This window comes from Eucalyptus grandis, chromosome 3 (assembly GCF_016545825.1).
Source record: "Eucalyptus grandis isolate ANBG69807.140 chromosome 3, ASM1654582v1, whole genome shotgun sequence".
Lineage (NCBI taxonomy): Eukaryota > Viridiplantae > Streptophyta > Magnoliopsida > Myrtales > Myrtaceae > Eucalyptus > Eucalyptus grandis.
In genome coordinates, this window is record NC_052614.1 from 53,540,326 (window position 1) to 53,681,714 (window position 141,389).

Genomic DNA, 141,389 nt, shown 5'->3' on the forward strand with positions numbered 1-141,389 from the left:
GACCGTCCACGTCACCGTCAACAGCCTTTTCAACGGTCATAAAAAAAAGAAAAAAAAACGAAAAACGAAAATATCTCCACTAGCGATCCTCCCCAGATCACCGCAACACGTGTCGCCGGCCGACGGTACATTCGGCAGCGCCAGCCGGCGTCGCTTTTGCTGATCCTGATAACGGCTTAGCTGTAATCGAGTCAGCAGCCCCACCACTGATGCCAGCACCCCCACCCTTTATCCCTACTCCCTTTCCACGCCGAAGATCGGGACTGAACGGTCCCGATTGTCCCGAAGCTTCGTCGACGTGGGCCCGGCCATACGTCAGCCGTCGGATGAGGCATCTAAATCCATGTCTGGGGTGATCGCGACCGCAGCTCAGCCTTGCGCCGGAGATATTTCTTGTCGGGGAGGGCTGATCGAGGGCGCTTACGTAATTTCCCAACGCGGAAAGCCAGTGGCCTTTTTTCAAACACGGCTGTCGCTTTCCGACCTATAAAAAGCCCAATTCTCGGGCACCATTCGAAAGCAACCGAACACGTTTCCCTCTCTACCTCCTCCGTTCGCCGGCGACTCTGCTCCGCTTAGGTTTCAGTTTCTCTCCGGCGAGCTCCCGCCCGCCGACGCCGGCGTGCCTTGTCGAGGAAGCTGAAAGCTAATCCGAGCCCGCGGAGCTACCACTACCTCCTTCCTCCGCGCACCGCGATCGGGAGTCCGGATCGAAAGTTCGTCGTGCTTTAATTTTTTTTATTTTTTTTTTTGCTTTTTTCCGTCCCCTGAATCTCGCCTGTGCTGGCTTTGTTTGGATCGCTAGGTCGGTTGTTTCTTTGATCGCGATCTTCTTCTTCTTCTTCTTCTTTTTGTCTGGTTGCTGCTATTTTTGGCTCTGTTCGCGTTAGCCGACGCGTCATGTGCGGTTTCGGGCCTTGTTTGGTCTAGTCCGAGAGGATTTTGATCGGGGAGAGAGCGGAAGTGGTTGTAGGTCTTTGGTTTTCTCTTCGGCTTCGTTGAAACGTGTGCGCGCTCCCGGCATCTGTTTTTTTCTCGAAATTTTGCCGCTTCGTTCTGATCAGGTCCGCAACAACTACGATGTTTCGAGGTAATGATTGTGAGATGTGGATCATGCGAGTCAAAGAGAGAGAATAACGGCATTTAAGGGGGAGGGACCGCCGCCCGCCGGTTGAATTGTGGTTTATGTTGGTTGCCTGCAGGGTCGATTGGACAATTCATAAAAGTACCTTACTTCTGTGGAGATATTCTTGTTTTCTTGTGCAACTTTTGGTGCAATATTTGTTTAGATATCTGCAAATTTTGACCTGGACGGGGTGATGTCAGGACCCTAGTAGCAGGACTTGATGATCTCCTCATTGATTGTGAAGATTACACGATGATAATTTAATGCCATTTTGCGCCACTTGTGTTTGATTTTGATATTGTTTATAGTTGTTCAAAGGATTTCATTGAGAGCACATAGGCTAGACTGCGTCAACTGAAGTAGAGGAGATGCTTTAGTCGAGATTGGTGAGACAGATTGCAATCGCTGAAAGAGCAATTTGAAATTGGAGTTTTCTTCAGTATGGTCCACCGAGTTGCTACATGAATTGGTTAATTTTGGGGATTGCGCTGAGATACCTTTGAAGAGGTTATTCTCCAGAGAGGTGATCTTAAGCAGCTTGTTGTATTTAGGCAATCTGATCTTAAGATTCGTTGGAGAGGATGCGAAAGTTTGCTCCTATAGGATAGTCAGTATCTAAACTTACCAATGAAATTGAGAACTATGTTAATATTGATAAGATAAGATCCTCAAGACAATTTTGTAAAAGGGATAGAAGAAGGAGATGGTTGCTTGTATTATTTGTTGAACTTTACTTTCTTCTGGATATGCCAGAAGAGGCTGGTGGTTTCTGGAACTGTGTAAGATTGAGATCTGTTTTCCAAGTTTTAAGAGCTAAAAATGTAATGCCCTGGTTATGGCGTCATATATGTTGAACATGTATTGCTGGCACTGCTGCTGTGAACTTTTGCAATGATAGCTAGATCAGGAGTAACCCCTGCCTCCATTGTCTTGGATGGAGTTGGCTCCAAAAAAGTTCCCAAGTGTCCAAAGCTAAGGTTGAAAATGAAGGCAGAGCATCCTGTCCTTGTAACTAATAGATTAGGCACTTGGAGAATGTGCTGATGGTCAGCGAGTTCCATCATGCCAATGATTACGCAAATGGTTTCGGGGGTCCCCTCTTTTACGGAGGGGAGTTTCTGGATGTTAAGAATACCCACACAAAGTGTTTGTAGTAGCGATCCATGGATTCCTTGTTGAATTACATGGAAGCTATCTTTCTCCTTTCATTAGACTTGCAACAGAATCGTGTAGGTGGAAAATCTGAGACCGCGCGATGGGAGTTTACATTCCTTTGTTATCTCTTAATGTTCGGCGCAGTGCTAACAATATATAAAATTGCACCACTATTGGGCTAGCAAAAAATCACTATATAAACTTACTATCTGTTGATAGTTAAATTTTCGGTTAGGATTGTGCCATTCTCATTGCCTATGTAGGTTGTCAAGTACTCATGAACCTTTCTTGCTAGGGTACTGAATTCAAACAAACTTCGCATTGTTCCTTGTGATTAGGTGCTATTCCATGTTCCAAAACCTTCTTGAACTTGTCAAAGTCAAACTCCATGGAGATTCAATTCTGTAGTCTGGGTGGTTTTTCAAGAAGCTCCTTGCTTGAGGAGCTTCACCTTGTTCCCAGCATTCTTCCAGGGTTTTTTTCCCCTCTCGGTATTGGTGCGGCATTCAATTTTAGATGTAAAAGTGAGAAGATTGTGGTCAGATGAGCTAAATTACGATGGAAGAGGGCTGATGATTCGACATTGGAAGAAATGTTACTCGGTAGATATTTGTCCTCAGTGGAAAGTTTCTGCAAAGTTGCAGATTGAGGTAGGGATGTCCTCGAAGGACAATCCTTCACGCCACAACTATTCCTATATTTCCCTAATTTTCATTTTTAAGGGACCAATTGATCAAGTGATTTATTGCCTTTACATTAGGTTGGCGTGTCCATTGATCGTGTTCAGTGTAATTGGATTTGGCCCCAGCCTCCCAGGTTCCTGAGAGGAATGGAGTACTAAAACAGTGCATTTATTATTCGTTGAAGTGGGAGGCTCCGGAAATCGTCCTTGCTGCGTATATATTGTATGGATCGTTCTAGCCTCTAGCTTGCATCTGTTGGAGTGTTGCGGATTGGAGCCATCAAACGTTCTTTGGATGTGCTCTCTTCTAGCTGATTTCAATCCTTCTTCCAGGAGGAGAGCAATAACATTATACGGCGTTGCCTGGCTTAATTGGGTCAATGACGTGCCTTAATGTAATTGGAGCATTGCTAAATTCTTCCTTGATGCAGGTACCTGGCAACCTTCTTGAAGATACAAGATCCGGGGAAAATATATATAATGGGGAAACTGACTGTAGAGCATTCTGAAGATCAGAAATTTGAGTCAAAGAGCTTAGAGACCTTGGAGACCATCATATGTGAAGATAAGAATAGTGAGAAAGCTGATAAATGCACGCCACAATTAGACAGCAAATGCATGCCCAGTGTTTTTCCAGAAGATGTTGGAAAAGTGAACGATCTCCTAGAGAAGGGATGCTCACTGTTTGGGTATGTTCTGAATCTGTTCATTGATGATGTTTTAATACCGTTGTACTGCTTCGACCAAATAAATAAATATATAAATACCATTATCCTGTTAATTTTATGTGCTTTGCTTGCAGATGTTCACATTATCGGCGAAGATGCCGCATCAGAGCTCCGTGCTGTAATGAAATCTATGATTGCCGTCATTGTCATAACGAGGCAAAAGTGAGCCTTCTCTTATATATGTTTTTATGATTTTCAAATTATGCTCGATGTTTTTACAGCTTCTAGTTGCTTGTGGGATGGGGAATTTGCATGATTTATTTTGAAGTATCAAGACCTGATAAAGGCTAATTTCTTTTGTTTCTTTTTCCATATAGAATTCCAAAATAAATGACACAGATTATATATAACTAGATGGAAGAATTGGCGAAATGAATGATGATTTACTTGTGAGATACAATTTTTTAGGCAGTGAAGAATTTGGTTTCTCTTTGCAGTTACTTTCAATTCAGTTTTGGTCTTCAGGCTACTTTATTCTTTGAATCTTTGTATAGCTAATGGGCATCTAGGATAAGTGTTCATCCGTGGTCATCTTTGGAGTTAACTCTTGATTATATTTTGATGTCTTGATTCTATTAATATAGTTTGTATCTGATAGTTACTTTGTCATTTTCAGATGAGGAGCCTTTTTCCTTTGCTTAGATTTCTGGGATTGACTTTTTGATTTGTTTAAGCATTGGTTTTTGTCATTGTGTCTACATCTGACCTAGAGATTATCTAAACTGTTAATCTATGCAATTGTGGAAGTTTCTCCAGAGTAGGTGACTGCTGTACTGGAAAGATACAGAACTATTTGCATTGGGGAGAATCAAATGGTTCAAAAGCTTAAGCTTTATGCTTTTTCCTGTTTTCTTTGTTGGAGATTAGAACCTCTGTCTCTGGTCTTGGTGTGATGAGTGCTACTTGCTATCCTAAGAAAGAGTCACCATTATGCAGCTTTGAAGTGACCATCTGGTTTTATATTGAATGCGGGCTTGTCTGTGTATTCAATTTTTCTTTTCGTCACAACTGTATATCTGACTTTAAATTGCATATTGATTTTCAGGATAGTATCGATGTGGATCAGAAAGATAGACATGACATGCCACGCCATGAAGTCAGTCAGGTAAATAATCTCTCTTGGAAGATCTTATCTCATTCGGGGTGATTGATTTAATTGTGGAGTGAACATTGGATGAACATTTTGTTCTTTATTCTTGCCAACTCCACAGGTGATATGTTCCCTTTGTGGCACTGAACAACAGGTGAGAATGATAACTATTATCTTGCCCCTAGTTTTCCTACTTGGATAATCTTATTTTGAGGAAGGGAATTTCCAATATTTATGTTAGCTGCAATCAATGCAGGTCCAGCAGTTCTGTATAAATTGTGGTGTGTGCATGGGGAAATACTTCTGTGCGACGTGCAAGTTGTTTGACGATGATGTAAGTAGCTTATCTTCCCTCTGATACATATATTTTCAATTTGACTCGATGAATTCTCTTTCCTGGAATGAATTTTGTGGTGTGGTGGCTCCCTCCTCCATATATATCTACTAAACATTGCGTTCAACCATAGATTGCAAGCAAGGACATTCTGTCAGGTCCTGCATCCACTTGCATTTCAGGGACCTTTGTACGTCATTAATAGTGTAGCTTCAATAATTGTCAAATGAGATGAATGTACATGTCTGTCAAACTATGTTGTTGTCACATGCTGTCTATTTTAACTTGGAAGAAGCTTACGGCTCTCTTTTATTGCAGACATCCAAAAAGCAATACCACTGCAGTGGATGTGGAATATGCAGGTATTGCTTATGTTCTCAATCGTTTCTTTGACAATTTTGTTATTCGGCAATGTCTTAAGAGTTCCTTGTTGAAGGTCTTATGTTATGGATTAGCAAATGAAATTTAGAATTAGCATGCTGCTGCTTCTTTTGTCACCTCACCTTGAAGTTACTTTTTTTTTTTTTTTTTTCCTTTTCTGAGTCAATTTTTGAGTTAATATGAGTAAGATCTTCTCACTACTTTATGACATTATGAGTTTGGAATACATTCAGATCTGTTGCTTATTTCTTTTCCAGTCCACTCCCAGTATGATGCTGCTCGACTGTTTTCTTCTACCTCTCCTCGTCATATTATTGTTCTCTGCCTTTTGTCTGGTTTATTGTGTTATTTTTGGAGAGGTCTTTAAGGTTGTGGTTCTCTGATTGAGCTTTCTTACTTTCCTGTCCAGAACTGGGGGCAGCGAAAATTTTTTCCACTGCTACAAATGTGGTAAGTAAGCCCTTTCTATTGTCAGCCTTGGATTGATATTACATATTGGGTGGTTAAGGGAAGACTGATTTGTGTTTTAATCTTCACTTATGTTTTAGGTTGCTGTTACTCTATTTTGCTCAAGAACAGCCACCCCTGTATTGAAGGAGCAATGCATCATGATTGCCCTGTCTGTTTTGAGGTGAAGATTTAATTTGGTTCTGCATAATTCGGATTCTTTTCTATTTTTATTTTCTCATCTTTTGATTGAAGAATGGATTGGCTGAATTATATTGGGCTAAGATAAACTTCAGTGTTACTTGTCATGGAGATTTACTTGAATCAAATTTGCAAATGGGATGGCATCCTTTGTTCTTGGTGCTTCATGAGTAACCAAATGGTGATTTGCAGTATTTATTCGACTCAAGGAACGATGTGACTGTTATGCCATGTGGACACACGATTCACCAGAACTGCTTAAAGGAGATGAGAGATCATTTTCAGTAAGCCCTCAAAATATCTATTGTTTGCTCTTGTAGCTTTCACTGAAATCCCTTGGCTGTTATTTGGACTTCTCACGAATGTGGTCTATCATATGCTGAATACATCGCAGATATGCTTGCCCCCTTTGTTCGAAGTCCGCCTATGATATGTCAAAGCTCTGGGAGAAATACGATCTGGAGATTGCTGGAACACCGATGCCAGAGGCTTACCAGAATAAAATGGTAAATCATATATCGCCCCTTGTCATCATCCTAACCCTGGGAAAATCATACTTTGTGCTCACCTTACATGTCCATGTGCATCTTCCCTTTTCTGGTGGGAACGTTTGTTCTTTAGTTTTGGATATCAAGAATGTAATACGGATTGCTGCATGACAGGTGTGGATTCTTTGCAACGACTGTGGGAAAACCGCTCAGGTGCAATTCCATGTAGTGGGTCAGAAGTGCTTGAACTGCAAGTCCTACAATACTCGCCAGACGAGGGGCTGAGCTTTGCTCCTAAGGAGTGTCCCCGGACAACTTTGATGGATTTGAAGCCACAGCGCATCCCCAAAGTGGCATCCCAACATTGACTCGATGCATCATGGCTTTCTCCAGTTCCGATGTGTACGCGAAAGGAGTTGGCGGTTCCCATTCTTTCCTCAATATCTGTACGCGAAAGGAGTTGGAAATTCATGGTGATTGCATTGAGCGAGCAGCACTTACGCTGCGATTTGTACGTCTTCAAGATGTCTATTTAATCTTTCAGTCGTAGCTAGAGGCTCTCCTTTTCTTTTCTTTTCCGTCAGTAGAGGTGATCCTGTTTCGATGCTGTGCATTTGAAAAGGGTTTCCCCAGAAATAATTCTTATATGGATCGATTCGTCGATGTCAACTATTCTTTCAATGGTCATTCAAAAATTCCAGTTGCGTGTCCCGCTACTTTAAGAATCTCTTCCCTTGCTGGTATTCCGTGTGATTCAAGAAGCTGTTACGGTTTATGATGTGCAACGAGTGCTGACCGCAATTTCATTCTGCTTTAGTTTTATACGTGGCCTCGTGCATTTTTTTACTCGACTTGTCAAAGCAGCCTGGTGCTTCTTGTCGGGCCTGTCGAGGTATAACTCCCTTTTTCTGAAACAAGGATCCGCGGCCGCATTGGTGTCGTCTAGCCAAGTAGCCAACGCTAATCAAGGTTGTATCTTCCCTTCGTTTTATTGGTGATGGTTCGCTCTGTGAAGGGAGCACGTTACAGTGGACAAGCCATGAGCACTGCGCAGGCTTAAAAGGATGGAACATGCTCTGTTTGTCTGAAGGAAAGCTCCGCTTGGGTTTTAAAACTTCTACAAGCAATTCGTGAGAGATCATAATCGAAAGCATTCCTTGAAAGCTTTGAAGCATTATAAATTTAAGGTGATCTCCATCGAGGGAGATAGTGAAAGCATTCCTTGCTTCTTTAACCTGCATGTCATGCGCGCTCTCATGCCTCTAGACAAAACAGTCATGGAAAGACCATATGACCCTAAGATTTGCCATTGTCTGGGCTGTGGTCCTGGCCTGTGTAACATGACACGTACACATAATACGACACAATACTTCAACATATCATTTCTCAAAAAATATAAAATACCAATACCTTTTAAAACACTATATATTAAGTATATATTTTTATAAATATATGCAAAAATAAATAAATAATAAAAAAGAGCATATAATTAATTTATAATAAAAACATCAATCCAACAATAACATGCATTGTTTTTTTATAATAAAAAAAGCATATAATTAATTTCTAATAAAAACATCAATCCAACATTTGTTAATAACATGCATTGTTTTAATTGGATAATAAAAAAAGCATATAATTAATTTATAATAAAAACATCAATCCAACATTTGTTAATAACATGCATTGTTTTAATTGGACGGAGATTGAACGAGAAATTAAAAAATTACAAATGTAAAAGAGTAAACTTGAAGGAACATGTCCTTTTTTTTTTACAAATGTATAAAGAGTTCCTAATAAAAACTTGCAAAACAAGGTTTGAGAAAAATGAAAATCCATATTTTTAACCAAAAGAAAAGGAAATCACTAAATTCGTCATAGAAAATGTGAGAGATAATTCACAAGCTAATGACATAGACTAAAAGAGATGACTAGCAAGTGACGCCTACTAAAGGCAAAAAGAAGCAAAAAAAAAAGAAAAAAAATCACAATTTTAAGTCTGCTTTCACGAATCTATGAATCATATAAATACTGGGTCTTTTCTATTTCATCCTTATCAATCTTTCTAACCATGAACCAACTACCCACAATTGGGTCATGAAATCACTAATATCAAACTAGCAAAAAGATGGAATTTCCTAACCGGATCTTATTCCAAAACTAATGAAACTACTTAAATTCCAAGTTCTGATCGAATCTAACTCTTCACAGAAAATGTAAACCATGTCCAACATTTTTCCCTAGATGCAACCACGTAACGACATGGGATCTCCCAAAAAGAGCCACCAGACAACATAATTAGATAAGTTTGCACGCGACAAGCAACCCTCCAAGAAAATTCAAGACTCCAATCGGCCGAATCAAGCTACAAAAAGTGTATGGATATGCACCTACTGAAGGTAAGGTCGGGGTGAGTTGCTTTGGGGCGGAGGCAGCCGGGATAGCTAGTGGGGCAAGCCACGGAGGTGATGGAGTGGTGCCGGCGAGAAGAGGGGCATTTGATCATCTCTCGTGGGAAGGTCAAAATTCATAAGTGAGAAACTTGAGAGTGAAAATTTTATTTCCCATTTATTTTTATTATTTTTATTATTTTTTATATATTTATATTTTTGACCCTTTTTAAATATTTAAAATTTTAAAATTGGCCCCATGCATGTTGGAATCGCGTGTCGAAATTTCAAACTTGTATGTCAAAACGTGTCGAAAAAAGTTGATCACATGTCAGTTTGTTGACCGCGTGTCGAAACGTGTTGAAGCGTATATCGAACATGTATGAGAGTATTACTCAGGTCCCAATAGCGAGAGAGACACAGAGAGAGAGGCGTTGGAGAGGGATACGCGAATGGCGGTGTTTCAAGTGATTGAGAACTCGAGTCGATGGTTTTGAGTCGTTGGCAAGTATGAAATTCACACTCGTGGATGGTAAATAAAGGTATGATGAATATTAACTAAACTCAGGTGCAAAGTGCCGTTTAAAATCAAAATCAAGCTGCAAAATTATACTTGTACGGAAACGAATTTTATTTTATTTTTGACGACAGTGGTCTCCAATCGAGGAAAGTGAGATTCGCACCTTATCCTCCATCGATATCACTTCGCAACGAGCTCCCCTTCTATCCACTAGAAAAATGTCACGTGCGCATCTTATCTGAAAAAACCGGTCTTTCCGACTCCGATGTTTCCCGTAAAGGAAAGCAGAGCCGAACGGCGGCGGCGGCGGCGGTTAATCGATGGCCGTTGCTTGTCCCGCCGCGGTCCCTCCTCTCCGCCGGCGATCCCGAACGCCGGCCGAACGTCGGAGCTCGACCGCTCCCTCGAGATCGCAGAACCTCATCTCCCTGCTGAGCTCCTGCTCGAGCATCCAAGAGTTCGCGCCGATCCACGCTCGCCTGATCACCACCGGCTCCATCCGCGACCCTCTCGTCGCCCGCCGCCTCCTCGGCTTCTTCGTCTCCGTCGACGGCCTCGGCCACTGCCGCCGCGTCCTGAGCGGGACCCGTCTGTCGGAGACGGCGCTGTGGAACGACTACATGCAGGACCAGCTTCGGGACGACTCGCCGGCGGACATGCTGGCGTCCTACCGTCGCATGGTCGGTGCAGGGGTGGCGCTGGACATGTCGACTTTCCACTTCTTGATCAGCGCGGCCTCGAGGGTTATGGCGGTTGAAGACGTCGGCGAAGTCCAGGGGCGGATGCTGAAGTCCGGGTTGGGGTTTAGCGATTCTTTGAGGAAGAATTTGATGGGTGCGTATGCGAAGGCCGGGAGATTGCGGGAAGTGTGCCAGCTGCTTAGTGAGTTTCCTGAACGAGATGTGGTGGCTTGGAATACGATGATATCTTGTTACGTTAGAATGGGAATGTTCAGAGAATCGTTGGATTCGATCGGGCGGATGTTGGCCGATGGGGTGGAGCCGGATGAGGTCACTATGGTCAGCTTGGTTTCGGCGTGCGCGAAGATGAGGGATTTGGAGATGGGCAAGAAGATGCACTCGTACATTGATGAGAATGGTATGGAGATCGGGGGGTCTTTGTCGAACTGCTTGGCTGATATGTACGTGAAATGTGGGGATATGGAGAAGGCGCGTGAGGTTTTGGGTGGTAGCGAAGCCGAGAACGATGTTATTTCGTGGACGACGCTGCTATGCGGATATGCGAAAGCCGATCGGATGGATGAAGCCGAGAAGTTGTTTGACAGGATGACAGAGAGGAACTTGATTTCTTGGACAACAATGACGTCGGCCTATGTTCAGGCCGGTCGATATCTGGAAAGTGTCGAGTTGTTTGTTGAAATGATGCTCGAGGATGTGACGCCTGATGAGGTTGCACTCGTTACCGCTCTCACCGCTTGCGTTAATATGGATGGTTACGACATTGGAAGATCCATCCACGGCTTCATTGTGAAACACGGAATGACTGTCGAGGGAATGCTTGGGAATTCTCTACTTAGCTTGTACGCAAAATTTGGTCGGTTGGATGATGCCTACTCCATTTTTCAGCACTTGCCCTGTAAAACCGCTGTCTCTTGGAACTCGATGTTGGATGGGTTCTGCAGGGCTGGGGATGTGGACAAGGCGAGAGGTTTCTTTGATGAGATCCCTGAGAAGGATTTGATTTCTTGGAACACCATGATCGGTTGCTATACTAGAACTCGCTCGGCTCAAGAGTCGTTCGAGCTGTTCCACCAGATGCAGAGTTCAGACATAAAACCGGATAAAATCACTTTAGCCAATATGCTCTCTACCTGTGCTAGCGTCGGGGCGCTGAGTCATGGCACCTGGATCCATTTGTATATACAAAAGAACCGAATTCAATTGGATCACGTTCTGGGAACTGCTTTAGTAGACATGTATGGGAAATGTGGAAGTGTCGAAAAAGCAACAGCATTGTTTTCAAAAATTACAGATAAAAATGTATGTCTATGGACGGCAATGATAGGAGCATATGCTATGGAGGGACAAGCGCAGAAGGCGGTGGACCTGTTCTCGGAGATGGAAGCCACAGGAATAAAGCCTGACCAGGTCACTTTCATAGCTCTTCTGTCTGCTTGTAGCCATGGAGGTCTGATAGATGAAGGATACAAGTACTTCCACAAGATGAAAAATGAATACAGAATTGAACCCGGGATTCAGCATTACGGATGCATGGTTGATCTCCTCGGTCGTTTTGGGCAATTAAAAGAGGCTCTAGAACTTATTCATTCCATGCCGGTGGAAGCAGATACTATTATTTGGAGCTCATTCATGAGGGCCTGCGAAACCCACCAGAATGTCGAATTAGCAGAGTATGCACACAAACGTCTCGTTGAGATCAACCCTACAAACGACGCAGCTCATGTTCTTCTTTCGAAGATATATGCAAGAGCCGGAAGGTGGGACGATGCGAGTTTGGCCAGAACAAAGCTACACGAACTGGGGATTCGAAAGCATCCAGGCTGTAGCTTGACAGAACAAAATGGCACCGTCCATGAATTCAGAGCCGAGGACTTCTCAAACTCTCAATCGCCAGAAATCTATTCCATGTTAGGTGAGATCGAGGAGAGATTACAGAAAGAGCGACATGAAACTTCGAGTCATCACGGTGAGAGGTTGGCAGTGGCATTCGGGCTAATAAGCAGCAAGAATAGTACCATCCGAATAGTCAATAACCTTCGGATCTGTGGAGACTGTCATTCCTTCATGAAGTTCGTATCATTTACGTATGAGAGAGAGATTATACTGCGGGATAATTACAGATTCCATCGGTTTAGTGCTGGGCAATGTTCTTGTAGAGAATACTGGTAATTTGACACACTACTTCTAAGTTAATAACAGTTCCATCTGCTTGTTGTTCAGTTGCAGAAAATTAAGCAAACAGAATTGCTGTCATAATATGTTCCCCTGGAAGATAACCAAGGACTATTTTCATTAAATGAATTGGGTCAATTTACTCAAATGGGTCGGAACAGAAGATGAACTTATAGGTCGATATCCATCAAGCTAGGCAGAGAACACCATTTGGTCTAAAGGATACTCATCATGAGATGAGCTTTTGAGCATGAACTTCTTTCAGATATGCAAACTAGCACCTCACCGTACCCGTGTTGGTAGAAGTTAAAAACTCATTCAGGAGATCATCACCGGTTCCTTTACATATGCTCCCACGTAACAGGCTTGGCTCCTTAACCGGCTGAAATTTCTAGCAACCAAATGAGATTTACCTTGAAGAAGATACGAGTGAATTCTCAATTTCTCCAAGTGCACTCTCAGGTTACCCTCGCTTTCATTACCGACAATAAAGTCACTTTCACTCAAGTTCCACTGGTTTCTAGAGGCTCTTCTAGCAAAAATCAGATAGTCAAAAGAAAAACAACAGTCAGAAACACATGAAACACATTTCACATGGCTAAAGATCGCTGCAGAACTTGAATTCCCGACATAATCTTAAGACAGGATCTCAGTCGGCTGTTGACTAGGTAAGTCCAGCATATGCCATCTTAATCAACATCAGGGAACAAAAGATGGTGGACGGTAATCAACATCAGACAAGACCAGGAATTTAGAGCACATGGTCTTACAATAGCAACTTGATACTATTATGAAAAAGCACTTTAGTCGGCCGCCATTACAGGAAAAGTTTACCCCGGAAGAAAAATGTAGGGGATATAGATGGGGAGCCATAAAAATCAGCTAAACCCATTTCACATGCCAAATAATTATGTAATATAATATGAGTTATCATCGCATATAATACGGTCATGTCTCTTCCAAAAAGCCAAAAAATTGCTGTAGCAGATAATTGCCACCACCAAGACCATGAAAGCTGAATCCCTTTTCGGTGAAGAGAGAAATGTACAAAATTGATCATCCATGGCTGCTAACTGATGCACACAAAAACAGCTCTTTGGTGAACGGACGATCTGGGGCATCTACCTCAGTGATTGTTCCAGCAATCATGGGCATGGTGGCCACAGAGACCACATGACTGGTCACTACGAAGGGAGAAAAGAGCCACTTTGAAAAAGCTTATCTCCACTTTTGGACTTCGGTGACTTATCATAATCTTCCACGGCTTCTTCAATCTCATCAGACAAAACCACCTCTGAACGACATTCCACACTACAGAATGCTTTCTCGCCTCTGCAAGAAGTCAAATCAAGGCACCCATAATGAGCAAACATAGGTACAGTAGAACTATGGCGAGGCCATGAGACGAAGTGCAGTTTATACAGACCTGTATATGTAGATATCTTCGCCTTCTGGCAATGGCTCCTTGCACTTGCAACAGAAGCTCAAGAAGTCATCATGAGAATACAAAGCAGGGGTTTCTGAGCTTTTCACTCGAGGCAATACAGTGTCTTCCTCTGTCTCCTCGACAAAATTGCTCAACTCACTTGGGTGACATTTTAAAATGCAGTCACCGTAAATGTGAGTGGTTTTAGAATCAGGACCGTGTGAAATCACGCAAGTATAATCCTCAGAGTTTTCTATCTCGCTCGCTGAGAGAGAATCAGTGAACCCTATGCCAGGATCAACAGACGGAGAAGGGATTGAAGTCGGACTAGTACATGAAACCTTACTTAATTTTGGACTTTCTCTACTCAATCGAGGACGATAACTCATTATTGTGCAAGAATCAAGTGAGCTAGACCGGATTTTGCCCAAAGGGTCAGGTTCTTCAGGGCCATCTGCAATTTCAAAAACGACACCGGTGCTGCTCGAGTGGAGTGGAGATTTGGCACGGGCGTAACGAGAGAATGTGTAATCTTTAGGTAGGGACTTCGGTGACTCGATGGAACTAATGCTGGTCTCAATATTATGATTCTTAACCCTGATTTTAGGTCCAAAAATTATGTTTCCAGTATGAAATGACCGGAGAGCCCCGCCGGATGAGTTTCCCTTGTCATTAAGAGAATCTATAATGCTTAAGCCTACTTTGCTACAGTCCCAGCTCTTTCGCTGCCCGGCACAAGGCGATCGAGGGGACCTCATGGGGTTACTCAGATATGGGAACAGCATAAAATCAAGAGGAGATGTGGGGCTTCTAACCGAATCAGCATCGGCTAAGCCCTTCGGATTCAAACCCGCATAAAGACCAGGGACGCTGGAAAGGGAATTGCTCCTACGATTCTGCCTTCTAAGAGCAGATTGCAAACCAGAACGCAAGTTAGAATCTGATTTCGCCATTGGACCCGCTTCCTTCTGCACTGACACGGTCCTCTTCATCAGCATTGCGTCAAGATCTCAAAAGCTTCCCTCCAGTAAACAGAAGCAAGCAGCTTTACCTGCACCAGGCCAACAAATTTTCAAGGGAACAACTCAACGATGAAGAGAGAGAAATAGGTCTTTCAAAAACCCAGAACCCATTGATAAGCGGCATTACCCAGAACAAAAGCGATCAACGATCCATCAAGTTCGATACGGAAATCAAAATTTCTGCAGATACAGCAAAAGCACAGTCGGCGAACACGCGCATTGCGTGTTTGCCCAGTACACACGGGAGCTAAACGATCATAAAAATCGCCTCATCGTCGTCCTCGCTCGCTTCTTATAAAATACCAAACACCCACTCCCGATCGTGTCGACAACCAGTCTAAAAAGAAAACAAAAAATCAGGAAAAGGAGCGAACTTTGATATTGCTTACACAACCCAGCAGGCGACGTCAATGGCCCCGTCCGATGACACGAGAGAACAGTGGTGCGAAAGTCGAGAGAAACACTGTGCGCGCGGGTGAGCTTTATTCTCTGCAACCCGCAATAGGGAATAGACCCAGAAAGATGAGACAAAGCAAAAAGCTCAAAAATTGCATCGCAAGAGTCAGAGAAAGCGAGCCGGGGAGCCACGGAATCGACTCGAAAGAAGGCAAAAGGGGTCGGAGGGGATGGAGAATCGAAGGAACTCACTTGGGTTCTTCTCTCTCTCTCTTTCTCCCTCTCTCTCTTTCTCCTCTCTTTCTCCCTCTCTCTTTCGGGAAACTTCAAAGCGACCCCGTCGTTTGCTAGCGTTTCTTTCAGCAGAGGAGAGAGACCCTCCAATGCAAAAGCTGGGAATGCGGTGAATTGAAGAGGGGCCAGGCCTGCTTTCTATGTAGTTTGCTCGATGCTTGCCCAACACTCCTCTCCACTCTCTCTCCTCTCTCTCTCTCTCTCTCTCTCCCCAATATGCCTCAAAATCAGAGCTTCAATGAGCTTCTGGTGCACTCTTCAGTTTTCCACAGTACCCACAACCCCCTCAACCCCCCTCCCTCTCTCTCTCTCTCTCTCTAGTTTGTACGTCTCTCTCTCTCTCATTCTCTCTCCATCTCTCTCTCTCTCTCTTGTCTTGTACTGTAAGATGGGAAGGGGGGAAGACATAAATACACAGCAAGGTGACCGTATTCGTCCAAGGGCATTTTCGTGATTTCGCCGCGCTTTCCTCCCCCTTTCCTTTCTTTGTTTCCCTGTCAGAATCGCCCCCAACCAGGATTTTTTTTACCATGGAGAGCTGAAAAAAAAAAAAAAAGTGATCTTTTTTTTAAGTCTGTAAAATGCTGATTAAAAAAAAAATTCAGGATGGATAATTATTACTTCTGGTCGTATCGGGTAAGGTTCAACCCCAAAGTCTTGAAACCTGTGATCAATAATATTTAAACCCAAAGTCCAGTAAAAAAGAACTATTTATTTATATAGCACGATCAAAATAAAAAGTCGGTTGAGGGTGATTTTCTTTCTCCCTTCCTTTTACTTTTCAATATTTTAGTGGTTGATTTTTATTTAATAATATTCAAAACCCGAAATCAGCCGACATTAATGCAAAGGTCATTTGAAATCATTAAAAATATCTTCATGATGCGCTTCTTTAACATTGAAATTGAAAATATATCTTCGAAGGATCTTGTGCTCTTTAATGTGATTATGTTTATCGGTTCTATTAATCCACGTAGATTCTCAATTCTCCTTGATTGACTATGTTTAAGATGTTATACAATATTTGTGCAAAGCTTATTTATATTGCTCTTTTTTTTTTGTAATTCTTTACGTATATCGGCTTTTTGTATGCAAAGTTACAATTCCATGGCATTCTTTCGAAAAAAACATACTCAGCTTAAATACACAGCAAGGTGACTATATTAGTCAAAAGATCCCGTGCTCTTTGATGCGATTATGTTTATCGGTTCCATTAACCCACGTAGATTTACTATGTTTAAGATGTTCTATAATATTTGTGCAAAGCTTATTTACATTGCTCTTTTTCTTTTTTGTAATTCTTTATGTATATCGGTTTTTTGCATGTAAAGTTACAATTCCATGGCATTCTTTCGAAAAAAGACATGCTCAGCTTATTCCCATTTTAACCCTACTTTTCCTTTAATTTTCCTACATGCGCACCCTTAGTTCTCCTTTCCATTTCTCTCTTTGGTTTTCAACGAGGAATGAAGGTAATAAACTCAGCAATAATGGGTGCCCTAATTCTTCACCATGGCCAATTAGCATGCCTCATCCCGTGTCATATCCACTTTTCCATTCGAGTATAATAATCAAACTTTCACAAAATACGCATCAAATTAAGAGATAAATCCAAATAAAAACGAGTAATTCATGTTTAATTTAGCATAAATCTTATTTTAACTACTTAAATCCGAGCGTATATTTTTTTTGTTGCATACTCTTTCGCATAAAGGGCATTGTTAAATTACTGTCCCGAGACACTTGCCAAACATACTTTATTTCGAACAATTCAATTTTTAAATGCATCATGTCGGAGTGATCAATAAGTTAACAAACACCGATAGGGTGCTATTCAATGAATCTTTTTTAACAGTAAGAAAAGGGGAATTGTGTAATGACAATCATGTGTCCTTTCGTTGCTTCCTTAGATGAAGCACATGGGAGAATTGATGGATCATGTCGATGTAATGAATACAAAGTGCAACAGCAGCAGCCTAATTGGACCCCATGCAATCACCTAATGGGATTCCCTTTAATCATTTCCAAACTTTTCCTTTGGCAAGCCTCTCATCAAAGGCCTTCAAAATTTGTGAGTTTTTGACTAAAAGCTGGAAAAGTTTGGGATTGTAGGGAATGATTCCAGCACAAGTAGAGAATGGAGATGGTACATGAATCATGACAATTTATGTTACCCTTGGATCTGGTTGAGCAATCCCAGAAAAAAAGAAGAAGAAGAAGGAAGCCAATTTTTTCATTGAGCTCTTCTATCTAAATGGGAGCAAATTTTCTAGTATAGATGCACTCGGTCCACATTGAAATTTTGAATGCTACCTGCTTCGTAAAAATTTGTAAAACATTTGGGACTTTGCCTGCAAGTCAAGCGCCGTATAGTTAGGGATATCATTTTCACTTTATTATAGCCTTTTGAGGATAGATCGAGTTAAGTAGAAATGGAGTAAAATTCTTACAAAAAATCTTCTAGCCCCATTGTTTCCTAGACATGAATTTGGTACAGCGCATTTATGGTTTAAAGTACCAATCGATCTCTACACGCGAAAAAAAGATGGGTCCCATCAAAATAATCATAAGAATAATGTTACGTTGAGTTAAAAATAAAGAGAACGAAGCTAAATTATTAAAAATGGATCTATGAAATTAGTATAATAAATACTACGTTGGACCACAAGCGGGTATTTACACAAATGGGCAATATTCAATAATCAATTGCAAACCCACACGTTATTTAGTAAATCAATTTGTAAACTGATTTTAGTAAACGTGGTATTTCTCAATTATAATCACCGTGGTTTTTTTTTTTTTTTTGTCATTTGGGCTTTTCTGGTAAGCCCCAACGGATGGTTTAGAGCCCAAGTTTCCGTACTGCACCGACTGTTGCGACTGCATCCCCTCATTGGTCCGTCCTTCTTTTGTCGTTTTCCGGTGCGACAGTTAACGCGCTGCGTGAAATCCGACGGTGGATATGAAATGATTCCTCTGGGCCGTACCCGTAATCGACGGTCCTCTTTCTTCCCCGCTTCCGTACTTTTGAATTTTTTTTGGTCGGCTAGTACTTTTGAATTGCAGGGCAAGTAATTTGGACTGTACCTGAAAAAGTGCAAGCCACGGTAAACGGCTCGGGTCAAGAGAGCAAAAGCGATCGTACCAACAAATTAAAAAAAAAAAAAAAAAAAGGAGAGAGAGAGGAAAAACAGGGATTTCTCGTAATTAAAGATGAAGAAGACATTTTAAAGAATTTCAGGACAGGTTTATTTTTTTTCTGATTTAAACAATATAGATTAAAAATGATAAATATATCCACCATGCCATCAATACTAAAAAAGCTCGATAAATAGGACACGAATCAAGATACCTATGTTGAATTATTGATGGGCAAGGGGTCAAGACCTAGGTACGATTGGGGCTAGAATTGTCGAATCGACTTCTATGCCTATTCATGTTGAACCAGTCACTGTAGTGGTCATCAAGTCCTCAGTCAATTGGGTCACGAATTATGATAGGGCATGATATTTGCATCGTATGAGTTCTTTGACCAAATAAGGAGGGTCATGAAATAGCTAAGGTCCTAACTTGTTTACGAGAAAGCTAGAAGGCCTCAATACTTGAGTTTACTTGAACCGACACATGCTAGATGCCTAATTGTGGCACCGAGAATTTAGGGAAGAGTAAGATGCTCAGCATAAAGGGAGGGCTCTTTTCACCTATTGTCGGCATAGTTTTTTCTCTATCGAAACCACAAAACTCGTATCTGCATGACAAAAATACCAAGCGCATAAAATTGGCCCCAATGTCATGCCAACATCCCAATTTATTTCTCCGTCAGTACTGATTTGGAGATTTTGATAACATAAAAAAAGAATTTGGATTATTGGTAGTACCGTGGACAAAGTTTAGAGTTTCTAATGTTATTAATCCTCTTATTTAACAATAGAATAATGTTAAACAATGTATCATCGACACTTGTTAAATCACATTAATTGTGCTTATTGAAGATTTTAAAATTTATTATTTGATGGTTCTATGAAGATGTGCGATATATTTTTTTTTTCCCAACCAGGGTAAAACGAGCTCAATCTTCCTTTAAATGACTCGCGTTCGAGAAAACCGACGTCGCTGGTTTTTAAGTAAATCAAGGTCTGGAAACCGACGAAGCCTGAAGAGCACCACGGTCGCAGGTAAAAGACGCCGAGTAAATGACATCTTACATCGTACTAATCTAACGTAAACAAAAATATCGAAAAACGACAATTCTAGGACTAAATAAAGAAATGTTTCTTTCTTTCTTTGTTTTATTTTATTTATTTTATAAGCTCTGCATTCGATCCGCCACAAGTACCGATATATTCCCACCGTGTGCTGCGTGCGTGCGGGGAATTATTGATTCCCCGAAGGATTAACAAATTTTAATTTTTTATTTTTCGACGTTAGGGGCCGATTGGCCTTGCACATGGTAATTAAGCTACCGTGTCTTTTTATCAATTTTTATGGGAAATGACAGAAACTTACTTTGTTACTTTTCTGAATTGAATGGTTCGAATGATCGTATTTGTTGTCGCCTCTGTTCATTGACACGGGTTGTACTTCGGTTATTTATTTAAGAGTAAATAACAAATGGTTCATAACTTTTGATCTATGCAATTTCATCTTTGAATTTTTAGGGTGCGTTTAGTAATAATTTTGTTTCCCTGAACAATTTATATCTAGAAATAGTTTTTTTTTATTCCCGAATAAGTTTTGGAGAATAATAACGCGTTTGATAACTATATAAAATTTATATTTCCAAAATAGAAAAATATAAAGATGCGTTTGGTACAACCCTAAAAAATTTTGCTCCCGATTCTTTTATTTAATTAAAAAGAGACTTAACATTTCATATTTTGATAAAATTGGCTTTTGTAATGATTTAATCGATCAAGATATTCTAAAATGACCTAAGAAAATCCAACATAATTTTATTTAATGAAAAAGAGACTTAACATTTTATGAGTGGATAAAACTAGACTTTTGTAATGATTTAATTGATCAAGATATTCTAAAATGACCTAAGAAAATCCAACATAATAGTTAGTCAAAGATGAATGATTGGAAATGGCAACAAAGAGTCCCATTAGTTTATAACTCACAATATGGTGAGGCTAATAGTAAATCTTTGAGCATTATAATAAACAACTGTATAAATCTTTTGATAAAAAGAGCAAATGTTGCTTGGAGTCATCAAGTTTTCACAACCTAGCATTGTCTCTAAAAAAAATGGCATTCAAAAATCATATAGTAAAGCCCTAAAAGCTTACTCAAATTTGAATCCAATTTTCATCAAAAAAAATTTCACATTTTTCATGCTAAACTAATTATAAACTAGAATTAACATTAAAATATAGTAAAACTACTCAAAATCTAATTTGTAATTTTTTCCTAAATTTTTTATTTTTGATTTTTATTCCAAAAAATAGGGATTCGAATCGGGTCAAAAGATCAAACCTTGTGTCAATTATGTAAAGACGAGGTTATGTAGAGTTTGTTTATCTAAAATGACCTTATTTCTCTTTTTGTTCTCGGGAATAAAGAAGTAAGTTTTTTTTTTTTTTTTTTTATTCCAAATCTATTCTCTGACCACTAAGCTATATTGGGGAATTAAAAATTAGCTAATATTATCAAACAAATTTCTATTCATTTTCTGTTTCAGGGAAAAAAATAACAAAAAAGTAGAGAAATATAAATATTACCAAACAAAGCCTTAATTTGTTTAATGTGGTCCCTGAATTTTTTATAATGGTAATGTTCAATAATGTCTCTCCATTAATTCAAGTTCAAGAATAATTTTAAATATTTTTATATAGTTCATGGACTAAATTAAACATGTAAAAAAATTCATGGACCATATTAGACAAATTATAAGTTCAGAATCAATATTGCACATTAAGCTAAGGTTCAATGACCATTGAATAAATTTAAAATTCAAGAACCACGTTACACATTTAGTCAAAATTCAAGCATCATTTGTGTAATTATTTCTATTAAATACCCAACGGTCAACATGACGAGTTAGAATCACTTGTAAAATGTTTACAGCAACAACTATGCGAATTAGATTTATGTGAGTTTAGTATAGCCAGATCTTTAGCTAAAATGGATTTTTTGCTAGGTTAATCGGTATTTTCATCAAAATTGCATCGTCAACCATATACCTATGGTCGAAATTCATTCTTTGATTTTATTAAGAGGAGACAGGATCTGTGGTGATTTCGAATAGGAGCCGTATCAATGGTACACGAGGAACAAATATGCTTTGGTGAAATTTAAACAAATGATGAAGCCAATGACATAAAAAGCTTTGCCAAAATTTAATCGATGACAAAGTGCAATGACAAAGATATAACTTTGGAATTTAATGACGATGAAGATTTGAAAACTACAACTAAGATGCACATCAAAATTTAATCGATGATGAGATATTTGAAATTACAACTGAAGTATGGGGATTGAAAGAGATTTAAATTGAAGGAAAAGTAAATATAAAGATATTAGGTTCTTTTATTAAATGATTCATCTTATAAAATGTACGATGTGGCTGTTTATAAACCACAATCGACAGTTACATAAAGCAGTTACAATTTTGGAATTCAAATAACAAATAACATCCTAACAGCGATTACTAGAAATTTTATTATCCACTTATATCTATTATCTAAAAGTAATATCCATAAGAAGTTAAAAAATCCTAAGCTATTACGTCTTTGTGTCGATTACCCATCATCAATGACTTTGTTGATCAACTTCTCAAATCTTGATAAAGGCCCTCATCATCGATAATTGTTGTTGTCGATATCTTCTTTAGCGAGTTGTCGATTGTTCTGTTCATTGTTGACTAAACTTTATTATCATCAACTAAATCCGATACTTTGGTCGATAATAACAAAGAAATTGATATCTTTTAGTGTCGATAGTCCCGAAATTTAAATGCTATTTTGGGCTAATTTTATTTGGGCTTTCTAACGAGGCTTTTTTGCTATTGTTGGGTTTGGACTTTGGAGTGACAAGGATGGAAAGGGAGGCTGTCCCGTTTTCTCTTCGGCCTAACTGAGAATGAGGTGGCAATCGGATGTGCACGTGTTTCCGAGCGGCGTCCGATGAGCCAATGGACATCTCCACTTCTAACGTAGCCCGGGCGTCGTTTTGGACTTCGGGCCCATTTTCGCCCCGACCCGATTGGCCTGAGAACGACGTCGCCGCGCATATCCGTGCAGCAATGCAAAGAGCATGGTCACTCTACGCCGTCCGCCGCCGGGAGGTTCGAGATCAACCAAGCAGTCATCACTGCCTCACCTGAGGTACTAGTTGTCAAGAAGTCTCTTAGCACGAGATATGTTGGAAATTGACAGTATGACTAGAGTTGTTCATAGGTTCGCCGTGACTTGAATGACCATTTTACCACTAGGCCAACCCACCTCGATGGTCGGTAACGTGAAACTCCAGGTAAATAAGCTATGGGATCCTCTAATCCCGATTAACATAAAAGACTGATAAGGCGGGACATGAGCCATACTTCCATAAATTGCTCAAACCCAATGTCATTTATGATTAATAGGATATAGAATCGAACACATGTGATGCGTCGAATCCGTGCATGCAAATATGTTCCTCAACCACCGAAACAAACTTAGCAGTCTTATTGTGTTGTCGAAAACCTATGAAGTCTTGGTACTTTTAAGTTATGTTTAGCAGTCAATATAATATTTATCCTATTCTGCATTTGATATATGCTTAAAATAGGTTAAAATCAAATGCAAGAGGGATATAGAGCAGATAAAATAATCCTATTGGAAAATAGGATAAAGATATATATGATTTTTAACATTTATGATAGCAAACTTATTTTTATTGAATAACAAACTTATTAAATTAATAAATTGAAATTATATTTCTATATTAATAACATATGAATTTTAATATAAGAAATTCAAAATAAAAAATAAAAATTTATTTTTTTAACTTAATCTCGTCTTTATTTATATATTCAACTTTAATTCTATTTTATAATATATATTCAATATATAAATATAAATATATTTATATTTAATACATATTTTAGGCATTTAATTGTATCGGTACTGTTTCTTGTATAATAAAATTTTATTAGAGAATGATGGAAGAGGAAAAAGAAATTAATAATAAAATAATTAAAAAAGAGAAAAATAAAATAAAATAAAGCAAATACAAATAAATTAGGCAATACTATATTTGTTTATGAACTTTTATGATCATTTATATTGATATGCCACTTATAACAAAAAGTGTACATGATAAGTTGTGAATATATCAAACTTTATTATTATGATTCATAAAGTTAATAAGATATAGCAAAATCGCTAGATGTCCTATCATATCCTATTCTTATCTTGGTTAGGAATTCAAACAACGAAACGTAGTCTTAAAATATCGGAAGCTAATTAATAAAGAGATTTGTTCGTGCTCTTCATATTTGGACATTACTTTACGTTCTTGAATGGAATTCAAAAAAGGCGCAGATGGAGGGAGGTCATACCCAAAGGACTGATAATCAATTAATTATGACCGTCATCTTGATTCCCAAAAATCTTTGACGATTTTGTGTGTGTGTGTAAGTTTCATCTAACTTTGAGTTATATATATATATATATATATATATATATATTAATCAATATCTAATTACGATTTAAAATCATTTATATTAAAGTTAATCGATTTATAAAAGATATTCGAAACTAGGGCTGTGCAACTGATCTCATTCTGCTTGGGAACGGACCGAAACAAGAGGTTCCCGAATCAAAATTTTTGGAATCAATACCGTGTAAGTAGATTTTAGGTTATGGGCGTGGAATTTATCCACTCGCTCAGTAATCGATTAGAACGTTAGATGAAGATTATTTATTATTCTAAAACGAGTTTAATTTTTCTATTGCTTTATATTTCCGTCTATTTTGTATCGACACTCGTATGCTATTGTTTTAATTTTTTTAAAATGAAATGAATGGAAAAAATCAATTCTCGAGTAGATCTTGAAATCGGACCAAAATAAAGACGGTCGATTCTGAGGCAAAGCAGGTTCTACGTTTCGAAAATTGCGAACTAACGTCTATTTGTAACTGGTCCATCCGCACGAGCATTTGCCCCGGTAGCTGTGGGCCCGCGATTTTCGCACGCAAAGGACTCGCTCGCACCAGAGCGCGCCCGTACAAGCGACCGCACCCGATTCCCGCCCAGCCTCCGCCGTGACAAAACCGGCGGCGAAACTCGCGGGGAGCGTCCGATCACTCGCGAGCTCTCCGCGATTCGCTCTCTCGCCTGAGATACAGAACGAACTTCAAGACCAATGGCGACTTCACCGTCTCGCGCCGACGCGGACGCCGCTCGCCGCCTCCCTCCTCCGCCGCCGGCAGCTGCCGAATCGCAGCTCGCCTCCCTCCTATACGGTTCCTCGCGCCTCCCTCTCTCCCCTTCTCTACTCCTCCAGCTCGCGCCTCTCTCTAGCGCGCGCGCGCGGGCGCGACGTCGATTTCCCGCTTCTTGTCCGATTAGTTTTCCGGCCAGCGTTTCGCCGTGCTTTGGAAATGCGGTGGCCGGCCGGTCGGTCGGTCGGCCTGTCTTTTGCCGGTCCGTACCGTCGTTTCGCTAGCGATGTCGAGGTAGGCGTGCGTTTGCGTCGCGTCGGACGTGGTCGGATTGCGTTTTGATTCTCCGTTTCTTGTCCGATGAGTTTTCCGGCGATGAGCGTTTCGCCGTGTTTGCCGGTCGGTCGATCGCCGGTCCGTACTGTCTTTTCGCTAGCGACGTCGAGGTAGGCAGGCGTTTGCGTCGCATCGTCAATCTGTTTCCGTGCAGTCGCATCGGACGTGATTGGATTGCGTTTCGATCCTCCATCACTCGCCGGTTCTGTTGACCGTGCGGGATCGTCATGTCGTGAACTAAAATGGTTCCGGCTAGTCGCGGAATATGTTGATTAGCTGATAGATTGTTCGCAGGAAGAAGTTACCGGTTGCAATTTCCGTAACTACGTTTGACTCAGCATGCTGAGATGTATCTCGGACAGGATTATGAAATAGACGAAGTTATGGAAAGATATATGTTGTTTTACTTTTGTGTATCATCCTCCAAGGCTCGAAAGTTTACATTTATATGGGTGCCGGTGTTTGTGTGCGATTTGTTGTGATAACAGGAATGGCATGACGCATGTGGATTGCATCGTGACTGCATCTGGAGTTCTTTGGTTCTGCCGACCGGTAAACGTAATTGACTTTGATGACTGTTGCATCATGGCTGCAGATATGTCGCAGCAGGTGCAGGCGGCAATGGAAAACATGCTGAAGATGATAAAGTGAGTTCAGATTTCCGTTTGCATTACTTCTATCTACCATGCTGAAACTTAGGCTCCTCTTGGTCATGATTGGCATTCAATTCACAGTACTCGCCCATGTTGATTTTTGTTGTGAATTGCTGCAACAGCACTTCACAAGAAAAGCTTTGTGAATTGGTTAAGATCGTCCAATGTCACTTCCCCTTGTGTGCTATGGCCTTTGGGGCTTTTGATTTTATGATAATTGACATATTTTCATGCTTTTCTTTGTATTGGAGCTTGATCACTTTGCTGAAGACTCAGAAATTGATACTGATGCGTGATGCCTGTTGTATACTATGTCATTGACATTTTTTTCCCTAAAGAGAATCTCCAATGCCTCTGCCCTAATAAGTGATTTCCATCATGCATTTGGTATCACTTGTTAAACTCAAGAGTGCTTTCACTATGGACGTTCATCCATCTTGTATCACAATATCATATATCTGACTAATCAGACATGTAGATAATCCCATCTAATAGTTATATGATGACTATTGTATAGTGAAGCTGATCAAAGCAGTGCTGGAATCATCGAGGATATAGAGAAGTGCAGGAATTCTGCTCTTGAGAGGAAGAAAGGTCTGGAGGAAGAGAAGAAGCAATTCCAAAGAGCTGCTTATGCTGTTATCGACATGCTCAATGTTGGAAATTAAGGCAAGCTTCAAAACTGTATTTATTCCACTCTAATATGCAGGACAAGAAATATACTGAGCTTCTCTAGGTTGTTTGGAAAGAGATGGAACTCATCATTGCATTCACTTGTGGAAAGAATTTACAAGCATTTAAATAACTATTTCATATTTCCATCCTTTGCTAACGGTGAGGATTGTTTAACAAAAGAAGAAATGCCACAACTATTTCATGGTCATCTGCATATGAATCTAAAAGATATACAGATGATCATTCTCTCTCAAGGCATTGAGCTCTTCCACTTTTGCGCCATCAGCCATGACAATTGTGCTTCCTCTCTTGCCAAACTTTTTGTCTGCACCCACCAAATTAAGTAAAACAACACTAAGTCAAATTTGTCATAGAGGGAGGCATTTAGAACTGAAAGGATGTAAAGAGAAAAGTGATCTTATGTAACAATCGCTTAACAGACTGTTTGACTCTGTGTACTACCAAACAAATAGTAAGAGCACACAAAGTTACCCTTATAGCAGCTGGCAGCACATCGTTAAGTGATCATCCTTTGTGTAAGCATGTGTGCGGGGATGTGTACTTGTGCTTTTCATGAATTTATATGGACATGTGTGTGCATTTGAAGTGTGAAATATACAAGCGCTTCTGATAATGATTTGAGCAGATTAATTCATTGTAATATGTTGATGGCTCTGCTGTTTAAAGCCATTAAGTTCAACAGAATTTGCATATTTATGTCTTCCATTGCTGTTGCTTGATTTTCTGGGGAACTCTATGTTTCGCATTATATGAAAATGACTTGATTTTCAATAAAAATAGTAGAATATGTTCATAATACCTGCTATTTTGAGAAGGTCTTCTATGGAGTCGGGTAGATGTATCAGTTTCCCTGTCATGTTGCCTTCCAATGTACTTTCATTGGGATGATGGTCGTGTATAATTACCCTTACTGGAAATGTACTTGGTAAAGTAGTGGAGGGTGGCGGTGCTTCTGCGAAATGCACGCATAAGATTTTATGACAGGATAATAAATATAAAGAAAGTGGTTATTCATGTGGCGTGGTCAAAATTATAACTGAGGCTTGGCATGGCTCACTGATGTGATGTGTAAATATGTCTTGGAGGTGCAAATAAGTTTATTTAGCATAAGAAATGGAAGTAGAGAGTAAGAGTAATAATTGTTTTTCCACACACCCGATAAAGAACCGATTAAAAGAACATTGGCTCCTGAAAAAGATCTTGGTAGCCAATTTTTCTTTAAGCTAACACTGAACTTAAATATATCACTTTAATGAAGCCCACCATAGGTTGGGTTTCCCTCAGATCCCAACCTTTGGACATAAAACACATTTGGACTCATACAAATCTTACTAAAACTGCTTGTTTTTTCATCAGAAGCTTGTGATTTAGTTTTTGATGCAGCAAGTAGGGGAAAACAGTTTTTAATTGTTGGTACCAAGAATAAAGCAGCTGATTCAGTAGCATGGGCTGCAATAAGGGCTTGATGTCATTATGTTAATAAAAAGTGGCTCGGTGGTATGTTAACAAATTGGTCCACTACAGAAACAAGACTTCATAAGTTCAGGGACTTGAGAACGGAACAAAAGGCGGGGAGACTCAATCGTCTTCCGAAAAGAGATGCAGCTATGTTGAAGAGACAATTATCTCACTTGCAAACATATCTGGGTGGGATTAAATATATGACGGGGTTACCTGATATTGTAATTATCAGGTTCAGATTCAATTACACAAGAAAACTAGTGATGCTGTAGATTGAAATCATAGTAATTAGTAGCTTGCAGAAAACTAAGTTATGAGAGAGAAGATGCAACTGTCTTGCTTGATGTTGGCACTGTGAAAATGCAACTGTTTCTATGAAACTTATTTTTACCCATGGTGAATAGATGTAGCATGTGGGCTCTGATTGAAATATCACCCAAACTATCTAATCTTCTTGATCACCAAAGCCCTAAAAGTCACATGCAGTCGGAGGGACTTGGGTCTATAGTACCGTGTTTTTTCGCAATAAGATTGTTTTCTACTAGGGATTCAAGGATCCCGTTAATGTTAAAGAAAGAATATGTTGAACAGGGACTTGAATGAGCCCTGCCACAGCAGGAAGTTGGTACTTTTGGAGTTTGGTTCTAAGACATGATAACTTGTGGCTATTTCCAGATGGCATAATGCTGATATTATTGTTTTGGGTGAGAGAAGCTACCATTTCCATTTGCATCTCCATTAGCATTGGCAGCATTCTCGAGTTCTTCATTTGATAACATTTGCTGCCAAAGAAGAGAAGAATAACGAGAATATCAATCATCACAACCCCTGTTTTTCCCATTAGCTGCTGGTTTACATTGTAATGGTAATAAATTACGAATGTTCTTTACCATGTATTGCTTGCATTGGCTACTTTTACCTGCTTAAGTGGACTTTGAATTTCATCGAGGAAACTAAATCTATCAAAATATTGCTTAGTTCAGGAGATGTACCTCTATGTTCACATCACCCAGAGATTCTGTCAGAAATTCTATTTCCTTTAGCACTTCTGGTTTCAGGCCTTTCAGATACTGATTACGGAAAAGGAAACAAAAAAATAAAATTAACATACACACTGAGTGATTTTTATGTAATGATAAGGAAGAAAGAAGTCAGGATAGCCGACAAACTAGAAACAAATAGGTTTAGTTTAGCCGAAGAAAAGTTCTGATATCAACTGTAAATTGGCAATATCTGAGGTGGAAATTCTTCTTTTTCTTTTAAATTATAATATTTAACTTTTATGGCATGCTTCGATCTCAAATTTCTGATGGCCCCCTTTTTTTTATTACTTTTGACAATGATTTAGCTGTTATTTCGCTTCAGATTAGTCAAGTGAAAGTAGAAACAATTTTGTGAACCTGAACAAAGTTGGTAATAATTATCTTCCCATCTTTGCTATGTGGCTGCACCAGTTGCTTGAAGTGGTGATGGCTAATCCGGATGACTTGAGAGAGCCTTTTTGTCCTTACTGTAAATGGTTGAGGGATATTAAAAATTACCCCAATCTCTCCCACCATTTCAGAGGAGCCTAATTTTGTCAGAGGTTGCTGCAATGACGTTATATTAAGAAGTTAAGTTACAATGTAGAAAGTTTAAGATGTATAGGAGTAAAAAGGTGAAAACTTAGCATATATGTGTATGTGTATATGTGCATATTTCATATGTATGTACAATGTATAATATAGTATCACCAGGAGCTCCAGCAACCATCAAGGGATCAAAATTTAATCTCTTGAGAGTTTCAGCATAAGAAAGATTAACTAATGCAAAAATGGGATATGATATTCGAACTAGATGAACTTTTGCTGATCATACCTGCTCCATTCCATTTTTGTATGCCAAAACATCCTGCAATCCAGGATACTGTTAAGACTTGGCCACATGATTTACTTGCATAATACGGGGAATTAAGGAGAAATTTTACCACTGCTCCAGATACTACTATGTAGAAGTCTGTTGGAATTTCATTTTGCAAGATGATCTCAACCTTAGGTGGAAAATACTCTGCTTTCATCTCAGATACCTGTTGTAAAAAATTCAATGACTTAATTCTAAGGTATTGTCTGTTGAAACAAATGATTGACATCTCGCAGTTGAACTAATTTCTGTGGAAAAGACATCAACATAGTTTACCTGCCTACTCTTTGACCACATTAAAACCACAGAATTTTAGACACTAGGAGAAAATAATGTTGCATTTAGCCCTCAGTTATGGCAAGAGTACCTATTATCTGAGACAGGGTGCGCATGAACTTTTAACAAAAATTTTGGGGACAAGAAAAACTGATTAATCTTTTAATGATAGGTCCAGAGATGAAGACCCCCTTGGATTTTTGTGATATATCTACAACTTAGTTCAAACAAGTAAGTTAGTAACCATGCAAACTTAGTTGACAGAAGGAAGGATATTGCTTTACCAGCTGAACAATAAGGTCTTCAGAGACTCCTTTGAAAAGGTAGGCATTTTCTACAGTTCTACGGAATAGGTGCTGAGCAATTCCGGATCTGATTGCCTTTGGCAGGTCCTCCAGTACCTCTTCTTGTTGTAGTTCTGCTGTCTTGAACTTGAGTTGCATGTGTGCCAACATTTGCTCTTTTAAACCTTCTGGGAGTCTATTCTTGCTTGCATAGCGCAATATCTCATTTATAGCATCCCTCTGCAAAGTTGTCAGTGTGTGTAGATTGTCAGCTGTACTGCAGGTAATGGCCAGTGAGTGATTTAAATATGGATGACAGGGGTCCTTTTCAAGGACAAGCAAAATCTTCTTCAAATTAATGTCCACTACAGATCCAGGGAACAACATGAGACGTTCGTGTTGCAAATTTTCTTTTTGCATTTTGTGACCTGAAAATGGTTCTCAAACTCTGCAACCAGCCTTCTGTGATTCAGTGAAGTTAATAAAGTCACCATCTTTTCAATTCATTTTCTTGACCTTTTGTCTTAGAACGGAATATTCCTTGTAAAAAGCTATTAATTTTGGTAAACTACCAGATTTTTTAGAAATTTCTTCATTTAGGCAGTTTTTGAATTTCATCCTTGGACAATTTTTTGTCTTCATTTTTCATCTGATTTCTTTCTTCACTAATGACTCCACCGAATGGCTAAGTTCATTGAAAAGCATATTTGGAAGACCAAAAGATGACAAAAAGGCAACGAATACTATCTGTAGTTTTTTCCGGTTCATGCTTTTCTTGTTGAAGTTCTCAAGAGCTGGTGCTGCCTGGTGCTTGAGGTGTCAAGACTTAAATGGATACTATCTGATGCAGATTGGGAGCTACATGGACAACTAGCAGTTATGAGAGCAATCACCATGGCAAAGGTCCGAACAGCACTGTGGACGACGAGGTTTGTCATGTTACCAATCAAATATGCGGTGAGGCCAATGTTGAATAACATGTAGACCATATTGAATATTTTCTCCCCTGTGTTCACTGCATGCAAATCTCCATAGCCAACTGTGGTGAGGGTAACAATTGACCAATACATGGAATAAGTATAGCCCAGCCAGACACTCTTATGTTTGAAATCCTGAACCTCACTTCCAATCCATGTGTTATCTGGATTTTTATGATGGGTGGCTAGCCAGTAATAGAAACAACCAGCTGAATGAACTGCAAATAGGGTGACCTACAGAGAAAGCCGCCAGGAAGAAAAGTCATCCATATGAATATCCATGTAGAAAACGGTGGCACCCAAGAAAATACCCATCCTTCTAGGTAGGATATACTTACGCCAATTAGTTTGCAATATCTTGTCCAGAAGTAGCTAAAGCGAGTGTCCTTCTCTAGCCTGAATACACAAAATAGATGACCCACATCGTAACTGTAATATTTACCAGACTCAGGAGTCAAAACAATAGTGATGTTGATTGCTAGGTGAGAATATCTCATGACAGTTGAATGGATTTTAGCTACAAACATGAGTGTTAGTGGTACCTTGTGAAGAGTTCACTAACACGCCGGAGTCGCCATAGTCGAAGCAAATTGAGGAAGCCGAAAATGTCACCATCGCGCATTTTCCCGGTAAAGATTCTGTATACTACTTGAAATGGCATTGTTGAGGCCACATCCAAAGGGAAATAAATTGCCGTGACATACCTAGGATAGAAAAACTTCAATAAGGAACTGAACAATCCATCTAGGAACTGTGTTTTAATAATTGTCTTTCTTTTCTAGTGTTCTGAACATCGTAGACAGACAGACGAGACATGATACCTTGTCATGGAATAGATACCAAGTAAGTGGGGATAACTGTGCCAGAATTTGGTGTTTGCCGTTCCCGCAGGGTACTTTGCACAACTTGCATCTATTTAGATTTTGATGTGCTGCAACCTTTTTTTCATCGATTGCTAGACTGTCTTCCTTTTCCTAATCTCTCAGCGTAATGAAGTTTGTTGACTCTGGTACGTTTACTCAAGGTTCGATCAAATATATCATTGGGCTGCACGCTTAGTCCTGGTATTGGTTTTAACTGGTTTTAGGACACAAAACACCACAACGAAAGGGAGGTCCCCTAGTTCGATGGTACACGACAACTTGGCAAAAACTAAGGAAAAGGTACTAGCTTATCAGGTATAGTCACTAGGCTTGTTGGAAATCCTCTCTTACTTGAAAAATTTGCAAATTGTATATATTCTGATATCTAAATCTCCCAAATAAATTAACTGTCCAGGTTAGTCAATCAATGTTGTCCCGAGGCCTGAGCTAGGCTTGTTAGATGACAAATTCTACGTTTCTTTCAAGGCTTAGGCCAGCTAAGATATTAGCTAGGTAGCTCATACCCAGGCTGCCCCATACTCTGAAAATAAGTTGGAAAAATGAGGGACCGATCGCCCCTCCGGAAGTTCGAACTGTTCGCTAACCCTCTTGTATTACGAACCCGGTGAAAATGAAGTCGTTGATCTGAAATACGAAAGGTCGAGGACGCGAACCTGATAGCAATCTTTGTGTGGTCATCTACTAGGAGATAAGTCGATTTATCCAAGTAGGCGACGAAGAACGTCAGGATGATGTCCAGAGCGAAAAAGCCATCGACAATCAGATCGACGTACAACAAAGGTCCTGTCGCTACCTTTCTGAAAGCTAGCTCAAAGGGAGATGCCCAGGCTGAGTACACGACCAATATCACAAGAAACGTTTGCCACAACCTGCACATACAGGGGTCAGAATAGGATTCTATCTTTCCTCCCGATAGCATCATGTGCTCAGACTTCTGAGAAAGTAAAAACACGATAACCAACAGGCCGGAGAAGGAAAACTCACCGATATCTACGATCGTACGGAGCAATCACGTACTTCTTCAGCTGCAAATGATTCTCATCAATGACGGTTCCGAAAGCCGGCAGAAGACTGCTAGAAACTGACGCCAAGTTCTTGATCTCGCCGCTGGAGCGCCGTCGGAACAAGAAAGGCAGTGGAGACCTCGAGTTTGACCGGGACATTTCTCCGCGAGGCTTTGCTTGTTGCGCCTGCCGAAACTTTCAGTGCATCAGGAGAGACGGACAAAAAGGTCCGAAAGCGAAGGGGCGTGCTCTTGCTAGTTTTATAAACGAGCCATGTCGTCATCAGCTCGGAGCTACAACAGATGTTCCTGTTCATCCGAGGCGATGGATGTCGATTTAAAAAATAATCTCGTGATAGGTGGAACAGAGCTTTCTCAAAAACCATATAGTATTAAGCCTACAATGACATCGCCTCGTGGATAGGACGGTTAAAGCGTTGGGACAATGATTCATTGGCCATTTCCTGACCTCGAGACACGCACTCCAAAGTCAGGAATCTCTTCTAGACATAAACTAGGGAATTCCATGCACGTAGACATCTACCGTCTGATTTTACTTTTCCTCTTCTTGAGTGTTCGGCGGGCTTCGACCAGGGCCGTTTCCAAGTTGTCGTTGCATCTATTTTTTCCATTGTCTACGGCTAGTGGGTGGGGATGACTTAATCTTAACTGTAGACCGTTGAAAAATTGCAGAAAGGGATTCCACATCTCGCGCCACTCATGTGAGTCATTGGATCCAGAGCAATATCATAAATAATGCCCGTTGAAAACAGCAGAGATATAATTTTTATATTGACATTCGAATGCCCCATTGAAGAATCCCTTTAATAACTCGGCAAAAGATCTCTCTCTCTCTCTCTCTCTCTCTCTCTCTCTCTCTGTAGCGGTGTGCAAAGGTCAGCTTTTGCATACCAAATCCAAGACTACCTCTCCTACCTGATCAGAGGTCGGACGCTTGGTCAAGATTAGAAATTATGGAAGGAGTAACTTTCTTTGTAGCCTCTCATGGAGGCCGTGTTGAGTTGGGCGGCCGTCCTAGGACGAGGTAACATGCGAAGGAAGAAAGGTACCCAGGCATTGGCACCGAAAGCAACACGGTTTAATAAGACCAATGAACCGGAAACTCGACCTCTATGCAGTCTTCTCGAATCACCAAGCGAGGGCGAAAAGGGTTTGTTCGACTCGCTCCCGGAGATCAAAGACGCTTACCGTAGGTTGGGCTGCCGGCGACGAGGACGAGAAGAAGATCGAAGCTGCTCGCTGAACTCGGGAGGTGTGGAGCGTGGACAAGAATAGTAGTGACCTGGATCAAGAAAGAGGTGCGATGTTCCGTTTCTCCATTCGCGATCGACCCAAAGGGAAAGATGATCTTGGCAGAGATTGAGGAATTAGTGGAGCGAGCTTCTTGCCATGCCTGTCTCTAATAAATGCCGCGGCACGATCTCCGTTGACTCCTTCGAAGGATAATATTGAGTATCAGCGTGCGAATGACGGGAGATTTTCGCTGCCATTATGCAGAAAGTTGACCAAGCTCGGCGGCCTCTCGCACGCGCGTCGCCGCCCAAGAGGTCGTGTTAGAGTGCAGCTCTATTTTCGCTTGTGTGACCTTGAATTTGGTGCCGTGCCAAAGCCGGCAAGCTTGTACTCTTCGAATGGACCTTGCCTTGCCGATTATTGCATTAGCTCGGTTTAGCGAAGGAAATTCTCGCGCACTCGATTGACTTTATGAAAGAATTAGTACTGTATTTTGACATATAACATAAGTAAATGATTCGAAGGTTTGCACTCAGCCTAAATGACACACCTCGGTTCCTATTACTCTAGGAAAGGGAAAGCCTTCATTTTTTTTTTTTTTTTTAGGGTCACCGAGTAGGCCTAGTAAAGTGGCTTTGGCAAATTGTAAATTTACTATTAATAATATTTTCTGGGGATACTCTCCCAACAAGGTCAGGATGGCCGAGTGGTCTAAGGCGCCAGACTCAAGTTCTGGTCCTCGTGAGAGGGCGTGGGTTCAAATCCCACTTCTGACAAAACTTTTCGTTTCCTTTTGTATTTATTTGCATATGATTTTTCCTTTTCGCTCCTCGGTGCCCCCAACGGAATGGGCCCATGACTTTTCTTTTGGAAAAATCCTTGTTTGAGAGTTAACTCTTGACATTTTGTATATTTCTTCGCTCTCGTATTTTAATTTTTTTATTATTAATTAATTTCTTTTCAAAATATCTAGATATTAAAGTATAACAATATGGGATGTCTTTTCATTATATTTTCTGATTTGAAGATTCACAAAAGAATTGGAAATTTTTGAATACTTAAAATTGCCATGACGGTGATTGATTGAGTGGTCCATGAGTTACAGGGAAGAGGGTTTTTAGGGCAGGTAGGTTTTTGTCTTAGAACCTTCCTTGTTTGGATCAATCCCTAGTTTTAGAACATGGAGCCCACCCTTTGGGTCCGATTCAAGATTTACTCGGAAATCAGCGAATATAAGATGCAAGGTAAAACTAAAAGGAGAGAATTATGGTATTTTAATATCGTTTCACGATTTGCTCTATTCAGCATCTGCAACTGGGAACCGGACCAATAACAATTGGTTCCAAAAATTTGGAATAGGAAAACAAACTAGAATTGGCGAGGTAAGGTTGGCCTGATTTTGTTCCAAGATCTATCTTGGAGTGGTGCTCACCCCTAATAAAGTTGGTGTGCAGGCCAAAGATTAGATTTAATTACTTAAGGGAAAATGACACAAATAGTTCTTAAACTTTGATTCACTGTACAATGTAATCATTGAACTTCTAATTTTATTTAATGTGATTATCAAAATTTTGGTATATATTCAATTTAATTTTTTTAATTATATGAAAATTCAATATTGTCCCTACATTAATTAAAATATCATATACAACATTAAACGTTTTTATATAGTCAAATAACTATATTGAACGTTTACTAAAAGTTCATAAAATATATTGAACAAATTAAAAGTTTAGAGACCACATTACACATTTGGCTAAAATTTAAGGACTACATTTAATAAATTAAAAGTTGAAAAACTACATTACATATCATGCCAAAATTTATAAACTGTTTGTGTCATTATCTCATTACTTAACCCGCCATGTATTTTACAAACTTCGAAAAATTGCGATTCGACTTAGATTTATCATCGATTTTGATCATCGATTTTGGGCGATCCACTCGCAATATAGTGGGACATGGGTGGTGTGCTCGCGCTAAAAGGAAATTATGAGTGGACTAAATCTACCACTTTAAACCGAGCAAACCCCAACATGTTAACGTTGGAGACCCTTTCGAAGAGTGAGACAAGGTAATTAGGATTGCAAAATTTTCCGTGGAGAATTAGAAACGAGAATTGTATGATTGTGATAGCAATATAAGAAAATATCCACTTAAGGTGTTTATTTTCCCCTCTCTCTATGTGAAAATGTTTTGCTCAACATAGAGATGGTTTTTGAAAAAAGAGACAAAGTACCAACTTTCGCTCAAGAGATAATTTAGCCTCAACTTTCAAGTGTCATAAAAAAGGTCATAAACTTTCTCTTGAGGGATAACTTGGACACCAATTTTCAATTATTGCATAAAAAGCCATCAACTCTAGTACAATAGACACTTATGGCCAAAATATGCATAAATGGTATCCAGGAGGGCAAGCTCACATTGACATGACAAACGACAAGTATCATGTCAGCATTCATAATTTTCATAAATAATCAAAACGACATCGTTTTTAACGAACAATTAAAGCATCAACTTAGATTAAGAGAGAAGGAGGGTATGCAAATTGGGGTTTTGGGTTTTCCACAACATCATAGCACATTCATTGAATTCTGCCAAATTACCCACCTTCTAAGTGATTTTGTGAGGAACCCTAACCCTTCGACTTAATTCCATATCTTTAATTAGCTAACATTGCGCCGAGCCATGCCATTCCAGCTTCCATTTAGCACCTTAAATGTCACATATGAACATTTCAATAAGAATTTCGACAGTGGCTAAAATTCAGGCCAAAATTATCGGGGTGTGGGAAATTATGTCTTGCAAATGAAAATCATTGGCCATCTTGTACTAAGGTGAATGCTAGTAACCATTTTTTGTGGAAAATTCGAACTGTCGTGGCCAAAAGAAGAGAACAAAAATAGTGGATGGAGATGGAACGCAAAACCGCACGATTTTCATATCAAATCTGAAGCGATTCCGGAACTCGAGAACTCCCGAACATGGCGACTGCGAACCGAGAATCTCGCCGGAGGAAGATCGTCGATCGCGGCTCCGACCGCCTGGCCCTCATCACCGGCCGCATCCAGTCCCTCCCCGCCGCCGACGAACCTTCTCAGCCGCCCGCGCCTCGCGATCCCGACCCGCCATCCCTTCTCCCCCCGGATCAATCCGACGGCGGCACAGGTTCGGAATCCTAGATGGCTCCGCCCTCTGCATCTCCCCTTCGTCGATCGCCTGAGAAATTGGCTGAATCGAATGCGCGCGCGCCTTGCTTTTTTCCGTCCGGCGTTGCTGGTTTTGAGGGGGGGATTTTTCTTTTTGCGCGAAATGGTTTCGAGGGCTCGGTGGCGTTGTTTAAGGATCTGTTTCGGCCGGGAAGGATGGGGTATGCGTGTGGAGAAGATGTGGGTGTCGGCGAAACGAAGTGCTTTGCATTGGTGCGGATGAATTAGCCTGAAAAGACCTGATTTTGAGTTCTAGGGTGAGCGTTCCTGGCCAAGTTCTGGTCTTGATGCGAGGGGATTGTGTTTAGGCGTTGCCGTAGTTAGAAGTAGAAGCCCTAATTCGAGGAATGGTACTGTTATATATTACTGTTCAAAGCAGAGGCGAATTCGGTTTGATGATTTGAGGACACCATTTTCATTTTGGTGAAAATTCGATTGGCTTGCTAATTGCTAAATGTCCTTGTGGAGTTACCGTGTAGCGTAGCGGCATTGTAAAATGCTTACCTTTTGCCCGTCCTTGGTTTGCTTCCAATCATTTCCCTGTGGATGGGTTTCAGATTTGTACGATGTAGGCATGCGAGTAATGCTAGGATTGGCTCCTACCGTGGTTAAAGTAATGAAAGCAATGTGGCAGTGCTTTGAGATATGAAATTGGTTTTATCCTGGAAAAGCTTTCTCTTTTATGACTTATCCTTTTTGGCATATCGAGTTTTTGGAATGAGCGGGATAAGAGCGTGAGGAAGAGGAAGTGGAAGTATCCTGTTAATAGATTTTAGTATAAATTATCCCACATTTCTTACTTGTGTATCTTATTTGCATGCAGCTTTGTATCGTGGAGAATATCCAGCCTTTGAGACTGAGCTGCCAAAGGATCATCAAAGTGGAGATGTTAGTGAGACCAATGGTTCCCGAGGTAGAGAAAATATGGAGTTCCTGGCAGAGAAAAGTCAGACAAGCAATGAACACTCAGAGGCTCCGCCGTTGGAGATCAGTGAGAACTCAGAAACTTATTCATCATCCGCCTCGCATCAAAATGCATCTCGTCCTACCGTACATGCAGAGCAACCCTCAGTTCCTCAGGCACAGCGTAGCATGTCCATTAGTCCTAATCAAATTAGTTCTGCTATAGATTCTTCAGTTACTACACGCTTACTCTGTTCTATGGTAGTGGGGCTGCTGGTGGTTTTATCAGACATAGGTTTTCCCCTTTTAGGCAACAAGATCATCCGGTCCGTCTTGATGTTAAGGCCTCTTTACCTCGTTCTGCTTACCAACGTGACACTTGTGCTTGCTCCACTTGTTTTGGACAAGCAATCAACCATTGCGAGAACTGTCAGAGGGGAAAATAAGATTCCTTCAGCTAACGGGAGTGATTGGACTGATCAAGTTGGCAATAGCTTGGAGTTAGGTTTTCTGATGATGAAAGTAATGGATGCAGTAGTCATGGATTGCAGTGTCTACTCTGTGGTGGTTGTATGTGGTTTGTCGCTTACACAGATATTCTCTTAAATCCGGATAATCTCATCGGAATGTGAGAGCCGTTACTATAGTTGGCTGACTTCAGAGAACATTTTTGCCATCAGCAGCAAAATTTCCTTACTTCTCGTTTTTTTCTGCTTTGTAAGCCTTTGTGGCTGAATAATTGCCGGTATTTTCTGCAGTTTTGGTCCCGTAGACCCATTTATTTATTCTATATGCTCGTTTTTAGATGACGTTATGCTGTTGCCTGTCTCGTGGAATAGTGAATCCAGCATACATTCCATATTCCGATGTTTATTGGTATTGTGTTGTGGCTTTGTGATTTAATGCTGCCATTTTTAGGCATTTGACTGAATAAAGCACTTGTACTTTTTGTAATATCATTCAGCTACTTCGTATAACCCTTGCTACTTTGTGACAAATTTGCTGATTGATCCTTTTTGAGGAGAGAATCGTTATTACTATGTTTGAGGGCATTTGATAATTATTCTGTTCTCCAGATCAATTTTTGTTTTATAAATGGTTTTTTCTTATTTTGTTTCTTGGACGAGTTTCTAAGCATTTAAAGTCTTTTGGTAATTGTCTAGAATTTATATTTCCAAAATAAAACTGTATTTGATACGACCCTCAAATTCTTTTGTAATTTAGAATTTTTTAAAAATTTTAAATAATTTTATTATATTTTTCTTTTTTTTTTTCTTCTTCCTTTAGTTAAGTGCCGGCATCAACCATGGCTGGCGATCTCAACGAGTGTCGCTGACCCTTGGCAAGGCTCGGCTTCACCATGGTCGGGCGACGCCTTGCAGGAGCCCGATGGGGTTGATGGCCATGGCTAAGGCCAACAATTGACTAAAGGAAGAAATAAAAAAGAAAAGGCTTGATTTTGGAGTTGATCCAGGAACAAAGAAGCAATTTTCTTTTTTACTTTTTGATTTTGTTTTAAATTTATTCCGAAAAACAAAAAGTTATCAAATGGATTTTTATTCTTTTTGTTTCTTGAAAACAAAAGAATATAATCAAGCGCTATTAGGCATGTTACCGAATAGGCTCTTGAAGAGAAGATTACAAATTGATGGAAGTTCAAGATAGTTCGAGGAAAATGACTAGTCAATCGAGGAAGGATTTGAGAATACTCTGCTTACGGATCAATCTTTAATGGCTTCTATTCAATAAAGCAGAGTGCACTTCAATATCCATCAACCTTATTCGTCCCCCCTCATAGCTATCTGCACATCCAGGTGTTCGCCAAGACCAGATGGATCAATTCTTCTGTTTGAGGCCTCACATCCGTTTTTTCCTCATTCGGCCTCCAGTTTACATACGTCAATCCTCAGTTTAACACATTCAATTGATGTTTGAAATTCAATCTTTTGTGGGATGCATAATGCAACACTGAGAGCATAAGATTAAGTCTTCTTTGCACCACATTCTGCACCCTGTCCATCAGGTGCTCGTGCTTTGTAACATTCAGGAGGAATGTGACTGGATAAGCAGAACACAGTGGCTCGGAACATTTCTAATGCAGCATGAGCAATGCATTATCTTTCCATCACTAAGTTCAAAAGTGATTTTAGGAGTTCAATGAACATCAGCTTGAACTCTTTGTAATATTAGGTTCCGCTCCAATTCCAGCAGCTCTATCATCCTATATGCATCTCCTGAAAATGGCTTGGAATTATCGCCCGAAACAAATTCCAGTACCATATTGTCCACCTCAATTGAGCTTCCTCCGGGTGGCTTTTTCAAGTTTCTATTTCTCATGAGCTTTCTCATTCTCGAAACCCCTTCGCTTTTTCCCAAATCTGCATATAAATTAGCCAGCAATACATAATTCCCTGTGAAATCCGGTTCCAGTTCTATCAGATGCTCCATTGCAGCAATGGCCATCTCAAGATTGCCATGAGTCCTGCAAGAACTTAATAAAGAACCCCATATTTTGGAATCTGGTTTCATTGGCATAGTCTGTACCACATCCATAGCCTGGTCGAGACATCCCGAGCGCCCGAGAAGATCTATCAAGCAGCCATAATGCTCGATATCTGGTTCTAATTCATAGTCTCTCTTCATTGAACAAAATAATTCCATTCCCTCATCTACTAGACCAGCATGTACACATGCTGAGAGGGTACCGAGAAATGTGACACCATTTGGATCAACCCCTGCTCTTCGCATAGCTTGGAACAGTTCAATTGCTTCGTGAGCTTTTCCATGATTGGCTAAACTACAAATCATTGTACTCCAAGAAATAACATCTCTCGTCTTCATCTCATTGAACAACCGGCTCGCTTGCTCGATGCAACCGCATTTTGCATACATCTCCATCAGAGCATTACAAATACAAGTCCTGTGGAGAAGCCGGTGCTTATCTGCATACATGTGAATCCACTTCCCAACTTCGAGAGCTCCTAGGTGTGCACAAGCTGGCAAGACGGATACAATACTTATCTCATCAGGTTCAACACCAACCGTTTGCATTTGCCTGAAAATTTCCAGGGCATCGACGTAACAGCCGACTTGAGAGTACCCGGAAATCACCGTCGTCCAAGAGACGACAGTCTTGCACGGCATCTCATCAAACAATTCTCTCGCCCTCATCACCTCTCCCGACCTAACATGCCCGGAAATGAGACCGTTCCACGAGACGGCATCCCTTTGAGGCATTTCGTCAAACACCTTATACGCATCTTCCAACTTCCCGAACTTGGCGTACATGTCTATCAACGAATTCTCCGTCACCAGCTGCCCTGCCGCCCCGAATTTACACACATGGGCGTGCACTTGCGAACCCAGATGTTCACTCCCCAACCCTCCACACGACTTGATCAAGAACGGGAACGTGAACTCGTCGGGCGAAATCTTTCCGTCCTCCAGCATCTCCCTGTACACCGCGAACACGAGACCGTACGCGAAGTTGCGCGCGCAGGCTCTGACGATGGCATTGTAGAGGAACACGTTCGGGCCCGCCGCGCTCCTGAAGAGCGAAATGGCATAGCCGAGATCGCCGCATCGGTCGCACACGTCGACCATCTTCGTCGCCAGGAAATTGCTCTGCGACAGGGAGCGCCGGACGATGCGGGCGTGGACCCTCTTCAGCTCCGCGACGTTGCCGCAGCTCCGCAGCGCCGGCACGAACAGGTCCTCCAGGTTCCTGAGGACGGGACGGCTGATTCCGGGTGGCATTTAGCGACGACCGAAGGCTCCTGGGAATTTGGACATAAAGCTTCCTCAAAGTATCCAAGGAGCTTCCGTGATCTCTGCAGGCTTCCAATCTTGTCCGATAGAAGCTCCCCTTGCAATGATACGAGTAGTTCATGAAATTTAGCACAACAAGTACTATGGTTCGTTAACTTTTAATTTATTTAATGTGATCCTTAAACTTTAACTCGATATGTAATGTCCGTATATGAATTTTTAAATTTATTCAAGATGATTTATGAATTTTTTATAAATGTTCAAATTAATTATTGGACTATATCAAAATATTTAATATTGTCCTAATCTAAGGAATATTGGAATCAAAGCTATACATTGTTCACTCCTGGTAATTATATTGAAGCATAGAATTGATTGAAATTTAATTTTGAATATTTACCAAAAGTTTTTAGATCATATGAAGCAAGTTAAAAGTTTAGGGACAATATTATGCATCGAGTTAAAATTTATGAACTATATTAAATAAATTAAAAGTTTAGAAATCATGTTACATATGAATTAAAGTTCATAAAGCATATTGAATAAATTAAAAATTTAAGAATCACATTGCATGTTAAGTCAAAGTTCATAGACCATTTATATCATTTTTCTTAATATAAACTCTAGCACGGCCCATTATCAGTCCTTTTCTTGACTCATCAATTCAGGCGACCCTTATAACTATAGTCTTGTCAAGGCCCTAAGGATGTGTGATCCACTTATGCGAGTCGAGAACATGCGTCACTTGCAAGCTAAATTCGATCCCCGGCGAAGAATATAGCGGGTCCAAAATACGGGCCCGCGCCGTGGCGCGACCGGCGCGGGTAGCAACATGATGGCCTCACCATGACTCCATGTGAGAACATGCAAAACTGTAAAAAATTTGGACCACCCCCACCACGGCCGCTCTCAAACCAGCGAATTTAACGTCCTCCGCCCCCTGTTTTCATTCCTCTCTCTCTCTCTCTCTCTCCTAGAAAAAAGAGCCGTGGTGAAGCCCACGTGGACCACAGAGCTCTTTTTTTCGATAGAGAGAGAGAGAGAGAGAGAGAGAGAGAGAGAGATGCAGAGCCTGCAGGAGAAGGCGGCGCAATGGAGCGGCGTTGACCAGGAGGACGCCTTCGCCATCGACGGCACCAACCTCTTCGAGAAGCTCGGCCTCCCCACCTTCGTCAATCTCTCCACCAATTTCTACACCAGGTCGCTTCTCTGCATACGTCGAGGGAGATATTTCGTTTCTTTTTGATCTTGTCGTGGGGAACGCGTGTTTTTGTGCTTGCCCATTTGTTCGATCGCGCTGTTTATGTTGGTGCTGCTCAATGAAGTTCGTGGGTGTTGCTCTGATGATGGCGGATGATCGGTCTGATGCTCCCCGCGATGTCTTTTCGGAGGGTGGAGCTTGGAAGTGTTCTTTTTAGTTGTATATCTTGATGAACTGCCGCTTCTTATGGGTCAATTGAGATTGTTGAAAACAAAAAATTATGACAAGATTCTGGCTTTGATGATTGAGAATGTGATTGACTAGTTTGGAAGAGTAAGATGCACTTCGGACCATCGGGTTGGTTAGTTTCTTCGTGCTTTCATTAGATATGGCCTTGCTCGATTTTTCTGAGTTAGGAAGTGGACTTGTTTGAGTCATGATTAGGAGGGCCTGAAAGGAAAAGATTATCTTGTAAGTTGTAATACAGAAGCTTGTTGATCTGAGGTCTGGTGGATCAGGGTGTACGATGATGAAGAAGAATGGTTTCGGTCGATCTTTGCGAATTCAAAGAAGGAAGAAGCAATTCAAAACCAATATGAATTCTTTGTGCAAAGAATGGGCGGTCCACCACTGTATTCCCAGAGGAAAGGTATTTTTCCTGCTTTCCTATTAGTGTCGTGTAGCGATTCGCATTTCCATTTGAGGCTACCAAGATGTGGTGATGTCCATCGTAATGGTCTGTAGAACAATTTGAACATGTCGGTACAGCTATCAGATGAGATTACGTGTCTACACAGTTAGAAGTCGCAGTGGCTTCCAGCTTTGAAAGTCGAGGCTTCAAGAAACAAGTAGAGATTTTACTAAAGTCATGTTTAACCTCTCCTCCTATGATTCATGTCTATATGTTTCAAGCCTTTTGTAGCATTTTCTGTTTCTGAAGAGTTTGATGTAGTTGTGTCTGATTTACATTGAGCATCTTTGACATGGTTGGGACAAGTCTCGTTTCTCTGAAGCTCATTTGGTTTATTCTATTTAGAGAACTCATTCTTTTGATCTGATTTTGTCCCCATTCAGGGATATTGATGACTGAATCCCCGTTACTTTAATGACACTAATCTTGGACTACAGCTAAACATGTTTATTTCAAACATTGCTGATTCGGCAGGTCATCCTGCATTAATTGGGCGCCATCGACCCTTTCCTGTCACCCGTCAAGCAGCGGAAAGGTGGTTGCATCACATGCAACAAGCACTAGACAGCATTGCTGAAATTGACGATGACTCAAAGACTAAGATGATGAACTTTTTCAGGTGAAAAACTTTTGAACTTCCTTTTCTTCTGGATGTTAATCCTCACTTGTAGCAAGACTAAATATATCTTTGTAATTATGCTGATAGGCACACAGCATTCTTTCTTGTGGCTGGCGATGAGTTGAAGAATCAAAACCAACAAGTTCCATGTAAGCATGCGGCCAGCAAACCAGCTGCTGCTTGAAGTTTGGATGATAGAGTACACTCTCCTCCAATTTAGTTAGAAAATTGAGATTATAATCATCTCCAATGTAGCAGAACCGGATAAGACTGTAATAGAAGTATGCTGAAAGCTCATTTATCAATATCATTGGGTCTAGAACGTTGAAAGAGCTTTTGCTGTCTTTGTCAACAGACAGAAAAGGTCTTGCAGAATGAATTGTATCAGGTCAATCTCTCGTTTAAACAGCGGTCACTTTTTCAGACAGATTTATTTCAGTTCTGCAGCATTTCTGTCGTAGCCTTATGGAGTAAAAACATTTGGGAGGTGAAAAAATGGTGGATAGATTTTACATGAAAGAGGTCAAGAGGAAGATCTGTCTCACAGTTAGTTGCTGTAAATATGGGGGAAAAGAGTCAAGCTACTTGCAAGTGGCTCGGGCTTGGCTCGATGATTATTTGGTATCAGCTTGTCTAATTTCAAGCTGAGCTCGAGCTTGAGTTCATCTATAACATAATCATAATCAAGCAGAGTCAAGCCGAGCCCAAATATCTCAATTTTTTTAGTCAAATGGGGCTTGAGCAGGAATTTTATTACTCAGTTGAGCTCAAGTAGAGTTTGGAGCACCAAGTTTGCGAGTCGAGTCAAGCTCGAGCTTAACGGTGTGTCGACTCGATCACACACCCTGACTGTGAATGCCACAAAAGTATTCAAGTTGTGATGAAGATACTCTAGTGACCTTGCAATTGGCACATATTGTTTCTTCTATGGGTCAGATCAATTAACTATTGCAGCCATCCCAGAATTTATGGGGAAAACATTAACTTTTTTCTTCTTCTTCTTCTTCTTCTTCTTTCCTTTTGAAGTATAAATGGATCACAAGCGGAATGAATCACTCTGTCATTTGGCTAAAAGTAATGGATCACAAGCGGAATGAATCACTTTGTCATTTGGCTAAAAGTCTTAGGAATATATTTGTAATGTTCTCATATTTTACTTTAGACTTTTGATGATTGAACTTAAAATAGACCGCATGGAGGGTTTTGTTCAGCTATGGATCTTTCACTTCTAATGTTAACTTCATGACTAATTTATCCTAAATACTCAAAATTTTGGAAACATCTAAATAAAATTGACACTTTCGTGCCATCATTTTTTCATAATTTTTTAATTTTTAAGTATTTTGCGACGATTTTTTTTGGACGAGTGCTACAGAAATTTCAACTGTTGGACTATGGGATTGCTCAAAGCTGTCCAAAGGGCCCATCCAAATGGTGACAAAGCCTATCCGGATTGTGAACCAAGCCCATTAGAAAAAGTCACATTGCTCAATTTGTCCGCAAGCTCAAAGTCCAAAACCAAAGACATTTAACCCTGAGATGGTTCAAGATAACAATCAAAGCAATAGGCTAATCATGTAATCATATGTCTAGATCTAGTGAGAACTCTTAACACTTGATAATAGTCTAGTCTTAATTGTTCTTAGCACTTGGTTCCAGTGATTAATGTTCAGAATCATGTACGCCGAGAGTGATTAATCACGTAATTGACAATCTTATTTCTCCATAACAACGATATTTTAGGAAAATGAGTCATATTTTTGGGTAAATTAATATGGCTACTTATTTTTCTTTAATATTGGGTTTATTACTGTTGACTATCCACTATGATTTCACCAAAAAAATTGTATAAAATCAAGCTACATTAGCACTCCATCATGAATGTTTTTTTTTTTTTTTGGGGGGAAGGGGGTGGGTGGGGCAAAATACATGACCGTTGATTTCGACAATCATCATGGGTCATGGTACCCTGAGATTTCATTTTCAGCAGTTTTCTATGCTTCCCTTTTTCTCAAGTTATTAAAAGTCTAGTCAGGTGAAAACTTGTGCCTGTGGAATTCCTCATGCAGCAGACAAAAATATGAGTAAAGCATTTGAATTTTCCACAAGACATTAAAACGTGCCCCAACCATCTACCTCCCATCTGTCTAACCCTGCAAAACACAGTCTAAACACAGTCTAACTTTGTTGCCCCCAACCCAGATTCTTTTCTTGCGTACATTGTTGTCTTCCACTCGCCAATAAAGCACCTCTCTCTCTCTCTCTCTCTCTCACATGATCTTTAGTTACTTTTGGCTAAAGGGTAGCAGAAAAGGTGGCAGAAAAGGTGGGGACATTCCAGCCGTTTGTTCTTGTCTTGAGTAAATTGATTTGCCTAGAGATCGCAAAACTTCACCCAAGACGTGCCTATTTTCACGTACATACCAAAAGAGAGAGCGCGCCCCCTTTTTGTTGCTTTTCAAAGCACGAGATGCTCTGACCAAAAAAAAAAAAAAAGCACGAGATGCCATCTTGAAACGAGGCTTGCAGCGTGTTTTTTTAATCTGAGCCAACCGAATTTCAATGGCTTTGAATTGTCAATGATGGTGACTCTTGAACTGTGCAATTGAACCCTCCTAGAAAACCAATCACATGGATAGCTCATGTCCTTCTCATTTCCTTGCAGCATACCGAATATATTCCGCGTCCGACATTCGTTGATGGCATCATTGGAACGCTTGCTAAGCATGCTGAATAAAGAATAATTCAATATTTTAAAGCGTTTTTTGTTCATTATTTCATTGTAATTATTCTAGTATCATGATCGGAGAATTTTTTCTAAATTTCATGAAGCAAATTATGACCGCCGGTAGGATTCACTACCACGTGCATCTTTCATAGACTGGAAATTTGAAAACAGTCCCTTCTCCATTAAACCGTTTCTTGTCTTCTCAAATTCTTTATGCCCATGATTGATACAGTTTTCCTTCTGTAGCGAACGGTATCTTTTTGTCTACTATTTGATTTATCATTCTGAGGACAAGTAAACAGCGATAGCTGCAAGGACAGAGAGAAAGGCAAGTGAAGGAAGAAAAGAATAGCCAAACCCTTTGCATGAATTATAATACAGTTGGAGAGGGACTCAAGACCCAATCCTGCAAACAAGGTTACATACACAGCAGCTAAGCTAATTGACCCATTTGAACAACCTCAATCCATATCTACCAACATTATCTTCTTCGGATCGATCCTCCACCACGGATCGGCGAACCGAGCGGAGAATGACCGAGAGAGATTATCGGGCTCAGCACAATCGATTCCTTCATCGAAATTCTGAGAGTATTCATCAGGATCATAAGAACCCTTGATTTTGTTGTTGTTAATAGAACTGGAGACCTTCTTGTCCCTCTTGAATCTTCTCCAAAATCGTTGCCACCCTTGATGTATTTTCTCATGCTGACCATGACTAGGCTTGTTGCTGTCGTTGCTGTTGCCGTTCCTCCCCAAGTGGATGACCTCCATCCTTGGCTCCCGCCAGTTCTTGATGCCCATCTGTTTCCCAAGAGAGAAGATGAAACCGGCAGATCGTGAAGCGCAGAATGAGCTTGAACTAAAGATGCGGGTTTAAGTAGGTGCGCACGTAACATGACCCAATGATGTTAGCTTTGGTGTATTTAATGAATTTAAAAGGGACATGTGTGAATGTGTATTCAGCATTTTGACTTGAACCACCTGGTTAGGCGGCTGTAGGATCCGAGGAATGAAAAGTAGCCCGGCCATCAAGATTGAGCCGTGTTTGAGATTCGGCCAGACTAAAAAATCTTAGCATCATAACGGCAAACTCTAGGGGTGACAATTTTAACAAAGGACTGGGACGTCTCGTTTAATTCTGAGGAAGTGGTCCTGATTGGTGGGAATAGATATCTCATGGAGGCCACGCTAGACAAAGGAAGAGAACTCAGGTTTGGTTGATGGAGCATCTCCAAATGAACTGGTCATATACACAATTGACAAGAAGATACCAAAAAACTACCATCGCTTTCACAAAAGAACAGAGGAAAAGGCAAAACGGATCGATGTTCGACGCATGATTCATATAGGATCAAGTCGACTAATTTGTAGACCCGGGCAACGGACCATCAGTACGTGCCTGTGTGTCGTTACGGAGATACACGGTTTGTAACGAAGAATGAAGTTCGAGTGACAAAACCGAGGTCATCTAGATTTCATTGATTCAAATTGAGACTAGCCCTTACGTAATGAGCTTTGAGAGAGTAAATCTAATGTACCTCCTGGTCCCAAAACCAGCAGGACCAAGTTGGGGGCTTTGATGAGGTCAAGGTCCCATGGCCGACCCCCAAGCATCCAAAAAGTCTGCAAAAATTTAATAAAGACAACCGCCGAAAGGTCAATTTTGCCAGCCACTCTCTCTCTCTCTCTCTCTTCATAGCTCATGAGACCCCTCTCAGAGTCAAAACCAACCCTACCACAAACTGCTCAGCATGCGGAGATGTGAAATTGTGCGTAATGCAAAAGGTAGTGGGATAAGGAATACCACTAACCATCCACCAGAGAAGGAAAGGTAATTTTCTCTTCATTGGCCACTAAAGGTGCTGTAGAAATCAATCCCTGAAGTGCCTCGCCTGAACGAAATGAACCGAAAGTAGTAACCTTTGCTTTTGGATTTGATTAATCCCCCTAACTGAACAAGAACTGTTCCAATTTTCCAATTAGAAACGTTCCTTCTCATCTTGGTTTTCTGATGCTTTTTCGAGTGTCAGAGATTACACCAAAGAACAACTTCCAAATGGGTACACCCATTGGTTTCTGATTTCTCAAGGCAAGAAAACATTACTGACGTACAAAGAGTCATTCCAGAATTGATTAGATTCCTAACTGTACAGGGCCTAAGGTATGGAGGCACGTGGTTAGGAGCTATAGGTCTAGGCTTTTGGGATACTTGGTGATCCTTGTCACTTTGTAAGGACTGCATGAGGAGTACTCTTGCCTGGCCTTTTCTGTCATGCAACTTCATTTCCCAAATGCCCCAAGATTATACACACCACTACAATAATGAATAATCAGTTTCATCATGACCATATGAGGACACTGCAATGCATATTTTGGAGCACCGCACCAACTTCAACTTGAAAAAGGCCTAAGGCATTCGGAATACTCTAAGCATACGTGCTTGCTATTCGCAAATAAACTCATGAAGACGGCAAATACTAATATACCTGGGCGTTCACTTCAAAATTACCACACCATCCATCTGAGCATGTGCATGTTCATGTGGGAGGTGACGAGTGGATATTAACAGATTAAAACAACCAAGGCTGTATGGAAATATGTGTATAGCGATATAATAAGGATGATCGCCTACTAAAGTTCACGATCTTAGACACTTCTCCCAACGAAACAGGTGTTACCATTCTAGGAGGCAGGCCCGTTTGATCTCTGCGACTGTGTTATGAACCTCAAATTTCCATAAGCATCTGCACAGTGTTGTGAATAGGCTGCCATAGCTCGGAAGAGCTCGGGCAAGCGATTCTTGAGATTCCCCAGTGACTTCTCTCTGACCTGAATACACAGTCTTCGGTGAGCTTCAACATCATCTTCCAACTTCTTATACAAGCTTTCGACCACCGCTTGCCGCTCTATCACCACAGGGTCATGATGGTTTGCATCTTCTGTTCTAGTTTCGTCGGGCACCCTTCGGTGCTCGTATTTCTGGTACCAATCCTCAAATGCCTGTTTCTTGCGCAAGTACTCTCTTCTAGTCTCCTCACACTTGTCTTTCAGTTTCATCTCCTCTTCCTGATGTGCTATGATGTTGTGTATTACAGCAGCAAATGCAAAAATAGCAGACTTAGCAAGCTCGTCAGGAAGCTTTTCAAGGTAGTCATGCCACGAGACTATCAGAGCTTGGATTGGAGGATTCTGGGCCCTGGGTGGAGATGAGATCTTTTCTTTAAGGCTACTCTCAATGGGAATAAGATTTAACTTTAACCAGCTGTGTAAAGCTTGGATGTATTGTTTCTGATGGGTAATGAGCTTGTCAAATTGTAATTGCCACTCAAGAACATATTTATGAAGTTGGTCTGTGCGGTCATAGTGATGCTTAGTTGTTTCCTTGGGCGCATTTGAGCTGTCCAGGGACATCAGGTCTCTAACAATAGACTCCTGCTTATCATGATGCATGCGCATTTTTCCCACATATTCGCCATCCTAAATTTCAAATAAAGATACCCAATCATGATAAAATCCATTCCAAGGTAGTCCAAACAGAAAATTAACAAATAAGATGACAACATCTGCAATTGACAAGCTTCGATTAAACTTGCAATAAGCACAAGTCAGCATTCACTTGAGAAAGATAAAATCAAACGGACCAAAATTTCAAAACTTCCACCAGCAGAAAGGAGCAGACAGATCAATATAGATGAACTGAAGTCACTTCATAAAGATATGAGAAGGGACGTTTTCAGAAAGGAGAACTCCGACTTTTAGAGAAGAATAAGAGCTGGTGCAGTACAGGTCCTAGCTCCTAGTTATAAGAGGAACAGTCTGAAGCAGAAGGCCTATAAAAGATGAAAGCATATGGATACATTGAAACAGAACAAACAGAACAATCGTATATTCTCTCAGTTTCCAGGTATGGGAACTTACCCATCGACAAGTTGCGCAAGCTTTGGGTACAGCTGTTTGTCCCTTATGTGGTTTATTTCTGAAGCAGTTGAATCCATGGACTGCATGTCAACTATGTATGTCGTATGCAAATGACTTACAGCTGCTTTTGTTTTCTCCAGGGATTCACCACTAGCACCACGTTTCTTCTGCTTGTTTAGCAAAGCCACCTTTTTCTGATACTCTAGCTTCATGTGCTCACCTTGCTATCAATGTGTAAACACAGAAAGATTATTCATAGTACAAAAGTTTAACATGCATCAAAACACAAAGGAGCAGCTTATTCAAAACTCAAAGGTCACATCAATTTCTATTTTGACTTATGGCATATCTCCGGTCCTTTCAGCAGCAAATCTACGAACATGATCAAGAGCTTACTTATTGAGAGAAACTTTCAGAATTTTATTTCATTTGATTATCCCAGAGGCTTAATTTATCCCACATTGGCAACTGAACCAAAATAAACTAAAATGGCGATCAAGAAATGAAAATGCACATGCATATAATCAGATTGCCAAATCTCTGGGACAGAATGAAGGACTGCATACCTTCACTTCTTCGTAGAGCTTTTTCTCCCATGCTAATAGCTTATCCAAAACTGTGGCATGAGTTTCATATTCATCTGTATCAAGGTCATCCTTAACACTGTCACCATTGGATATGCCACCTCTGAATGACTTATTCCATGTGATGACACGCATGACCCTTGCAGAATGATCGATGTGACCTGTGTCATTTGAAGCCTATCAGATTGATGACAAAATTATGCCATGTCCACCACCAAAACTAAGATATTCAATTAGAAATGAAAGCATATCCCACGTGTTCTTTTAAGTTTAGCAATTTCACTGCCAGTAATGAAGAATAGATCATAGAGAATTCATAACAAACAACCTTTCTATGAACACATTTCCTTATTAGAGGAACACCTTAGGAATAAATAACCAAGGAAGAAGTCCCTTTGGAAGTTCTAAATCACTTGAGAAAACAAATCTCTACTCAAGAAACATACTTGATCGCTAACACTTCTAGTTACAGAGTCTAAATAGATACTATCTCCTTCTTCTAGCAGTGCATCTCTAATGATGCTACCCTTCTTCCCCCTTATCAATTTTAACTGAAAATGTCTAGAGCAACATCCTTCAAGCTCAGGGCTAATCCCTTAATCAGCATTATTAGCACCATCATCTTAGCATGAACAGTATCTAGTGCTCCACAAGAGGCCAGCTCGTGCACTTTATAAGTATGTTGTGCTCTCCTTACTTGCAAAAGAGAAACATCACCACAAGCTGAGGAAAGCCCGCGATTATCTAATATCCCCAGTGTGGAAAAGCATTTTCATGATAAACGATTTGCTTTTAACTACGAACGAATGTCTCTTCCACAACTCAACATGAATTATTTCACAATCCAGTCGATACTAAATCCAACATATCTCTTGAGAAAGAGGCGAAAGCCGCGAGTCACTAGAAAGAGAAGGTGGAATCTAGAATTACACAAAGAGCTAGACCACATTCAGCGCCACATTTGTCTAGAGACACATGAGATAAAGATCGATGAACACGCCGGCGTCATGGGTTGAGAAAACTCAAGTACAGACAAGGCACAGATTATCTCCATGGAACAATCTTCAACACACAAGTTTCTGCAAATAAACCCAGATGTACAGACAGAAATAGTTGAAAGAGAAAGGCGCAGGAAATTACTCCGAGCGTCGGCGAAATTCGAGTGGTAATGCAACCGTGTTGCCTCGAGCATTTTCGAGACCTCCTGTGCGCTCTCGGAAGCCTTGAGGAACAGATCGTCAATGTCGTTCAGCACCTTCATCAGACTGACCCCATTTCCAGCCTTGCCCGCTTTCCGGCCTAATTCAGCAGGAGCAGTACTCGAATGCTGGATCTGCACATTCCCCACATCCTTCACGCCGCTCTCCTCCACCGCCGCAGCCGCCGCTACTTTCGTCTCCACCACCTTCTCCGGCGTCTTCGGTTCGACCTCCATGACCCCATTTCCATTTGGCCCATTGCCCATTTCTCCAAATCCGATGCCTTCGCTCTCGACGTTCCCGTTATCAATCTCCTCTTCATCGTTCAGACTCGAAGCTGGAAGCTCCACATTGAAGAAGTAATCCCACGCCACATCCGTACCCGGCACTGGCGGGACGGCATTGCTCAGCGGAGCACTCCCCGGAGGAGCGGCGGCGGTATTTCTCGCCCTCGGCCGCGGACGAGGCGGCCGCCGGAGACTCTGCATCTTCTCCTCCTCCTCTTCTTCTTCTTCTTCTTCCTCACGGGCCCGGCCCTCGTCTTCCACCTCGTCTTCCTCCGGAATCGCGGCCGACTCTTTCCTCGCGATGGGGTTCCGCCTCGGCTCCGGCAAGCTGCTGGCCCTCTTGAGCGGGCTCGAGCTGGGGGAGAAGTTCGGCGGCGGAGGAGGAGGGGGCGGCATGAGGGTGTCCATCGGCGGCAGCGGCGGCGGCGGCGGGGCGGCGGCGGGGCGGGGGCGGCGGTGGCGGGGCGGCTTCCAGCGGCGCCGCCTGGCTGCGGAGGGCGTGGTCGAAGCTCTCCTCGGCCTCGCCGTGGCCGTAGTCGCCGAGCGCGGCGCCGGTGTTCTTGAGGGCCATGGCGTACCCGGTGTGCCCCGCCGCGAAGGCGTTCCTCGCCGCCACCGCGTCCTTCATGAAGTTCCTCCGCTCCTTGCAGCGCGCCACCGACTCCTCGTTGTCGATCTTCGACTGCGCGCACCCCATTTCCTTCCCTCCCTCCCCCACGGAACTCGCCGGAAAAGCTTCGACGGAAGGCGAAACCGGCCGCTACCCAGTTGCTCGGATCGGCTAGGCTCCTCGCGTGCGTTGCCGGGTCTCACCAACTTCACGCAGATTTCACTTCACGCGAAGAGAGAGAAAGAGAGAGAGAGGGAGAGGGCTAGAGAGAGAGAGTCGGACAGAGCTTTGGACAGAGCAGCAAGCAGGGTGGCAGCGTTTCAGAGAGCGAGATAGAGATAGAGAGAGAGAGGGTGGGGCGGTGTTTGGAAACGGGGACACGGCCCATGTGAGTACGTGCGGAGCGGTGCTCGCGAGCTGCTCCTCGCCGGGTGTCCTTTTGTCCGTTGTCCGAGATGTGAATTAGCGGCAACGGTCACATTTCTCGAGGCGTTCTCTACGACGTCGTCCGTCGCGGGGCGTTCGAAAGGGCGAGGAGGTTGGGAGCGACGTCGACAGGGGGAGGGGGAATCCGTTAGGACTTAGGAGGAGGGAGTAGGTCGATGGGTCGCTGTTGCGCTCTACTACCCGCACCGAACAGCGGCTTGTTTATCATAAAACTTTTTTTTGTCCTTTTGTTGTCCTTTTTTAAACAAAGGGAAGAGTTTGGAATCTGATGATAAAATGGGTTTGTGCCATGCTTAGGTTCGTCTGATCTGATGTAACTTTGTCGAAAGATTTTGAGCCTAGAAAGTTGCGTTTGATGATCTAGATTTGAATTCCGATAAAATAATATATGTTTCTATTATTGGGTATTTGGTGGCATTCTTCAAATCTGGTAAATCTAGATTCATCCGGATACAATGTATATAAGAAATTCGACAAAAGATGTGGGACAAACTCGAATTGGATATAAAATTTTATAAGTTAACAATTCCTAGGTACCAGAAAAAGTCCACCTAATGCTAGACTCACCGTCTTTGGCATTTCTCACCAACGGCCCCCCACCACCACTCTAGTGGTCATTCATTGTGATGTTCCCTCACTCCAACGTCTGGAGTATATCCTCACACGACGCTCTTGCTCACGACTTATTTGAAGATTAGATCTCACCACCTCATCCGTTGCACCCTCTTTTTCTCAGTTGGTTTCTAGCATTTCCTCCATCGCTGAATCATTTCTTGGTTCCTCTCTCTACTTCACCTTTGATTACTCATTCTCGATCTTCATTGTAGCATGACCTCTCTCTTGGTGAACTATGGACTAAGCATTCATCGAGTATTTGTCGCCCTCCTCCATCTTGCCCTGTAGGTCGAGTGTCGAGTTCCACCTACTGTGCATTAGGAACGCCCCTATCCCATACCGCCCAGGATAGTGTTTCCACAAGTGATATGAGTAGATTGGCAAGTGTCCAGCTCAAATCTATGTAAATCAATCCCAAAATGACACTGTGGTGCAAAATCTCCTCCTGCAAGGCCATCCCACAATGCACCCCTTCTCTATTGTCGCCTCCCTTAGCTCCTCCGGATGGTGCCGCCACTTCCTCTGACAATAGAGTCCGGCGGCACAACCCGTAGGAAGTGCTTCTCGCTATTCACAAGATTGTACCAAAACTTCATGAGGTTGTGTCGATTGAAAATTGTTAAGCTCCCGAGGTCAATTTCTCATAGACTACTTGTTGACACAATAGTTAAAAGAGTGTTTGAGTCATCATGTACACGAGGAGCCCGCGATTGACAGATAAGCCGACATTAATAGCTATGGAGTTCGAATTTTCAAATAGGAAGGATTAGATTTTCAACCTTATTTTACGATGAAAATTTTTCAAAGATTTTAAATTTTATCTTAGATTGCACTAAACATATGATAGAATATTTCTACAATCCGAATGATCCTTTCATACTATTCTATAATAAATCGAGAATCATTTGCTCAAACCCATCCACTGTCCTTCACATCTCCTTGCCCTAGGAAGGCTCATTAGAAGTGTATGCAATAATAACATTTAGGATGCTTTTGTACAATGGAAAACTTAAAATTTAGAAAATATTTTTGAAAAATGAATAGTTATATTGCTTAGAGAAATTAATTAATGGAAAATGTTTTTAATTATCAGCAATAATTTATACCTAGTTGATTTCGTGATTGATGAAAATATTATTAATTCATTTATTTTTGTAAACAATGCAATAAACTTTTTTTTAGAAAATATTAAATCTCGAGTCTTCTATGAAATATATGCATCCTCAATTAAGGATAGTTAAAAAGTCTTTCTATGCATTATAGTAACAAAATGAAGGATAAAAATGGACAAAAGTACTATTACAAAATTTGCAGGGTGCTCTGCTGGTAACTCACCCTTGCTGATTTGTATGAATGAAATAATTGAGCATGGATAAACTGACTTCCATCGACGGGTGTTTTCGGAAAAAGTGAGACAATCAATCTGTTTTACCAATTTTCGAGTAATTTTGATTACTAATTATTGCTTTAATGGCCCACTGATATCTTTTAAATTTGTCTCTGTCAATTAAAAAAAAAAAACGTAATTAAAATGAATTAATTTCTAATAATTTTAGTGTCGCTTTCAAACTTAAAAAGTTACTAAACCCATGCGAATTTTAAAGTAACTTTTCCTTTTCCTAGAACTTTAGTACCTTTTAAAGCAAAAGAAGTTTATCAAGGGCATGTCTGTTTGTGCTTTTTTTTTTAAAGGAAAAGAAGAGAATATTTTACTTTTCTATCAAAATTTAAAATATCATCCAAATATCAAAAGATTAGCCAAAAAATTATATATAAATCTATAGATCGATATTAATATATTGCGAAACCTCTAGCTGCTTTGGAATAAAAAGGACATTAAAATGCATTCGAAGGAAGAGTTATATTGATAATAAAAATAAAAGTCTATTTGGGCATGCCTTAAGTTGGTGAACCACAAGTCGTGTTTGACAATTTTTTTTTGTTTTGCAAAGAGCTTTTGGGTTTAATTTTTCTATTTATTTATTAAAATTTATCAAATTCTTCACTAATTCTGATGAAGGGCTAAGGTCACAGGTGAGAAAGAGGTTGTGAGGGTTGCATGACCTAGGTGACGAGGCTTGCGATCACGCAATCACGCTAACCTCTCGCTAGCTCTTCGCTAGTCCAATTTGGCCTCATCAGCCGCACTCGCACAAAGAAGATGAATAATAATAACGAGGGGCAAAATCAAAAATTGAAAAATTAGTAGGAGGAGCTTTGAAAGAAAAATACTAATTTCATCATTCGGCCAAATGCTGAACGTGCAAAATTGATCCCTTCCAGCATCTGGCCAAAAGAGCCTTGGGAAGGCTTGTGAAGCACCCCAACATTTTTCAAGGAGTTTCGAAAGTCGAAAACTCATTAAGAAGGTTGAATCAAATTGTGACCTCATGTTTAATAATTTCTATTTTTTAATAGACATCGAAATAATTTTCAGTAAATTCACATGCGAGTAACTTGTTTTACAAATTGGGAACTTTTCAAGTTTGTGTTACTATCAATAAATTGGCCCGCAGATCTAAATATATTCAGCGGGAGCCACCCCATTGATTGACAACTTTGGACTAGAATAGAAATTCATTTTGCGTGCATCGTATTCGCGTCGATTATTCGCATCATTTATGTGTAGTTGGCGAGAAGTTTGAAACCATTATTGTCAAATTAATTTCGAGCATGTGTGTTACTTTCGTCAAGAATCTGATAAGCTCTATTCCAAATTTCGATAATAATAAAAAAAAAAAAACTAGGAGAAACTAGAAATAGTACAAAATCCAAGGGCACGACAGCAAAAAAAGATTTCCCCCACTCTTTTGAATTTTGCCGAACCCTCCAGTCTCTCTCTCTCTCTCTCTCGCTCTCCCATTCCATCTCCCAACTGAAACTGCAACAGTCGCAGCGCTCGGCGCTCGCTTGCTCGCGGCGGAAGGTCCGGAGCACCCGAGCGGCGCCGTTTCGAGGATCTCCCTCCGTCCAGGTCCGATGATTCCTCAGGTCGGCGAGGTCGCGTGTCCGCGTTCGGCGATGGCGTCCGGTTCGCCTCGGGATCGCATGGACCGGGCATTCGTTGTCGTTCCTTCTCGCGACGCGTTTGAATCGGAGCAGGATGCAGAAGAAGCATTCGATTGGATTCGCAGAAGGCTTTCGCGCAGTTCAGTTTTTCATAGAGAAATGGACAATGGGTAGCTGCTCTTGGTGTTTTCCACTGAGGAACCGCGTTTTCCTTTTTTCTCTCTTTCTCAATGCCCAGTTGGCTTGGCGTTTGGCTGAATCGTTTTGCTTTCTTGGGTACTCCATTTTGAGGAGAATTTTATTCAAGAAAGGAGTTTTCATCTTGTTGAATCCAAATTTTGTTCGATACTTGGGTGCGTTTGACATAACTTTAGAAGAAGACTTTAAGCCCACGAGGCTCTATTGGGCGGTAATTTGAGTTTAGATAAAATAATAATTTATCTTATTCGGTGTTAAGTCACATTCTCTAGACCACATAAATCTGAATTCATCCACATAAAATGCAGACAAGAAATCCGGTATAAATGGGGGCATAAATCCGGATTGGATATAAAATTTTAAAAATTAATTTAATAATTTGCACGCACCAGAAAAATTCCATCTCATGCAAGACTCACTATTCTTGGTATTTGTCACCAGTGATGCCCCACCACCACTCCGGTGGCCATCCATTGTGATGTTCCCTTCCTCCAATGTCTCAAGTATCCTTGTGCAGTGCCCTTACTCACAGCTTATTTGGAAGATTAAGGTTCACCACCTCATTCATTGCTCCCTCTCTTTCTTGATTGGGTTCTAGCATTTCCTTAATCACCAAATCATTTCTTAGTTCCTCTCTCTACTTCACCTTTAATTACTCATTCTTGTAGCACGATCTCTCTCTTTGTGGACTATGGACTAAGCATTCATCGAGTATTTGTCGCCCTCCTCCATTTCATTCTATAGCTCGAGTGTTGAATTCCACCTACTGTACATTAGGAACACCCTGTCCCATACCGCCCAGGAAAGTGTTTCCACGAGTGATATGAGTAGATTGGCAAGTGTCAATCTATGAAAAATTGAAAATCAATCCCCGCAATGACACTGTGGTGCAAAACCTCCTCTTACAAGGCCATCCCACAATGCACCCTTTCTCTGTTGTCAACTCCTTAGCTCCTCTCGCTCGATGGTGCTGCCACTTCCTTCGACAATAGAGTCCAGCCGCACAACCCACAGGAAGTGCCTCCCACTATTCACAAGATCGTACCAAAACTTCATCACGTTGTGTCTATTGAAAATTGTTAAGCTCCTGAGGTCAATTTCTTAGAGACTACTTGTTAGACATAATAGTCCAGAGAGTTTAAGTCATCATGTACACTAGGAGCCTGTTGGAGCTGGAATTTTCAAATATTTTCAAGCAAGAAGGATTTTAGAAGATTTTTAACCTTATTTTACATTGCAAAATTTTCAAAGATTTCAAATTTTCTCTTAGATTGCACCTAACATGTTATAGGATATTTCTACCATTTGAATGATTTCAAATCTCCTTTTATCTTATACTATCTCAAATTGAGAATCACTTGCTCAAACCCATCCACTGTCCTTCACATCTTCTCAGCCTCGGAAGGCTCAAACATTTTTCGAAAAATGTATAGTTGTATCACTTAGAGAAATTAATTAATGGAAAAGGGTTTCCATTGTTGACAATAACTAATACCTAGTTTTCGTAGTTGATGATAATATTATTAATTCATTTATTTTTGTAAACAATGCGATTAACTATTTTTTGGAAGATGTTTTTGAAAGCTTGAGTCTTCTATGAAATAAATGCATCCTCAATCAAGAATAATTAAAAAGTCTTTCTATGCACTATAGTACCAAAATGATGAATGAAAATCGATAAAATTGAGTACTATTACAAAATTTGCAGGGTGCTCTGCTGGCGACTCACCCTTTTAGATTTGTATGAGTGAAATATTGAGCATGGATAAACTGACTTCCATCGACGGCACTTTTCGAAAAAAGCGAAACAATCATTATGTTTTACCAATTTTCAAGTAATTTTGATTGCTAATGAGTTACTTCAATGGCCCACTAATATCTTTTAAATTTGTCTTTGTCAATTAAAAAACTTAAATAGCCATAATTAAAATTAATTAATTGTTAATAATTTTAGCGTCGCGTTCAAACTTAAAAAGTCACTAAACCTGTGAGAATTTTAAAGTAACTTTTCTTTTTCTTATAACTTTAGTATCTTTTAAAGCAAAAAGAAGTTTATCAAGGGCGTGTCCGTTTCTGCTTGTTTTAAAGGAAAAGAAGAAGAATATTTTACTTTTCTATCAAAATGTAAAATATCATACAAATTTCGAAAGATTAGGAAAAAAATCATATTTAAATCTATAATCTGATATTAATATATTAAGAAACCTCTAGCTGCTTTGAAATAAAAAGGAAATTAAAATGCATCCGGAGGAAGATTTATATTGATAAAAATAAATAAAAGTCTATTTGGGCATGCCTTAAGTTGGTGAACCATAAGTAGTGTTTGGCAATTTTTCTTTTGGCGAAGAGCTTTTGAGTTAAAATTATTTATTTATTTATTAAAATTTATCAAATTCATCGTTAGTTTCGGCATAGGGCTTAGGCCATTGGTGAGTCAAATCTGTTGTTGGTCGTCGTTGCCCAAGGTTGTGTGGCTCTCAATGAGGGTTGCGTGACCCCAATTGACGAGGCTTGAGGTCCCACAACCATGTTGCCCCTTGTTGGCCTGATTGCCCTTGCTTGAAGAGGATGAACAATAATGAGAGGCAAAATCGAAAAATTTAAAAACTAGTGAGGGTAACTTTGAAAGAAAAAAATAGTTCGGCCAAATGTTGAAAGACTAAAGTTGGTCCCTTTTAGCATTTGGCCGAAAGCACCTTGGGAAGGCTTGCGAACCACCCAAACATTTTCCAAGGAATTTTGAAAGTTGAAAACTTATTGAGAAAGTTGAATCAAACATAATCTCACTTTAATGATTTCTATTTTTTAATATATATTGAAATAAATTTTAATAAATTCAAATGCGAGTAACTTGTTTTACAAATTGGGAACTTTTCTAGTTTGATTGCTATCAATAAATTGGCTTGTAGACCTTAATCTTTTTAGCAGGAACCACTTGCTCGATTAGCAACTTTGAATTAGAGTAAAAATTCATATTGTGTGCGTCATATTCGCATCGATTGCGTCATATTCACGTCGATTATTGGCATAATTTATGTGTAGTTGCCAAGAAGTTTGAAATCATTTACGTCAAATTAGTTTCGAGCATGTGTGGTACTTGGGCCAAGAATCTGATGAGCCCTATTCTAAATTTCGATTAAAAAAAAGCCAGGAGAAACTAGAAACTAGAAATAGTACAAAATCCAAGGGCACGACAGCAAAAAAAATATTTGCCCCCACTCTTTTGAATTTTGCCGAACCCTCCGTCTCTCCTCCCTCTCTCTCTCTCTCCTGTTCCATCACCCAACTGAAACTGCAACAGTCGCAGCGCTCGGCTTTCGCTTGCTCGCGGCGGAAGGTCTGGAGCACCCGAGCGGCGCCGTTTCAGGGATCTCCCTCCGTCCGGATTCGAGGGTTCCTCAGGCCGGCGAGGTCGCGTGTCCGCGTGCGGCGATGGCGTCCGGTTCGCCTCGGGATCGCATAGACCAGGTATTCGTTGTCATTCCTTCTCGCGACGTGTTTGAATCGGAGTAGGATGCAGACGAAGCATTCGATTGGATTTGCAGAAATTTTTCGCGCAGTTCAGTTTTTTATAGAGAAATGGACAATGGGTAGCTGCTCTTGGCGTTTTCCACTGAGGAAAGGCGTTTTCTTTTTCCCTCTCTGTTTTTCCGCAGCTGCGTAGAGAGCATTTGAAATTGCCCGGTTGGCTTGGGATTCATCCCAAGCTTATGTGGCATTTGGCTGAATCGTTTTGCTTTCTTGGGTACTCCATTTTGAGGAGAATTTAATTCAAGAAAGGAGTTTTCATCATATTGAATCCAAATTTTGTTTATGAGCATCATCCACGCGTGACTATCCCATAAAAGAGTCGAATTATGGAAAAGGGGGCAAAAAAAAGGTTTGGTTTGGTGCATCATGCCATTTCTGCTCTGAGAGAATTGGTTATAGAAATTAAAAGGATTTTTAAAACATGTCAAACCAGCTAAAATCACAATGTCAAGAAAGCATTGCAAATTATTATTATGTACTTTCTGACACTGGTAGAGACGGTACTGATAGTTCTTTACAAGTATGCAATGAGACTTGAACTCGCCCCATACAGGGAATAATAAGCAATTCAATTTGTTATGTGGAGAGCTTAAAATGACACGATTTGTTATGTGGAGAGCTTAAAATGACACGATTTGTGGTTATTGTTGCTTCAACAGTTTTTCGCCTCGAAGAAAAGGAAATCCTCCTCTCCTCATCCAAAATCACGGAGGGCCGAAAATAATGAGGTAGCCCCTCTTGGAGGGTCGCCTAGTGCCAAAGGCACCTTAGACAACTACTTGAGGACCTCTCAGGAAGGTGGTCATGTTGCCAAGCCCTTGCATATGGTTAGTGATTATTCATCAGGGGTCATGGTTCAGTTAAGCGGAATCTGTTGCAGAATGCGGAGAAAAACTTGAAGCCTGAAAATAAGCAAGTACAGTTATCTGCTGAACTGCCTAAGGCCGAGGAAGCTGCTCAGAAGGAAGCATCTCACAGTTCATCTGAGCTGGAGCATGCTGTGGCTGATGCTACTACAAAAGATTGCCTCTTGCCTGCAAATGGCACAGAAAACTCGGAACTTAAACAGTTTGCCAATGATTTCTTGTCATTATACTGCAGGTACCGGCATGTTTATGGATAGACTAATCTTTTTCTTGGTCCATCTTTAATACTCTGATGATTAGGAATTTTACAAAGTTTCATCTCATTCTGGATTTTAGAAACACGGTGTCATTCTTGTTTGCCACAAGTTTACATTTCCCTCCTATTGAAGTGTTTGTTTGGACATTTAGATCTGTTGATTAGAAATGTCAGCAAAATTTTCTTCTGTTCTGGTGCATCAGGACAGGTATTTTAATTTTCTTTTCCCTTTTTACTCCTCCTGAAATTTCTGTGCCTATACACAGTGAAATCCAATCAAGGTTACCAGCAGATGGAATTTCTAATGTTAAGAGACGCGATAACCCATCTAAACTTGATAAGGAATCACAGAGATCCAATAAGAGGTTTCAAATGACTGGTCAATCACAAGTAGCTGATGATTACAGTTTCCACAAAGGAAAGGCTACGTTAGAAAGGGTTCCATGTTCAGTTTCTGAAACCAGGAAACATGCATGCGATTCTTTTAAAGAGGTAACAATAAACTCAATTTGAAAGACATTTTTTCAACAACCATTGCTTGTTCACGTCTTCAATTTGATAGGAACCTGTTGTGGACAATCTCATTGAGCTTCAAGCAAGCTCGAAGAAATGCAAACAAGCACCTCCATCAACTATAGGTGTGATTGGGTGCTCCACACCTGTCTCACTTGTTGTAAATCCCTCTGCCAATAAGACCCCTAGTTCAACATCTGGAAGCTCTATGTTTTCCCCTGGCGAAGCATTTTGGAGTGAAGCAATTAAGCTTGCTGATGGTTTTTGTGCTCCTGCAAACCATTCTATTTCTGAAGCTTTTAAGGAAGATCACCTCGTGGAAAAAGTCTGTCGACTGGACAGATCAGATCATGAGGAGAACAAGGGAACACTACATGATAGGAGCAACAGAGTCTACTGTAAGAAAACTATTACATCAGAATCAGTAGAGAAGCACACACCAGGCTCTGTGAAAAAAGTCTCCCCTTTGCCAGTCAAGCATTTTGACTTTTCTTGCGAGGACAAGAACTTGGATAAAGTCATTGTCAATAGTTCTGATCCACAGTCTTCGACAGCTGTAACCTGCAGGGATGACAATCAGCCTGATTGTGAATCTGTAGGTCCGAAAGGTCTTCGGAGTACAAGTATGTTAGCTCGCTGTAGCAATGGACAGAAGATAGAAGAGATTCGTAAGAATCAACCAATGGATCCATCGTACACATTAATGAAAAGAAAAGCAGATTTATTTAGTCAAGATGACAGCTCCAAATCTGATTCGCCAATGTATCATCTGAAGGATTTGTCTGCTGATCATCGAAATGGTGAAGCTTGTACTCCAAGTAGTATGCACAACAAAGATATTCTTGACATTAGCAATTGGCTTCCTCCTGCAATAAGCAGCTTATATAGGAAGAAAGGAATACTCAGGTTATACCAGTGGCAGGTATCTTCGCAACACATGCCATCCTTAGCTTGCTATTGCAGTGGTGTTATGGATGAATTGATAGGATTTTGCTATTTAGATCTGGACTAGATTTTGCATATGTGGGGCATAGTTGAGTGTCAGCATTATCTATAATCTACCATCCTAATTGAATTTGACTTTCCTGATGTGATATATGGTGTGCAGACCAATTAGACATAAGGATATTATTTCAATGAGTTGCTGTGGGGGATGCTGTGTATATCATGTTAAGGCTTTTTTTGGGCAGGGAGGTTCTTTATTTTTTTTGACAGAGAGGTTGCATATTTTATGGACTATATAAGCTCAATGGCTCACAATAGCATGAGATACACAACTGACAAACGGTTGCTTGGCCAAAATCTTAGTCGGAGCAAAAGGCTTGGTTTTAATTCTGAGTGGTTTTCGCGTTGTGATGTTGGGAAAAGTCTAAGTTATTTTGTTACATCAGTTGTGGCAACAATGTTATCTAGCCCTTTTAGGAAATACTCTTGTGCAGTAACTTACTAGATAAATAACTGGATATCATATTTTTGGAATTTTTCCAGGGATTTAAAAACCAGCATCAAAGTTATAACTAAACTTTTGTTAGCATATGTTTGATTTGTGCTGGTTGCTAAAGAGATTAGTGGGTTAAGGACTGTATTGCTCAACCCGATGCTGTAGTAATCTGCTATAGTGCTATCTTTCCGTTTATGGAGGAAAAATTATGCTTTCGCTTTCTTTTTCAGGTTGACTGCCTTCAGGTTGAGGGTGTGTTGCAGAGAAAGAATCTTGTTTATTGTGCATCTACGAGGTATTGATTCAGAATAAGCTGCTGTCTTGCTTGTTAAACTTGGAAGCTTTTCTTAAAACGATACACACATATGATTGCGTGTCTTATGTGAATTTAATGTGTATTTAGATAGCATTTCATGTGTACTTCAATTACATCAGCATGTTACATGAGGATGCAATGTTGTCCTGTTACAATTTGTATAGACTATGGCATTTGATTGGCTGTTGAAAATGCCAATAGTCAGATAAAGGTTAAAATCTTGACTTTGTGACTGGTGAACTATGGCTAATTGTGTCCATTGACAGAAAATGTCTGATGTGGCCCTCGTCTATATTTTATTGTACAACACACATGCACACATGCAGTGAAGTTTGGTTTGCATGATCATGCGAGAGAGCAACATGCTAAATTCAAAAGCCCAACTTCCTTCAGTGGTCAATTCCATTGTCTTTCATGTTTCTATATGTATTTGACTTCTCTCTCTTTCCTATCTATCTAATATTAAAAAAGGCTTTTCATTTTACTTTGCTGGATAGAAGACCTTCATTTCCTCCAAGTGTGATGAGATAAACAGCATAACTTGGGGCCACTTTTATTTACACTGTATTAATATAGACAAAAAGCACAGCTTACTATAGGAGCTTTATCCTTAAATAAGTTTGAGGTGTGACCTTGTTAGACTGGCAATGCATTAACTTAAGCTTGTGAACATGCTTTACATATGTAATATTTTCTCTCTCCATGTTAATATGTTCCTTCTTCTAGAGAGGATTGGCTAAGCAGATAGTTTAATTTCTATGACTCAGTGTAGTGCTAGACCTTTATTAAGTAAGGAAGGAAGGAACATCTACTCTTGTTAGGCATTCGACCTTTTTCTCATACCTCCATAATATTGCTGATCAGTGTTTCCTTTTGGAACAGTGCTGGTAAAAGTTTTGTTGCTGAAATTTTGATGTTGCGAAGAGTCTTGTCAACTGGGAAAATCGCACTACTAGTTCTTCCTTATGTTTCTATTTGTACAGAGAAGGTACTTATTCTCGGTTCTTTCTTCTATTATTCTTGTTTTTATTTTCCCTTCTTTTTCTTTTCTTTATTATTCTCTATACTGAGCTTTTGTTGATTATGTTTGCGTAGGCAGAACACCTTGAAGCCCTTTTGGAACCACTAGGTAGGCATGTGCGAAGTTACTATGGAAGTCAAGGTGGTGGAACACTTCCTAAGGACACTTCAGTGGCTGTTTGCACTATAGAAAAGGCGAATTCCTTGTTAAATAGGCTGCTGGAGGAGGGTCGTCTATCAGAAATTGGAATTGTGGTTATAGATGAACTGCATATGGTGTGTGCCAGTTTGATTGTTAAGTTGGAATACCCTGATAAAAATCTTCTGTAGTATATATATATTGGACGTCTTTTGTCCATCTTTTAGAGGTCCTTTTTCCCTTCTGGATTCTTAAATTGGTGCTGTAACACTGACAGGTTGGTGACCAAAGCAGGGGTTATCTTTTGGAACTTATGTTGACAAAGCTCCGCTATGCTGCTGGTGAAGGCAACTCTGACTCAAGCAGCGGAGAAAGCTCAAATACTAGCAGTGGTAAAGCTGACCCTGCTCGCGGATTGCAAATTGTGGGTATGAGTGCGACTATGCCAAATGTGGCAGCAGTTGCCGATTGGCTTCAGGTAAGCAGAATTGAGCTCCCTCGGCCTTTCTGTTGTCCAATTAGCTGACTTAATTAGAATGAAGCCTTGCTTCATTTATCAGGCCCTTGGTCTTTATTACCATGACAGACACGACTGATGGCGATGCTAAGAATTACTTCAAGTCAGTTGTTAATTTGTGGCTCTGCTGTTGGTTCAATTGCCTGACACAGATCTGGTGGTAGAGAAAGCCTAGGACTGGTGAACATTAGTCAATTTAGAATTCTTAGCTAGCATTTGTACATTTTTCTACAATATATATTGTTTGTGAATCATAGGGGTCATATTCCTGTTACTAGCAAAGGAGTTAGATAGAGAGTTATTTATTACCCTTCTAAGAGTATATGGCATAATTTCCTCCCTTTTTTGTTGCATTTACATGTATGGACTGTTTCTAATGCAAGTGCATCTGTTTTGTTGATGATGTGCTGCTGCAAAAATTTAAGAATTTCAATTTTGCACACTAGCAGTTTAGCGCAATAAGTAAGTAGCTGTTTATGTCCATGTTGTTGATTGTCTTGGCTCTTGTTTCACAAATATCAGTTTTGGAAATTTGTCTTCAGGCTGCATTATACCAGACGGACTTTCGACCAGTTCCATTGGAGGAATTTATTAAGGTACGGAATACCATTTATAACAAGAAGATGGACATAATCAGAACAATTTCAAAAGCAGCTGAGCTTGGTGGTAAAGATCCAGATCACATTGTAGAACTTTGCAATGAGGTTGGAAAATACTTGCTTCCCCTTTTACTTAACATGTACATGCATAGGGAATGAACTTGATAAGATGGATTGTGAACATATTTCAGGTTGTTCAAGAAGGTCATTCAGTCTTAATATTTTGCTCAAGTCGTAAAGGCTGTGAATCAACTGCAAGACATGTCGCCAAGTTTCTGCAGAAGTTCTCTGTCAATCTTCTGAATTCTGATGGGTTTACTGATGTTGCTTCCGCTATAGATGCCTTGAGAAGGAGCCCTGCTGGATTGGACCCTATATTAGAAGAGACTCTTCCTTCTGGTGTTGCTTACCACCATGCTGGCCTTACGGTATGCTTGCATACTCTTCTTTTTCTATTGTTGTGATTATTGCACTGTTCTATAGCCGAGAATGCCTAATGGCTATGCTATATAAAGGTTGAAGAAAGAGAGATAGTTGAGACCTGTTACCGGAGAGGCCTTCTGCGTGTCTTGACTGCCACATCTACCTTAGCTGCTGGGGTCAACCTTCCAGCCAGGAGGGTCATTTTCCGGCAACCCAGAATTGGCTGTGATTTTATCGATGGGACTAGGTACAAGCAGATGGCTGGTCGAGCTGGTCGGACTGGTATAGATACCAAGGGTGAAAGTGTATGGTGTTCCTTTTTAATCGCATCTCTTTATTCGAAATGTAAATATATTGAATTTCTATTAGTTTATACTTGAAGTATTTAATTCATGGGGTTTACATTTCGCACAATGACATACCGTGGCCCATAATTTTTTTTTTTGAAGCCTTTTCCATCTCTGAAGTAAATAGTGCCTTTGTCATCCTAATTCATGAAAATTTTATCTCTGATAGAAATATTTACATTTGTGCAGATCCTTATTTGCAGATCGGAAGAGGTTAAAAGAATTGTTGCCCTTCTGAATGAAAGCTGTCCACCATTGAGCTCTTGTCTATCTGAGGACAAAAATGGAATGACTCATGCAATCTTAGAAGTTGTTGCTGGTGGGATAGTTCAAACTGCTAATGATATCAATCGATATGTCAGGTGTACCCTTCTCAATTCTACAAAACCATTTCAAGAAGTGGTTAAATCAGCACAGGATTCTCTCCGATGGTTGTGTCACAAAAAGTTTCTTGAATGGAATGAGGAAACCAAGTTATACAGTACAACTCCTCTTGGGCGTGCTGCTTTTGGAAGTTCTCTCTCACCAGATGACTCACTGGTAAAGCTTTTGCTTCTTGATCACATTAGTCACATTTTCAGTTGATGCATCAGTCTTGAAAAGTTCTATAGATTTAGGTACTCATACTTTGGATGAGGGAATGACGGGTGGACTGCTATTACAATGTACTTCATGGAATGTAATGACTGCTTGTTTCACAGATTGTACTGGAGGATCTTTCCAGAGCTAGAGAAGGATTTGTGCTTGCATCTGATCTACATTTAGTTTATTTAGTTACCCCAACCAATGTTGATGTTGAGCCAGATTGGGAACTTTACTATCAGAGGTTCATGGAATTGTCTGCTCTGGATCAGGTACTTGTTATCATTTTAACTAGTTCTTGGCAGTTGGCATTAAATATTAGTCTGTTGCATAGAGATCTCTTGGCTTGTGTTCGGAGGTTATATGACTGAGGCTTTGGGCCTCTACTGGTGTTTGGGGCAAGATAGTGGCAAGTATTTATTAGTTTACCCAAGATCCTTATGATAGTTTGTTCAGCCCATGCATATTTAGTTCATTTGTTCTGGGAGATTTCAAATATTTTAGTTATTTTATGTGGATGACTCACTCTTTTTTGGCAGAATAAATGGTGTTTTATGATGCCGATGATGTTGAATATGAGTGTTTTTTACCTTTGGTCCCTATATTCACCTATGTAAATCAAATAGGGAAGGCAAGGAAAATGTACCTATAACAATTTAAGTTATTGATTATGATTAATCGGATTGCCTTTTTAGACTTCTCTTCCTCCAGTTACCTCAACGTCCATCATAAGAAGTGTCATTTGTATAATCAAGCTTGATGGCTTTCTGATAGCTGGAATTGATATTCTGCAAATGCATAGGCACATATGGCCGGATAGCCATAATCCCTTCCTTTCACCTGCATATTCCCATTATGCTTTCAGCAACATCTGTGAAAGTTGGTTTTTTATACTCTTGTGCCTAAATATTCCACAATCAAAGATCTGTGCATGCATTTAACTTACCTTAAAATGTGTGAGGTGCAGTCAGTTGGGAATCGAGTTGGAGTGTCTGAACCCTTCTTGATGCGTATGGCACATGGTGCTCCTATGCGCACCGTAGGCAGATGGAGGGATAATACAAAAGGATCACATTGTAAATTGCAAAAGCAGTCCGGAATCTCAAACAACCATGTGCCTCCAGATGAGAAAGCATTTCGAGTGTGTAAACGATTTTATGTTGCTCTCATTTTGGCAAGATTAGTGCAGGTATAGATCTCGTGCTTGCCTTCTCTCAGTATCATGACATGTTTCAACCCGTAATTCATACTTATCCTTTCAAGCACTGTGATGACTATCATTCGAGGACTGGTAAATAGTTGAGGGGTCTTTGCCTTTAGAAGTTGCTGAAAGTGAATGCTAGTAATTGCAGCATGTCTGAGGATATAAAACAGCTAATTCAATGGTCCTGCCTTACTGTATAACCTTGAAGCACAATGTGCTCCGAGGACCAGCTGGCCGTACTCTGTTAATTCAATGTGAAGTCATGTGTTTGATTTTTGTCCCCATTTCATGAGTATGCTCGTATTAACATGTTGACATACTTCAGTGCTCATTCATAATTTAGATAATGATCTTGGAGATAGACATGACTGTGATTTATCTGGTAAAGATGATTGTTTTCTTTATAGTTGCTTACTGTGCTGTTAGTGCCATGTGCACCTGAAACATTATGAAGATTTCTAGTAATACCTGTTTAACACGTGATTGATAGTGTATAAGCCAACAGCATATGTGCAGTTTCCATCAATAGTCTGACTGCATTTTGTATGTAATATGCAATTCACTGTGCACAAGTGCTTAGATGTTGAAGCTTTAAATAATGATCTAAGTCTTGTGGTAAAGGAAGCTCCTGTGGCTGAAGTTTGTGAAGCGTATAAAGTGGCCCGAGGAATGGTTCAAGCTTTACAAGAAAATGCAGGTCGATTTGCTTCAATGGTTTCTGTATTCTGTGAGCGGCTTGGATGGCATGATCTAGAGGGCTTGGTTGGCAAGTTCCAAAATCGTGTCTCTTTTGGAGTCAGAGCAGAGATTGTAGAGCTTACGAACATCCCATATGTTAAGGCAAGTATACGTCATGTTGGCAAGTACTTTTCTCGTGATGGTCAATGGTGGAATGCCTCTGTGCCAGTTTCAATTAATCCTGGTTTTGACAACTGCTTCCAACTTTAGGGATCTCGAGCTAGAGTACTGTATAAAGCTGGCCTGCGTACACCTTTAGCAATTGCAGAGGCTTCCACTTCTGAAATAGTAAAAGCTCTGTTTGAATATTCTTCATGGGCTGCTGAAGGTAAGAATGTGGATAATTATGGACTTCTTTTAGATGGGTTGGACAATGAAGCTATGCTTCCTCTAGAAAATTTGGGTTGATCATAGAATAAATGGTGCATCACTGCATGCGCACAGCATTTATCTCATTTGATGGAGTCTCTGTTTGAATATTTATTATGGGCCGCTGGATTTGATTTGGATGTTCATCGCTTTTGCATAATTAGGTCACGAAAATGAGTTGATGCATGCAACCTGTGTGCTAATCATCAAATGAAAGATACAAAGCATGTTGATTGAATCTCATTCTCTACTTGTTACATTGCCATTATGTAGTTGGCTTTGCTTTTAGCCTTGAAAAAAATGTTCTGATGCAACTGCTACAAATTATGGGGTTTGCCTGTGCCATGGATGTGCAGGAAGTTTGGATCACTGTGTCCTTTTAGACTCTCAGTCCATGTTAGAGAGAGTGAAAAGAGAGAGGCGAGTTGAAGGAGGGAAAGAAAGGGAGGAATTATTGTTTTATCTCTTTCTAAAAAGGAGAGAAAATTTGAAGGGAAGGACTAGAGAGAAAACTTCCGGGGGCCAAATGAAACTCTTTCCCATCTTTGGAATAAAAGTGGAGGGATTGAGGAGCTCTATTTTAAACAATCCAATTGTACCTATGAAAATGAGAAATGCCAGCACACAATTTTTTCTAATCTCTCGAATATTGTCTGGATAGATACATTATCGCTGATATGTGATTGCGTCTTTACTGATGGAAAATTGCAATTTGACTATTATATATATTTAGGGTTATGTGCAAGTTTAGTTGCTCATATACTTGGTATTTTTTTCCCGTGTGCATCCTTCCTTGAATATTTATAAGTGAAAATGTGATCCATCACACAAGGGAATGGTGTATATAGAAAAATCCTCTGAATGCACATAGAGCAAGCTTGCTTGTTGGAGTGGAAGAGGAGAGGACTGATGCTTCTATGAATATAGCACCGCGGCATTCGTCTGCTTTGGGCTTATGTACTTTATCATGTGATGAAACGTACAGCATGATTAATGTAGTTAATCTCTTTTATTTTGTTTGATTCTTGTTTTCTTTTTGAAAGTCAAATGTTGTGTTTGTTGTGGACAAAAATATCCCGCTTTTATATATTGTAGATACTTGGACTTCTCTTTCTGTTTGTTAGTGCTGATTGTATCTATTATAAATGAACAGAAAGCTCAGCACAAAGGCGCTTACAATTAGGAGTTGCTAAAAAAATAAAGAATGGGGCACGCAAGATTGTTCTAGATAAAGCCGAGGAGGCAAGAATTGCTGCCTTCTCTGCCTTCCAGTCTCTTGGGTTAGACATCACGCAATTTTCTCGACCTGTGCCGACTATGATGGGAGATCACATGGGACAAGGGCACATGAGAATGTCCTCTGGGGTAAAAAGCACTAATAATACGTCAGGTGTGAAATCTGCCGAGCATGTCCTGCCTGTGGCAATTGTTGGGGAGAGCAAGAAATCTGATACAATTGCAGAAACTCAAAGGGAGATGTTGGAGACAAAGTCATTTGTGGGATCTAACGCTTCAGAGACTGTGATGTTAACTAGTGGACTTGCAAATTATCATGCTGCTAATTTGCCTCCCTTCCCGGCTGAAAAGCCTGTAGCAGTTGGTGATGAGCCTAATGTTGCAACCATTTGTGGAAAAGATGCTGATACAACTCCCTCCATACTAGTAGAGAGTTATGGTGACAAAAACCAAAATTCTGTTGGAACTGATGCTCATGTTGATCATGGTGTTCAGATACCGACAAGCAGTGTGCAAAATAAAGATTGCTCAGATAAAGGCCCTGTTACTGCAGCTAATACTCCAGGTGGAATTGATGCTTTCTTGGATCTTTGGGATGCTACCAATGAATTTTATTTTGATATCCACTATGCTAAACGGAAAGAGGTGAATTCTGTGGTGCAATTTGAGATATGTGGTTTAGCAGTATGTTGGGAAAATTCACCAGTATACTATGTTAATCTTCCCAAGGATCTAATGAGGACCATTGAGACAAAAAGCAGTTACTTATCAACATCATCTACTGCAAATGAAAGTTCACTTCAGCATGCTCGGTTGGAAAGCATCAAAATACGGTGGAATAGGATCTGTGGTATAATGGGAAAAAGATCTGTCCGAAAATTTACGTGGAATTTGAAAGTTCAGATTCAGGTTTTCAGGAATTCTGCAGTTTCTATACAGAGAATTAGTCGTCCATATCTTGCAGGGAAAGATATGGGTCCTGAAATTATAGATAACTCATACTTGGTGTTGCCACCTGTTGATGTGAATGATGGAATTGATATTTGTGTTGTAGCATGGATTTTGTGGCCTGATGAGGAGAGAAGCTCTTGTCCAAACCTGGAAAAGGTAGTAAGAGGACCCATTTTCACATTATTGAGCTTTGTATCCTGTAGGACTTCTAAACCAGAGATATAGTATAAATACCAACGTAATGATTTTTTTCATCTTGCCCCAGGAAAGCTCTCTTTGAGACTGCTGAAATATGTCATGAGATCTCTTGTATGGATTTTTATTTTAAAAAATTCACATCTGAAGTTGTTTTGATTGTAAAACAGGAAGTCAAGAAAAGGTTACCAAGTGAGGTGGCCGCAGCTGCTCATCGTTGTGGCAGGTGGAAGAATCAAATGAGAAAATCTGCACATGATGGTTGCTGTCGACGGGTGGCGCAGACGAGATCACTACGTTCTGTTCTGTGGAAATTACTTATTGATGAAGAGCTGTTCGAACCACTTATGATGATTGAAGTTCCACTGGTAAGTTTTGCATTGCATCACGCATGAATGTTCAAGATAAAATGTAGATTTGCAACTTAAGACTTAAAAATTATCATAGTCTAGATGGCTAAAAGAAAGGTGTAAGGACGAAGCAACCAATTGCGTTGCCAAGTGCTTACATTATGACAACAAGAAATTGAGGCGAATTACATTCATCAAGGAGTGAAGTTGGGAAAGGGAGGTAATCTATGGTTGGGTAGCCCAATAACTTGATTAAAATAAAACCTAACATCAAACATTTGATGATTGTTTAAATGGGTCGCTGCCTGCTTTTAGCTTGGTTTGATTAAGTCATAATATTGAATGTCAGATATGTTGGTTCTCCATTGTTTTCTATGTGTTGCTCCTAAATTGATGTTTCTTTAGAGCTTAAGATTGTTGAGTGGTGTCTTTCTTGGGATAAAGAGTTATCTGTGGCAATGATTCTCATCTCACTAGTTGCAACAATCTTCTTTGGATCTTTTGACACTTGTTTGATGCTTGTGTTTTCAGGTTAAAGTTCTTGCAGACATGGAGCTCTGGGGAATAGGTGTTGATCTGGAGGGGTGCCTTCAGGCACATAATATTTTGGGGCAAAAGTTAAGGCATCTTGAGAAGGAAGCTTATAGACTGGCTGGGGTTACATTCTCACTCTATGCAGCTGCAGATATTGCAAATGTCCTCTATAGACATCTAAAATTGCCTGTACCCGAAGTAAGTGGGAAAGGAAAACAACATCCAAGTACGGACAAGCACTGTTTGGATTTATTAAGGTATTACAATGGAAAAAAAATTACCTTTGCTTTCTTTCATATCTATCTGATCTTGAAATTGTGTGGAGAATTATACTTTACTTTGTTTTATGCTTGTTTGTGTACTACTAGTGTCATTAGCTATAGTGAAGACATATTTTTGCATTGTACTGGTGGTGTAGTAAACCACTTGTAGGATGTGGTTACTAGTCCTCTGCTTGCATTGCTGATGACTTGCTCTTCCATTCTTTGACTCTCATTCCATATTTAGTTAATGTGATGCTTGGGTGCATTTTTAAAGTTTTCCTTCAGACTGTCTTATAAGTATTCTAGTGTTGTGCTGAACAATTACATGATAGAATGATTATTGATTTACTTAGGAATGAGCATCCTATTATTCCCATCATCAAAGAGCATAGAACGTTGGCGAAGCTTCGGAACTGTACGCTTGGATCAATTTGTTCCCTTTCCAGGCTTTCTACAAGTACTCAGAAGTACACACTCCATGGCCACTGGCTACAGACGTCAACAGCAACTGGACGGCTATCAATGGAAGAGCCTAATCTTCAGGTCTGGGTTTTGTTTTAGCTTAATCTTTATTCGCTCCTATCATGATAATCTTTTTTCTTGTTGGATGGGGACATTGATCAAAACTAAATTGGGCAGTGTGTTGAGCATATGGTTGAATTCAAGATGAATACAGATAAGACTGCAGTTGAAGATGGTGCGGATCATCACAGGATCAATGCTCGAGAGTTCATCATCCCGACTCAGGTATTGCCTATTAAGCTAAGTTCATGTAAGGTGCTTTCATCATGGTTAGATAGATGTATCTTTCTCTATGCATCATAGCACTACTTCCATAATCTCCAAAGCAGATTCTGTCTTGAAAATTGTTGTTTTCATAATTACTAATTTTGTACATTGAAGAAAATATTTGAGTGGATGCTGTAATTTCGATGTCGATAACCATGGTAATACAAATGTTGAATGTATTTTGGCATACTTTACATTAAAAAGTCATCAAATGATGCAAACTCCATGTATAATCTTTAACTTTGTTTACCTTCGTCACAACAAGCTGTATGCTAAAACAAATTTGAAAAGGTTTCCCTGATTTGGATATGAATTTTTCTCAATACAACTTTGCATGGGACCCTATTCTAGTAATTTTGCTTGGTAGAGCCTAGAGGTATTATGGTGATATTATTGCTAGTGGTATAGTACATACCAAACCTGTGACTTTAAAGTTCGAATAGGTTTCTATGACTGGAGCAGTGTGATTATAGAACTGGAACGTAGACCATTGTGCAGGCTGTAGAATGTCTTTGCAAAGTTAGAGGATTGAAATGGTGTTTTTTGGGGGAGGGGATGGGGTGGGTTAGCTTTCACAACACACAGCTCAAAAGAGACTTCCTTGTGGTTGTTCATGAATCATGTTCTTTGGGTTGGTGGCAGTTTATATCCTTGTTTGTGTGTACTATGTGCAGGGGTTACTATGTGCAGGGGTGTCTGCACATGTATTTCTGTGCGTGCTAGGATTAGCCTTAGTGGGTCAAGCATCCTGGCATTTTTCCGTGAATCTTTTTTGGGGTTAACAATGGGTTTCGCAGCCGAGAAAACAGCTCTCTTACGTATATTACCGGGATTTCTTTTTCAGGAGAACTGGTTGTTATTAACTGCAGATTATTCTCAGATTGAACTACGGTTGATGGCACATTTCTCTGAAGACGCTTTTCTGATTGAACTGCTGAGCAAGCCTGATGGGGATGTCTTTAAAATGATAGCAGCTCGATGGACGGGGAAGACAATAGATGCTGTTAGCTCCCAGGAACGTGATCAAACAAAACGTATGGTCTACGGCATTATTTATGGAATGGGTGCTAAGACCTTAGCTGAGCAATTGGATTGCACCCCTGATGAAGCCACAGAAAAAATTCAAAGCTTTAAAGCTAGCTTTCCTGGTGTTGCTTCTTGGCTTCGTGAGGCAGTCTCATCTTGCCGTCAGAAAGGGTAGTGATACCTTGCTTCTCTCCTGTTTGTTTCACGTGACCCTGTCTTTGTTCTTAAGTTAGTAAAATCAAGATGGGCAATAAATCAACAACTACAGTGTTTATAATTGGAATTTGGATCCAATGTCTACACTTTCTAACTGGTTTTACATCTAATTTAGAAGTTTCTGTTTTTTCATTATTTATTATTTAGTTATTCTTTTTTATTTTCCTTTTTTTTTTATTGGGCTGGGGGTTGGGGGTTATGGAGATGAAAAAGAGAAAAGGCCATTAGGATTGCTAGACTTGAGCATGGTTTTGGCTTGACATATTAGGGTGTGTTTGGTAAGCATCTTTGTTTCTAGGAATAGTTTTTGCTCAGAAATGGTTTTTTCTTGTTCTGTTCTCTGGACGAATTTTTAAGCATTTGAAGACGTTTTATAACTGCATAAAATTTCTATTCTAGGAATAGAAGTGCATTTGGTATGACTCTCAATTTTTTTTTTTTTTTTAAATTTCTAATAATTTCCTTACATTTTTCTCTTTTTTTTTTGTTTTTTTCCCTTTCTTCTTCTTCCTCTAGACGGTTGCCAACCTCTGGCGAGGCCAAGCCTCGTTGGCTTGAGCCTCGCCAAGTTTACCGGTTGCGAGGCCATTAACTGCACAAAATTTCTATTCTAGGAATAGAAGTGCATTTGGTATGAGCTGGCGACCGGCTAGAGGAAGAAGAAGAAGGGAAAGAAGAAAAGAAAAGAGAAGAAAATAAAAAGACTTGATTCAAGAATTGTTTCCGGGAATAAAGAAGCGATTTTTTTTTTTTATTTCTTGATTCTGTTCCAAATATACTCTTGGGAACAAATTTCTTCCTAGAAACAAAAACGTTACCAAACAAATTTCGTTTTTTTTTTTTTTTTTTTTTTTGGGAACAAAAGAATAGAAATATGCACTGTTTGGCATGTTACCAAATAAACCCTTAACCTTTATATTGGTAAACAAATGTCACTAGGCAGTCTTCAGCAATGAACTTATTATACCTTGCATCCCATTTCAAAAAATGTGCATTCGATTGGTAATTGTAATTTCAGGAAAAGTAAAATGGTTCCTTTGTGGGTTTAATGTCTCCACCCCACTGACCAGTAGATGTAATGATACTCACCTTGATATTTTTCTGAAGTTTGAAACCTTTGGTTGGTAAGGTGAACCATATACTTTCTGAACTATGGTTTGTTTTAGGTATGTGGAGACTTTGAAGGGAAGAAAACGTTTCCTGTCTAAAATAAAATTTGGAAATAGCAAAGAAAAATCAAAGGCTCAGAGGCAAGCTGTAAATTCAATTTGTCAGGTATAGCATACTACCCCTCTCTATACATTAATTTCTTTTCATTGTAATCGTGGAAAGAAGCATTCATATAATGGTTTCTCACTGTCTTTTCATTCAATTTGTCAGGTAAAGAATCTATTCTTTTTCTTCTTCTGTCTATCTGCCCTTTTCCCCCTTCTAATATGAAACTGTTCTGGTTCTCTGACAATTTTCTTACTCTAGGGATCTGCGGCTGACATAATCAAGATAGCAATGATGAATATTCACTCAGTAATACTTGGAGTTGAATTTGACTCTAGCTTTCTGCCTGAGACGAATTTTCACATGCTGAAGGGCCAGTGTCGAATTCTGTTGCAGGTTTTTTTATCTGTTTATATGTTCATATTTTTTCTGAAAGCTTGAGTTGCATTTCATCTGTATTTGGAGGATAAATGTGACTGACCTGAGATGAGTGAGTGACAATTCTGTGGTCATAACATTAATACTGGCTGTGAGTTACCTAGATTGACTTGCTTGATTAACTTAATCCACAAACTTGTATGGAAAGTCAGTATTCATTTATAATACGCCTTAAAAGTTTTTATAACAACGTTGTAATCACTTTTATCTTTTCTCTTTCAGAGAAAGATGTTAAATGCAGTTTGTCTATTAATAATTATGGAGTATGGACAATTCTGATGTTGGAAGCGGGCTTTGACTATCTATCTTTTTTAGAAAATATATTGAGCTTATTAAGCCGATACATATGAACTATCAAGTTTTGACATCAAAGCGTAAGAATGTGAGCAATAAAACAAATTGTGAGTCCGATTAAATCTGAAAAGGATAGGCTACGCTAAAGGTATTTGGGCTTTGTCAAGATCTTTCTTTTCTCCTCTTCCGATGCCGAGATCAGATAATTTGAGGTTTGAGGAAACAATGGAAGGACATGCTACTGACTGTGAATTTTGAAATTTTGGACTGTTCTTCATTCCTTAAACTTTCTTACTCTCGACTCATTCATGCTACTGACTAAAATGAATTGTTGAGTCTTCGCTCTGTTTCTTCTCTAGCATATACTGTAAGTCATGATACATGGAGTTTTAGTTAATCATGAATGTTGCTTTTCAGGTCCATGATGAATTAGTTCTTGAAGTCGATCCTACTGTTCTAAAGGATGCTGCCCTACTGCTGCAAAGGAGCATGGAAAATGCTGTCTCACTTCGAGGTAATCTGTTTCTTTATGTTTGATTAATTATTAGTTTGAAAAACAAATCAGGATCCTGTGCGCTCTGCTGGTTCTTATTTTTAAGTACATTTGCCAATGCCATACATTTTTGCCCGTTTTGATTTATTATTATTTTATGTTCCATTCTTCAGTTCCTTTGAATGTCAAATTGAAAGTTGGGAGAACTTGGGGTTCTTTGGAGCCTTTTTGTACAGAAAATCCAGAGCAAGTTGTAGTCGGTGGTTCTTAGGTAACAAAAGATCTTTATTGTCTATCTACTTCAATAAATTGATCAATAAGGCTTCCTAGGTAACAAAAGATCTTTGTTGTCTATCTACTTCAATAAATTGATCAATAAGGCAGAACTTTCCACTATCAGCTTCTATCTGTTCAAGAAATGTCTGGACATTCTGACAATGGACAAGAATGAGACATAGGTCAATGTCTCTAAGTACAAGACCTGCTTATTTGGGAGCACCATGAATGCTCCAGTGGGGAAAGTTGGCTCATAGGCCAGGCATATCGTTCTTTCCATCATCAGAGAGGCCCATTAAGACAGTCCTTCTGGGGTTAACAATTCCTCCTTCAAAGCAGGCAAGTTCAGGAGCTACCACTGGAGAATATGCTGTCCTCAGCTAAATGCATTGGGTGCATCTAGAATGAAGATTGGTGGTTAATTCTGCGTTGGGATGCTTCTCCAAATTGCATGATTCTAAACGTCCTGGCAAGTTGGTTATGGGTTGTAAGGATGCCAATTTGCAGAGTGACTAGAATTCCAGTGAGGTAATGAGCAGTTCATGATAGCCTATATTTTTGAGCTTTTGCCCACTTATATATAAGAAATTGCTATTAATATGATACACTCCCTCTGTATCGCACGTGCAACCTAATTCTTTATTCATTGAGTTTGTGGGAATGACACCTTAGCAAATGCCATCAATTGATCAAAGGAAGGACTGGAACTAGAAAGAAACACGTTTACACCAATGATTAGTTGGCTTAGAGAAAGCCTGGTTTTACTCAACTAGAGAGCTATGCGTCACTCTGGATTAATATGGATTTGTCGTCTTTTGCCCTTACCACTTGGGGCTGTCAACTATAGAATTTTATCCTAAAGACATTTGCATCATTCTCATTGTTAAGCAGGATAGAAGCGGAAGCTGATTTCATTTGCATGTCCTTTTAGGCATCATTTGTCATGGAGAAAATAGTGGTGCTTTGTGGATGGCCTAGCAGAGGAGTTGGTGTCTGAAGAACTTTAGATTGAGATCTATCTGTCTCTGAATCTGCATGCAGGTTTGCTTCCGTCAATCTTCTTTTGGTTGCCAGTATGGGAAGCACAGTTTGATTGCCTGCAGTTTTCCGTAACTTGTCTTTGACAAGCCATTAGAATCCAGAAATGATTAACAACCCCACCCAGACAAGAGTTCAAAAGGGAAGGAAAAAAATAAATTAAAGAATGAAGGAAAAGAGAACATAATTTTGCCTCCAGGTACTCCTGTTTTATATATGAAAGTTGGATCCTGGGAGTGCATTCTAATCACATGTGATGATTATGTAACTGGATCTAAATATTGTGAGCTAGTGAAAATGTCCTTTTGTCAGTGAAAAAACATCTTTTGTGGGTAGCAATGCTTCACTGGATTTGTGGCGAGAAAAGACAGGAATCAAAATGTGCGTATCTGGTGAGAATAGTTGACCTTATGATGGGATGTGTGTCAGAAGAGGCTGCTAAAGACTTGATGTGGATTGAGACCATAACATTTCTAACACTTGGATGTCACGTGAAACTTGACGCAAGATATACCATAGTTATCAGAGAAAACCCACTATTCGACCCTATTTGCTGGGATGTTTGGTTGTTTTTGTTGTTGTAAAACTCAGCAGCTATGAGAGAACACCCACTTTCAAACTCTAATGGAGGTTTCTCCCATTGCAGTGTGCTTCATTTGAGACTATACTTCTGATGATGCCTTTCAAAGGATTTACAATTGGCTTGCGTGGCTTATAATATATCCAGGAAGTGGACTTCACTGTGTCGCTGGAGGTATGGGATATACGCTCCCTCCCCAACCGGACATGGAAATGTTCAGCTCAGGTGGAGCATACGAGGAACTGGAATTTTGAGGCAAATACTTCGTAAGGTTTCTTCAGCTAATTCCTAATGTTCTTTCTCCTTCTAATTTTTCCACTTTTCTCGGAAGGTTCACTCTCGTTATGCTCCATTCAGGATTGTTAATGGTGCAGCAGATGGAAAGTCTCTATCGGATGCATGCTTTAATGTTCTCATCCCAAACCACTTGGCCATGACTGCTGTGGTCTTCTGGTACAGGCATTTATGCTTTGCCTTTGTTTCCGTTTCTCATAAATGAAGGTGCTCATTGACATGTACATAAGCAAAAGGAAGCGTACCATGAACATGCGGCCCTTCAAGACGGGGGGCCACTGACCTGAGTTCCATGCCCGAGTTGGGTGTAATTTGTAGCTAAGTTGTTCAAACTGTCATGGAGTCGTTCGGTGAAATTTGTTAGCGCTTGGCATTGCTCTTATTGCCCTTGGGAATCAACGGAAGTGATGACCTTTTCCGAATTGCAGGAATAGTTGTTCCTGGAAACTGGAGCTTTGTATGCGTCTCCTTGTCTCATGTTTGTCCCAAATGGTATGACAGTACTTTAAGTCGAGATGGTCAGGAAAATGTCTGGAAATATCTTCGATTATTCTCAGACTAATTTCTTGTGAGCAAACAACGTACATCTTCAATTGCTTTTTGGCACAAAGATGAGGAGGTTTTCTTGACATCGACCAGAAATGTCAATAAATTGGTGTGTCAAATTGACAATGTGATGAAATACACAATATTAAACATTAAATGAAAATGCCACACTGATTTGCAATCGCATTTACAAAGTCTTAGCATATTCAACAAAGAAAGCGATTATAGCAGAGTACCCTGTGGCCTAGAGAACGAGGCAACAAGCATCTTCTCGGAGGATGTTCATGACCGTACCGTAAATTGCTGCAAATTTAAACAATTTTTTCAAAAACAAACAAAGGACTGTTTCCTTTCCAAAATTGTATCATCGGTAATTTCTGTATCCGATTAGACAATGGCATTTTATGTTACTTCAGTCAGTTCCATCCCGAGTAATTTATTTGGAGAAGCCTCTTTCTTGAGCTAGGCCTTAGGGAGAGTTATAGAAGGGAAGAAGTCAAGCTAAGCAGAATTTTGAGGTTGCGGATCATCAATGAGGATGATTAGAGATGAATTATTCTCATGAAGACCGAGCCGTATGAGTTCCTAATTTCTTAAAAATAACATCTAGAAAGGTCCTAATAAGGAGTAATCATCACTTATCTCCAATCACTAATTTTTTGATGAATTGGAACATCACAAGGACACATGGATGAGGCCTCAGGCATCTTGTCATTAGGCAATGAGGTGATAGCCAAAAAATGCAAATGTAAGCTATCCAAGTTTGTGTGGTAAGTTGCATTACTTGGGAGAAAATATTGGATGGTCCTGGAGCGCCTAGTGAGCGTGGTCTCCGGCCATTCATGAAGTGCCATGTGGAGGCGTGGGTCCGCTGGCCATCTTCTACACAAACGTAGGCTTCTTTCCTCTCTCTCCTCGCCCTAGCCCTCTTCCCTCTCTTCCCTAGCCTACACGCTACCCTCTGCCTCTTCTCTCTCTGTCCTATGCAATGCATTTACTCTTCATTCTCATAGGAAGGAAAGGGGAGCAAATCCTTTCCCTTTCCTCTCTGGAGAACTTGACGCTTTCAAAATTTTGAATTCTAAATTCTCTGTCCTGCTCGTTGTTGCTCCAGAGCTTGTCAAGCGGCCGTTTCTGCGTGATTGCTGACGAAGCACATTAAAGCCGCCCTTGGTCCGGCACTCGCTTGCTTCTCTCTCCTTGTTCGTTGCTCCTCCAGTGTTCGTCAAGCGACTGTTCTTTGCCGTCTCTGACGAAGCACATTTGTTATTTTGTAACGCATTAATTTTTAATAGCATTTTTTTTTCTTGCATTAGCTTTGGTCCACTCTTTAGGGCCGTAATTGCCGGTCACTTGGGGCGTGCATGTTTGTGTTTCTTTTTCTTGTTCATGAACAAATTTTCTGTTTTTTTGTTTCCGGGAATAAAAAAAAGAACAGAAACGCTTTTGTTCAAAATCTGTTTTTTGTTTCGGGAACAAAATTAGAACATAAATAAGAAATAAAAAAAAGTTATTTTTTTGTTCCAGAAACACTTTTGAAGAACAAATTTTCTCTCTCCTTTCTTTTCTTCTCTTTTTTTTTCTTCTTCTTTTCTTCTTCCTTTTTTTGGCCAGTCGCTAGAGGGTCGCCGGCCCCGATAAGGCCGAGCGTCGCAGTCCTTGGCGAGGCTCGGCCTTGCCTTGGTTGGGCGAGCTTGGGCTCGCCTAGATCCGGTGAGGCCGAGCCTTGCCGGTGGCTAGGCGAGCTTGGCCTCGCTGGTGGCTAGGCGAGTTTGACCTCGTTGGATTTGGGCGAGCTCGAGCTCGCCCGGCCAAGACGAGGCCGAGCCTCGCCCAACCACGACGAGGCCGGCGAGACTCGCCGGGGCCGGCAAGCCTCGCCGGGGTTGGGCGAGGCCATCGGCCCTCGTCGGCCGGTCGCCGACCATGGCCGAGGCCGGCGGACCGGCCAAAAGAAGAAAAAAAGAAAAAAATTAAAAGAAACAAAAAAAGAATACAAATTTACTAAACGTGTTTCTATTCATTTTTTTATTTATTTCCGGAACAAGTTTACCAAACGCGTCTTTCTGATAAAAAATTATTCCCTGAACGAAATAGCTTTTTTTTTTATTTATTTCTGTTTCCCGGAACAATTTTTGAACAAAAACACAAATAAACGCACCCTTGGTTGATGTGAAATGCTCAACATTTGTCAATGCTTGCTGTATGTTTAACATTTTTATTTCTTCACGGACAAGTGGTTTGAGAGGTTTGTGGTAAACAAATATGTTGGAAATTCAAAGCTTAGTTCATTCTCCATATTATGTACTGCTCAGGCGTGCGCTAATTTGAGGAGAATGTTTGATGTGGAAATATGTCTAAATTGTGCTAGGAACCATTCATTACTTTTTTCGATCCGCCGCTTCATTGACGACAATTTCATGGATATGAATTTTGGAAACATTCACCGGCAACCACTCGGCTCCTCCTCATGGCCCTCCCTCTCCTCTTATCCTCCTGCGCCTCCACTCCCGCCTGCCTCCCGCTCTCCTCCTCCCCTCCTTCGTAATTGCTCCCGCCGACGCGACGTCGTCCGCCTCATCCTCCACGGAGGCCCCATTGCGAGGGCGGTTGTCCTTACTGACCTACGCCAGGACCTGCTCGAGGTTGGTGCGGGGGGCGTTGGCGGTGGCCTCGTTGGCCTGGGCGAGGGCCCTCCAGATCTGGTTCTCCATGCACAGCGACTTCCTGATCCTCTGGATCTCCTCCTCCTTGGCCGAAGCAGCAACGAGCGCGGAGAGAAAAGAGAGCGAGCGCCGGAGCGGCCATAATGCGCTTCGTCGGAGACGGAGGGGGAACGGCCGCTTGACGAAGGCCGGAGCAACGATGAGCACGGAGAGAGAATTTGGGATTCAAAATTTCGAAAGCCGTCGAGTTCTCCAGAGAGGAAAGGGAAATGGTTTGCTCCTCTTTCCTTCCTCTGAGAACGAAAGAGTAAATGCATTGCAGAAGGAGAGAGAGAGGAGGAGGCAGGGGTAGCGTGCAGGCGAAGGAAGAGAGGGAAGAAGGATAGGGAGAGGAGAGAGAGGAAAGAAGACTACGTTTGTGCAGAAGATGGCCAGCGGACCCACGCCTCCAAGTGGCGCTTCATGAATGGCCGGAGATCACGCTGACTTGGCGCTCCGGGACCATCCAATATTTTCTCCTTTCTCCACTACTTGGACGTAGATTCCATCCCATATAGTACTATAGATATTCTATGTATAACTCAAATATAAAAGATAGCACGTGAATTCAGCTAAGAGTTTAGATTGTTAGAGAACAATACTGAATATATTTCATAAAGCTAATCCATAGATGTTTGTCGCAAGCCACAAACTGCATGTACTTATTAGTATGCATAACAAGAAGTACATGTATTGCTCATATGATGAGCTGAAGTGTCTCCAGACGTACTTATGACTTGTGCACCCTCCAACCATAATACAAACCAGGAGAGCGACCACAAGTTCTCACTGACAGTGGAGTCCCTAGTTGTGAAACCACACAATGTGGTCCTCAGGAAGGAAATGGCAAACAGGCACAGTCCCTGGCTTAACCTTGAGCACTTGGAAGGCCAAGTGTTTCGGGTTCCATGCTGACGTGTCGGTGTGGCAAGCGGCGATGGCCTTCGCTTCTGTCCCGTCGGCGCCCTTCATCGGGACCATGTAGAACCGAGTGTCTTGAGTCTTGTGGCAGTAGAAGACAGCATATGCATAGTTTTGCTTGTGGCACACCACTGATTTATCTGCTGCAATTCTTCTTACTCCTTCTTTGATGGTGAATTTCTCCAACTGGGTCTCTTTTTTCACCTCTGTAGAGACAGCCTTCAGATTGTTTCCAAGCCTGGTCCTGGTGTAGTCAATCATGGACTCCAATGAGGTTGTGCAGTATTTTTCCTCTCCCTTAATGCCTGGTTCTTCACACTCCTTAATAGTGTCCTTCATCATTTCGGCTTCCACTGATCCGGGCGCCACGGAAAAGTGGTCCAGGATATCAGATATCTTGTCAGATGAAAATGGTAGGGTTTTTGCTTCTTCGCGGGGCAAGAAAGTGGCCGAGTTCGAAGTCTTGGTGAAGTGCAAAGACAGTGTCGTTCCGGGTTTTAGGTCTTTTTCCATGAAGAAAAGGGCCACGTTTCGATCATCACGAAGTTGGGTCTCGGTTGCGGCGTAGATGTAGTTGAACGGACTGGGTCCGGGCTTGACCCCGACATAAACGGGCTTGCCCTTGGGTCCTGTGTGCACGGCGACTCCTCCTTTGCCAACTCCGACACTGGTCCCCTTTCCGGGCTTCCCCGTGTCGACTCCGACTCCACCATTCCCGACGCCAACTTTGGTTCCGCCAGGCTTTCCCTTGCCGGCATCAACGTTCACTCCACCTGTGCCTACGCCAACTGAGGTGCTCTTGTCTTCCATGAAGTCTAAAACATCGGTAAGTGGACTTGAACTCAGCTAGTATCAGAGAATAATAAAAGATAGATGCACTACGATTGATCTACATGTGGTCAACTTGTTTATAAAAGCTCATTTAATGAGCAATTATCATCATTGCTCATAAAAAATTGAGAGAGGACGTGCACATCGTGGCAAAGGCCAGCCGGGCCATGCAAATCTACATGGTTAGATTTCATTCATATAAATTGGAACAAGTTATTTATTAGAAATAGGGAAAAAGCCAAAAAATAAAAATAAAAATCCAAACTATGCCCTTTGTGATACATTTATCATAAACATTTTCTTATGACGTAAAAAATCCAAAACTTGTATTTATGTAACACATTACCTACTTTAAAATTTCATTAGATGATATTTTAGTTAAAAAATGTCATCTTTATTTTATTAAAGTCATGTGGGTGCCGTGTTAATACTATTTGCTTTTTCACATCCACATAAACAGATTTTTAATAATTTCCATTGACAGAACTTTGATGGAGGGTAAATATGTTACATGTGTACATGTTTACGGTAAATATATTATGGTAGGCATAATTTAGGATTTTTTTTTATGGCTTTTGCCATTAGAAATGAGACTTTTGCTTTAGACAAGCATGAAATGTCGTCTTGTCTTATATCTATCAAATAAAAAACTTGGATCTTCCCGGTTTTAGTTGTCAGATTTTCTGGGAATCCATTGAGAAATTGAAGGTACGTGCTGACATGTGACTTACAAGATCTTACCTCCATGCGTCATGTTTTTAGTTTTGAGTCGGTCAGCTTCTTGACGAATAAAACTAGATGAAGTGCAGTTTTTACTTGGTTGTGCAAGATATGGTTTCTTTCTTTTCTGAGTTCGAGCACAAACCTGACTGTTGTTGTAGCATGTCCTTGATGGATTTTGGCATTTGCGTGTTGGGTAACTTTGACTTCCAGTATAGTTCGGGAGTTAAAGCCGCATGGGAAGTCGCCAGAATCACCTGCACCAAATTCCACAAAAAAAGAAAAAGAAAAAGAATCCTTTTTAGCTTCTAAAAACTGAAGAATTGTTACCAACATAATGAACTCGCAGCTAAAAGCCTCATGCATTATACTGAAAGAGAAAACTCTTCAAAGAAATTACGTACCGTGAGAGAAGCTAGGACACGCAGGAGTATGAACTCCATTGTTGAAGCTCGAAATCTAAAGGAGGATGATTCAGTCAGAGAGAGATAAAAGTTTACATGGAATAAGAAAGAGTTGGAGTTCCAAATTTATAAAGCAGATAGAGAGGTGATGAATTCAAACAAGAGCTTACCCCACAAAACCGACCAACACATCGTGCCACTGATGAGGCAGGCTTAATCACTTCAACTGTCCCTGGCTTTCGTACAACCAATTCATTTGCATCTCGTGGGACAGGTGGAGCATAGAGATAGAGAGAGAGAGAGAGAGAGAGAGAGAGAGTGAGAGAGAGAGAGAGAGCAGCACTATTCATGGTGTTTTATTTTCTGGTCCTTAACCTAACTTTCTACTTCACCCCTTCAGGCACCTAGAGAAAAAATTATATGCCGGGCAGTTGTGAAGATGGAGAAGTAATGACGAATTCAATCACAGAGATCTTTCATTTTCATCTATTTTCAGATTCATTAATACATAATGACACTTCTCCGTTTAGTGACTCAAACTTGTAAGATTTTTGAGCATTTGTCCCGCTAAATTATTAATTTATCTTGTTAATGAAAATGGAGAATTAGTCACTAGAAAATTTTGAATTGATAGATGAGTCTTTGTATGCCTTTTCACATCTTTTAGAATATGAGAATCGAGAGATCACATTCATATATCACATCAATCTTGATTTCATAGCATCAACCTAATTGAAACATGAAAGATCATATATTGAAAATGGGGAGTTGAGAGTTTTTATTTTATTTTATCGATCCTACTATATTCCTACTTTAACTTTTATTCTCAAACTTTTATCTTGTCTCAGGGTGTAGGAATTGAAATCCACACTTAAAACTAAATCGTCTTCATCTCAACCTCCTCTAAAAAAGTAAAGATTCGAATTCCCCACCTTCCCCTTTCATGTTGGAAGAATGGATACTAAGACAAACCCCAATGATTGGGGAGTTGAGAGTTGAGTCTGTGCATTCTCATTATTCTCTCCATGCATGCAATGATACCAGCATGCATAAGTGACGGTCGAGGGCTGAAAAGTCGACGAGGCAATCGAAAAGATGCTCAGCGTCGACCTCACAACTTAGAGAGAGAGAGAGAGAGAGAAAAGAGAGAGAGAGAGTAGGCAAATTGGCAAGAAAATCTTTAATTGCATGGACCTACGGATCGATGTTCTCGAAACGAACAACCACCCTATTTATTGGGAATTTGGTTGTGGGTTGAGATGGGTTTGTCAAACATGACCAGAGCTGAAATCATTCTTGATGAAACCTATGCATCATCTTCCTGTTAGAGAGTTATTGCTTCCCACTTGGGTGTTTCTAGAAGTGATGGGTTTCGTTAACCGGTGCCCTGGAATACTTTTTTTTGTAAAATCAACTTGAAATTACGCTCTCAACCCCTCACATTTTTTTGGCCTCCTACAAAGATCCGCTAAACAAGCAATGGTTAATGACTTCGAGAGATGGGTTACTCTGTCAATTGATCATCGAGTTCTGGCAAAGACAAAATTGATCATCATATTACACACAAATATCTCAATGTCAATAAACAAAGCATATTGTATCTAAATGGCCTGAATGCCCAAGAAAGAAAAACAACTTATAGTCGGGGAATAACAATATCCTCACTCTTCAAACTAAATAAAAAGCACAAACTTTGTGTTGTGGAGCCATCCATTAGCATCGGTCAAAAGGAATTTTATTCAATAGATGACGTGACAAATGCTGTTGATATATACAAACAACATGTCATTAGAGCAAAATTAAGAGTAATGACATATATAAAATGACGCATTGTCATGAATTTAAGTTGTTCAACTTCGTGACTTTTTTTTTCTTTTTTGGCCCAAATTTTGTGATTTTAAAACGACATTGCTTTGTACATATCACCACCCTAATTTTCACTTCAAAGATGGGTCATTTATATACATCATTATTGTTGGTCATGTTAGCTGCTACATAATCTTTGTCTGGACGAAAAAAAAGCAACCAATGGGTATTTTAGTCCCATGAACCGAGGTTAGTCTTTTTTTTTTTTTTTTTTTTTGGGATCAGTTTGATAAGTAAGGGTATTATTGTCAGCACGTCTAAATTCATGCGGATTTTTTTTTTATTAATCCTTTGCGCAATTAGCCATGAACTTTGATTCACTTCAGATTGAGGCAACAATTCAAATCACAACCTAAATTTAGCAGATTGTCCTAGTCATTTTTTTATTTTTGTCCCATTGTTTCCGTATATAGTTTCGACGGAAATAAATGAGCCACAAATGTTAGGAGAAGCTAGGTATCATAACATCTAACCACAAAAAAAAAAAAGCTTTTACTTGATCTTTATGTCATTCTTTTGCCCACGTGCACCGAGTACCAACGATGGATAGCTTTTCTTTATTATAATCTTTTGCCAATCGTAATTTATACCACAATAACGTGACACATGACATAAACATTACATAAAAGATTTTCTTTTATATCCATGAATTTTCATGCCAACTACTTTTTCCTACATTTATTGTCTCGAAAAGGCATTATAATGTTGTTGGACGTGCCTTTATTATTTAAGGGAATTGGCCGTTTTTGGGTACCAGTGGATAGGCGAACTGGAGGGGTCCAGTTAATTAAAAATTTCTATACGTCCCTGCTTGCCAATATAATTATTAGATTAATTTACAAAATTAGTACATTTTAAATATAAGATGAGAAATATTGTACCTGCAAAAAATCGATATGATTTATTGATTTAATACTAAATAAAATGTAAGAAGAAAATTTTTGTACTAATTCCACTTGATAAAGTAAAGATATAATAAAGAAAAAAATTGTAGATATAAGGAAAAAAAATTGTAGATACAAACTTACGAATTTAATTAAAATTTTAACATGCCTTACTAAATTCATATATCCTAAATTATTTCAGGTTAATCATGTCTCGAAAAATCTAATTGATTTAGCTCCACCATTTGGCCTCGTTTAGCAAGATTACGAGTTCATGTGGAGTTTTTGCGTAAAGTAAACTAATCTTCTATTTTAACGGAAAATACAGATAATCTTTTTTAACATTAAAAAAAGCTGAAACAAAAGGGCTTAAAATGCAAATCTCAGTTTCACTTGGACTATTTATAGATAAGTAGTAGACTTGAAGAGTGATGTTAGGCTGCTAGAGGCCCAACCCATCCGCTTAATTCAGCTTGATTAGTATAAGTGGCATATCCAAATAGAGGATTATAGGCTTCATTACCCCCCAAAAAAAGGAAACTTTTTTTAGAACCAAAAGCAAATTCAAAGATGGATTAGTAATACTAAGATTAAAAAAGCTTTAGTATGAAATGACAACGTACGTTCACCTCGTACTTATAAGCATGAGTTAATAACCTATGATATCACGAACTCTTTTAACTTTGCTATTGGCGATATTGGCGAGATTTGCTCTCCTATTTAAGGAAAGGACATATTGTGGGCATATCTCTGTATTGATAGTTTTTCTATTTTTGAAATTTTCCTATTTTTGTTGTGGTGAATCATGTGTACAAATTGCAGAAGAATGTTATGACAAAAATAAGAGAGTCGAGAGTTTTGTCCGAGGACGTAGGTACATTGCTGAACCTCGTAATCCTCGTGTTCTTTTCTGATTGCCTTACTAAAATTCAACATGGTATCAGAGCAGGTTTGATTCACCCTGTGATTTTTTTTTGGTTTGTTTTCTACACATCTTATTGTCTTGATTTGCTTATGTTCGAGACAGTTCCTGTTCTATGACAATTTGCATTCTTCGGTTAGTGCTTGTTCCTCTCTTTGTTGCTGTCATATCATTGTTATAACTAGCAACGTGTCATGGATGGGTCAAAGAAGTCAGGAGATGCATCCAACACAACAAAGGTGCATGAGACAAACAATTAGCGGTTGACTTCGTTGTTGCTAAATGAAAAAAATTACCTTCCTTGGTCACGAGCTGTAACTGTTGCTCTCGGGGGTAGATTGAAGCTTGGTCACATCAACGGGAAGATTAGAGCCCCTCCCATGATAGATCCCAAATTTGATGAATGGCAAGCGAATGACCACAGTTTGATATCTTGGATATTCAATTCCATGGAACCAGAGATCTACGAGATATTTGCATATTCAGAGTCAGCCAAGGCATTGTGGGATTCGATAAATGAGATGTATGGTCAAGCCAGGAATGCATCTCGGATCTTTGAACTACAACAAGCACTTGCTTCTTCTAAGCAAGGCGCAACACAATCTTTTACTGAACACTTGGGAAAAATGAAGAAGCAATGGGAGAGTTTCGTCAGTATAGACCTGCGACCCAGAATGTGATGGATTATGTCAATTGAGAAGAGTAAGATAAAATCTTTCAATTGTTAGCAATCATCAGGCCTAAATTTGAGGACACCAAATGTCAAATTCTTATGAGTCCTGAATTGCCCACTTTCAATGAAGTTTGTGCCATAATCCAAAGTGAGGAAACAAGGAGATGCGTCATGCCTTCAGTTCCAATTACATCAGAAGAGCTTGGTGAACAATAAGCCCACAGTGCTATCAACACGAAGCAAGGAGACTCCACTACTCGGTTTGCCAAAGGAAAATTTAAGAAACCAGCACGGTTCCATTCTGACCATTGCAATTGCGATGGCCATTCCAAAGAAAGGTGTTGGGTTCTTCATCCGCATTTACGTCTTTCCAAAGACAGGGGTTCGGAAGCTTAGGTGGCAATCCAAGAAAATCCAAATGATTTTCAATCCAAGTTGGAGGCTTTGTCTCAACAAGTTCAGCAATTACTTTAGATACATGGCAATGGAACGAACACTTCTAGCACCGAAACTGGAAATTTGGCTATGACGTCTAGTAATGTCCATGCTTACTCAGCTTTATCCAAAACCCTGTTTATTGTTGACTCAGGGGCTACATACCACGTGTAGTTCTCCAAACTTGCTATCCAATATTACTTCAGGTGTGTCATATCCACCTATTACTATTGCTAATGGTGGGCAGGTTCCAACTAGTGGTGTTGGACAAATTAATTTCTTTTCAAATAATTCTAAAGCATTGTTGGTACTTGAATTATCCTCAAATTTAATGTCAGTTAGCAAATATACTAATAAGTGGAATTGCAATGTTATTTTTACTCCTCAAAAGGTGTTTTTTCAAGATCGAACACGAGGAGGATGATTGGTGAAGGGCGGTTGCAGAATGGGCTGTATATGGTGGACCTCAACAACGAAGCATTGATGGCACAAAGGAAGACTGTTGACACTTCCCGGTTGTGGCATTGGCTAGGTCATCCCTCTGATTGGGTGTTACATGCTCTTGATATGACTTTAAGTCATGATTCCAATTGCTATGATCCTTGTCATTATACTAAGCAGCATAGGTTACCTTTTCCACATAGTACACATAAATCAGAACGGTTTTTTAATTTAGTTCACTCGGATGTTTGGGAAGCTTCTCCTATTGATTCTAAGGAGGGGTTCAAGTATTTTGTTACATTTATTGATGATAAATCTCGAGCTACATGGCTTTATCTACTTAAATCTAAGAGTGAAGTTATGACTGTGTTTCAAGATTTTTGCAATATGGTGAAAAATCAATTTAACACTATGGTGAAGATTCTTCGTACAGACAATGGAACTGAATATACCAATTGGGCTTTTCAAGTGTTCCTGTGTAGCTTGGGAGTCATTCATCAGACCTCCTGCGTTGGAACTTCGCAGCAGAATGAAGTTGCTGAAAGAAAAAATAGGTATCTGCTTGAGGTTACCCGAGCATTGTTATTCTTAGGAAATTTACCTAAGACATATTGGGCTGACGCAGTCCTTACTAGCTGCTACTTAATCAATCGTTTGCCTAGTAAAGTGTTGGGGTATAAAGTTCCAATTGAAAGTCTGTATGGTCGAAAATTTGGTATCTCTCACCTAAGAATTTTTAGATGTGTGTGTTATGTGCATTCTCAATCTGGTGATAAGCTAGATCCACGGGCTCAAAAGTGTGTGTTTGTGGGATACTCAAATGTCAAGAAGTGATACAAATGCTATGAACCAAGTACTAGACGTGTTTATATTTCTCGTGATGTTGTCTTCGATGAGGCTCACATGTTTTTTTGCTAGGAATCAAATTCAGGGGGAGCAAGATGACTATTCTGAATTTTTGCTTCCTATCCTACCTATTGGGGATTCAATGTTGGATCAAGAGGAAATTCCAACAATGGCTGTTCAAGGGAGTCAGCTTGTCCCTAATGCCGATGCCATTCCTGATATAATTGCCATTACAACATATGGGGCTGATTTGGAAGTAGAGGTCGATTGTCATTTTGTAAGGGAAAGGTTCAAGACAAGACAATAGAGACACCATATATTCGTAGGGGGATCAACTTGCTGATGTCTTCACCAAAGCTTTACCCAATGGAGTATTTTAGGATATGGTGAACAAGTTGACCTCTGACGATGTCTTCGCTCCAACTTGAGGGGGAGTATTGGTGATATTGGCGAGATTTGCTCTCCTATTCAAGGAAAGGACATATTGTGGGCAAATCTCTGTATTGGTAATATTCCTATTTTTGAAATTTTCTTTTTTTTGTTGCTGTGAACCCTGTGTACAAATTGCAGAAAAATGTTGTGACAAAAATAAGAGAATTGAGAGTTTTGTCCGAGGACGTAGGCACATTGCTGAACCTCGTAATCCTTGTGTTCTTTTCTAATTGCCTTACTAAAATTCAACATTTGCTTTGGTAGGCATATTTGAAATCAACATGGAGAGGCTCTAATGAATATGATAACCCAAGATGCTTTGACATTTTCTGACCGCCTATGGATGGGGAAAACCTCTGAAATAGTGCTTCGTCCACATATGACAACTGAGATTTCGAAATTTTTTAGTGATTCGGAGTCAAGTATGTTGCATCTTGATGGCAAGTTGGTCTCTCAATCGCCAAATCACCCCACGTGGCGTGTAGTTTATGTGATTAATGTAATCACATATGAAAATGAGGTATTAAATGGAGCAAATCAGCACAAATAAGGTCAATGACAATCAAGAATCCTCGATTGGAGACTTGTCTCACTAATCATAAGGGAAATGTAGGGGCCTTCTCCAGATCGGGTCAGTCCAATTTGAGGCCCATATACAAATTTGGAGCCCCAGTCCATCCCATCACCCCATTTAAAGTAGATTATATATGCGTCGCCTTCTTTATGGGGCCTAGATTATATCTCACCCAGTTCCCTTATCTTAGCCCCCAATTACATATCGATCAATTTCATGTCTAACGCCGCAGACATGACAGTTCCTTATAGAAATGTAACGACCCAGACCCTAAGTTCGCTGTAAAAAATCTCGACAACGGGACAATACCTTTCAATAACGATTCTGCAAAGCAAGTGTGAGTGTCCATATTAACACAATAACTATTCCTCCATATGCAGCCTATATAACTCGGAAAGGGCAACACATTGGCTCATTAGTGTAAACCTCGAGCGACACATAAACCTCGAGCGACATCGATCAAAACGTGTTGGGGGGCTAGTAGGCTTGCATTTGCAAAGTAAAGGGAGATTTTCTCAAGTTCATTCGATCCATACAATAATTTCCGGTACGAAAATGTTGTCTTTCCCACTAATACGACTCCTTTTTCTTCTTTTAAACCTTTATTAAGACAGTGGCATGTGTAAGTAAACTTTGGTGGGGGCATCGTGTTCATCCACTCATTTGAATGATTTTCCTTTTTGCCACTCAACCCTTTATTGCTCTGAATTAGTGAAGGGATTAGACGTAATTATGGATTATTTGGCGTGGATCGATTGGATGGGCGGCTTCGCTTTATTTCTTTTCTGGGTTTCTTACTGGATCGCAACTCGTTTTGGTGGGATGCTTATGAACAAAACGCAAGACCATGCAATTGGAACTTAAGTCATTGTAGGTCCAAATAATAATTTTCTCAATTCTTTTAACGAAATTTTCTTTTCATAATCGCTTTTGCAGTAGTGACATTACATAAATACAAAAGCAGAGGTTGCCTGAATCCCAACTGCACCTTTTTTTTCGTTGTTGAGATTTTACTAAGTCTTCGCATGGCTTAGTGTCGTCCACGCATTGCCATTTTACCATATTTGGTTATTTTAAGAGCATGTCATTGCTTTGGTTGGAGTAGTACATCAATAATATGAGAACCTTCTTCGCCTACGAATTAAACAATGAATCATTAGTTTTGGCACTAATCCATTAAGTTCCCTTGTGCTTCTGTTCATTAACAACTATATCTACATGACTAGCCATAAATAAAATAAAATAAAAATAAATAAAGCGAGGGCACTTCATGTACGTACATTCACCTCTATTAAGCGAGGGCAGTCGCTAAAACTCCAAAAGAAAGAATCAACAACAAATTAACTAGCTTCAATTTCCTTGATTCTCATAGAGTTCTTGAGATACTTTTAAACGCAATCGATTACCATTTCATCTGAGAAGTCATGGTGAAGGGAAAGGTTGTCGTGAGGAAGATCATGACAGTGTAAAACTCAGCAAACATGACGACAAACTTGTTTTTTTGGCAAAGCTCAAGTTTTGTTTGAGCTCAATTGGTGTTTGTGGAAGATGAGTGTCCTTCGGGGTATTGGGAGAGTCTAATTGAATGATGAGCACTATAGCTTGGTTGCGAACATTGGGCGAAGGTGGAGTATTATCAAGTCTTTTTACCTTAATTTCTTATCGAATCTGTCGTTGCGGAATTTGAACTGACGCTCGATGTCATGTAATATATGAGAGTTCAGGTATCCGTCGCTTTGAGAACAAACGCCTTGGATTTGGTTTGATCCGACCAATAGTCCAGAAATCATAAAAGCTTTCTAGCCCGTCTGTCATTGGACAGTGAAAGAATGAGTGAGGGGGGCTCTTTAACCGAAAGCAGGAAAGAGAGTAGGAATGGAAGGATAGTAAATTGGAAAGTAAGGATGAACAGTTCTAGGGTTGGTCCAAATTATACCTTTAACCTAAAACTTATATGTAGGAATCGTTTCTCAATTTTTAGAACCTTAAACCTATCATACTTACTTTGGAATATGGAACTTACCTTATCATAGGTTTTGGAGTCGGTTTCAAGTTTCACCAATATTCTTAATTGAAATTACAATAAATCATCACTTCTACTGATTCTTATTTTCTGCTACAATCCACTAATTATAACTCATATTTAAACAAATGAAGAATATGAAATATTAACAAAATAAAAATTTCTATCATAGATATACTGGAAATGAAAGCTTACACTAGTAGTTTCAAGTTACATTTTCATTATTGGATGCTATGAAATATCACAAGTTTGCACAATAATATAGGACAAGAAAAACACAAACATTTATTCTGAGTTCTAAATTCCAACCTGCTCTACATATCTTGGAATTATACTCACCCCAACTGAAAAGGCATATTGGAGAGAGAGAGAGAGAGAAGATTACTGAGTGAGCATATGATTAAGACAAGACATTGAATGGGATCTCTATTTTGAGGGAGAATCCACTTCTATTGAATTGAGAAATGGGTCTGATTGTCCATCTTTCGATTTGATATAATAATAATCTATATAAGTCATCATAGCCAAGAGCTGTTAGTGCTCGAAAGGCGGTCCTCTCTTTTCGTTAGCTTTTCTCCTCTAGCACTGAAATGGTTGTAGAAGATTAAAAGGGCTGTTGTGCGCCTCATAGCTATGTCATAATAGATTTGAACACTTGCACTAGATAGACTTCTTGATATTTTTTCTTCTGTAGTACCTCAGTGTAATATAAGCGACTTTGAGTCAGGACCTCCTTCCCTTTCACTAGGCTCATTGCCTATTTGTAGTGAATAAGAGAAGGGCTTTTTCTAAAAGTCTTAAGCCATCTTGGTCACCCTCGGCTCACCCATTATTTCATTTTCTTGTCGTTGACGCGGTTTTTTTATTTTTAAGTAAGTTTTCTCTCCTATTTTGAATAGAATATGGATACAAACTGTTTAGAGGGTCTTTTATGGTTTTCTAGCAAAACTTGGTGTCTTAGGTGTTGGGAAACAAGTGACCGATGGGAGACAAATGACCGATTGACTGTAAATCTGTAACTCTCCAATTGATAGTGACTTCTTTGTGGTTGGCTCTCCCGGTAAAGTAGGTATAGACTCCTAAATCAAGTTACGTAAATCTCTAGTGTTTTTTTTTTTTTTCACATTTTCTTGCTAATATATCTAATAACTTCTTATTCTTGCATTTATTGGAATTGCAAGATTTGTGAATTATCGCATTATTTCAGACAATTGTCATTATAATTAGGAACGTTGCAACCCCACAAATTTGGATATAAGTAATGAAAAATAAGTAGTAACGCACATACTCGACTTATACTTTAAATGACTCGAAGGAAATGAAGAGACTCACTCCAACCAGATCCTTAGCAAAGAGACTTTAATTGTAGGTAAATCCAAGCAAATGATTCGACGAGAACTAGAAACAAGAAGAATGACCAATTATTTTATTTACAAATTTATTACTAATAAAAGATTGCTTGTTAAATAATCCTTGATTAGACGTATATATATCTTTCCACACCCTGTCTTGTACTTGCTTGTCTGTTCCCATTTATAAATCTTGCATCCATATTTCTTTGTTACGTGGGATCGATACACTGGGCATCACAAAATAAAATAAAATAGAATAAAAGTTTCCCATCGAATAATTCTTTTGAAAATCGGACATATATCAATAAAAACAGAGTCGATGATCGAGCTCTCGGAGTTGGCCCAAGAGATCGTTGGTAACATCATCTTAAGCTGATCAAAACGATGGCCATACATATCTCCTAGATAAGCAATATGTCATCATTCAAAACATGCCGTGGAACTGCAAATTGATCGTTGCTGACAACACACGATATAATTAAAACCGATCGATTTCAATCCTTATATTCTCTTTCGGATCTGAAAAAGGCTTGTGGACAAATGCGCTTTTAAATCATGGGAAAAGCGAAGTACCCCACGACTGTCTAATCAAGCTTTGAACTCGGCCTGATTATGCCAATCATAAAACCGTATTAAGCTCCTGGAAGATTAATTAAAGCAGGCAGAAGGAGAGAGAAAATCGAAGAGTGGAAGGAGGAGCTGACCCACATCCGATTCTATGTCTATAATAGTCGCTTCGTGGAGGGGAGTGGAGGAAATGATAATAAGCCCGATAAAAAGCCAACCTTTTGCCAAATTAAATTAATAGAGGCTTGTGGAATTCTGCCTCAAGCTTTTTCAAGGCTTAGAACTTTTAATTTATCTTTAGTTTGTAAAATTAAATATTGCAAGTTTATAGCCTTCTCATATCTCGCCGTCGTTATCAGATAGATCCATCCTACTTGTGCACAATTATGCTTGATGGAACGTGAGTGTTTTGGGTTTGCTTTATATATTTTTTATTTAATTTATTTAAAAAGCTCTTGTTTGAACTTATTTAATAAGTAGTTCGCAATCATGTTAGTGCATATAGACAAAGCCCTTGTGGACAAAACCCATGATCTTAACACAACCTCTCCAAATTCCTTTATGTGAAGTTTCTATTGGGGGAAAAGGAAGAAGAAGAGGCGGGACATGGCATCACGACAAAATTAAAATTAACCACTTTTCACAATGATAAAAAAATAATCACTTTGATATGCGTGATTTGTATCTCCACTATCATCACTTCCACTCTCTAAAGACAAGCAAAAAAATTAAAAGGAGTTTGGAGTGCTATGACAGTGTAGGAAATTAATGAGAAACAGCTAAGAAAAGTTCCTAGTTTTCAGAAATTCTTGGATAATATGCAGAAACACTGGCGGTACATGAGAACAAACTCTATAAAAGGCTTTCAAGATTTGCAAATATAGCTCATTGTGATGTTGATCAGTGGCCAAGAACGATGAGTACCATAGGTGGAACGTCAGCCTTAATGGTAATCGAGTAGAACAACATTTCTGTGAAAATTGTTGACGTATCAATACGGATTTTGAGCTAGTGATATCTAAATCTAAATTCGTATGGTAATTCGGGACTGTTATTTCACACAGCAGTAGTGAAAAATATTTAGTTTGTCCAGGAGGAGGATTCAAACTGTGATTACGGGCAAATTTTTTCGAATAACTACATTTATATTCTAGGATAGGTCGATTTCTCCTTTCCAACCCTTGAGGTGAAAGAACTATGATATAATAAGGAAAATTTTCATGTGTTAATATTGAAAAGTAAAAGTACCCTCAAAAAGGTTATTCTTTCTTGCTTTCATTTTTCGCGTTGATCACTTCCTTGAGTATGAAGTATAAAGGTGAACATCTCCTTTTTGGACTCCTCAAAGCCCTGCCTTAGTTTTTCTCTGAGGGACTTAAAAGGGTTTGTTTCAAACGATTCTAAACTTCAAGTTGACGTAACTTCCATTAAATTAAATATGTTTCAGTGCTGATAACTTTATATTAGTACCTATAATTCGAGGGTTTCTTTTGTTCTTTCACTCTTTGATTAGCCATGATTAGACTGCGGCGATTTAATGTAATGTCTAATATATCATATCACTTGTTCCAAAAGATTACTCGAAGTTTATCATATGATTCATGCAATATTACTTTTTGTTTAGTTATGTCAAATCAAAGTACATAACCATAAGAATGTCAACTTAAGCATTCTTTTCGGTGCTTCTAACTATGGAAGAGGAGCTTAATTATTTCCGCATGCGAGTGGCAATTTTTCTGTATTGAAAAGGTTAGTCTTAACAACAGTTTATTCACTCATGAACCTTTACCTACCTAAGTGTCAAATAATAGAGTTTTTAAATCCTTTAAGAAAAACTTTTTTCATGCTTTTTTTTTTCGGTTGTGGGCTTAAATTCAAAACATGGAGATACATGGCTCCAAAAGAAAAGTAAGCATTGCCTTACAAATCTTAGTTTACTTCCCAAAGTGTGTAATTCATTTTAATAAATCATTTCATCATCATTTGTATGAAAATACTTCGTGTGAATTAAGAGACTGGATAACATGAGAAGTTAGGAAAAGTTAAGGAAGAAAGAACATAATTTGATGAAGAAAGGGTGATCTGTAGGATAATTTAGGTTGGTCAAAAGATAGCATTTCCGAGATAATCCTTATGATTCGCCACTTTTATGAAGAGTTTAGGTTATGAGCAAACTTTATTAAGCACTATAAACAGGGGCCTACTATCCATATTAGCAACTTTTAACTTCGAAATCATATAAAATAATGGTAATTTGTTGACTAAGATGGGCTAGACAATGATTAAGAGAGAAAGCAAATCCCACGGTTTAGTGGTAAAGACACCCGTGTTAGGAAACCCAATACATTTCAAAACACATGATTTAGATAATTGGATGAGCGTAACTAAAAAGCACTAGGGTTGTTCATGCGAATCATTAGGCTACATGAGGGGCATGTACAAAATGACTTAAAGATTATCTGAACATATACATACATACATACATACATACATACATACATACATACATACATATATATATACACACATATATATAGGCAAAGAATAGTGGCATTAAAAGATGATTTAAAATGATGAAATGAGTGCATGAACCCTTGTAGTGGTACTTTAGCCTTCGAAAAGATATAAGATAAAGTTATCTAAATTAAATAATCAAGGTTCTTTGGTAAAGTAGGTTTATGTGATCAAACTAAATAAAGTTGTTTGTAAAAGGATACCACAGATTATGAGATTGATAGGTTGGTAAGACCCGGCCGGAACGATATGGGATCTATTCTACATGGGATGCAATGTCAAGATCTATTCTACATGGGTTCTATTGTTTTCAACAATATTAAGACAGGCACTTCAAATTAAGCAAGGTTACATACATATATTTATTAAGGTGTGTTAATTAAAACATTCATTTGATCTGGAAGTGTTAAATTGGTGACAAAACGATATTACCATGAATATTATATAGCCAAATCAAATTGAATGGCCTAGGTTGTACATGATTAAGATTGCAACAACCCTGTTGTGATTGTGATTGCTACGTTCAAGGTGAACAAAAGATGGTTAATGTTAATCATACAACTGAACCTATATATATATATATATATATTGACACAACTAAATGAAAAATAATAATTTGAAATAAATATCTGGTCAACTAGAGTCTGCATGGCTTAGGAAGCCCAAGTGATTGGCTGATTTGGGCTTCCAACAAATTGACCCTTCCAAGGGTCCCATCTATCAAGTTAATTCTCTCTCTCTCTCTTCCATGTCCATATGTGATAGAGGACGTAGGAAACTAGCTAAGGCTAGTTCCCAAATGAGAGGGACAAAGGAATGTTACTAAATTTAGGAACCTCCTTTTGGGGTGTCAGCTGCCTACCCTCCTCCCAACCCCTATGCTATTAACCCTCTAATCAAATTTTCTTACTTAATTGTACTGCTTTCGGCTCATCCCCAACATCAATTATTTATTCATGATGCCTCAATCATTTCTTTACAATTTTCCCCCTCCTTTATTAGCTTAGTTTCTGACACTTTGTACTTTTTTCTTTAATTTGCATTTCCCTATTGCCCCTTCCATATTAAATTCATTCCATCTAAATCTCCACATCACAGACGTTTGGTGCCCTATTCAATTCGAAAATGTTCCTTGACATTAATGCGTAAATTCTTCGAAGATAACCGGTGGAGGACGTTTGCAAAGTTTCAGTTAAGAGCTGTGCAGTCTAATTTATGAGAACGTCATTTTATCGTTTTTGTCGGGTTGGCCTAATAATATCGCAGTCGGGGAACTTTAAATACACGACTTAAACTTTTTCCATGGGCGGCATATCAATATACTTGGTGTTGAGGGAGTGAGAACAAATAATAATGCAACAAAGATCATATTCTGAACTTTCAATTCTGTGAAGGACTAATGGACAATTCTCCACCAAAAATTCAGGCTAACTCCAAGAAAAAGTTGATTCATAAATGTAGCCATGATATCGAAGTCCTAAACGTGCTCACGTATACGTGTCCTCTTGAAACCAAGTGGCTAACAAACTTTCAGGAGCATCTTTCAAAGATCAGGACACTAGCATACGGTCCATCTCCTTCACCAAAACATGCCTAATCATTGCTCTAAACTTCAATGCTTTAACTAAATAAAGAAACGGGAAAGAAAAAAGAAAAGAAAAGAGAGAGAGAGAGGCCAATGGCCGATGAAAAGGAGGACCTTGATGGACTGCGCATCTAACAATCGATGGAAAGGAAACTTTGGCTGATGGTTCATTCATTTCATAATATATTTATGAGAATAACGTGCCTTTATCATAGTACGGCATGATACTTACTATGAAACTTTAAGTTCATCAAATCATGCTATGATTAGCATAAGCATTTAGGTGCAATCTCACCATGATGTTAATGCCGAATCTCCGTGACGATGAACCCCAAGTTGGAGAGCATTAGATTAATGTCCCACCAAGGCTAGTCTCCTAGCTAACCTCTATATTATTTCGTTTGATTGTGTGACCTATCTTTTCCCAAATATGTTTCTAACAAGATTTGTTGAACTGGCTTAAGTTTGGAACACCCTAATGTTTGCAGCCACATTTCTGTTGTAAAAAATGGGATTTTCGTTACTTTTTAAGATTATGAACACATTAATTACTTCAGACGATGTGCCTGGGCGATTTGATGGGGGGCTTTGTTGAGTCAATGGTATTGGGGAACAAAGGGTGTCAATATTGAATATCAGAGTCGCACAGCTCTAATAACACTTACAAGAGAAGTTCTTAGTAAAGGAAATGAATACACTACTTTACTCGCTGAAATTTCTTTTCACTCTCCACTATTTGAAGCAATTACAAGACTTGCCTATATGGGCATAAAAATGACTCTTGACATATCTTAGATACATGAAAAGACATGTCTAGATACATAGTAATAAAGACACTTTAATATGTGTGCCAAAAAGACTTCCATCGGAAATTGATCAGCATTTCGACCAAAACATAAAGAGTCACGAGAGATAGGCAATGATATCTTTAATACTCCCCCTCTTAAACTACTCTCTCTAGGGACAGTCCTCACTACCATACCAAGCTGAGCTAGGAACTCTTCAAACTTTGCAGCTCCAAGATCTTTGGCGAAGATATCAGCAACTTGATCACCTATCTTGATGTACTTCATCTTGATCTCGCCCTCCAACACTTTCTCTTGCAGAAAGTGATAGTGAACTTCCACATGCTTAGTCCTAGCATGGAAAACTGGATTCTCTGCCAAGCTTATAGCGGATAGGTTATCACAATACAATATTGTCGAATAATCTATTGACTGATGAAGATCATCCAATAACTGCATTAGCCATGTGCTCTCCTGAGCTACTATTGCTGTTGCTCTATATTCAGCTTCTGTTGTAGACAAATACACAGTCATCCATCTTTTACTGCACCAGGATACTACTGTTGATCCAAGATTAAACAAGTATCCAGTAGTTGATTACCGTCTGTGTTAATCTCCAGCATAGTCAACATCACAATGACCAACCAACTCACTCGATGATTCCTTTTTATACAAAAACCCAAAATCAAAAGTCTTCTTTACATACTTCAGGATACGCTTGGCTACATCCAAGTGAGGCTTCCTTGGCTTCTCCATGAATTGACTCACTACTCCCACTACAAAAGCGATGTTAGGATACGCTTGGATGCATCCAAGTAAGGTAAATTAGACTACCTACCAGTTGCCTATACATAGTCGAATCTTCTGCTCTCAACCTTCTTCAACACATAGCTTTGCTTTCTCATCCAACGGAGTAGATATACATTTGCAATCAAACATTCCGAATTTTTTCAAGAGATCTTGTGCATACTTTTGTTGACATAGGAATAATCATTCCTTTGTCCTATCAATCTCGAGCCCTAGAAAGTGTTTTAGTTCTCCAAGCTCCTTTATCTGGAACCGCACAGAGAAGTTGGCTCTAATTCAACATATCTCATCTTCATCATCTCCAGTGATGATCTAGAGATGATGAGATCATCCACATAAACCAGCACAGCTGCAACATTTCCATCTTCTACCTTCACGAATAGGCTCGAGTCTGCTGAAGCTAAATTATAATCATTCTTCAACAAGAATTCCACAATCTTTCCACACCACGCTCTCGAGGCTTGTTTCAAGCCATACAACGCTTTCTTTAGCTTGTAGACATATTTTGGATAAATTTTGCTCTTGAAGCCATTCAGTTGCTCCATGTATATCTCTCGCTTGAGTTCTCCATGCAGGAAAGCATTTTCACATCCATCTGCCACACATTCCAGGACTTGCTTGCTGCAAGTGCTAATAGCACTCAAACTATGGTAACCTTTGCCATCGGGCTAAAGGTCTTTTCATAATCAACCCATATTTTTGCGAAAATCCTTGAGCCACTAAACGTGCTTTATACCTCTCAATCGACCCGTTTGGTCAAGTTTTAAGTTTATAAACCCATTTGCAAGAAATATGACGTACCTTTTTAGGTTTCAATACCAAGTCCCATGTATCATTCTTTTTTAGTGCGAGGATTTCTTCTTCCATGGCCTTCCTCCATTTTGTACCCTTCGAGGCTTCTTCATATGTTGAAGGCTCGAACATGCCAACATCTTCAGTCAATGCCGCATTGGCATACTTGGGGTTTGGCTTCCTTTGCCTCATCGATCTCCAAAGTTGAGACTCCTCTTCTTCAAGTTCTTTGACTTGACTTGGTCGAAGTTCTTCTGTCGACCTTAGATGCTCACCATATGAACTTGTTGATTTTGGTGATTGTGCTTCGACATCTTTTTCAATAGGCTGATTCTCATCGAATTCTTTCAGCCTTTCTTCGACCTCTTCGTTGAAATGCTGTGTATTTGGCAATTCAATAGCTTGAGGTGGCCACCAAGATGACATTTTGTTGAACACCACATTTCTTGAAGTATAGCACCTCCCTATTATAAGGTCACAGCACTTCCACCCCTTTCTTTTGCCATTCGACATGGCTTTTCTCAGACTTGCCATCTTTATTGTCAGCACTGGTTCGCCTCTAGCCCTTGAACCCTCTTTTATCACTGAAGAGGGCACTTTCTTCTTCCTTAATTGAAACCTTAGACATTTGACTATCTAAAGTCTCTTGGTTAGCTAGAATATTCTCCAGATTGGTCAACATTGGTTGAGTTGCCAATCCACGAGTAACTGTAATAATATGTAATAATATTGTTATACTCCAACTTTAACTCGTGAATAATAATTCTTCTCATTCTTGTTTCTGAGATGGCATTAGTAGGATCCAACTTTGAAATTTCGTCACAAATAGACTTAACTTTGGAGAAATACTGACTCACCATCATATTTTATTGTGACATTGATAGCAGCTCGTTCTCCAGCCTTTGTAGCTTGGCATCATTCGACCTTGTGAATAACACTGCCAATTTATCCCACGCCTCCTTGGGAGTTTGTGTGCTCTTAATGTATAGCAATAAATCATCTTCGACAATTATAGCAAGAGCGTAAAGAGCCTTACCCACTTTGATATTCCATCTCCTTTGTTCATCATCGTCTCTGGGTGACGTGGTGTTGCTGCCGCCAACAATATACCACAAATCTTGACCCAACAAATAAAACTGCATTCGGATACTCCAATTATTGTAGTTGGAGTTGTTGAGCTTGTCAATGCCATTCGTCAAATTTGAAACATCCGCCATCTGACTTGAAATAATGCTTGGCACTACTCCAAGAAACCTTGATCCTCGACCAATTGATCACAGTCCTTGACTGTACACTGGCAGAACTTCGACGTATTCCGATCCTCAACCGCTTGCGCACGAACAATGGTCCTTGACCACCGTCTTCACAAACTACGCTCCAGAAGACTTGACTCACAGTCCTTAATAACCGTGCTCTTGGTCCCAGATAACCTTACTCTCAAAGTTGCACAGCTTCGATAACACTCTCACAAGAGAAGCTCTTAATAAATGAGATGAATACACTACTTTACTCGTTTAATTTTTAATTTTTATTTTTTTCACTCTCCACTATTTGAAACGATTACAAGACTCACCTATATATAGGCTTAAAACGCGACTCTTGACATACCTTAGATACATGAAAATACATGTCTAGATACATAGCAATAAGGATACTTTAATATGTGTGCCGAAAAGACTTCCATTGAAAATTGAACAGCCTTTCGACCAAAACACAAAGAGTCATGAGAGATAGGTGTTGATATCTTCAGACAATTCAAACACTGATGGTTACACATCCATGCCTACCCCCTCCTTCTGTTCCTAACATTGGTTCTAGTCGATTTTCCAGTGGACAATCCTTCTGAGCTAAAAGAAACGAGGGTTAAACAAATGGTTGTAGGACGAAGAAACCCTAAACTCGAATTCTAAATCCCATTACACGAGAATAATACTCACAGATTTCATATCACTTAATTTTTTCCATTGCATAAAATATAAATTACGATTGCTATACATAGACTTGATGGAACTTTTTAGATGAAGTTTGAGATTGCAATCCCTTATGGGGTTTGCTTTGTATGTTAGTTAGGTAGCCGAATGTGATGTTTTGATAACCACTTTGGGACAATATATCACATCCACTTAGATCTGTTTAGGTACGAAAATTTCCTAATTAAACAAATTATTGCACTAGAAAAAGAATCCAGAAGAAGAAGGTAAAGGGGGTACCCCATAATTAATCAAATCGCGCCACCCACCTTAAACCGACCCTACAAATTCTCCCTCCTCTCCCTCTCTCTCCAAAGAGAGATGGGCAAGAGGACTTGTGAATGTCTTTAAAGTGATGAACAAATGATTGTTGTTTCGCATTTGGGAGTGCATGTATGTAAAATTCGTGTGCAAAGTTTTGATTTGATGTCATTGAAGCTTTGTGTTACCCCATCGCTCGTGCACTCATCATCACTCTCCTTCCTCTTTTGCAACTTGGGCTTGGCAAAACTGGAGAGACATGCGCGGAGGCATTCATCATTTCACTAGATTTTGTGAAAATGGATGATGACATGTGAGAATCCCCCTTTTCTGGTTGGTAAAATCTAATGCGACTCGCCTTTTTACTCGGGATCCTAGATATATTTCAAAAATCAATCTTCCATCGTCTCGTTTCTACAAGCTTTGTTTCCGAATATACTAGGTACTCGTTTCTCGTCTTTCCTTTGGTAAGTACTCTGTTTAGCAAATAAGTGAGAGAATGTGTGTAATGTCATGTAAGAGTTTTCTTAACGTGGACTACATTAATTGATATTGTAATTTACTGTTTTTACGGTTACCGTAAAACAGAGTTGGTCTAAGATGAGATAGAAGGTTTCTTAATTTAATGAGGAGGCCTGGCTGGAAACTCTATAAATAGTGCTCAAGTCTCTCCTCTAACCCTAATTCTCACATGTATCCTCACCTAAGGAGCGTTTACCTAACGTTACACGTGAGGGAGCCGCCTCATTGAGCCAGTGATACGGAGGGTAATAGAGGAGAATGACTTGATGCGTGGATCTCATTGATATGTGGGTAATCCCTTTTCTGCTTGCGCTTTATGTTCGATGGATCCTCAGTGCGTTAATCTTTCTACTCAATTATATATGTTTTTATTATGGTTATGGAGATCTTGGGTTGCGCAATTTGCATCCAACATGTCAATGATCAGAAGCCGGATTATGTCAATAGATTATGACTTAGTTGCATGTAAACGAGTTATTTCTTCATAAGATTTCGAGATATGTGGAAGTACGAGGAAAGTCTTATCGAGTCTCTGTGAGGGTGGAATTGTCAAAATCGCACATCTTTCTTCATCCCAATTTGTTGAATTTTCTTCAAAGTGTGGTCAAGGAAAAAATTAACCCACTTGAGAGAAACATCTTGTCTTTCTCAAACTTTCAATGAAGACCAGGCTCGTGCTCTTGTTACATCCCGCCTTCTCAATTTGTGTCATCGGATCATGCCTTTGAACAAGGCAGTGCTCATCTTCAAGAAGCAACCTTCGCTGCCCCAATCTAAAAATCATCTTCATATGGTCCCCCCTGATTTTATTCCCTTCATTAATGCCTCGTTTCTTCTGAATCAATCGCGTAGCATCAGTCAGAACAAAGAAAATGACGTGCAGAAGGGTTTAGAATTAAGCGAAATTCGTGAAATTGGATGAATAATTGTCATTTTTTGTAATGTTGATTGTACGGCGGAATAGGAGAAAACAGGTTCAAATTTGAAGAAGCTTCGATAGAATTCATAGTCTCGACCCCTTTCATTGGTGCTTTCTGCCTTTCACTATGTTTGGAAGCTTAGAGAAAGGGTGGGGAAGGAAAATTTTAGGGGAAAATTCTAATTTTCCCTCACTCTCCCTCTCACAAAAATTTCGAAATCTCTCTTAATTTTCATACGAATTTTCGTCACCCTCCCCTTCCCTTGATGCTATCTAACATCCAATATATTCGAATTAGTTTTGGCCAGTGTAATAGAGTCTATAAGGCATTATGCGAATTTATATTATCTCTATTTTTCCAACTATCATTCACACACCTCTAAATAACCATTACGTTGAAAAGGGGAAAATTGTTAGAAAAATCGTGAACATTTTGTATTGGTGTCAATCCTAAACTTTGACAAATAAATAAATAAATTTAGTCCCAAACTTTTTAATTATGCCAGTTTAGTCATTTCGATTTATTTTGGCCATATATTGATGACGTGGATATTGGTTGTTCTACGTGGCACTCCCACCGTTGATGTAAACAATTTTTAATAATATAATTTTTTATTTTTTATTTTAATTTTTTTCTCAATTCACTACTAAGTTCAATTTATTTTGAATTAAAATTGTCATTTTGTTCAATGTCAAAAAAAAAAAAAAATTATGACTAAACAACGTGCAAAGAAGTTGCCGTTTGTGCAACGGAATTATATTCAAAGAATAGTTAGATTCCTATATTTCAAAATATGAATATATATAATCTTATGACGCTACTTATGGCAATTATATATATATCAACAATGAACAAAATCAAAGGGTTTGGACTCATACATGCTTAGCAGAGAAATAACTAATATTATGAGAAATTTATCCTTTTTTTTTCCTTTCCCCTTTTTCTTTTTTCTTTTATTTTGCTTTTTTTTTTTAATGACTAGATATATGTATTTTCCTTGTACTTCAATGCTTTCATCAGTGCAATTCCATCATCGATCCGGTGGGATTTTGTGGATGACATCTTGGTAACACTTCACACTTCCATAAAAGGGCCTAAGAGCTGTCCGGTCCAACCCATTGCCAACCCTAACTCCTTTCTTTTTACCTAATGAGAAGGGAGGATCACGCTCGCACTCATCTTCTAGATTATCAATGATAACCCCTTTCCAAAACCACTTAAACTATCTTAATCATAGGTTACTTTCTCTAATTTTTAAATAATCTCTTTTCTGTGCAAGAATTGAACTCATTATTCTTTTTAGGAAAAAGAAACTCTCACTCCCTCCCTACTTCCTCCCACTTAATTTAAGTTCTCTCTTCTTGCTAGTTCCGCATGACAAGTACGATGACATTTACAGGAGGGAGTTTGAAGGAAGTATAGGTTAGTTGGTTAGTAATGGTTGTCAATAACACTATACAAGAGTACTTGCCTGTCCCCACTTCTATTGTTACCGTCGCAGAGATTTTTTAAGATGCTTACGGTTCACAATACATCTGTTTCATTTAAATCGATTGCTAAATGATAAGTGTAATCGTTTCGAAAAAAATAAAATAAGAAAATTCATAACACTCGACACGTGATAATTTACTAAGAGTACATGAAGGTGACCGGCTAAAAATCTATTACTAGGTTTTTGCTTCTCTACACCCACATCCCCCATCTATAGCAGGAGAATAAGAGGAAAAATCTTAACTCGATTCTTTTTTCTGGAGCAAAGGAAAATAAATACGACGCATCACGATCTCTTTCTCTCCTTATATCTCTCTCTCTCTCTCTCTCTTCTCTCTCTCTCTCTCTCTTCTCTCTTCCCTCTCTTCTCTCTCTGTTGAATGCTGATTTATTAGTCCCGTAGCCTTCGCTCATTCCTCCGCTTAACCCTCCATTGAAACGATAAACAGATTTTCATACAAAACTCATATTACTCACAAGTGGATAAGAACCCCGCCTTCCTTCTTCAATATCCACTCCAAATTTCAAGGACTACGTAGCCTTGAATCTCCTTGTTATAGATAAGAGGGTCGATCAGATCATCCAATTTTTATTTTTATTTTTTTTGGTTTTTTTGGCTTTCATTGTTCGGCCTTCCAAATCTCAATATCTCTTTGCGGGATACCTAATTACACTCTTCATCATCAACAACACGTTTTTCAGCCAAATGGGTTTTCTTCACCTCTTCTTCTCTCCCTAACAAACTCTTCTTTCCGGCAGTTGAAGCAGCAGAAAGAATTCCACTTCAAACCCATTTTTCTTTTAGATTTTGTATTTGGATAAACTGTCGTAAGCAGCTGCTGCTGCTGCTGCTGTTGCTGCGGCTGTTGCTGCGGCTAGTGTTTGTTTGATGGACTTCTCAAGAGAGATCGAAGGGAAGCAATTGCATGATCCGCTCTATGCCAACTGGAGAATGAGCAGGCGTTTCGGCGACTGCGTGCAAGTTTCCGGCCCCATAATAGTTGGCGCGGGGCCCTCGGGGCTCGCCGTGGCAGCATGCCTCAATCAGAGGGGTATCAGGAGCATAATCCTAGAGAAATCCGATTGCATAGCCTCACTATGGCAAAGGAAGACCTACGGCCGCCTCCGGCTCCACCTGCCAAAGCAGTTCTGTGAGCTCCCGATGATGGGGTTCCCCCCGGCATCCCCAACATACCCGGACAAGCGGGAGTTCGTAAAGTACCTCGAGGACTATGCAAAGCGCTTCGGCATCCGGCCGCAGTTCAACGAGACGGTGGAGGCTGCAGAGTATGACGGGGAGATTGGGCAGTGGCGGGTGAGGAGCATGGGGCCGAAGGAGGGGGAGAAGACAGAGTACGTGTGCCAGTGGCTGGTGGTGGCGACAGGGGAGAATGCGGAGCCGGTGGTGCCAGAAATAGAGGGGATGGAGGGCTTTGGGGGGCCCATAAAGCACACGAGCATGTATAGCAGCGGGGAGGAGTTCAGAGGGAAGAGGGTGTTGGTGGTCGGGTGTGGGAATTCAGGGATGGAGGTGTGTTTGGATTTGTGCAACCACAATGCCATGCCTTCCTTGGTGGTCAGAGACACTGTAAGAGACTCTCTCTCTCTCTCTCTCTCTCTCTCTCTCTCTCTCTCTCTCCTCTCTGTATGCGGAAACAAGCAAAATCCAATCAAGCCCATACCTTGAGAGAGATATTTTAAAGTGGTATGTCTCTTCTAATTTTGGGGTTTCTCGAAGAGAAAAAAGGGTCACTAAAACTAGAATCTAGACCTATTTTTTGACACCAGAATCTGATAAGAAAAGGAGGCAAGAAAACGAAAAAGGTTAGGTTTCAATCCGTCTCCTCCTCCTTCTCCTGCTCATCTTCTTCCTTTTTCATTTGTTTTCCTTAAAGAGCAATCAGATTTGATGGAGAAGGGAGTGTGTTTTTGAGTCCAACCAAGAAAGCCAAAGCTAGATGAGGATTGAGGCTTTTTCTTAATATTTTTGGGGTCAAAAAAGCACTTTTTTTTGCCCATCTCAGTTTTAATACTATATCATGAGGTGCTAGATTCACTCGCGAGGGATGGGCAATGATAGGCAACAGCTTACAATTCAGTGCGCCAGTTGCGTTTCGCTTCAAGTTCCAACAGTTCATGACCAAGTGCCATAAAAAGCTTAGTTATGTAGGAGAAATTAAACTAGGAAAATAGCATGTTGTTTTATATCTCACTTTCTTGAAATCCTCCAAGTATGCGCAATATTATGTGTCAGGAATTTTGTTTCAGTATAGGATCTTGTAGATCATAATCACACACACCCTTTTTCTTCCCATGATGTTCTTCGCCCTGTAAAAGAAGCAAACAACATGTAGTCACTCATCGACTTTTGAATCTTTTGGCCCCTCTTTTCAAGTTCCTTTTTGAGCATTTGTTAACATGAATGGACTTTTATTTTTTTTTATTTTTTTTGGTGCGATGACTGATGACCCTTTGTGCTTTTGTTTCCTTGGTTTTGAATAGGTGCACGTCCTACCACGAGATGTGCTGGGGAAATCGACTTTTGGGTTGTCCATGTGGTTGCTCAAGTGGCTGCCCATGCGCCTTGTCGACCAGCTCTTGCTCCTCGCCGCTTGGGTCATGCTCGGAGACACGGCCCGGCTGGGCCTGAAGCGGCCGAAGGTGGGCCCTCTCGAGCTCAAGAATTTGAACGGCAAGACTCCGGTATTAGATGTTGGGACACTGGCCAAGATCAAAAGTGGAGACATTAAGGTACTTGGAGCCATAATATTTCCATATCACATCACTTTTTCCTCTTGAATCCAACCCCGACCGAGCTAGCCCTCTCTCTAGCAAACTAAGATTTGGATGGACCCAATTATATTCTATCGATGAATAGTGATTGGGTCCTATTAATGAATAGGGAAAGATGTTGCGCTTTTCCTGTGGCAAAACAGTACATAGTTCATACTCCTAGCAAGCTAGTTGTATGCACACAAAAAAAAAAAAAAAAAAAAACAATGCTATGACCTATGGAAATGCAAAAAAAAAAAAAAAAGTCCTGGTTCCTTCTGATTCACCATAAACAATTCTATCGCAATGATTTAAAATTTAGTGCTAAGCTATGGATAACATATATTCCATATTCATGGACTGTCTGATGGACTTACAAGCTTTTCGATTTGTTCTGAGCAAGATTTTGTGTGTTGGGCAATTGATAGAGCTTCTGTATTGGGCCATTGCTGTAGGTATATCCCGGAATCAGACGGTTGAATCCCCACGAAGTAAAGTTTCTTGATTGCAGGTCAGAAAAATTCGACGCCATAGTACTAGCGACGGGTTACAAAAGCAATGTGCCTACTTGGCTAAAGGTAACTTGATACCTTCCACTCCCGTTTCCCTAATTTGAATAGACACATTCTGCTTTTTCTTTCCTTTTTTTTTGGCCAATCGAAAAGAGTTCAAAAGATTCAAAAAAGTGAGACGTGGAATTTGCATTTGTGTAGGAAGGAAGTATGTTCTCGAAGGACGATGGGTTTCCCCGACGGGCCTTTCCAAATGGGTGGAAAGGCGAGCGCGGTCTATACGCCGTCGGGTTCACTCGGCGCGGACTACTCGGCGTGTCGATGGATGCCAGGAGAATAGCGGAGGATATCGAGAGGTGTTGGAAGGAGGAGGAAAAACACAGGATACAAGTTCCTAACTTTCTATTCCCAAAATCATCATGATCATTTTGGTTGCTTTGAGTGTAAAGAAAGGAAAGAAGAGGCTAAGCAGCCGGAATTTGACTTGGGTTTTTGGTTCATAGCTGATTTAATTATTGGAGGGTTTTTCTTTTGCCGCGGCCGGCACAATTGCTGGTACCAAAGATGGTGCTCCTTCGGTTGAGGAAAAGAGAACGGAAAAAGGGACTAAAGAAGCGTGAAATGAAACCTTTCTTTTCCAACGTGACACCAGATGCAAATGGGGGCAATCGACAGTGAGATAAAGGGGTTGGTGCAAAAAAAATTGTGGGGGGGGGGACCTATGTGGTCTCTGCATCTTGTATATTATTACCATCATTACCAATTTTTCTCTAATTAGGTATGACTTTTTCTTTATTTTTTTGTTAGAGGAGGAAGAAGAAGATGGGGACGCCCGCCGGGGGTGGGTCGAGGGAGGGAGGGAGGGAGGAGGGAGAGAGGTGAGGAGGCTGTAGGGTGTTTGGTATTTGGTTGCTGATTGATATGATTGTGAGTTTTGAGATGAGACCATGCATGACTTGCCTAATTTTGCTGTAACCTTTTTGCATATGATATGTTTCCTGAGTCAAATCAAGAAGTGCCCCAAAATTTTCCCTTTCAATTTGATCTTCAGAGTTTATTTTTTTATGGAAAGAACATTATAATTTCATGCTAATTTTTTGTAAGGTGTTCGAGACTTTCTTCGAGCACCTAACTATTTTCCGCATGGTAAATACATTGGCGCATTCACCTGAAGCCTGAAGCCTGAGAAACTAAGAAAGAAAAGTCAGAAATGCATATTATGTATCTGAACACAAATTCAAAATGCTAATTATTTCGTTTTTTACGTGGCACGTACGGAATGAAAGAAAATTCACGAGTTTGGAGAAAAAGTGGCAAGTAGACATGCGCGCGCGCACAATCTTATTGCGGCCATTTGCCCCTAATGAAAAATTAGGCGATATTAAGCAGTCCCCAACCCGTGTTTTAAATATGATCACCTTTTTTGCCTCGCTGCTTCTAGCAATCATAGACATTTGATTTCAATTGGAATAGGAGGATAGGACCACCACCTTTAGTAAAGTGCGCATAATTGCGTCTGAAAATCCTCAGAATCCCATTAATTGCTTATGAAATATCTCCAAAACCTACCAAGCGAAATGACAGAATGATCTCTTCATATCTCATACATCAACCAATAGAATCAAAAAAATTCCCATGGATGCATTTCATTGCACCAAAGAAATAATAATGTATTATGCTTACGAATAGCATAAAGTTAAGATGAGGCTTATCTGGGTTTTCTATGGGCAGAGTTTTGGGCTCCATCTGGGATTTTAATTACATAAAAATCAATTCTCTAAAAATTAATTCTATCTTTGTCGTGTTCTATATGTGGAGCACTCCAAGCTTGATGAGCATGAAGTGCCCAGATCATATATTTATATGGTGTGAAGCGACCAAGAGTCCTGCGAGAGACACGATGCAATTAAAGCTATCGCACCTTCCCTTTCAAGATTAGCTTTATTTAGGAGTGATTATTTATATATTATTTCGTGCTAATGTCCGGTTAACTTGTAATGGGCACGAGCAGTGCAATCCTCTTCGAATCTTGGTAATCATAATCATCAACATGGAACCAGAAACCGACCATATCTCGAGAGTGGAAAAGCATGATGTGTTATGGTCAACGTTGTCCAACTTTAAGGATCTTTCAGTGGATTTGTATAATCACACTGTTTCCCCATAGACTTGATCACGAATCTACCCATGATTCAAGGGAGAATGGGGGCTAATTAGACCATCTGTAATTCTAACCTGGGGGCAATTTCTAATTAAGTGATCGATGTCTTGAACAATTCCTTTGAACTCGAAATTGGTATAAAAAGGTTCCTTCGTCTAAAAAGAACTAATGGAAAACCAACACAAGACTTTATGAAGCAGTTGATATGGGGTTTTATTTTAGCATGTCATGTTATGCTATGCTAGGGGATGGATAATTATATTGATCTAATTGAAAATATTTTTAAAACTGAAAATTGAATGTGGAGATATTTTTTTTTCTTCCCCAAATGAAATGGCTTGCGGTGATTCTTTTGTAGCTCATACTTTTTGTAATAGGTGACTCTTCGATTTTGTTTGGCCAAACCTAGAGGTAGATAAGTAAACCCATCCTTTTTTTCTTTGGCCACAGTGCTCATGCCATGGATGGGTGACCCTTCAAACTTTGACTGTAGAAAAGGGAAAAGAAAATTTCTTTCATATTTTTATTTTTTCTCTAATTTTTTGAAATCTTCATCATATGAGTAATCGTAGAACTTAAAATGGCCATAAATTGGATGGGGAGAGAGAGGGAGAAACGAGGAAAGGACTTATCTCACCCATCTTACCCATTTTCAAATCAAATGCCAAAGACAATTCCGTGCAAGATTGGTTTGATTTTTGCATTATTTTGACAAAAAGTTACTGAAGAAAAACCTTTTGAAATGTGGATGGATCGATTTGCGAATCTACAAGAATTGTGAAGAATCTTTTGTTAATTTTAGATAAAGAAGTACATAACTAGAAATTTGAAGGTACAATAGCTGGAGACAATCATGTCCAGCAATGTAAATACAAGAAAGATAAATTACAGAAAAATGAGGATAAATTTATAGATATTGACTTTTGTGATTGATTGTGCCTATTTTACAAAGGTACAATGTGGTTAGCTATAACCCATAATCGACAATTACAAACGATTATTAAATTTAAAAAAAAATCCTATTTCTGTTTTTAGAACAAATAACTTCCTAATCTTATTTGCGATTACAAAAAGTCACAACAATACTTATCCACGACAAGTTACAAAATTTCTAAGATAGCGGCACTATACATAACAACTCGGTAGTTACGTTTTTTGCATAGATTGCTTGCTATAGTGAGTTGTTATTTGAAAATTCTTTTTATTGATGACTTCTACTATTCACCAAACTTTATTATCAACTAAGTTTGTTATTTGTTGATCATAACTAAAAGTTGGTTATTTTTTATGTCAACATATGCCCCATTTAAAAAGAATCGAATATCGATTGATCATTCGATTTTTTAAATTAGATAATCAAGGGTCATTGTATACCCCTTGTTATCGGCAAATTTGAATTCTCTGTACCAAATTGCCTCTTGAATTTTTTTCTTGACAACAGTACACTTATTTGTGTTATGGCCCCATGAATTGTACCATTTGTAATATTGTTTGTTTAATATTCTTTTCTTGGGATAACATGGCCTTTTACTAATTTTATATGGCCATTTTTAAGAGTAAATCTAAGTTTTGTCCAATTTATTATTAATGTCGAACGATTGACCTGGATTGTCTTTAACCCTAACCATTCTTTTTTTCTTTTTTTCTTGCAAGCTTTAAGGGTTGACGAACATAATGCTCGTTGAGCATCATATTTGCCACAATTATTTCAATATTTTCATTCAGGTTGATTCATACTCTAACTCATAATTTCCATTGAAACCATGTTTTGTGCAAAGTTTTCAAGTAGCCCTTTATCTTTATATTTAAGAAACTGCTCATATACTTAGCTACTCTCATTACCAATCAAAATAAAATTGGAAAGTCTTGGCCTTGTATAATTGAATTTCAATCAATCAAAAGCCGAATTCATGAAATCTTTTCCTAAGAGTGAAGCAACACGTTTATCCCTAGCTTTCTTAAATTGAGCAAAAAATTGATTGACCCACCTATTATTGTATTGATAAAGTCTGACCAAATCAACAATTGACACTTTGGGTATCATTTTATAAAATTGAGAATAGAATTGTCTTTCCATCTCTAGTTAATTACACGATGTGGTAAATTAGTACACTAGGTAAAAGCAGTTTTTGACAAAGACATAGGAAATAATCAAAATTTTGAAAACTCATTTGTTTATACTTTCCTACACTAGGCTATAAATCAAATAATGTATTCGATGGTCGATTGTTCATCTTCGTCAGTAATTGGGCATTTTGAAACTCTTGAATAGGCCGATTATCAATCCATTTGGAATATGGTTTCCTACAAGTATGATAGTACCCTTGTTTAACCCCGATTGTTGTCAAACTTCAACAATATGTGCCAAATTCAATTGTGGATTTGGTTGACCATCTTGCCCCCTAAATGAGTGATGTTGGTCTTGCCGAATATTCATATAAGGGGTACTAATGGAGCCACTAGCCTCACATTTTCAACATTTGACAATTAGTCGGCATATTAATCAATATGATCTCCCTCTACCTAATTGTCTAACTTTTTTCGGTCAGACTTTTTAATACTACATAGTACCAAAGAGAGGTGCTATCCTAAATTTATTTCACGTGGCGGTGGCTCCAGGCAGTTGACGGTGGCCGCACAAGAAAGAGAAATAAAAGAAAAATTAAAAAGAAAATTAGCTTATTTCTAGAAATTATTCCTGGGAACAAGAAGCAACTTTTTTTTGCTTATCGTTTCTGCTCCAAATCTAAACCTGGGCTAACTTTCTATTCCCGGGAATAAAAAACTAACTTGGCGTTACCAAACATATTTCTGTTTTTTTTTGTTCCGGGAAACAAAAGAACAGAAACCATGAGAAACAGAAACGTTCTCATGCGCTACCTCAAGGTACCTTTCATCTCTTGCGTACCGGGTTTTTATGAGTATCATATTCATATATTTTCCTTCACCTAACGGTTTAAGATTTTAAGTTGGATTTCCTAATATTAACATCGCATAAGTTCTCATTCAAAAGTAAAATAGTCTCCCTCAACTGTAAACCATTATTCTTTCTAGCTCTTCCAACTTCTTGTCTTTGATAAGTTAAATTTGTTCTATATTTTCCAAAAATTTAAATCTATTTTCTTCAATAGGCCGATTTTTTGAAAACTTATCTTTGGTTGGTTTAAGGATATAACTTATTCTTCTAATTTTTTGCCATGCTTGTGTAAAGATAAAAGACACCGACACAGATACAAAGATAGAATAGTAGATAAATATTTCTTATAAAAACCATGTTCTTATGAGATTGTTTGTGATAATCAAGATGAACCTTCAATTGTAAGACCAATTCTAAAAGTAGTTATCTCTCGCGTAGTTGAGAATAGCAAAAATAGAAGATTTATAACCAGTTAAGTAGCTAGGTCTTTTGACCGGGGTCCGGAATCGTAGCAAACATGGAGATCTACGAAGCCCTAAATTGCATCAAGCAGTGAGAAACCTAAGATATGGCAAAAGACAAAAAGGCGGATGAAATTGTCTTCTCAAAGATTGGTCAACAACCAAATCAGCAAATACCGGTTTTGACTTGCGTTCGATCGAGAATCCTCTCGTTCACCGCATGCGGATCACAAGTAAAATGAAACTCTCTTCACCAACCTTAGATCAAGGAGGTTCAGTTGCCTGCTCTAGCTAGAATCGAGGTTGTTTTATTCTTTTTTTGAATGTAAGCTTAGGTTTTAACTAATTCTCAGTCAAACTTTTGACTGCCAATCCAGTCTTCATCCCATAAATGGAGGAGATTCTAGGTCCAAATATCTTGTCAAGGGTAGCTAACTGTTCGACAACGTGCTGCAAATCCTCTATTAACTTCAAAGAGTCTCCCGCTCATTATTACGTGACAAACATTACCACGTCAATCTTTTCTCCCCGCAGGAAAATGGTTGTTCAATGATAAGGGTAAGTTGACTTTTTCTAGGGTAAAATTGGACCAACAGCATTGATCTGATATATGATGTGAAATGAACGTTAGGAAAGAAGAATTAGGCTTTTATGCATGTGAAGTGTGAAATCCCTCTTTTAGGTGGGGAAAGTTTTCAAATTCCGTATCTAATTTAGGGAGAAATCCAAAATGAATGTGAAATTTATAGTGTTTCTTCTCTTAACGATATCACAAAACTGCTAAAACTAATATCTTGCATCGAGATTTTATTGAATGAGGGTCGATAATTGGACTAGACTTATTTGTCAGCCGAAAAAAGAGGCTCTATTCATTCCTTTCTGATTATAAATCACGGCATCACTCATCTATCAGAGGATCTCAAAAGCAGAAATTAAGTTATATATTCCGATAAAATCCTGTAAAATTAAAAAAAAAGAAACAAAAACAAAAACAAAAACAAAAATCTTAGATGAAAAAGTGGTTTCTAAGATTTAAGCACTGACCTTCGTAACAAAAGTTAAATTGTCAAAAGGTGGGGACCAGAAATGAAAACTGACTTCGTTGCTTTTATGTGCATGAATTTTTCTGTACCACGTGTACCAAAGCTTTGAATGGAGAGCCTGAGGCATGGGGCACGACACTTCCCTTCCTGCTCACATACGGAAGATTAGCTAGGGTTACTAAGCATGCGTGAGCTTGGTGGGGTTTTGTTCCGACCACATGGAGAGTTGATGAGAATTTATCAGACGAATCATTGAGCTTCACGATAGGGACACTACGCGAGAGAGAGAGAGAGAGAGAGAGAGAGATCAACATCAAAGGGCGTTCTCTCTCCTCTGCGAATTGGTTCCATGGCCCATAAGATCCCAAATGGCCCTAAATGGGGCCCCAAATTATGGGCCTTAATCACAATCAGCAGCATTTGATCATTTCATTCGAAAATCTCCCATGCCCGGAACAGACTAAGTTATGTGATCACTGATCATCAAGCGAGGTGGCTCGATGTAGAAGATGCCATTAACCGTGTCACGAAGGTTGCACCGGAAGCCTAGTATAGTAGGCTCGTGAACCGACATCGATGAGATTGCAATGATATATGTCTTTAAATCTTCTCGAGTTTGTTCTGACGTGGCGAGTCGAGTGATTCTCGCTTGAGCCTAATATTTTATACCATTTTAAAGTACCTTTTCGCATGCCGAGGGTAAGCTAATTAACTTTCCGAGTTATTTACTTAAAAGTTAAGACAAGGGACACCTTTAATTAAAGTGGCCCAGCTAGTCTAATGAGCTTTTTTATTTCAAAGTCAAAATTCTACACGGTAGGAAGTTAATGAAAATAAAAAAAGGGCAAAAAGTCATCTGTGGCTTAAAATCTATATTTTCACCGGCCGAAAACGAGAGATAAAATATAGTAGAAAATTTAATATCTCGCCGCAAGCTTAAATGAATAAACACTTATGATTGATGTGCAAAAGATAAATCTCAAATACCACTAGCCATTAAAAAAGAGATATATTAAACGCATTTACACCTCTGCCATCTGTCATCTTCACTTTATTTGTCGAAGAAAGTTTAGGATCTTAATATGTGAGGTGACTAGAACAAAATATCACAAATAGTTTTGATTGGATTTGTTTCGAAATGCAAATCTCGCTTTTTGTCAAAATTCCAAAACGAGAAATAATGAACCAATATTTGCAACTTCACTTGTCAAATTTGTATATTATTCAAATGTCATTAAGGGTCTGTTTGGTAACTTTCCGGAAAACAACTATTTTTGTTTTTTTGTTCTTCGGAAGAAAAAAAAAGAAAAATTTATTTTTTGTTCATCGGAATATATTTAGAACAAAATCAAGAGGTAGAAAAAGTAACTTCTTATTTCCGGGAACAATTTCGAGAATCAATTCCTATTTTTTTTTTCTTTTTCTTTTCTTCTTCTTCTTCTCTTCCCCTTTTTTCTTCTTCCTTTTGGCCGGCGACCTCGCCGAAGCGTCACCAACCCCTAGTGATGCCGAGCCACGGCGAGGCTTGGCCTCGCCGGGCCACCTCCAGTCAAGCATCGCTCGGCGGTGGGTAGGCGAGCCTTTGGCGAGCTCTCCAAACCTCACTTGGCCGGTCACTGGCCATCGCTGTGGCCAACAATTGGCTACAAAGAAGAAGGAGGAAGAAGAGAAAAAGGAAAAGAGAAAAATATAATAAAATTATTAAAAAATTAAAAAGAAACAAAAGAATTTAAGAATCCCACCAAACGTATTTCTATCTCAAGAATAGAAATTTTGGATAGTTACTAAGCGCGTTCTTTTGCTCAATAATTATTTCCGAGAATAGAATCAGAAAAAAAAAACATTTTTGATAAAAAAATTGTTTAAAGGAACATAATCGACACCAAACGCGCCCTAAATATTCCACGTTAATCCGTTTTGTTAGGTAGAAAATAATTGATTTGAAAAATATTTTCCTAAAATTGATTGCTTGAAATAATTAGCTAATTTTTTTTTATTATTACCAACAACAATTTATATTTGAACATTTTAGTTGTCAATAAAAATATTTTTCTTTTATTCATTTTTAGAAGTGATAGAAGTGATTATTTTTAGTAAAACATTCTCCAAATCATTAATTTATCATAAAACAAACGCACGCTATATAAGAATAAAATAATGTTAGGAAAAAAGATCTAAAATGTTAAAACAATACTTAAAAAGTCCCATCAAATAGATTTTAACAGAACGGAGGTATTTACTTCACTTAGCTATAAGAAGTAACAATCATGACAGACCGATATGCATTACGGGTATTTTCAGATACTTACCTAGAAAATTACCTTCATTAGTCAACCTGATCACACTCTTTTTCCTCGCACCAACAGTTTGTTGGTGTTGACCCTCGGCTATGTTGTATACGGGGAAAAAGTGTCAAAAGTCCTAAATTTATTGCATTTATGACAATTTAGTATTTTTGGCTAATTTTGGCCAAATATTGCTAATGTGGATGTTGACCGACTTATGTGGCATAACTGATATCAATTAACAGTGACGTTGACAACTTTTACTGACATTTAAATATTTTTCGATTATTATTATTTTTCTTTTTCTTTTTTTTCTCTCTTTTTTCTTCCTCTTGCTCCATCCAATCGTTGGACCTCAACAACTAGCCAAAGGCAAAGGCCAACGAGGGAACTCGCCAAATCCGGCAAGTTTGTGGCTTGTCATGGCTAGGCAAGGCTCAAACTTACTAGATTTAAAGAGGTTGGGCCTTGCCTATAGGCAACCTCACTAACCATTAGCGAGGCTTGCTCCTGCTAGCGACGATGAGGTCATGCCTTGCCCAACCCCTAGCAAGGCTCGAGCCCTGGCCAACAGTTGCGAGTTTAAAGGTTGGGAGCTCATGGTTTCTGGTGAGGACTCGAGCCTCACCATAGTTGGGCAAGGCTTGACCCTTGCTAGCCCAATGCGAGGTTCACCTAGCCTTTGGCGAGGCTAACCAAAGGTCAACGAGTGTAGGCTAACTGGCATCAATGTTAGTAATATCCAGTTAAAATTAGTTGGAAGGACTGAATTAACACTAAATCAAGCGATTTATGTTTAAATTGGCACTAGTGTAATAGGTTTAAGATTTTTCTGACACTTTTTCCTTGTATATGGTCCTACTTTTTGTCCCGCGATGAAATGTGAGCCGACTATGGATTTGCATAAAGTGTTATAGGTCTTCATGCACAATTTATATCAAAACTCTAGGGAAGGGGGCGCAAAAAAAAGAATTAGGTAAAATTAGGTTTGATGGGTCTTCTCATGGCCTTCTTTGTTAGTTAATTAACAAACATGTCAAAATTGATTATGGACCCATTCATCAACCCATATTGATGGGTTGAGTTGTTATATGAGCTAGTTGTATTTAGTAAATGAGTCATAAATTAGTTTAGAATGATAAAACTAAAATAATATGAGTATTAAATAGGTTCACAACTTATTTAGACATAATGCATCTCTGTGATTCTCTCACCTTTACTCAATCTTATGTTTGCTTGCTCCACACTCTCATCTCAATCTAGGTGTGAGTTTTTCTAAATTAAGTTAAAGTAGACTATGGGTTGGGTTGTTGCATTGCATGAATATATGTCAAAACAGATTAAATGGGTCAATTTGGATGGGATCATTTTCGACACAAGCTAAACCTACTCCATTCATTTGACGGGTTTAGTGATTAACAAACTTTGGAAAGCAATACTTTTTTTAGTGATAATTGTTAATACTCCCAAACTTGAGCAAGTCCTCAAAAGGTTTCATCTAGGTTATCGTCAGAACCTCAAAATCACCTAGATGTAAAACTATAAGAGGGTTTTTGTCGAATATAGGGCAAGAAGAACATACAATACCAAATGAATGTGCAGGACTTGCAAGCACTAACATGTAAGAACATATCCATGGAGTTTGCTGTCCTTATAAATCAAATGGAGCCTCTGCGGTGGTGAGTTTACATGGTGAAACCAACAACCAATGATCTACTGAATACCCTTAGTTTCAACATTAAATGAGTTAAATTTATAAATGTTCTAAAAATATAGATCAGATCAGATATAAATTGAATTGTTATATTGCATACAAATAAGTTAGAATTGGTTAAATAGATCAATTCAAATTGGATCATTTTCGACACGATCTAAACCCGACTTATCCGGTAATCAACAAGCCTTGGAAAGCAATTTCTTCTTCTTTTTTTCTTTTCTTAACCGATAATCGTTAACGCTCTCCCCGAGTGGTCCTTATCTTGAGGCGCATCTTCATCCACAAGCTCATAGAGGGGGGGAGGGTAGCTGTACTCGCAGGTAACGTACACATGGTGCACGTGGCCACCAGCAAATCAGGACCATCCATTTAATTTCCATGATGGGGTGGTGGGTATTTCCATTTAATAATAGTAGTGGTCCAACAGGAAAATTGATTAGCTTAGACGGTCTAGATCGATATGTGGGTGGGGGAGGAGGGACCAACTCGCGTTACGTGTGCATCACAGGGTTCTCTTTTATGATTGGCTGGCGCGGGTCAACGTCAGGCGATCGAGCGGTGGGGAAGCTTCTCTGCTCATCTAGACCGTCCAGAATTGATGGGTTTAGGCGGGCTATTAATGGCGGGGAAGAGAGAGCGAAAGTTATTCGCTGGAATGTCTGTCTTTGGGGTTTGATGGTGACCATCAGTAGGTGAAGGAAAATGAAAAGGATGGCGCCCAACAAAACCAAAATTGCTTAGATGATCAAGATTTATTTTATTTAAAATATGCATATCACGGTACAATCCGGACGGACATACTGTTCATCCGATTAGATTTCCTCGTCATTTGTGATTTTTTAATATGCGCTTTGCTTTGACAATTTTTTATTGATAAAAAGATCAAATGAATTATATATATATATTTACTTCAGAGTCTTAATTTCTATTTGGGCTGAGGGAAGTGGACACGAGGGCTACGTTGAAACATGCTACGTCAGTTTAGAGTTTATATGCTTTTATAAAGATGTATATTATGTATGTTTAGTTGTCATTTTCTCCACTAATAAGAAATTAAACTTGCGTTAAATTACATGACATAAATTAAGATGTTTATCAAATCCACGGGTAGATCGGATAACGAAAAATTTAGTGAGATGAGTCCATGACTTTATATTAGGGTGAGGTCTAAACAGAATACCTTTTAAGAATTTTCAAATGAGCATTAGGAGATTATAATTTTCTAATTACTGAAATGTACTTTAGATGCTAATTAGTGCTTAATTTGATGGATGACGGCAATTTTCAGTCATCTTACGATACCAAAAAATAACGTAATTATTGTAGAATTATTTGAAAAAGAATGTAGATTATGGATTTTTCTATTTTGTGAAAAATAAATAATTTGAAAAATATATTCCTCAAATTAATTGCATTTATCCCTTAAAAAAATAAATGAATAAAAATATTTCCATTGTACACAAAAATATTCAAATATAAATTATTGCTAATACTAAAAGCATTTTCCATTGACTAACTATTTTTAGTGGTATAAGAGTTCATATTTTAAAAAATATTTTTTAAATCGTTTATTTTTCACTGAACAAATAGAGTATATACTAAATATATTTTTCTACGATGATTATTTTGTTTTCACTACTTCAACATTTTTTTGGTTGAACTACTCTGACTTTTTTTTTAATTATTATTGTCCTAGTCCCATCCTATACTTATTTTACAAGTGAAAGTGTGTGTTATGTATTGTGTGTAGGTTGCAAAATCTTACTCTCTCACTCACGCGTCCCTATCTCAGTCCCCTGAGAATGTAGAGAATCAAACTTCCCCACTCCCTTCTTAAGGGGAAAGGTGGCCTCTACAGTATCCCAAGTGGTTGAACTACTTTGACTTGAATTGCTGCGTGAATGGCTCTTCTTACACCCCAAGCACAACAACACGTGCAACTCGATATTTGCCCTAGTTGCAACCACAAAAAAATAGGGAGAAAATTCAAACTCATCAAAACGTGTGGCTTACAATCAAGATGAACGGTGATAGTATAAGCATACAATTTCTTCTTGGCTACAAATTGTTGTCTGTAACCATCTAGTGTTAATGAGTCTCTTAGGCTTCAAATCAAGATTATTTATGACGATGTTTAGACCAATTGGTGGACCTAGAAAATTTTAGACTCAGAATCGTGACGAAATTCCTAACTGAAGTCCGTTGTACACGATCAACACGATATTATGCGGTCACTTTCAATCTCAAATTATCTATTGGCATGCGCCGCCTCGCTAGCACACAAACTATGCACTTGATATTGATTTGATTATATCAGATTGACTAACCTTCATACAAAGAACACATGATAGAAGAAGGTACAAACACAAAACTCATATGATGGGATATGAGGAAATATAAACACTTAACACTTGATCCGTAAGTGATAAATATCCTAAAAAGTTTGCTCTGTCAAAATATGAAACCGCAATATTAAGCATAATCCCAACTAATTTGGCTACAAGCAGAGGTGGTAAAATATGTCACGGACTCATATTTTAACTCAAATTTGTTAAGTTGGATAATATGGGCTGCCCATATTTAAATATAGATTAAAATGGGTCAAATAAAGCAAAACTCAATTAGTTATGGGTTCATAAATAACCCAACTCAACCCATGTAAGCAAAGAGCAAATCAAGATTATTTATGACGATGTTTAGACCAATTGGTGGACCTAGAAAATTTTAGACTCAAAATTGTGACGAAGTTCCTAACTGAAGTCCCTTGTACACAATCAACACGATATTATGCGGTCACTTTCAATCTCAAATTATCTAATGGCACGTGCTGCCTCGCTAGCACACAAACTATGCACTTGATATGGATTTGATTATATCAAATTGACTAACCTTCGAACAAAGAACACATGATAGAAGAAGGTACAAACACAAAACTCATATGATGGGATATGAGGAAAATATAAACACTTAACACTTGATCCGTAAGTGATAAATATCCTAAAAATTTTGCTCTGTCAAAATATGAAACCCCAATATTAAGCATAATCCCAACTAATTTGGCTACAAGCAGAGGTGGCAAAATATGTCATGGACTCATATTTTAACTCAAATTTGTTAAGTTGGATAATATGGGCTGCCAATATTTAAAATATAGATTAAAATGGGTCAAATAAAGCAAAGCTCAATTAGTTATGGGTTCATAAATAACCCAACTCAACCCATGTAAGCAAAGAGCAAATCAAGATTATTTATGAAGATGTTTAGACCAATTGGTGGACCTAGAAAATTTTAGACTTAGAATTGCGACGAAGTTCCTAACTGAAGTCCGTTGTACACAATCAACACGATATTATGCGGTCACTTTCAATCTCAAATTATCTAATGGCACACGCCGCCTCACTAGCACACAAACTATCCACTTGATATGGATTTGATTATATCAAATTGACTAACCTTCGGACAAAGAACACGTGATAGAAGAAGGTACAAACACAAAACTCATATGATGGGATATGAGGAAAATATAAACACTTAACACTTGATCTGTAAGTGATAAATATCCTAAAAATTTTGCTTTGTCAAAATATGAAACCCCAATATTAAGCATAATCCCAACTAATTTGGCTACAAGCAGAGGTGGCAAAATATGTCACAGACTCATATTTTAACTCAAATTTGTTAAGTTGGATAATATGGGCTGCCCATATTTAAAATATAGATTAAAATGGGTCAAATAAAGCAAAGCTCAGTTAGTTATGGGTTCATAAATTACCCAACTCAACCCATGTAAGCAAAGAGCAAATCCCCTGTGCCCGTATCCGAGTCCCCGACGACCATACACAGGTAACCGGCTCCCGTGCCTAAGTCACTAATGCCTTGTCTAGACCCAATTCCTCTATGGTTGAGCCCAAGTCTCTTGAGGTCAAGGTTGAAACCCCCAATGACAGTATCTTTGTCCATGGAGGCCAAGCCTAACCTATGACCATCAAGGCTAGCTTTGGTGCCCATGCTAAGGTCTCCAATGGCCATGCTAGGGTACTTGGCTACTACACCATCATTGGCACCCGACCTATGCCCATCAAGGCTAGCTTGGGTACCTCAAGGCCAGGGTCATTTCCTTGTCGACCGGGCCCTAGTCCACAAAGGCGAAGCCTAGGTCCTTCAGGCCAAGGCCAAAACCTTAGTGCTCATGCTCAGGTCCACGGAAGCTTAGCTTATGTCCCTTAAAGTTGAGTCCTAGACCTTGGTGCCTATGCTTAGGTCCCTAATGACCATACACAGGTACTCAACTCCCTCACCTAAACATTGGTGCATAACTCGAGTCCAACAAGAAGTGAACCTAGTTCTTGGATGATCGAGCCCAAGTTCGTAGAGGCTAGGACTAAGACCTTGAGACCCCTATGCCCTAGTCCCCAGTGACCCTATCTAGGTCTGGCTCCATACCCAAGTCACTAACACTCAACTCATGTCCCTCAATGCCAAGCTCAATCCCTCACTGATTGGGTCCATGGAGGCTAGACTTGGGTCCCTTAATGTAAGGGTTAGGACTTCAATGGTTATACCTGAGTCCCTAGTGGCCATGCTCGAGAACCAAGCTCCATGTCATGATCATTAGCACCCGGTTAGTTCTTTGTCAGCTGGGCTAACCAGGTCCACAAAAACAAGGCCTAGGTCCCTTGAGGTTAGGCTCAAGCTAGTGTTTGCACCCAAGTCCACAGAGGCCAAGCCCGGGCCCTTGTAGGCTAGTCCTGAGACCCCAATGCTCATTCTCATGTCCCTAGTAGCTATGTATGGCTACTTGACTCCCTCACCCAAGTCACTGGCTCTCGACCTTAGTGCATCGAGGCCAAGAGCAATTCCTTGGCCATCGAGCCGAGTCAACAAAGGTTGGGCCCAAGCCCCTTGATGCAAAGCTTAAGATCCTAATGGCGCCCCCAAGTCCACAAATGCCAATCCTAGGTCTATTGAGGTAAGGCTCAAGACCCCGTGCCCATGCTTGAGTCTACAGAGGTTTGGCCCAAGTTTCTGGAGGCTAGTTCTAAAGCCTCTTTATATATGTAGACACACACTTTTACATGTATCAAGAATCAAACTATAATCTTCCCCATGAACAAACAATAATACGGCCACTTGACCTTTATATGTTTTATAGTGAATTGGTGTAACTTCAATATTTTATCACAAGTATTCAATTTTACACGGAAACAAAAAATGAGCCAGTTTTTAGAGAACCGAAAACTAAACTGGAACTTATTCTCGAATATAAAGCCTCTTTGTTTTTGTTTGTAAGCTCGATGCTTACATACATATGCACGCTACTTGTGTCTATGCGAAGTCCTTGCTCATGACCGGACTTGAGAACTTAAGCTCCCTCACCAACTCGATAAGCCAACCAATGGAGTTGCCCATTCTTCAAGGGCAACAATTTAAGGAGAAAACTTGCTAAGAATTAGATCTTTAGTTGAGGTTCTAAGGAGTGCGCAACAAAAATGTGATACCTTCACCTGGGGAGATATGCAAGAGAGAGCTCAAGTCTAAGCTTGTCAATATATTCAGTGGAACTCACCTTCAATTAAAAACTTAAACAAATGAATTATGGGCTAATTAGAATATATTAATTGTTCCACACTATATCAATTTTTTGTTGTGGAACTTCTTTAATACAATTCACATGTATATTATAACAATCTTCCTTTTACGTGTGAGCTCCAAGATTGGGTTTGCTCCCCCCCCTTAAATCAAGTATCTTTTTGCATTAACTTATTTTAACTTGAATCTCCAACGCTCAATTTCATCCCCAGTCTCCTTCTCCGGACCGAACCATGAAGTCTTTCATTAGGCCTACATTGCTACACCACAATGCTCACCTGTTCGAAAACCATGATTGATAATTCTATAGTAATAGAGTTATTTTAGCTATTTTAGGCAACAAATATGGTATTTTATAATGCAATATTCGTTAGAAAATATTTGGATTTCATTCTATTTACTCAAATCTTCATTGTTTAAGCAAAATAATGAGATATGGAGAAAATAAGGAAAAAAAATGGGCAAAAAGAAGGAAAGGAACATTATGTGATTTAGGAATTCAAAAAGCGGTGAAAGATGGATACCAAATAAAGAATTATGCGATTCATTCCTTGATTTTATGTGGAAAAAAAATAAGCAATTGCATTGTGTTCCAATTCTTGAACGTATCCTATAAATAGGATAATATAGACAGGTAGGTTTTTATATTTTAGATCATTTTCATTATTTTGAGAATTTTTTAAGTATTTTGAATAGAAGACAAAAGTGGTGATGAAATCCTTGTTTTTTGATTCAAGATACTAGGTTTGTTCTTTTACTATATTCTAAATTTCTTTTATTAGGGCTACGATGTAGCCCTAATCATGATGTTGTGAATTTCATGATTTTTATACATGCAAGTGATTTTATTCACGTGAGTTATATATCATCGTGCTTAATGCTTTTAAGTAACTGACCACCTCTTGAATGATCTGATGTGCATATTTGAGATTGAGAAGTGATAAGATACAATTACACCTTATAATATATAATCATGAATTAAACGTGGATAGAGATATTGTGGTTTTTTTTTTTTTTTGTAAGAGGTAAGAATATATTGAGCTTCGGACAAATATTCAAAAATCGGCGCCAAAATTTACACTCTAGCTGCAACAACAGGAAGAGTGTAAGGGAGCCGAAGAAAAGCCAAATGAAACAACAAACACAGCAGTACAGCCCAAGGCCGGCGAACAAGCAACATTACGAACAACTCAACAAACCTCGACAAGCAATAAGAAAGATGAAGAATAGAGAGAGTAAGTAATGACAGGCAAAAGCAGGACGATACAAAAAACACACACTACCTAAGGAGGAGAGGACGGCTGCTAAAAGACCAAAGAGCCGAAACCTCAATTCCTCTGAAGTCTCTTGTTTCTAGGATTACTCGGGACATTCTTGAAAGTGATAGCTTTGTCTTCGACAACCTTGATGAGGTGGTTCTTCAGGGCCGAGACCACCAAGGTTTTACCACGAAATATGATGCTATTCCTCTTCTTCCAAATGAGGTAGCACATGGCGCCAAATGAGAACCGCGCAATACTATGGAAGAAATCCTTACTCATTAAGAACTTTAAAGCCCATGAGAGATTGTCCTTCCAAGACCTATTCCTCCAAGGAAGGTTGCACTTGAACGCCCAGAAGAAGGCAAGCGTCGCCGAGATTTCACAATCAAAAAATAAATGATCAATAGAATTCGCGACGGTATTGCAGAAAGCACAAATTGAGTAGTTGATCCTTTCATGAGAGAGTAGGAGCGTCTAAGTAGCAAGCCGATTTTTTGGTGATCAACCACAAATTAAATTGAAACCGAGGGGCGATTGCATTATTCCAAACAAAAGAAGCCCAAGGCACACGGTCCTTTTTAGTTCCAAAGGTATTTCAAGCAGAAGCAACAGAAAAAGAACCAGAAGGATCATACCGCCAGGAGAAGCGATCTCGAGTTAAGGAAGAAACCGGGATAGAAATACTCAAACTGTCAAGAAACAATTTGAGTGAGCGACCCGCGGGGGAGAAGAGATCAGCCGCTACTGCATAACTCAGAATGTCGAAACTCCCTAGTAGAGAAGCCAGAATAAAAGAGTCCAGAGAACCACAAGATAGCCAATTGTCATGCCATAAAGATACATCAAAGCCGTTACTAGTCTTCCAGAAGAAAAACAATCTGAAGTATTTCCTAAGTTAAAGGATTTTCTTCCATGTCCAAGAGTACACGGCCGGACGGGAGGAGATCCAAAAAAAAAAAATTCTTTAAGAAATTAGTATGAATCCAACAGCACCATAAGGATTCCTTATCGGTAAAGAGGATCCATATGTATTTGAGCATTGATGCTTTGTTGCAATCCTTCAACTTCCGAATACTTAAGCCCCCTTTATCTTTCGGAAAGAAACATTAGCCCCCCGAGACCAAGGGTGGAGCCCTTCCATAAAAATTGTCGTATAATTTGTTCGATTTTATCTAAAACCACACCCCGTAAAGTGAAGACACTGACCCAAAAAGCTTGAATAGAGTGTAGAACTAACCTTATTAGTTGAGTTCTCCCTGCAAAAGACAAAAACCGCTGAGTCCAGGATTGAACTCTGGTATTGATTATCGGTACTCCAAGATAACGAACATGAAGCTTCCCTTTTTGAAATCCAAAAACTAATCGAATATTATCCCGAAGAGACATAGGACCACTCGAGAGGAAAACCTCATTCTTGTCTCTGTTTGGAATCAGTTCACTCCAGGAAGAGAATATATCCAAACTCCTTTTAAGCACCGTCACAGAAACCCAGTTTGCTTGACAAAAGAGAAACACATCATCGGCAAAAAAGATGTGCGAGAGCTTTACCGGTTTACACCTCTAAAAATATCTGAAATCCTTAATCGAAGTCTGAGCACTTAGGATTCCCGAGAACACCTCCATAATCAGAGTAAACAGATAGGGTGACATGGGATCCTCTTGACGGAGGCCCCAACCAGCAGAGAAGAACCCATGCAATTCACCATTAATAGAGATAGAAAATTTCGGTGTTCAAACATAGACCATTATTAAACGGATGATCCACTCAAGAAATCTGAAGGCCGTAAGAGTGAGCTCTAGAAATTCCCAATTGACGGTATCATATGCCTTTTGAAAATCAACTTTGACATCACATTTTGGAAAATAAGGTTTCAAATGAAAGCCAGCAAACAATTCTTGAGCGATAAGTATATTATCTATAATTATCCTTCCTTTTACAAAGGCATTTTTTGACAGGTCAATCACATCATTAAGGACCACCGCAAGACGATTAGCAAGGATCTTTGTAATAACCTTATAAATAGTATTACAGCACGCAATGGGCCTAAACTCATTGACAGCACAAGCATTCGGTACTTTAAGGACAAGAGCAATGATACTATTGTTTACCTCCCTAAGAAGGCAGCCAGAGGAGAAGAAATCCCTAACCACGTGCATGACCAAAGGCCCGAAAAGATCCCAATTAGTCTTATAAAACTCCACTATGAATCCATCCAGACCCGGGGCTTTGCCTCTTGCAAGAGAAAACATAGTGTTCTTTATCTCTAGGTTAGTAACTGGGCTGACAAGAGAGCTGCCTTGAGCGTCTGAGAGAGACTGGCAGACATACTGTTTCACCTCTTGAAGTGAGAGCTTGGAAAGTATCACTTGAGGAGAGAGTAGGTCCGAGAAGAATGATACAAAAACTTGTGTTAACAAAATAGGGTTAGTAATCAAGGAACTGGAACAATCCTTGACAAAAATGATCCAGTTATTAAGCTATCTACTCTTGACGGAATAGTGGAAGAACTTGGTGTTCCTATCCTCTTCCTTAAGCCATCTCACCCTTGACTTTTGTCTGAAGAAAGATTCTTCATGATTTCGCAAGTCAACAAAGATACGGTGCTGTAATTTTTCAAGTTCAGCAATAGAAAAGTTATTAGGGTCATCATGGAGACCAACCTGGGTTGCATGAAGGGCCTCCCTTGCTGCCGTTGTCCGCACAGAAATGTTCTAATAGGCCTCCTTATTGAGAATTTTGAGGCGACCTTTCAAAATTTTCAATTTGGAGATGAGTCTAGGCACACCCATAACCGGGCTATCCCAAGCATGTCGGCCAATGGAAGAGAAATCCGGGTGATCCGACCATAAATCAAAATATTTAAAAGGTTTCCTTCTGAAGATGGGGTCTAGAACTCTAACAATCATGGGAGAGTGATCCGAAATCCCTAGGTTCAGGAATGAAGCTTCGGAGAACGAAAAATCGAGATTCCATTTAGTGTTAATCAAGACACGATCAATCTTCCTCATCTTCTTTGCTGCCCCTGCAGAGGTAGACCAAGTGAACGGGACAAGGACTTCGGAGTGCCAAAAGTTGGCGCAAGGGACACTTGACAAGTGTCAAAAGTTACAAAATGTACAATCTTTAAGTGCCAAAATCGGAGCAAAAATGGATCACTTGAGTGCCAATCCGGGCCAAAATCCGGCCAAAATGCCGACGTGGCATTTTTCCGTGAACCGAGCCAAAAACGACGCCTGCGTTTTGCATGCTTAAATGGCCAAATAATGCAAAAACGGATCGTTTTGGACTCATGGGATAAAAATAATAAATAAATTAAATTTAAAATTAGATTTAGTTAAAATATTAAAAAATGATAATTTTAAAATTAGATTTAGTCAAAATATTTATAAAATAATAATTTTAAAATTAAATTTAGTTAAAATACTTAAAAATTAAAAATTTTAAAATTAAAAATTTTAAAAATAATTCAAAAATAATTAATTTAAAATTATATTTAGTTAAAATATTGAAAAAATAATAATTTTAAAATTAAATTTAGTTAAAATATTAAAAATTAATAATTTTAAAATTAAAAATTAAAAAAATTAAAAAAATTAAAATTAGATTTAGTTAAAAATTTTAAAAAATAATTTAAAATTTAATTTAGTTAAAATATTAAAAATTAAAAATTTTAAAATAATTTTTTTAAAAATAAAAAATAATAATTTTAAATTAGATTTAGTTAAAATATTAAAAAATAATAATTTTAAATTAAATTTAGCAAAATATTAAAAAATTATAATTTTAAAATTAAAAATTTAAAAAAAAAATTAATAAAATTAATAAAATTAATAAAAAGGGGGGCCGGTGGTTGAGGGAGCCTTAGCCATCGCCCCCCCCTTTTTTAATTTTTTTTAATTTTAAAATTATTATTATTTAATATTTTAGTTAAATTTAATTTTAAAATTATTTTTTAAAAATATTTTAACTAAAAATAATTTTAAAATTATTTTTTTATTTTTATAAATTTTATTTTTTAAAAATTTTATTTTTTTAAAATTTTAACTAAATTTAATTTTAATTTTTTTAATTTTTAACTAAATCTCATTCGAAAATTATTTTTTTAATATTTAACTAAATTTAATTTTAAAATTATTATTTTTTCAATATTTTAACTAAATGTAATTTTAAATTAATTATTATTTGAATTATTTTTATATTTTTAAAATTTTTAAATTATTATTTTTTAATATTTTAACTAAATTTAATTTTAAATTTATTATTTTTTAAATATTTTAACTAAATCTAATTTTAAAATTTTTATTTTTTAATATTTTAACTAAATCTAATTTTAAATTTAATTTATTTAATTTTTTTTATTATTTTTTACCACGCGTCACCCCAAAACGACGAATTTTGTGATTATTTGCCACGTCGGCGTGCAAACGGCGTCGTTTTGGGTTCATTTTGCTGGAAATTCGTCGGAAAAATGCCACGTCAGCACTTTTGGCCGGATTTTGGCCGGAGTGGCACTTAAGTGATCCTTTTTTTTCGAATGTGGCACTTAAGTGTACTGCTTCGTGAAGCTTTTGGCACTTAAGTGTCCCTTTGTGCCAACTTTTGGCACTTGAAGCGTTATTATCCCCAAGTGAACCGAAGACCGACATATTTGAGATCCACAAGCTAAGTCTGAGCTAAGCAAAGGCCAAAATCATCAAAACAAGGAATCTAGTCATTTGAGCCTCCCATACGATCCGAGGGGTCTTTTATGGCATTGAAGTCTCCCACAACAAGCCAAGCTTAGTCCTGTAAAACTTCATTACAATGGATGAGGTCATCCCAAAGTGGCCTTATGCTGAATAAACATATGCTCACCATACACCGCCGAAATGCAACAGTTTGTGTTAGAGAGGTTGAGTTTAAGGCAACCGTGAATAGCTTGGGCAATGGTAGCAAAAGTAACGAAACTAACCACCCCTAGGTCCCCATCCGACCCAAACTCTACCACGAGGAGAGAACTCATAATTCGCTATCCACTTCCATCCTTTTAACAAGGTGGAAGAGATGGATTCAAATAAAGATTCAAGGATTTTTGTCTCAAAGAGGCCAACCAAATAGAGTTTGTTCGAAGAAACAAATCTTCTAATCTCCGTGCGTCTGATAGGATTCATCATACCCATGATATTCCAAAAACCTATATACATATTTACTAAAGGAGGGAAGATCGAACTTAAAGCGGCCAAATACCGCTTGGGCATTAGTAGAGAAAATAGTGTAACTAACAACCAACGGGTCCCAACCAACTCATATTTTGCCTCGAGGAGTGAAATCATAATTAGAAGTCCATTTCCACCCCCTAAGCAAGGTGGAGGAGACGAACTCAAAGAAAGACTTAGAGACTTTCGTCTCAAAAAGACCAATCATGCAAAGCTTGTTTGAGGAAACAAATCTTCTGATTTCAGCATGTCTGATGAGATCAAGAATGCCCCTGATATTCCAAAAGCCTATATACATATTTACACAATGGATGATAAATGTTACCTCTTTTTCTTGCGACAAGTAGAAGTCGCTTTGGTAGCCACCGAAGGAGGTGGGTCTGGATGCAGCAGCAAAAGTTGCTCCTAAATACTTTCAGCCTTAGCCTTCGAGTCCAAAGCTGAAGGGGCAAGATAATCAATAAAGAGCATATAATCATTTATTAAGATAGCGTGGATGCTAGGGCTTTCAATATCATCCGAACAATCAAGAGATGCTAAGGGAGCAGGAGGATCAGCTTTCTTTGCACGACTATCAGGCATCTCTAAAGAGGGCTTAAGAAACCCTTTTGAAATTCTAAGAGGCGGAACAGTTGGGGTTTTAGCAGGGAGAGAAGCCTTTAGCTTCAAATGCCCCTCTTCGCTAGGATGAGCAAGACCAAGTGAAGCAGCCTCCTTTGCATGCTGTTTTTTGCTCTTGCTTTTAACCTATTTCCAACCCATATCAGTCAAAGGTGGAGGCATATCAAGAGTCGAAGGAGTCAAGGGAACATCACATTCGACCTCTCAAACATCCTTAGATCCATAACAACCTGTAACCACCGTAAATAAAGGCAAGGAAGGTTCAGCTTCAGCATTTGAAGCTGGTAGAAGATTTAGAGCATGGGATTCCACTTCAGGCATATGGTTTATAATAGAAGCATGCCTTATATCAACTGGCTTATGAACAATCGGAGGGGCTCTTGGTTCAGGCACAGTACTTGTATCAGTTGATTCTGAGCACACAGAGGAGCTTCTGTCCTTTCGAAATGAGCAAAATGAGGGATACACTTATGCCCAAATATGCCTCACCCCAAGCAGGTAATCGGTCATCATTCATATTCCATGCTCACTTCACAAGAGATGCCATTATGAATTAACTCAATGGAGCCACACTCGAGCTGCTTTGCTGTGATCTCGACACAAACTCAAGCAAACGTCGTCATTTTCATTTCTTCAATTCGTTGGTCTACATATAAAGGTTTTCCAACAACACTTGCCACTTTGCCAATGGCTTGTGCAAACCAAAAGGAGAACGAGAGATTCCAGAGTCTCACCCATATCGGAATCGTCAAGTGGGTGTCTTTTGATAGTTCTAACACCGGATTCCATTGTTGAATAACCAATGGAACCTTAGCAACAGTAATAGGGCCTCCTTCAAGGAGCTGTCTACGAAAATCTCTATCTGGGATATGAAGTAAGAAGAGCTCTTGCCCATTAGACATCACTTCCATAAGTTTTGGATTCCAAGCTTTCTTTAGAGCATCCTCAACGACCTAAAAAAGAAGTCGCCTACCCATAAATACCCCACCAAACACTCGAATAGCTTGGGGTCAGTAGCTTGAAGGTCTTGATCAGTCATTTCTATAACTAGTTTACCGTTCACATAGGTAAGCCGGGTGAATTCAAGGTCGTATCCTTTGGTTGCGACTCTGGCAACAGCAGCCCAGGTGCGGCCATTAGGATGTTTCGATTTGCCCCTACGCTGAGGGAACTTAGAGCGAGATCTACCCCTGCTTCTATCTCGTGAACCAGCAGGAGCACGAGGAGGATGCAATTGGTCTGGGTTTTCCTTCGAAATAACAGAAGCCAGAGCTATGGATCAAGGATCAGTAGGGGCTTGATTAGATCGATCAAGTGTCGACCCATCTCTCTAAACAGCAGGAGTTTGATCGATTCTTCCCATAATTCCTTCCCAGCACCACCCTGGGAGGTTCTAGCAACAACCTGATCCGAACAGGGAAGCCCAACCCCGCCAAAAGTAGTTGAGGCCATTTGTCGAATAGCTAGCGTGCAACACTCGAACTAACAAGTATGGGCCATTATAAGAAGGGAAAGACTTACCCGGCTAAGCTCTAAGGATGCAAATTATACCAGGGATGAAAAGAAGCTTGCACGGGAGAAGTCCACCTCAGTTGAAGAGGCCGAAAAACTTCACAAACGCAGGAACAGTGCTGCCCACGACCAACCAACGAGTTCTACCAATATGGGCCGAATTAAAAGGGCCGGCTTGGATGGCTACAAGAGGGTGGTGAGGCAACCAACCCTACCAAATTTCAGGCCGAGATGACAACCCAGGCGTCCTCGACAAGACTTGCACCAGAAACAGCGAACTAGAAACTTTGGCACAAATAGGGCTATCGAGATCTTGATATCTAGCTCAAATTAGGAAAAATCGCTCGGCGGAAATGCAGGGGATGGAAAGAGGACTCTATCCTCCAAAAATCAGCCCAAATGGATGCCCGACACTTCGGGAACAAGCCATCAAACAGAACGTAAACAGTATAGAATCGCCTGGAGTTGGGAGAGATGGGGGAAGTGCTTCTTATTGTGTTATTTGGTAACTTTCAGTGATAAAGTGATCCAAAGACTCATTGTAAGCTGGGAATATTTATAGATTTTAAAGTACTTATATTTATTTAAATTCACATAAAGATATAGTGGATTAATAAACTGAATATGTATGTTATATCTAGAGATATGATAGTAAATAGATTGAAAATTCCGCTATCACATGTTTGATATCGTTTTTATATGCATTTCAATCTGAAATTCATATCTAGTAGTTATGGTAAAATTGGATAGTCTAACATATTTATTTGATTGATTTACTACATTAAGTCTCCAAATTTTGCTTTTACCATTTTGAGTTTTAATTTATTCTCAATTCTATTTTGATATGTTAGATAAATTTTTAGAATTAATATATTTTTAGTATTTAATTAGTTTATTAATCATTAATTTTCATGAGATGATACTCTTTCTGATCATTATATTATTTATTCAAAATGTTCACTTTATCTAGAATTTTACAAATAAGTTTTTGGCGCCATTGTCGAGAATGTCACTCGCATAACAAGCGGGAATACTCACCACTATACTACAACAAGGGGAGTTTTCTTGTTCCTATTTTTCTTTTTCACATTGAGGACAATGTTTCATTCAAGTTTGGCAAATTCCTCCTTGAGATATTCAACAAACACCAATACACATTGGGAATAGGTTATGAATCAACTATCATCTCTAATATCATTTATTAGGAGTGCGCAACAAAAGTCTGATATCTTCACCTAGGGAGATCTCCAAGAGAAAGGCTCAGCCTCAACCCGTCAATATATCCAGTTGAACTCATCAAAGGATGTGTATGGATTGGGTTCAGGTCAGGTATGGTTCGCTAATATTTGAATTCTGTAAAAGTGAGTCAATTTAGGGCCGGATCATTTTTTATCCATCTGTTTGACGGGTTAGCTACAAGGGATTACTTTTTTTAGCCTCTCTCATATATAGACAAGCACATTTGAAAAAACAAACATAAAATAAAATAAAATAATGACCATACTCATCAGCACTCCGTGCATGTGACTAGTGAGGTTGCTCATATAGTGCATGCAGCTCATAATTCCAAGCTCATTGCATGCACATATATTCCTTGAGACCCCACCAAGCTCCACGCCCCCTTGGCTTTGGGGAAGTGAGCTTTTCTCCATGTTCTTGAAAGGTGCAAGACAGGCAACCGCGTGCTTCTTCTTGAGAATGACTCTCACCCATCAACAACTTACATCAACTAAGAATAATATATAAATATATATAGAGTAAATATCCAATGGATGCATGCATGCTTGTCCCCTGATAAATCTGATTATGCAAGAACTAAGGACAACCCAATAATATATATTGCACATGTTATAAGAATTATTTATATTACAAATCGTTCAAATGAAATGTCAATTACGCTCTGAGTTCAATATCAATTATAAAAAATATTAAGTCCGAAGTGCGATGATATTTTCTAGACTCGGTCCAATTGACCAAATCGATCACACAATTTGTTCAGCACTGCACGTTCTTTCCTGGCTACCATCTTTCTAAACTTTAGCCTGAATATAGCAAGAAGATCGACCGTAGAATGGGTTGATCTACCACGCGTCCTTCCAATTCAAAGACTTCCTTTCTATCATTTTCCTTTGTCCCTTTAAAAGACAAGCACTTTTTAGTGTAGGAAGTGTTCGAGGACCGCCACTCTCCCTTGATTGCTACAGGACACTTGGATTAATCATTGTATGTCCATTTCCTCACTCCACATGCTCGCTTTAGATTCCAATACCAGAAGAAAGGTGATTTCGAGTCCAAGATACGCTTTATACCTTCGCGAGAAGCAAAGGCGCAAAAGCTGTCTTTTTTTCTCATTTTGTCCTTTTGCGCTTCCATCGCTTTTGTTACCAACTGCTTACGAGCCGTTGAAAGCAGCATATTAGAGTGTGTTTCGTAACGTTTATGTTTAAAAATTATTTTAAAAAACAGAAATAGAAAAAACTATTTCTGTTCCGAAAAATAATTTTTCAATGGAAGAACGCATTTGGTAACTGCATAAAATTTTTATTCCTTGAATAAAAAAAGAATAGAAACATGTTTGGTAAACTTGTATAATTTTTTAATTTTTTTATGTTTTTTCTTCTTCTTCTTTTTCTTTTATCTTTTATCTTTTATCTTTTTTCTTTGGCCGATCACCGGTCACGGTGGTGGCCGGTGACCAGTTGGGCGACATCCAACAAGTTCGTCGGAGGCTAGCCGGCCCCGACAAGCCTCACCGAGCCACCGGCAAGGCTTAGCCTCACCTGGACTGGGTGAGGCCGACCTCCCCCAGCCACTGGTGAGACTTGACCTTGCCGGGCCACCTCTAGGATGGTGTCGCCTGGCAATGGCCCA

General features: G+C 39.3%; 12 protein-coding genes and 1 non-coding gene across 17 annotated transcripts; 8 read left to right on the forward strand and 5 right to left on the reverse strand.

The window, feature by feature from the left end:
* The first annotated feature begins 504 nt into the window (after positions 1 to 504).
* Positions 505 to 7,354, forward strand: LOC104437739 (probable E3 ubiquitin-protein ligase RZFP34). 2 transcript variants are annotated; one of them, XM_010050751.3, is made up of 14 exons: positions 552 to 716; positions 2,620 to 2,931; positions 3,042 to 3,186; positions 3,395 to 3,652; positions 3,766 to 3,853; positions 4,737 to 4,796; positions 4,903 to 4,935; positions 5,038 to 5,115; positions 5,434 to 5,477; positions 5,906 to 5,946; positions 6,045 to 6,127; positions 6,337 to 6,428; positions 6,539 to 6,650; positions 6,807 to 7,354. In XM_010050751.3, exons 4-14 carry the CDS (start codon positions 3,444 to 3,446, stop codon positions 6,915 to 6,917), a joined length of 951 nt encoding a protein of 316 aa, XP_010049053.1. In that variant the 5' UTR covers positions 552 to 716; positions 2,620 to 2,931; positions 3,042 to 3,186; positions 3,395 to 3,443; the 3' UTR covers positions 6,918 to 7,354. The 2 variants fall into 2 exon arrangements, with proteins under 2 accessions (XP_010049054.1, XP_010049053.1); XM_010050752.3 differs by lacking the exons at positions 2,620 to 2,931; positions 3,042 to 3,186 and having other exon boundaries at positions 505 to 716.
* Positions 7,355 to 9,862: 2,508 nt separating this feature from the next.
* On the forward strand, positions 9,863 to 12,412 carry LOC104437740 (pentatricopeptide repeat-containing protein At3g62890). Its single transcript, XM_010050753.3, has one exon. The coding sequence runs from the start codon at positions 9,863 to 9,865 to the stop codon at positions 12,410 to 12,412; it is 2,550 nt and encodes an 849-aa protein (XP_010049055.2).
* A 704-nt stretch (positions 12,413 to 13,116) lies between these two features.
* LOC104437741 (FCS-Like Zinc finger 11) lies at positions 13,117 to 15,913 on the reverse strand. Of its 3 annotated transcripts, none has more exons than XM_010050757.3 (4): positions 15,512 to 15,913; positions 15,253 to 15,352; positions 13,842 to 14,892; positions 13,117 to 13,747 (listed from the first exon to the last, which is right to left on the reverse strand). In XM_010050757.3, the coding sequence occupies exons 3-4, from the start codon at positions 14,837 to 14,839 to the stop codon at positions 13,600 to 13,602; spliced, it is 1,146 nt and encodes a 381-aa protein (XP_010049059.2). In that variant the 5' UTR covers positions 14,840 to 14,892; positions 15,253 to 15,352; positions 15,512 to 15,913; the 3' UTR covers positions 13,117 to 13,599. The 3 variants fall into 3 exon arrangements, with proteins under 3 accessions (XP_010049059.2, XP_039165119.1, XP_010049056.2); XM_039309185.1 differs by having other exon boundaries at positions 15,238 to 15,352; XM_010050754.3 differs by having other exon boundaries at positions 14,991 to 15,913.
* Positions 15,914 to 24,723: 8,810 nt separating this feature from the next.
* LOC104437743 lies at positions 24,724 to 31,639 on the forward strand. Its single transcript, XM_010050762.3, has 4 exons — positions 24,724 to 25,002; positions 25,853 to 25,904; positions 26,428 to 26,579; positions 31,377 to 31,639. The coding sequence occupies exons 1-3, from the start codon at positions 24,903 to 24,905 to the stop codon at positions 26,576 to 26,578; spliced, it is 303 nt and encodes a 100-aa protein (XP_010049064.2). The 5' UTR covers positions 24,724 to 24,902; the 3' UTR covers position 26,579; positions 31,377 to 31,639.
* On the reverse strand, positions 26,575 to 34,824 carry LOC104437742 (potassium channel KAT3). 2 transcript variants are annotated; one of them, XM_010050761.3, is made up of 14 exons: positions 34,600 to 34,824; positions 33,372 to 33,577; positions 33,041 to 33,256; positions 32,046 to 32,207; positions 31,842 to 31,899; positions 31,420 to 31,737; positions 30,527 to 30,766; positions 30,034 to 30,132; positions 29,925 to 29,957; positions 29,468 to 29,656; positions 29,060 to 29,137; positions 28,786 to 28,849; positions 27,406 to 27,558; positions 26,575 to 26,910 (listed from the first exon to the last, which is right to left on the reverse strand). In XM_010050761.3, the coding sequence occupies exons 2-14, from the start codon at positions 33,548 to 33,550 to the stop codon at positions 26,807 to 26,809; spliced, it is 1,893 nt and encodes a 630-aa protein (XP_010049063.2). In that variant the 5' UTR covers positions 33,551 to 33,577; positions 34,600 to 34,824; the 3' UTR covers positions 26,575 to 26,806. The 2 variants fall into 2 exon arrangements, with proteins under 2 accessions (XP_010049063.2, XP_018726730.2); XM_018871185.2 differs by lacking the exon at positions 34,600 to 34,824 and having other exon boundaries at positions 33,372 to 33,751.
* Positions 34,825 to 35,336: 512 nt separating this feature from the next.
* TRNAL-CAA lies at positions 35,337 to 35,420 on the forward strand. The gene has a single exon. It is a non-coding gene; the product is annotated as a tRNA-Leu (tRNA).
* Positions 35,421 to 37,497: 2,077 nt separating this feature from the next.
* On the forward strand, positions 37,498 to 39,715 carry LOC104437745. The gene is made up of 2 exons (XM_010050765.3): positions 37,498 to 37,812; positions 38,677 to 39,715. Exons 1-2 carry the CDS (start codon positions 37,629 to 37,631, stop codon positions 39,360 to 39,362), a joined length of 870 nt encoding a protein of 289 aa, XP_010049067.2. The 5' UTR covers positions 37,498 to 37,628; the 3' UTR covers positions 39,363 to 39,715.
* Positions 39,716 to 40,837: 1,122 nt separating this feature from the next.
* On the reverse strand, positions 40,838 to 42,607 carry LOC104437746 (pentatricopeptide repeat-containing protein At2g20540). Its single transcript, XM_010050766.3, has one exon. It carries the CDS (start codon positions 42,510 to 42,512, stop codon positions 40,911 to 40,913), a length of 1,602 nt encoding a protein of 533 aa, XP_010049068.2. The 5' UTR covers positions 42,513 to 42,607; the 3' UTR covers positions 40,838 to 40,910.
* Positions 42,608 to 43,555: 948 nt separating this feature from the next.
* Positions 43,556 to 45,531, forward strand: LOC104437748 (two-on-two hemoglobin-3). The gene is made up of 4 exons (XM_010050767.3): positions 43,556 to 43,724; positions 44,244 to 44,374; positions 44,891 to 45,035; positions 45,123 to 45,531. The coding sequence occupies exons 1-4, from the start codon at positions 43,588 to 43,590 to the stop codon at positions 45,217 to 45,219; spliced, it is 510 nt and encodes a 169-aa protein (XP_010049069.2). The 5' UTR covers positions 43,556 to 43,587; the 3' UTR covers positions 45,220 to 45,531.
* A 2,573-nt stretch (positions 45,532 to 48,104) lies between these two features.
* On the reverse strand, positions 48,105 to 54,801 carry LOC104437750 (protein ROLLING AND ERECT LEAF 2). Its single transcript, XM_010050772.3, is given in 7 exon segments — positions 48,105 to 48,566; positions 49,577 to 51,223; positions 51,226 to 51,242; positions 51,684 to 51,907; positions 52,250 to 52,428; positions 53,408 to 54,204; positions 54,206 to 54,801. Coding segments are annotated over 6 exon segments (2,238 nt in total). The 5' UTR covers positions 54,451 to 54,801; the 3' UTR covers positions 48,105 to 48,566; positions 49,577 to 50,447.
* A 7,263-nt stretch (positions 54,802 to 62,064) lies between these two features.
* LOC104437751 (helicase and polymerase-containing protein TEBICHI) lies at positions 62,065 to 80,251 on the forward strand. Its single transcript, XM_039309786.1, has 27 exons — positions 62,065 to 62,100; positions 62,823 to 62,891; positions 63,002 to 63,264; positions 63,552 to 63,777; positions 63,848 to 64,720; positions 65,470 to 65,534; positions 66,438 to 66,543; positions 66,651 to 66,851; positions 66,992 to 67,192; positions 67,774 to 67,935; positions 68,022 to 68,258; positions 68,346 to 68,558; positions 68,790 to 69,140; positions 69,302 to 69,454; positions 70,150 to 70,371; positions 71,008 to 71,226; positions 71,335 to 71,452; positions 72,647 to 73,836; positions 74,046 to 74,243; positions 74,757 to 75,016; positions 75,376 to 75,565; positions 75,662 to 75,769; positions 76,656 to 77,008; positions 78,220 to 78,328; positions 78,530 to 78,664; positions 79,418 to 79,514; positions 79,667 to 80,251. Exons 1-27 carry the CDS (start codon positions 62,065 to 62,067, stop codon positions 79,762 to 79,764), a joined length of 6,453 nt encoding a protein of 2,150 aa, XP_039165720.1. The 3' UTR covers positions 79,765 to 80,251.
* A 5,289-nt stretch (positions 80,252 to 85,540) lies between these two features.
* On the reverse strand, positions 85,541 to 87,968 carry LOC104437752 (BURP domain protein RD22). The gene is made up of 3 exons (XM_010050776.3): positions 87,809 to 87,968; positions 87,550 to 87,661; positions 85,541 to 86,668 (listed from the first exon to the last, which is right to left on the reverse strand). Exons 1-3 carry the CDS (start codon positions 87,845 to 87,847, stop codon positions 85,737 to 85,739), a joined length of 1,083 nt encoding a protein of 360 aa, XP_010049078.2. The 5' UTR covers positions 87,848 to 87,968; the 3' UTR covers positions 85,541 to 85,736.
* A 22,812-nt stretch (positions 87,969 to 110,780) lies between these two features.
* On the forward strand, positions 110,781 to 114,588 carry LOC104437753 (indole-3-pyruvate monooxygenase YUCCA6). Its single transcript, XM_010050777.3, has 4 exons — positions 110,781 to 112,058; positions 112,973 to 113,221; positions 113,698 to 113,820; positions 113,956 to 114,588. Exons 1-4 carry the CDS (start codon positions 111,360 to 111,362, stop codon positions 114,175 to 114,177), a joined length of 1,293 nt encoding a protein of 430 aa, XP_010049079.2. The 5' UTR covers positions 110,781 to 111,359; the 3' UTR covers positions 114,178 to 114,588.
* Positions 114,589 to 141,389: the final 26,801 nt, after the last annotated feature.

Bases quoted from the DNA above. Each gene is read 5' to 3' on its own strand.
- LOC104437739 (XM_010050752.3), top strand. From the start codon at position 3,444: ATGGGGAAACTGACTGTAGAGCATTCTGAAGATCAGAAATTTGAGTCA. The intron at 6,128-6,336 runs GTGAAGATTTAA...GGTGATTTGCAG, and splicing joins ATTGCCCTGTCTGTTTTGAG to TATTTATTCGACTCAAGGAA. The intron at 6,429-6,538 runs GTAAGCCCTCAA...AATACATCGCAG, and splicing joins GAGATGAGAGATCATTTTCA to ATATGCTTGCCCCCTTTGTT.
- LOC104437740 (XM_010050753.3), top strand. From the start codon at position 9,863: ATGGCCGTTGCTTGTCCCGCCGCGGTCCCTCCTCTCCGCCGGCGATCC.
- LOC104437741 (XM_010050757.3), bottom strand. From the start codon at position 14,839: ATGCTGATGAAGAGGACCGTGTCAGTGCAGAAGGAAGCGGGTCCAATG. The intron at 13,748-13,841 runs GTCTGTATAAAC...GACTTCTTGCAG, and splicing joins GAAGATATCTACATATACAG to AGGCGAGAAAGCATTCTGTA.
- LOC104437743 (XM_010050762.3), top strand. From the start codon at position 24,903: ATGGCGACTTCACCGTCTCGCGCCGACGCGGACGCCGCTCGCCGCCTC. The intron at 25,003-25,852 runs GTTCCTCGCGCC...TCATGGCTGCAG, and splicing joins GCTCGCCTCCCTCCTATACG to ATATGTCGCAGCAGGTGCAG. The intron at 25,905-26,427 runs GTGAGTTCAGAT...ACTATTGTATAG, and splicing joins AACATGCTGAAGATGATAAA to TGAAGCTGATCAAAGCAGTG.
- LOC104437742 (XM_010050761.3), bottom strand. From the start codon at position 33,550: ATGTCCCGGTCAAACTCGAGGTCTCCACTGCCTTTCTTGTTCCGACGG. The intron at 33,257-33,371 runs GTGAGTTTTCCT...CTGTATGTGCAG, and splicing joins CCGTACGATCGTAGATATCG to GTTGTGGCAAACGTTTCTTG. The intron at 31,900-32,045 runs GTACCACTAACA...TTGTGTATTCAG, and splicing joins GTTAGTGAACTCTTCACAAG to GCTAGAGAAGGACACTCGCT.
- LOC104437745 (XM_010050765.3), top strand. From the start codon at position 37,629: ATGGCGACTGCGAACCGAGAATCTCGCCGGAGGAAGATCGTCGATCGC. The intron at 37,813-38,676 runs GTTCGGAATCCT...ATTTGCATGCAG, and splicing joins TCAATCCGACGGCGGCACAG to CTTTGTATCGTGGAGAATAT.
- LOC104437746 (XM_010050766.3), bottom strand. From the start codon at position 42,512: ATGCCACCCGGAATCAGCCGTCCCGTCCTCAGGAACCTGGAGGACCTG.
- LOC104437748 (XM_010050767.3), top strand. From the start codon at position 43,588: ATGCAGAGCCTGCAGGAGAAGGCGGCGCAATGGAGCGGCGTTGACCAG. The intron at 43,725-44,243 runs GTCGCTTCTCTG...CTGGTGGATCAG, and splicing joins TCCACCAATTTCTACACCAG to GGTGTACGATGATGAAGAAG. The intron at 44,375-44,890 runs GTATTTTTCCTG...CTGATTCGGCAG, and splicing joins ACTGTATTCCCAGAGGAAAG to GTCATCCTGCATTAATTGGG.
- LOC104437751 (XM_039309786.1), top strand. From the start codon at position 62,065: ATGGCGTCCGGTTCGCCTCGGGATCGCATAGACCAG. The intron at 65,535-66,437 runs GTATTGATTCAG...CTTTTGGAACAG, and splicing joins GTTTATTGTGCATCTACGAG to TGCTGGTAAAAGTTTTGTTG. The intron at 68,259-68,345 runs GTATGCTTGCAT...TGCTATATAAAG, and splicing joins ACCACCATGCTGGCCTTACG to GTTGAAGAAAGAGAGATAGT.
- LOC104437752 (XM_010050776.3), bottom strand. From the start codon at position 87,847: ATGGAGTTCATACTCCTGCGTGTCCTAGCTTCTCTCACG. The intron at 87,662-87,808 runs GTACGTAATTTC...AATTTGGTGCAG, and splicing joins GTGTCCTAGCTTCTCTCACG to GTGATTCTGGCGACTTCCCA. The intron at 86,669-87,549 runs GTTTGTGCTCGA...CCGATGTTTTAG, and splicing joins CATGCTACAACAACAGTCAG to ACTTCATGGAAGACAAGAGC.
- LOC104437753 (XM_010050777.3), top strand. From the start codon at position 111,360: ATGGACTTCTCAAGAGAGATCGAAGGGAAGCAATTGCATGATCCGCTC. The intron at 112,059-112,972 runs GTAAGAGACTCT...GGTTTTGAATAG, and splicing joins CCTTGGTGGTCAGAGACACT to GTGCACGTCCTACCACGAGA. The intron at 113,821-113,955 runs GTAACTTGATAC...GCATTTGTGTAG, and splicing joins ATGTGCCTACTTGGCTAAAG to GAAGGAAGTATGTTCTCGAA.